This window comes from Lithobates pipiens, unplaced genomic scaffold (assembly GCF_037356315.1).
Source record: "Lithobates pipiens isolate NorthernLeopardFrog02 unplaced genomic scaffold, aLitPip1_a1.2 Scaffold_23, whole genome shotgun sequence".
NCBI lineage: Eukaryota > Metazoa > Chordata > Amphibia > Anura > Ranidae > Lithobates > Lithobates pipiens.
The window spans coordinates 192,759,912-192,904,090 of record NW_027507785.1 but is presented as its reverse complement, the minus strand read 5'-3'; the positions used below and the strand labels follow the sequence as shown (position 1 = coordinate 192,904,090).

General features: G+C 45.7%; 1 protein-coding gene across 4 annotated transcripts; it reads right to left on the bottom strand.

Annotated features, from left to right (window-relative positions):
- Positions 1 to 25,590: 25,590 nt before the first annotated feature.
- Positions 25,591 to 137,390, bottom strand: LOC143928083 (uncharacterized). 4 transcript variants are annotated; one of them, XM_077452699.1, is made up of 8 exons: positions 137,317 to 137,390; positions 85,281 to 85,418; positions 80,957 to 81,028; positions 61,640 to 61,846; positions 59,444 to 59,566; positions 44,297 to 44,395; positions 34,868 to 35,050; positions 25,591 to 25,942 (listed from the first exon to the last, which is right to left on the bottom strand). In XM_077452699.1, exons 1-8 carry the CDS (start codon positions 137,320 to 137,322, stop codon positions 25,661 to 25,663), a joined length of 1,110 nt encoding a protein of 369 aa, XP_077308825.1. In that variant the 5' UTR covers positions 137,323 to 137,390; the 3' UTR covers positions 25,591 to 25,660. The 4 variants fall into 4 exon arrangements, with proteins under 4 accessions (XP_077308825.1, XP_077308826.1, XP_077308828.1 ...); XM_077452700.1 differs by lacking the exon at positions 137,317 to 137,390 and adding an exon at positions 97,223 to 97,482; XM_077452702.1 differs by lacking the exon at positions 34,868 to 35,050.
- Positions 137,391 to 144,179: the final 6,789 nt, after the last annotated feature.

Genomic DNA, 144,179 nt, shown 5'->3' with positions numbered 1-144,179 from the left:
AGAAGCACAGTGGAGAAAGATATTAGAAGGTAGTGTCCTGGTTTCAGCGTCCCCTGCACAAAAAATGTCCCAGCTATTTTTTTTTACTTAGGGCTTATTATACCCCGAAAAAACTTTTTGGATTTGGTTATAGAGTGGACGCTAAATGTCCAAGGTGTCAAGAAACTGGGGATTTGATGCATATTATTTGGAAGTGCCCAAAATTATTTAGGTACTGGACAGGAATAGTGGAAGTTATTAATACTTTTGGGACCATGCTTAAACCGGGGGAGGAGATATGCTTATTAGGAAAAATAGAAGACAGGAAGATATCGGAAAAGGTTAAAATAGCAGTGATAAGGGGCCTATTTCAGGCACGAAAGTTAATAGCCCAGAAATGGCAATCGGTAAGATCCCCCACGTGTGAAGAATAGATAAAGGTGATAGATGATACTGTATGGAGGGAAAAAGTGGTATACACTAGAAGAAGGAACTTTGGTGTTTTTTTTAAGTTGTGGACACCATGGTTGGATAAAATGGGTTGTCCACCGTAAAGGGTATCAATGGGCACATGGTAAGAAAGAATTAAACACTGAGGGGATGATATAAGGAAGGGAGAATAGATTAGAAGAGTGACAAATTAATCTGTGTGGGAAAGTAGAATAATGGTAATATTTATTGTTTACTAATTTCACAAAAAATAAGGCACAGTAAAAAGATGGTTGAAAGATAAGGCACTAGGAGGGAATGGGGGGGGGGGGGGATGGGGGGATGGGAGGTGTTTAAAGAGTTAAAAAAAGAATAATGTATGTAGGGAGCTACTAATCGTGACACTGATGGAATTGTGTAAGCTTATCTCTTGGTAGTTTCTTTATTCTTAACGGTATGTACATTTTATATGTTTATAAAATAAAAAGATTTAATAAAAAAAAAAAAGTGGTATCCCCAGAGCAGAGCCCGCAGGTCCACTTGTACCATGTCTTGTTCTACTATTGTTGTTGGTTTGGTCAGGGGGTGTGGGAACCATTCCAGGAGCCTGGAGATTATGGCAGCGTCGTGGTATATTTCAAAGTCAGGAAGGCCGAGACCGTCTGTGTATTTGTGGGAGCATAGGACCTTGTGTTTTAATCTGGGGGGGGGGGGGTGGTGGTTCAAAAGAATGGAAGGAAGTTGAGAGTGTGATAGGGAGGGCATGGAACGGGTACAATAGTTTGGGGAGGATATCCATCTTAAGTACATTTATATATATATATCCAAGCCATGGTAATTTGAGGTGGTGCCACGAGTCTAGGGAGCGCCATATTTTAGCCAGTATAGGGCTGACATTTATGGGATAGATGTCTTTGAAATTACTAGGAATCTCGGTCCTCAGATATTTGATTTTGTTTGCCAATGGAAGGGGAAGTTTTTTTGAATAGGTGAAAGGGTGTGGGTGGGTAGGGATATGTTTAGGGCTTCTGTTTTATTCATGTTCAATTTAAAATTACTATGGGAGCTGAATCGAGCTAGTTCATGGAGAAAAGAGGGGATGGTGATGTGCTGCTGTGCTACATAGAGCAATAAGTCTTCGACATACAGGGAAAGCTTACAGTGGGCTGAGGGTGTGTGGATACCATTTATGGATTCGTTACTACGTATTGCCTGAAATAAGTGTTCTATGGTGATAGCGAAGAGGAGGAAGGATAGTGGGCAGCCTTGTCTGGTTCTGTTGTTGATCGGGAATGTCGCTGAGTGTTCACCATTCGCTGTAACTTTTGGTGATGGGTTGGAATAGAGAAACATGATTTTTGCTAGGAGTCTGGGACCTAACCCTAACTATCTGCTGAAGTGTTAGTTTGAGAAACGGCCAGCTGACCCTGTCAAATGCTTTTTCTGTGTCGCATGCTAACAGGCATGCAGGGATGTGTTTACGTTGTGCGTAGGTGATCAAATGGAGACAGAGCCCAAGGTAAAAAAGGTCAAAACTTCAGATCCCAACATCCCAAATTTATATTAATAGCAAAATACAAAGGGGGACAGACAAGGCTGAAAGGTAACCAGTCTTAGGGACTTTTTACGGTATCAAGTATCTACCATATTTCATAATGGAAAATATATAAATTAATTTTATTGTTTAAAAAACAGATAAGGTTAAAAACATACACCAAGAAACAGACATTTTACATCATTTATATAGTAAGATCATATAGGTATAGTCAAACACTACCACACTCTACATGTTTCGCTCCAAAAACAGAGCTTCCTCAGGAGTTTTGTGGTGTAGCTTCTTTTATAACTTGCCATAGCAAAAAACTAATGAAGAAAGACATTATAATTAGATTACATTTTGGTGCATTTTACAGAGAATGAGTACATAATAATAGAAATACATGACATAATAACAGAGATACATCGAATATACAGTTAATAAGACAAATATGGACCAGGGTATCCATTTTTATTTTTCCTGCAACAACTAATTAATATCTGTATGCATAAGACGTATGATTATCCAGGCTATCTGTTAGATTACTCACCACAATACATAAGATATCTTAATTCATTTTGACTTTACTACTGTATTTAATTTATTTTAATTTAAAGGAAAAGATAAATAAAAAGGGTAAAAGAAAGGATACATTTTTTTTTCTCCCCCCCAGCCATTGACATTGCGGTCCTGTTTATTTGGTCTGTATGGGTGCCGAGGGGCACTGATTTTGTCCATTTTTACTGATCAATCTGATGGATGCTTTATGTGCCCCTCTTTGTTTCAGCTTCCGCCTAGGCTTTCTTTGTGACTCTGTCCTGATCCTTGCGGCTTAGCTTTGAGCTTATTCCTCCTGGCCGGCTTGCTCCCACTCAGTTTCTGTTCCCTCCTCCGTTTGTTTATGGGCGAGGACAGAGAGAACGTTTGGTCTCTCCCCTTGCTGCGGAGCTATTACCCGCCTTACATCTGGCGGAACGCCCCCATGCTCTGTTCCTGCCCTGTCTATGTTAAGTAGGGAGATTGTCATGGGAGGGGTGCCTAACAGAGGCATCCAGCACAGAGTAAACAGATCAATGGGCTGCACTAAAGGAATCAGGCTCAAAAGGTAAGTGAAAATATATATATTTATTAAGGATAAAGACACACGTGCAAACCAAACACAGCAAACCATGAACAAGCAAAAATTAAAATAATACACAGCAACCCCAAAACCCTAACCTAACTACCTAACTAACTATATATACACACATGGAAAGGGAACACATATATAACGAGGCAGGGATGAGAGACAAGGGGAACAGGAGGCCAGGTGGAGGAAGCAGAAGCAAGGGGAGCCAAGGCAGGAATCAGGGGACAAGTCTCAGGAACCAGGTACAGGAAACAGAGTCCAGGACAGGGCAGGAAGCAAATCAGGAACAGGTGTCTGGCAACGGATCAGATCAGGCAGGGACAAGGCTTGCAGGAAGGAATTCTGAAGCAATGAGCCTCAGTGAAGGGCGGGCTTATATAATTCCAAGCAATTCCACATCAGGTGCAGCTAGATCACTAGAATATCCATTTTCTGGGAGACACCCGCTGGTGACCACCAGAACTGCAACCTTTGATGGCGAAAGAAACAGTGACACCAGCAGGCGATTACACTGTTCCTGACACCGTCCCTTCTACAGTACTGGTGATTGACAGAGAAGTCAGCCCAGTCCTCCAGGAACCCAAACCCCTCCTTACTACACCAGCTCTTCAGCCACTTGTTTACTTCCCTAATCTCCCTCTGCCTTTCTGGTGTGGCTCGATGTACCATTAGAAACAGTAATACCAGCAGGCGATCCAAGCATTAACACTGTTCCTGACAGTTCCCCCCCCCCCCCAAGGAGTGGCCTCTGGACACTCCATTCTGCCCTTGACCTGACAGTGCATGTAAATGTGGAAAAGTCTCCCCTGTGACTGCGGACTTCTTTGCGCTCTCCGGCCAGAGTCTCTTAACCTACTGGGAAGCGTGCCACCCAAGTCCGACAATGGAACATGTATCCCACCACCAGGGTCTGGAAGTTTAGATCTGGAAATAAAAACATGCAGGGCAACGTGCTTCGGGTCATCAGGCTGGGCAGCAGGCTCCGGGTCATCAGGCTGGGCAGCAGGCTTGGCAGCAAGCACCGGGTCATCAGGCTGGGCAGCAAACACCGGGTCATCAGGCTGGGCAGCGAGCTCCGGGTCATCAGGCTGGGCAGCGAGCTCCGGGTCATCAGGCTGGGCAGCGAGCTCCGGGTCATCAGGCTGGGCAGCGAGCTCCGGGTCATCAGGCGGGGCAGCGAGCTCCGGGTCATCAGGCGGGGCAGCGAGCTCCGGGTCATCAGGCGGGGCAGCGAGCTCCGGGTCATCAGGCGGGTCATCAGGCGGGGCAGCGAGCTCCGGGTCATCAGGCGGGGCAGCGAGCTCCGGGTCATCAGGCTGGGCAGCAAACACCGGGTCATCAGGCTGGGCAGCAAACACCGGGTCATCAGGCGGGGCAGCGAGCTCTGGGTCATCAGGCGGGGCAGCAAGCATTGGGTCATCAGGCTGGGCAGTAGGCTTGGCAGCAAGCATCGGGTCATTAGGCTGGGCAGCAAACACTGGGTCATCAGGCTGGGCAGGGAGCTCCGGGTCATCAGGCTGGGCAGCGAGCTCCGGGTCATCAGGCTGGGCAGCGAGCTCCGGGTCATCAGGCTGGGCAGTAAGCTCCAGGTCATCAGGCTGGGCAGCGAGCTCCTGGTCATCAGTGCTGCGCAGCGAGCTCCGGGTCATCAGACGGGGCAGTAGGCTGGGCAGCGAGCTCCGGGTCATCAGGCTGGGCAGCGAGCTCCGGGTCATCAGGCTGGGCAGCGAGCTCCGGGTCATCAGGCTGGGCAGCGAGCTCCGGGTCATCAGACGGGGCAGCGAGCTCCGGGTCATCAGACGGGGCAGCGAGCTCCGGGTCATCAGGCTGAGCAGCGGGCACAGCAAACCATGAACAAGCAAGAATGCAAATAATACACAGCAACCCCAAAACCCTAACTTAACTACCTAACTAACTATATATACACACATGGAAAGGGAACACATATATAACGAGGCAGGGATGAGAGACAAGGGGAACAGGAGGCCAGGTGGAGGAAGCAGAAGCAAGGGGAGCCAAGGCAGGAATCAGGGAACAAGTCTCAGGAACCAGGTACAGGAAACAGAGTCCAGGGCAGGAAGCAAATCAGGAACAGGTTTCTGGCAACAGATCAGGCGGGACAAGGCTTGCAGGAATTCTGAAGCAATGAGCCTCAGTGAAGGGCGGGCTTATATACTTCCAAGTAATTCCACATCAGGTGCAGCTAGATCACTAGAATGTCCATTTGCTGGGAGACACCCGCTGGTGACCACCAGAACTGCAACCTTTGATGGCGAAAGAAACAGTGACACCAGCAGGCGATCCAAGCAATAACACTGTTCCTGACAGAGATGGGTCTGTAATTACCACAAATGGCTTGGTCCTTTCCTGGTTTGGGGATAACCACTATATGGGCCTGGAATATATGGGAGGATAAGGGGTGGAAGTCATCTATTTCCTCAAAGGCTCGTGCAATGAATGGGGCTAGTTGCTGGGTAAAACTCTTTTTAAAATGGTGTGTAGCCATCCAGTCCGGGGCTCTTACCGTTTTTGAGGTTTCTAATCGCAAGTAAATATTCAGATGTGGAGATGGGAGTTTCAAGATCCCCTATAACGAACGAAGGTATCGTGGGGAGGGCTGTTTCTATGATGTATGTCGACATGTCGGTGTCTTCTGCTCTAGGGGATGTGTGGGGTGGCGAGGTAGGAGGTAGGTTGTATAGTGAGGAGTAGTAGGTCCAGAATTTGGAGACTATTTCTGAGTTCTTATATAATTTACGGTTAGGGTGTGTCAATATATGTGGGATGGTCTGTCTATGTTGTTTGGAGTTGGAGGGTTTGTGCCAGGTGTTTGCCACATTTATTAGCCTTGGCGTAATGTAAGTGTCTTCCCTTGTCACAGGCCACCAAAGAGCATTCTGTTATGAGGCGAAGTAGGTCCCGCCGCACGTTAGATAGTTCTACCAGTGTTTTAGGGTCAAGAGTGCATGTCATGGTTATGCAGTGATCTTCCTGTTTGCTTACCTCCCCTCATGTGTTCAGACTAAGAGGCCAGCCACTTCCACCTGGTGGTTTTTATAACCTCTCCTCTAAGCATGGCTCCACCCCAGGCCCTATCAGGGAACCTTTATTAACCTGTGCACTGCAAGCCAACAGTGCTGATCAACCATTGTGTATTCCTTTGTGTGTTCAGCTTCCTGTTTCCTGCCGTGTGCTCTTCTGTTGTTCCGTTACCGACTTTGGCGTGTCTTTGACTATCCCTGTTTGCCTGTGATCCTGACCTTTTGGCGTGTCCCTGTCTGCATTTCTGTCTGCTTGTGGCCCCGACCTTGGCTTTGTCCCTCACCATCCCTATCCTCCTGTTGCCTACTGTGGGTGTAAGCTGGGGGACCCTGGGGGTCGCGACCTGGAGCCAGTTGCAGCCAAGTCCATCCTCACCACTCGAGGCTCTGGTGAACACCTGCTGGCTCTTAGACTCTGCGCCCCAGGGAATCTTACGCTCTAACCCCTGTGGGACCTGTCTCCCATCCGCAGCAGTCAGCTGTAGGGTCCACAACCTTGCGGTTCACTCCTGATCGTTACGGTGTGCATCTGTCGCCTCGCCTCAAGGTGACCTGACAGTTTGATCAGCCATGGACCCGGCTGATGTGCCGCTTCCTGCAGATGATCCATTTTAGAGCTTAGTTCGCAGACTTGAGACCCAAGAATCGCATCAGACCCAGGTGATGCGATTCCTTCAAGATCTGGCTTCCCGCTTCGAGCAGCTACAGGCTTCCTTGGGAACCCCGAACCTGCAGCCTCAAGTACAGTCAGCAGCTGCACCTATCGCACCAGTCGCATCCACGTATGCATTATTACTGCCAGCTCTGTCCCGTTTCTCTGGGGACTCCACGGCTTGCCGGGGGTTCCTTAGCCAGTGCACAATTCATTTTGAACTTCAGCCCCAAAACTTCCTGTCCGATCGGGCAAAAGTAGCATATATCATATCCCTCCTGTCCGGCGAGGCGCTAGCTTGGGCTGCCCCTCTGTGGGAACTGAATGATCCAGTGGTTTCTAGCCTGTCTGATTTCTGGAAACTTTTTCGGAATATCTTCGAGGAACCGGGTCGTGTCTCCTCAGCGGCTAGCGCTCTTTTACGTCTCCGTCAAGAGTCCGCGTCTGTGGAACAGTATGCTCTTCAGTTCCGTATCCTCACAGCTGAATTGAGCTGGAATAATGAGGCCCTAGTTGCAACCTTTTTACATGGCCTCTCTGATAGAGTGAAGGATGAATTAGCAGGAAGATCCCTTCCTGCTGATCTGGACAGTGTCATCACCTTGTGTAACCAGATCGATATTCGCTTTCAGGTGAGGGCCCTGGAAAAAAGACGCCAGCACTCCCCATTCTTTAGGCAGCCTGAGCCCCCAGTCCCTTCTCTTCGATCCGAGGAGCACCCCCTGCCTACCGAGGAACCTATGCAGTTGGGCTGGACTAAGTTATCTCCCGAAGAACGTGCTAGGCGCAGAACTCTGGGCCTATGCCTCTATTGTGGGGCCAAAGGTCATTTCCGTGACACTTGTTCTCTTCGTCTGGAAAAACGCTCAGGGCTAATACATCTGGAAGGTGGAGTATTAGACCCTGAAATATTACCTTCACCTTCTCGTCTTCTCCTTTCTGTGTTGCTTCATGTCGGTGCTTCCTCTCATTTGGTCTCAGCACATCTGGATTCCGGAGCCGCTGCCAATTTCATGGATTGGGAAACTGCATCCTCCATGAGACTTACCCTTTTGCCCCTTACAACACCATTGGTGGTCTTGGCAATTGATGGCACGGTTCTCCCAGGGGGCCCTATCCGCTTTCAGACTCTTCCTGTTAAGATGTCAGTAGGGACACTCCACCAGGAGTGGATATCCTTCCTTGTCTTACCTAAGGCTTCATCTCCTATCATATTAGGTCTCCCTTGGTTACGACTCCATTCTCCACACATTGACTGGTTTGCTGGACAGATCCTGGCTTGGGGTTCCTCCTGTTCCTCTTCCTGCCTACTCAAGGGTACCCCAAAGGAGAAACTTCCTGTTACCACCATCCCAGTATCTTCTGCTCTTCCCGCTTTATATAGCGATCTCTGGGATGCGTCCTGCAATAGTCGGACTGATGCACTCTCTAGGTCATGTGGTACTCTGGATTAGGGGCCCACCTATGAACCTGAGTCGATCATTCACTCCAGTTCACATAACCATTTACCTTTGCCTGTCCCTAATCTCCCTTGGACGCACAGCCAGGCTAACTTGTCCGCAAGTTCCACAGTTGCTATGCCCTGTGATGCGATTGAGATGGTCGCTACACCTGACAATACTATTCAGTCGACCTCTGCACCAGTTATGCCAGTCCAGCCCATACCCAATGAGCTTCCTGCTTCTTGTTCAGCACCTTCGTGACCTGGCCTCACCCTACTGCTACTATGTCCGTTCAAATCCGTTTAAGAGGCTCAATCCATCCTTTGGATAGAATACTTCATTCGGTCAGGAGGGGGTTTCAATCTTTTTCTCAGGGTTCTCTGCATTCTGTTGGTGTTGCAGCTATCCAGCTTGACTCTTGTGGCATGTCACCTTCTAACCAACCTGACCTCAGGGATCCACTGATCTCTGGGGGACCCTGCTCAGACTCCTGATCTTCTCATGCCCTTACCCATTCCTAAAAAGCCTTTAGTCCTCAAGTCATCTTGTCCTCTCCCTACCTCGGTTTCGGTCTCTGAGGATAATCTAAAATATGAGGTTAGTCATGTTTTGGATTCCCGGATCCGTAAAGGCATTCTTCAGTGCCTCGTACTTTGGAAAGGGTTGGGTCCTGAGGAGAGGTCTTGGATCACTGCATCTGAGGTCTTTGCTCCTCGTCTGTTGAGGAGGTTCCATCTGGAGTTTCCCTTTAAGCCTGGACCCAGGCAGGGGAGGCCTCATAAGAGGGAGGGTACTGTCATGGTTATGCAGTGATCTTCCTCTTTGCTTACCTCCCCTCATGTGTTCAGTCTAAGAGGCCAGCCACTTCCGCCTGGTGGTTTTTATAACCTCTCCTCTAAGCATGGCTCCACCCCAGGCCCTATCAGGGAACCTTTATTAACCTGTGCACTGTAAGCCAACCATGCTGATCAACCATTGTGTATTCCTTTGTGTGTTCAGCTTCCTGTTTCCTGCCGTGTGCTCTTCTGTTGTTCCGTTACCGACTTTGGCGTGTCTTTGACTATCCCTATTTGCCTGTGATCCTGACCTTTTGGCGTGTCCCTGTCTATTTCTGTCTGCTTGTGGCCCCGACCTTGGCTTTGTCCTTCACCATCCCTATCCTCCTGTTGCCTACTGTGGGTGTGAGCTGGGGGACCCTGGGGGTCACGACCTGGAGCCAGTTGCAGCCAAGTCCATCCTCACCACTCGAGCCTCTGGTGAACACCCGCTGGCTCTTAGACTCCGCGCCCCAGGGAATCTTACGCTCTAACCCCGGTGGGACCTGTCTCTCGTCCGCAGCAGTCAGCCGTAGGGTCCACAACCTTGCGGTGCACTCCTGATCCCTACGGTGTGCATCTGTCACCTCGCCTCAAGGTGACCTGACAGTGCATTTGTAAGTTGCCTCAAGTGAGGTGATGAGGGCAAACAGACGCTTAATGTCCACATGCGGGCCTTTTTTAACCGAAAGCCATGCTGAATATTCCCCTCAGAACACACTTTAGTGTTTTCCACTTGCTCATATGTGAGGTCTCGTCTGTGGCATGGGAGTGTGTAGAGTACTTAATTGCCACAAAGATCGCCAGTATCAGGATACCGGTTCCGAATGCTTCTAGGCGCGCTGCTACGGAGGACAGAAATGTTAGTTGATCCTGGTTAGGGAGCCTTTGAGAAACTTAAGCAGAGGCTGACTTCGACCCCCTTTTCTGGCTTACGCAGACTACACCCAGCCATTCTGGTTATATGTGGAGGGAAGCCTCCAGGGAATAGGGGCTGTCCTGGTCCAAGTGCAGGATGAGCAAGAGAGGGTAATCTTTTGTGCCAACAGGAGCCTACGGCCCTTGAAAGAAACCCCCATACCTATAGTTCATTCAAGCTGGAGTTGCTCGCCCTGGTTTGGGCTATCAATGAGAAATTTGTGGTATACCTCGCAGGGGCTGACATCTAAGTATTTACTGACAACAACCCGATGGCCTACCTAGAAACCATGGAATTGGCGGCATTGGAGCAGAGGTGGGCAGGCTGTCCAGCACAATTCTAACTCAAGATACATTACTGGCCAGGGAAGCTCAACGGGCATGCCAATGCACTATCCTGCTTCCCGATCGAGCACCCAGGAGAGGATGTGGACTATAACATGGAAGACATAGAGGTTGCTCCTGTGTTTGCCTGTACCTGCTGACTCATGTTCCATTGCAGAATGGGATGCTGACCAAGGCCATGGGTGGGAGGAATGGGCACTGATGCACCAAAAAACCCAGATATCAGTGCAGGCGTACCTCTCGGGAGTGGTAAAAGTTGACCCCTGTTTCTCGGGCAATCCTGAGACAATGGGATCGGCTGGAATTTTGAGACAACGTACTCTACCAGCAAGCCCGCATCCCTTCCGAACGAGATGTCCTTCAAGTTGTGGTCCCCCAGTCGCATATCCTGGAAATCTGTCAAGTACTCAATGCCATGGGTGACCACTTCGGGGCAGATTGGACTGAGCCACTGGTTTGGAGGTACTACTTTTGCCCCCGTTTGTCACACTGGGTACACAAAGCATGCCAGGAGTGTGAAAGCTGTACCATACACAAGGTATCCCCTGAGAAGGTGATGCCCATGACTATAACAAACCTATGAGCAGTTTGAGTTGGTGACCATGGACTTTCTGACAATATCCAGTGCACCTTCCGGGTATCGGTACACACTGGTTTTCGGTGACCAGTTCACTAAATTTGAGATGGTGGTGCCCACCGAAGACCAAACAGCTGTTACCACCGCCAGGCTCTTCTGGGAGCACATCGTTCAACACTATGTCTGTACAAAAAATGAATCCTTTCAGATCAAGGTTCAAACTTCGAATTTGTGGTCATGACAGAACTGTGCTGACTCAGTGGCATCCAGAAGTCCCACACTACATCCTAACACCCTCAGGGGAATGAAGCCTGTGAGTGGCTCCACAGCACCATGCTGGGAATTCCTTGAACTGACCCACCTAGATGGTTGACATCAACACATTGGGGCTGTGGTGTGGGCCTATAATAACACCATCCACCGGTCCACTGGGCATACATCTTTCTTCCTGATGTGTGGGAAAAGTGCCCATGGACCTTCTGTTGGGAACTTCAGAGCACTTCCTGCCTAGAACACCCAGTTCTTGGGTACAGGAGCATTGGGAGCAAATGCAAAAGGCTTCTGAACATGTTATGGAAGAGCTGCCACTGTGACCAGGGGATTGGGTGTTGATCAAGAACACCAAGCATGCTAGCAGGAGCAAGCTGGAGTCCAAGTGGGAGCACACCATGTACCGGGAGGTGGGGCAGCCTTTCCCACCTACCCCAGGTTATGACCTGGTCTCTGAGGGGGCTGAACCCATCAAAAAGACACTGCATCGAAACATGCTGAGACATTGCATTTTGGCTGGTTACTGCGCCTGGATGCCCACCAATGACTGGGAGGCATTTGACACTGCCAATCTTTCCCTGATACATGAAGCTCCTACTGACTGGTTCCTGCCACCCCTCCCCCCTTGGCTTCCCAAGATCTAGAGTCTGACACCATCAAAGTCGAGAGACTTGAGGCCCTTCTACCCTGTTCAGTACCACAGACTGTACTGACTCATCTGAGGATCTAATCATGGGTTCAGGTGAAGTGAAGGCAGAACTTGTTCCAAGTACCCCTATCGAGGATCAGGGAAGCCGGTGCCCTCTGTGGTCTAACCAGGGGCAGCTGCCCTGCAAGATATTCTGATTATGTTGTCTGATTGTTTATTGCTTTCCTTAATGTTCATTGTGATTCTTTATCTCTGCAAGTTATTGTTACTATGTTGCAATGCCAAGGACAGCATCTGTTAAAGTGGGGGGGTGTAAGCAAGTGCAGTTTATTTTCTCCACTGCAGATGACATTCAACCAGCGCGGCTCTACAGCTGGAGAGGAAGTCGGGAGGAACCTGATTCCTCTATGGTTTCCTAGTTCACATGCGGAAGATCTGGTTGGATGCTGTTGCCCATGTGACTCTGGAGCCATTTTGGGTCAGGACGAGCCTATTTAAGGCACTGGCTCCTGGGCTTGGTGCGCTTTATGCGAGTGGGTAGAGCAGCGAAAGGTACCCCTTCTGTTAGAGCCAGTACTAGTGGTAGGGAAAGATTCATGACGAGGCGGGAATGCGGATCTCTTCTGGACATCTTCCCAACTGGGCGAAAAAGGGCCAGGTCACATTCTGCCCTTCTCTACAGGTGCTCTTATTCCGGCTGGAACCCACTTAGTTCACATTGTTGTAACCATGAATGCACCTGCTTGGGCAGTCTTCCCACCAGGATTGTTCTGAACTGTTGTTGCATTGTTTCAATACAAGTTTATTATTGCACCTGACTGTGTGAATTACTGCTGCCGCACCACTCTGCACCCCACTTAAACCCAGATGAAAATAGAAGAAAGAAAGCCTAAAAAAGTAAACTAATCTACCATCACACCAAAGAATTGGTAAGCTGCAATATAATAAATGGTTTTCTTTTGGGGTTAACAATTCTGTTGTCTCTGTTGCTCCTTCATTCAGAGTGTAGGTACTCTAATAAATGAGGTTTCCTGAAAGGCTCCATGGCAGCATACGTGTGGGTAGCCCCGCCTCCACGATTACCCAATAGGACCCAACTCCCATAAATCTTTGCTCCTGGCCACTATCAGTGTTCCTTTTTTGTCCTCCCCAGTAGGACCAGATGGTTTCTTTCCTGGAAATAAAACTTCACGACGATCGATTGGCTGATTGACTGAGAAATTTTCCTCCGATAGGCCCTGACTGTTAAGCAGGGTATGGAGAGTATTTGCAGAGTAGCGCTGAAGAAAGGATTTCCTACCTGAGTGCGCACGGTCTGTGTCCCGTTGTTATGGGTGACCATTATCTGCTGGAGGTATGGCGTGTGTGTTCCAGTCCGTTCGGCCAGGTGATCGTTGGTGGAGTGGTGAGCCTTTTATCTATCCATGGCAGCATTGTATTTGTGTGTATTTCTTTTGTTTGTCTTGCGGTCTCCTCCATGCCGTTTGCGTTCGCTTCCGCGTTCCAGCAAACCTCTCTCCTACTTCCGGGTTATGCAGGCGTTCTGCGCATGTGCGAACCCGGTATGAGACCGAGGCTTGGTTCCCGCGCATGCGCGCGAGCGCCTCGCGTCTGACGTCGGCGATGACGTCACGGGCGCCAAATTTAAAAGGCTTTGGAAGCTGTCAGAACCCTGGGAATGTTTGCAGTGGTCGCAGCGACTTCCCGGGGCTGTCAGCGCGGCGGTTTAAGGTAAGAGCGTGTCCCTTAGGCTGGGGAAATGCTTTTTAAAAAAAAAAAAAAAAAAAAAAAAAAAAAAAAATGTGTGTTTTATTTTTCTCTTTAGTTGCAGTGTTTCTTAAACTGTGGGTTTATTGTGAATATGGACGCCTTACTGCCTCCTAGTGGCCAGCCCGCTCATGTTAGGTAGGTCTTTAGTATTTATGCTTTTTATATATTGGAGAGAGTGTTTGGCATAGGTAGGATTGACTGTATATCCTTTTCTCTCTCTGTCTGTTTTACCCTTACAGCCCTTCTGGGTCTGATCCACAACCTAACACTTCTAGACGCAGTGGATCATCAAGATCACACCGCCATAAATCCTCCTCAAGATCTAGCCAGCATAGGTCAAGATCTGAACAGCATAATAAGAATTATTCTCACCCCCCTGCTGCTCACTCCAGCAAGCGTATGGAAAAATCATGCTGGGGGTGCAGGATGCCTGTTCCTTCGGACGTATCCTTATGCGATCATTGCTTCTCCAAAGCTGCAGATGAAAGGGATGATGCAGACCAGCGTTTGGAGTCAATAGTAAGACGGGTTGTGAAGGAGTCTCTGCAGGAGAGGGACGCTCTACAGCTGTGTGAATCCCCGTCAGAATTATTGGCTCCTCCACCTGGAGAGAACCCATTGCAGGAGACATGGGAATCCTCTCAGCCAAGCCGCCTATCTGCTCCCATCTCAGATAGTGAATCTGACTGTGAGGATCCTGGTTTAGGTTTTGACTATGGACTGGTGCCTTCATTGGTCAAAGCAGTGAGAGAGGCTCTGAAGTGGGAAGACCCTGTTACTTCCCCACCAAAGCAGAGAAAGTTCTTTAAACAGCTCAATAAGGAGCGACAATTTTTTCCCTTCCTTTCAGAGTTGGGTGACATTATTACCGAGGAATGGAGCAAGGTGGATAAAAAGGGTTCCATGCAGTCAAAAATCCTGAAATTATATCCCTTTAAAGAAGAGGATGTGAAGCACCTGGAGTCAGCACCACTGGTGGATGCAGCGCTCATGCGTTTGGTGAGATATGTAACCCTACCCTTAGAGGATACGGTATCCTTTAAAGATCCTTTGGAAAGGCGGATCGATTCAGACCTTAAGAGGATATATCTGACTTCTGGAATGGCTTGCAAACCAGTGCTTGCAATGGCAGCGGTATCCAAGGCCATAGAATCCTGGGCTGATTCTGTAGAGGAATTCCTGAGGGGTATTTCTATTGAATCAGCAAAAGACTCCCCTATTCAAGAAATCAGGATGGCGTCTGCCTTTTTGGGGGAGGCATCTATTGATGTTATCCGCCTGATATCTCGGGATATGTTAGCAGCAGTCTCAGCTCGCCGTGCGTTATGGCTCCGTCCATGGCTGGCGGATCCAGCATCCAAACAGGCCTGGTGCCGTATTCCCTTTGAGGGGTCATCTTTGTTTGGTAACAAGCTGGATACTGCCATATCCCGGGCTACAGGTGGGAAATCTGGGTTTCTTCCCCAGGACAGACGTCTTCAAAATCAAAGGCGTCCATTTCCTAGAAGACAAGGCCCTGATCGTGCCAGGGAGGCGCGGAGCTATAGACCTGGTCGAGAATTCTCAAGGTCATGGAGATCCAGGCAATCTTCTTTCAAAAATACCTCAAAAGGGGGTTCGTCCGGCAAGCAGGATTCCGCGAAATCCTTTTGAAATTGGGCCCGCTCAAACTTGTCAGGTGGGGGCTCGTCTTCTCCACTTCAGGCATGTTTGGGCGGCCTCAATTCGGGATTTTTGGACTGTAAAAACAATTTCCTCAGGTCACAAGTGGGGTTTTATCAGCACCCCAAAGCTAAGATTTATTCCCACAAATCTTCCAGAATCAAAAGAGAAGAAACAAGTCCTATTGACCTACGTGAACTCTTTACTGGATCAAGGCGCAGCCGTTCCCGTTCCAGAAGAAGAACGTGGAGAGGGCATGTATTCCCCTTTGTTTCTGGTTCAAAAGAAAAATGGCACATGGAGGCCGGTAATAGATTTGACCCATCTCAATTCCTTCATTCGCAAAGAGAAGTTCAAGATGGAATCTCTGCTTACCATCCAGCAGTCCGTGTATCTGGGGGACTGGATGATATCAGTCGATTTGAAGGACGCTTACTTCCATGTTCCCGTGGCAAAGGAGTTTCAACAATACCTCCGCTTTGCAGTAGGCATTCAACATCTTCAATTTACATGTCTTCCCTTTGGGTTAACAACGTCCCCACGGGTCTTCTCCAAAGTTCTTTTGGCAGTTGTGGCCTTTCTCAGAGTCAAAGGTGTTCGTCTCCATCACTATCTCGACGACCTTCTTCTGCTATCCCAGAACAAAGATCAGCTCTTGGAGCACAAAGACCTAGTCATCTCCACTCTACAGGAGTTCGGGTGGCTTCTGAACTTAGAAAAGAGTCACCTAGATCCAACTCAGTCTCTTGTTTTCCTAGGGGCGCAGTTCAACACAGCAGAAGGTACTATCGCCCTTCCAGAAGAGAAGGTTGGAGTCATACGAGACAGGATTCATGCAGCCCTTGCAGCATCCCATCTCTCGGCTCTCCAATGTCTGAGGGTGATTGGCACAATGTCAGCCACCATTCCCATGGTAAAGTGGGCCCAGTGGCACACTCGTCCCTTTCAGAAGGGGTTTCTACAACAGTGGGACTTATCCAGCCAGACACAGCGCATATTCCTCACTCCAGCCATGAGGACGTCTCTTCTTTGGTGGCTACAGGGGAAGAACCTGCGCAACCACCATTCAATCATTCCCATCTCATGGGTCACGGTAACTTCAGATGCCAGCAACCGAGGATGGGGCGCTCACTGCCTTTCGGAGGTCGCTCAGGGCAGGTGGACGTTTCCATCACAGAGAGTCGTCTCCAATGTTCTGGAGCTAAGAGCGGCCTTCCAGGCGCTTCGGTCATTCCATCATCTGACAGCGAATGCCTCGGTCATGCTAAGGTTGGACAACACAACCGCGGTGGCTTACGTAAAGAAGCAAGGGGGAACTCGCAGCTGGTCCCTGTTACAGGAGACGGAGCCAATAATGAATTGGGCTCAGAAGAATTTGTCCAACCTTTCTGCAGTCTACATCCCAGGGGTGCAGAATGTTCAGGCGGACTTCCTATCGCGTGTCGAGTTGGACAACAACGAGTGGTCTCTACACCGGGAAGTATTCGATTGGCTCCTGACCTTAGGATTGTCCCTGGAAGTCGACTTGTTCGCTTCCCCGTGCAATCGGAAGCTTCCGAAATATTACTCAAGGTTCAGGGATCCCCAGGCATATGGGATAGATGCCCTCACAGAACATTGGAAGTTTCAGACAGCTTACGCCTTCCCTCCAGTTCCGGTGATCCTGCAATTCCTTCGGAGACTCAGGTCAGAGAAGGCGGAGATTCTCGCAGTAATTCCTTTCTGGCCCAACAGACCTTGGTTCCCTCTACTGCTGCTCCTCAGTTATCAAGAGCCAGTTCCCCTGCCTCTCAGGTCGGATTTGCTATCTCAAGGCACAAGGTTACATCCATGCCCATCATGTCTGAACCTCAAGGTATGGTTTTTGAGAGGGAAAGGCTAGAAGCTCTTGGTTGTCCGGAAGAGGTCATCCCAACCCTTCTCAATTCCAGACGCGGGAGTACTAATAGGGTATATGAGCGTATATGGTCCAAGTTTTCGGCCCATATGTCCTCCAGAGAAAATTCTTGCAGTTCTCCAACAATACAAGACATACTAAGCTTTCTTCAAACAGGCCTTGATTTACCTCTAGCTATCAGTTCATTGAGAGTCCAAGTATCGGCTATTTCAGCCTTTACGGGTATTTCCTGGGCAAACCATGCACTGGTACAACAATTCTTCAAGGGAGCTACTAGGCTCAGACCCCAAAGAAAACCAAGGTTTCCTAAATGGGACCTCCCTTTAGTGCTGGATTTTCTCTCAAACCTTGGAAAGGATTCTACGGAGCCTCTGTCCATAAGGGATCTCACTCTCAAGACCATCTTCTTGGTAGCTATAACCTCAGCCAAGAGAGTTTCTGAGATTAGGAATCTAGGTTCGGAAGAACCCTTTCTGACTTTATTTCCAGATAGGGCAGTATTGATTCCCATGTTGGGATCGCATCCCAAAGTAACCTCGGTCTTCCATGAGAATCAGGAAATTGTGCTTCCCACTTTCAAAAACTCAGAGAGTCAGGATGTTCATCCTCTGGACGTAGGACACGCGCTGAAACAATATTTGGAAGTCACAGCTCCCTTTAGACAAACGAAATTTCTTTTTGTTCTCCCTCATGGCAAGAATAAAGGATTGCAAGCTTCGGCTAGATCTATCTCTACCTGGATCGTTCAGATCATTCAGAGGGCGTACAGAGCAAAGGGCTTGGCTCCTCCTGAGGCATTAACAGCTCATTCAACACGGAGTATTTCAACATCGTGGGCAGCTTCTCGCCATGTGGCGCCTGAAGTTATTTGCAGAGCGGCCTCTTGGTCTTCTATTAATACCTTTGTTTCTCATTACTGTGTAGAGCCAGCGGCTCTGTCTTCTGTTAATTTTGGTTTGCAAGTTTTGTCGGTTGACAATGCTAAATAAACTTTTGTTCTTTGCTCGACATTTTGCCCACCCGGGTGTGTTTGGCGAGTTATTTCCCACACGTATGCTGCCATGGAGCCTTTCAGGAAAACGGAAAATTTATATCAAATACTTACCGTAATTTTCCTTTCCTGATAGGCTCCATGGCAGCAGGAGTTCCCTCCCAAATGTCTGGAGTCGGCTAGTTACGGAACACTGATAGTGGCCAGGAGCAAAGATTTATGGGAGTTGGGTCCTATTGGGTAATCGTGGAGGCGGGGCTACCCACACGTATGCTGCCATGGAGCCTATCAGGAAAGGAAAATTACGGTAAGTATTTGATATAAATTTTCCGTTTTGTTATTGGCCAGATTACCAGGTAAAAACAGAAGAGAAAAAGCCCAAAAAAATAAACGAATGCAGCCACAACATCTAAGGATTGGTAAATTGTAATATATTTTATTTTTGATTTTAATACCATGTTGTTAGCAGATAAAACAAAACTTCAGTTTTTCAGGCAGATCTTATCAGACCCACTATTGTCCTCTATGAGGCGACGGGTGGGGCGCTCATGTGTCAGTTTACACCCAACATCCGATCTGATCTGCTAAAAAATAGACAGATGGGAATTCGTTCCACATCCGTCTAGCAAATTTGGGTGGATGGCAGTCGAATATAAATAGACAGATGGTCTGTTTACATCCGACCGCCCATAGAGGAGAGCGGGCTGTGTCTGCTCTGCATAAGTGGAGTGGACACGGACCATCCATCTGCTCAGTGGGGATCAGCGGCCAGATTCCCCCCTAAGCAGGCGGACACTGTGCAAAGGGCCTAAGAAACATAGTTAAGAACTATGATGATAGGAAAATATACAAATCATTCCTATAGGGGCTGATAATAATGTTGTTAATCCTTTGGCCACTAGAGGATTTTTTTCTTGAATTTTCTGCATACATGTTAAAATGCATATTTTTTGGTATAAAGATTGCTTAGTACCTAGGGTTGTCATCTTTTCTTCAAGGCAAAACCAGAACACTTTAGCGGCGCACAAAATGTTTTTTTTGTTTTTTTTAGTATACACTAAAAGATTGTAAAAGACCTGGGAAATTTTTGGGTGCCCCAAGGAGAGTAGTAATGCAGCTCAGTGTGCCACAGTAAACAGTGAGTGTGGCAAAATTGTGGCTCTATTCACACCTAGGAGTTCTGGATCGCGGAAAAAAATGCAATTCTGCATGCAATTCCTGAATCGCCGCAAATTGTTGGACACGCTTGTGATCCCGTTACTTTCAATTTTACCCCAATCGCGGCACGATTTTGCCACAAACACTCCATTAGACAATTGTTGGCCAGCTTTCCGTGGACAAATGTTGAATATCAGGTTTATAAATTTTCCGCAGACAATAGTCTGTTGTCGGATTTTCCAACCGCGTGTACACAAGTCCGTCAGACAAAAGTCCAAAGTACAAACACGCATGCTCGGAAGCAAGGACGAGCCAGAAGCGATCAGTCTTGTAAACTAGTGCTCGTAATGGAGAATTAACTTTCGTGACGTTGCAAATTATGAAATCTTGAAATGCAACTCACATTCTTTTCTTCTTTAATGGGATAATAATGAGGCTGTTTTACTGGTGATACTGATGGAGTTCTGCCAAACGTATTTTAAAAGGCTTTTATTTTCTAGTGATATCAAGAATAATATTATTGTGCTTGTTTGTTTTTTTGTTTTTTTTTTCATGCAAGTTACCACAACACCATAATCCAGTAGTTTTTAAGATCAAAGATACAACTATGTTGGTGTCCCTTGTTAATTTTACATTGTATTTTTTTTAAATGTAACTGCCTACTCCCAAACTGTCATTTTGAAGTAAAACACATAGCCAATTAATATTCCCCACAATGTTTTTTATTGTGCATAAAAAAAAAAAAAAAAATACAATTAGACATGCTTTCTGCAAATAGCACCAAAAAGTACATTCTATGCATCTAAAAATATACCAAATCAAATTATTCAACCAAAAAATAAAATAAAAGCCTTGTGCATGTGACCTGCTTCTTAATATAGGGAATTAACAATGCTAAGAGTTGGTGAGCAGGGGTCTGTCACCTGGAGATAATTATGAAAATCATCTGGATTATTCTCCAGGAGCTCCCGCAGCAAAGGCATATGACATAATTGGTCATAATTAATAAAGCAACCATTTTTTGGTCCAAGAAATCCTCCTCCTCCTGTTCCTGGACTGGACTTGGGTCAAAGCAATAACTCCAAGACCAATAATAAATAACACGTTATCTTCTCTGATGCCACAACATGTCTGGTTGGCGAACGGCCGTTCAGAAACAAACTGAAAAGTGTGAAATGAAAAGCACGAATCAACACTCACCAAACTTCTACTAACATGAAATTAGCAGAAGGAGCCCAAAGGCTGGCACCTGACAATTGACCTTATCGGCTCATAGTACATCTAGTACGTCACTACATTTGTGTTTGTTGGCAGATAATTCTGTGCCGTTTGTATGCAAGACACGTTTTTAGCCAACACCCTTTGGAAAAAAGTCAGAGGCTTTGTCTGTGGAAAATCCGATCCTGTGTATGAAGCTTTGGGCATAGAATGCAGGGGACAAGAGTGTATAATGCATATTAAGGGTAATGAGTACAAAACAAAAAGGGTGCAGGAGTCAGGCGTGTGTCATGCATGGTGTAGGGGTAAGAAGGGTGCAAAATTCCCTCCGTGAGCAATACTATTCCCCACTTAACCCTTTCATCAAAAGTCTCACTCCCTCTCCAGCAAAATAAATAAATAATAATCCAATACTAGTCTTTATGCTCACCATCTACCACACTTTGTAAATTTGTGAAATAATGATGGGGCCGTGTGGATAGAGTCCCGCACGACCAAGCTGTGTTTGAATCAGATCCCAGAACGGGTGCAGGGATCTGATTCCCCACCCTATGTCACACTGATCCTGGGTGTGGTAGAAGAGGCTGCAGGAGCTGGAACATGTTACATGTTCAACCCTAAATACGGCTGGAGCATGTAACATGTTCTGAAAGGTGAACTTATCCTTTAAGATCCCATGGAGAGACTGGTGAACTATGTGAGCCAACCCCTGAACAATGGTTTTTGCCAAGCTAATGAACAGCCAGGGGTCTCTGAAAAAGAATAACTAAGGCTGAAACTTGACCCTTCACAGTGCTCAAGGCCAAGTGCTGATCCAGCTCAGTTTTCTGGGTATAAATCAGAATTATATGCCAGAAATCTGCTTGCAGTAGATGGAGGATCCATTATCCAAGGACACTAGCAAAAAACTTGAGATTTGATGGGAGTGGGAATGGATATATGGACTGTTCTAACAACTTTGTTTCCAATAATCTGACATTAGTGATGTGAATTCTAATTGGTTGGTATGTTCATTTACCATTTAGCCAATCCATCTATGCATATGACAGTTGAATCAAAGAAAAACTAATGAAAAGTTTCCTTACAATGCGCAAATATGCAGGTGTGGATAAAAACCACAGGATATGATAATACTTTTTAGAAGGTAATGAAAAAATCACACATAAGCTCTTTTAAATCATTACAAACACGTATGTATGCAGTCATGAGGTAAGCCCAGATTCTGTATTGAACCTGATGCCAACTCAGAAAAAGAATGCATCCATCTTGCCTGGAGAGGATTGGGAGCTCCCAGATTCATGCAAAAGATAAACACAAAGAGAAGCAGTGTGATAGAATGTAACTGTAAAATATATGTCGCACCCTCTACCAGAAGGTAGGTACTAGTGAGGGTTGTTTTACTAGGTTTGTTCAGCACATGCACATTTAGGCAGGCCTATGCTTGTCTGTTTTGATCTTGGGGCTGGGAGTGGTTAGAGTAGCAGTAGGTGTGACCACCTGTGCTCCAGTTCTGAGGAGCCTCCCCTGCTTCCAGGGAGAATGTTCTGGAAGAGGAGGCTGGGCCTAGAGCTGGAGTGAAAGGCAGCACATGTGGGAGCCCTGACCAATCCCTAACTGCTATTGGCAGGGGGCGGGCCTCCTATATATTCTGAGGTCACATGTTGCTGGAGAGGAGTAGTCGACTGGGTGACGTGAGGAATAGAGTGCTAGACAGCCGCAGGAGCACAACCCCATCTGGGGGGGTGTAGTGATCGCAGGGGGAGGCCTGGGGAGAACTGAGGAACACTGCCTCTACAGGGTCATTCGTAATGACTCTGTCGCTACACGGTCGGTGGCAGGGAACTCCTGGAGCAGAGGGGCAGGAGAAGCTGTCGGAACGCTTGGTCCGGACAAGTTCCTCATCAAGTGGACCACAGTGGATGGTTGGAGGTGCCAGGGAATCTGTAAGGGAACTCTGCTTCTATACGGTCACTAGCAGAGTCTATCATGCACACGGTTGATGGTGAAGAGTCCTGGCTCAGAGAAGAGACTGCGGGGATGTGTTTCAAATCAGTGTGGCCAGCTGGCACAAGCTGCACTGGCTGGGAGCAGTAGTCCATTTCCTAGAAGATAGACTTTAACCTACTAGGCCTCCGGGGAGAGGTTCTACGGGCCACCGGCCTAGTAGCAGGGAGTCACTAGAGCCAGTAGAGGGGCTTATTCAGAGTGAGTTCTTCATACCCATTAGAAGAGGATGTGTTATACCTTAAACGTAATTACAAGTTGTACAAGAGGAAACCAAGTGTGCAAGAGGAAGCAAGTTTGGGCAGGTGGTAAAGAACATTATTTTTACACAGTCAAAAGTGATGTTTCTGCCCCTCACACGGTGACAGATGGAGAACTCCAAGCCCTTGTACACACGGTTGGAGAATCCGTCGGAATGTATAGGACCATTTTGTCGGATAATCCGACTGTGTGTGGTATGCATCGGACTGTTTCCTTCTGAATATCCATCGGACCAAATTTTCCAACTTGCTGGAAATATTTTCCGACAAACTGGTCCGATTGGACATACTCCGATCATGTGTAGAGAATTCCAATCGGACAAAGTGCCACGCATGCTCAGATCAAATTCCTACATCAAAGCTATTGGCTACTAGCCTGAACGTAGTCCCATCGTAACGAAATTACGCCATCACGTTCTGAAAGATCGGATTTTCCGACAACTTTGTCCAACCGTGTATATGCAACAGTTTCGGACAAAATCCGACGGATTTGGTTGTTGAAATGTCCGACCGTGTGTACAAGGGCTTAGGAACAGTTGTCTGCATGGAGACGCAGAGGGAGAAATAGTCTGCATGGAGATGCAGAGGGATCAATAGTCTGCAGGGAGCTGCAGGAGATGATTTCTACTTAGTCAAGTATGCAAATTCAACCTTCAGGCTCTAACTATGATCAAAGTAACAGAAATCTATAAATATGATGGCAATACATCTATGGGCATTCCATATCACAATTCCTGTCCAAGTTGTACCCCCCAATAAAACAAAAACACCAATGGAAGGGCCCTGGACTGGATTCTTCTAGATTGGCGTTGCCTCTCTCCACCTGAGGCTACTCAACATGCTTGAACTCAGCCTCCACCTGGGGCAAGAGAACAAGTGTTGGCACTATGGATATCCTTAACTTTTGTCTATCATGCCACCCATGATTTTATCTTTGGCAGTATGTTTTGTTTATTTTATTATTAAAGTGTAAATTCACCTTTACAGAAAAATCTGTAAGGTGAATTTAAACACCAGATTATGTAAAACTCTCATTCCATGCTATATAACAGAGAGCTCATACTCACAAAGCCACTAAAGCATTTGTTTTTTGTAGCGTGAAATATACCTGGTTGATCCTGTCTTCAGCTGTCCCTCCCATCTTTTCTGTTTCCTAGCAGACTCTAGCAACATCTCTAGCTCTGCAAGAGATTGAAGGCTGGATGCAATGGAGGTGTTACGGCAGGGCTCGAGTCCTGCGGGAACGCGTAGGAACGGCGTCCCTGCACTTTTTTCACAGCAGGAACGCCGTTCCCTTTGCAGGACCAGAGCCGCCCGAGGCTCTAGCACAGCCTGCTAGCTGTGTTGTCTTCACAGAGCTGACATCGGAAGAGCAGCACAGTGATGCAGGGAGGGCAGGGGCTGGCCCAGTTAACTGATTGGTTAATAGAACCGCTCTGCATTCTATCAACCAATCAGTTAACTGGGGCAAGTCCCGCCCTCTGTCCATCCCTTTGCTGCACTTCCGATGTCATCTGCTGTGTCCTGTGTAAGGTAAGACAGGGAAGATGGCGCTGTTATGAAGGAGGGAGGGGGAAAGTATCAGAAACTGAAAGGAATGAGGAGGGGTGATCTAAAAGGGAGGCAGGGCAGGAATGTGAAGGGGGGTTTTACAAAGGGGGTGAGGACAGGAATGTAAAGGGGGTGCCATAAAGGGGCTGAGGACAGGTTTAAATTTTAAAACTGGCTACTTGGTCATCTCCTGTACTATGTCGCATTCGCAGTCTGGTCATCTCCTGTACTATGTCGCATTCGCAGTCTGGTCATCTCCTGTACTATATCGCATTCGCAGTCTGCTCATCTCCTGTACTATGTCGCATTCGCAGTCTGGTCATCTCCTGTAGTCGCATTCGCAGTCTGGTCATCTCCTGTACTATGTTGCATTCGCAGTCTGGTCATCTCCTGTACTATGTCACATTCGCAGTCTGGTCATCTCCTGTACTATGTCGCATTCGCAGTCTGGTCATCTCCTGTAGTCGCATTCGCAGTCTGGTCATCTCCTGTAGTCACATTCGCAGTTTGGTCATCTCCTGTACTATGTCACATTCGCAGTCTGGTCATCTCCTGTACTATGTCGCATTCGCAGTCTGGTCATCTCCTGTACTATGTCGCATTCGCAGTCTGGTCATCTCCTGTAGGCACATTCGCAGTCTGGTCATCTCCTGTACTATGTCGCATTCGCCGTCTGGTCATCTCCTGTACTATGTCACATTCGTAGTCTGGTCATCTCCTGTACTATGTCGCATTCGTAGTCTGGTCATCTCCTGTACTATGTCGCATTCGTAGGCTGGTCATCTCCTGTACTATGTCGCATTCGCAGTCTGGTCATCTCCTGTACTATGTCGCATTCGCAGTCTGGTCATCTCCTGTACTATGTCGCATTCACAGTCTGGTCATCTCCTGTAGGCACATTCGCAGTCTGGTCATCTCCTGTAGTATGTCGCATTCGCAGTCTGGTCATCTCCTGTACTATGTCACATTCGCAGTCTGGTCATCTCCTGTACTATGTCACATTCGCAGTCTGGTCATCTCCTGTAGTCGCATTCGCAGTCTGGTCATCTCTTGTAGCATGTCGCATTTGCAGTCACTGTATTTTATGTGAAATATATATATGCATATGAGCGTGTCTTTTTTTTTTTTTGGTGGGGGAGGGGATCTTGGTTGGGAGTTCCCATACTTTTTCCCCCAGGACTTGACCCCTGTGTTACGGGTATCATAAATATATCTTACAATACTTTGTGAACCATTTTAAGGGGCATAAGAGAAAACCTAATTTCCTGAGCACTCAGAACACACACTCAGTCAGTATTTCTATACCATTGCATGACAGATGGGCTTACTTTTTTTATTATAAATGCTTTTATAACCACAGTTCATTTCAGGAATCTTCTTCAATTACTACAAAACTTAGAGAACCTGAGCTCCCCTCTATACCAGAATCTATGTTTTTGAAAGTTTCTCCAAAAGAATCTGATAGATCCTCCATTCCCTGTTGATTCTCATTATCAAGCAGCTTAGGGACAGCTGTAGTAGTTGAAGAACGTATATAGTCTTTGGGTCCTTTTTGTTGCTTCAGTAGCTGCTCTCTATCCTTTTCTGAGTTTTTAAAACCATCATTATTGGATTTTGGTCTTCTTTGGGGTCTTTCGGGGGACTGGTCCTATAGATTAGTGCAATAAGGAAAAAGTGAAATTAAATAATTAAAAGTTTAAATAAACCTAAAACACTTTCAATAATAATACAGTTTGGACGAAAGATTTATCGCCATATCACGAGTGTTGTGAACATCATTTCAAACTGTAATTTGGTGGATAGCAGCCAGGGATAAAATATTATAAAAAAAACAAATACATACTAGATGTATCCATGTACATGAAATGCAAGCCAATTAATGTGGCTGCTTCTTGTTCATCAGTAAAAATAAAAATGGTTCATGTGAGTCAGAACTTGTGGCAGATTTGTGGGGGTCAACTCTAAACATAAGTTGGACAACCTAGCAGTTTATGTATCTAAACAAAGTGGTAGTAAGAATACTCGCCCACTGAGATTTCACTCACCTAATAAGGTAGTATGCTACCTTCTCAACAACCCTGTTCTAGGAAGAAATTCAAGCTTCTGTCTCTACGTTGAAGCAGATGTAGGGCATAGTCCTATCAATTTCTCTTTGGGTTTATCCTGGATGTTCTCATTTTGATGTACCACACTAGAGTCCTGTGTATTTAAATAGAGTTTCCAATGTTAAATTAATGAGGCATTCTCTGGCTTGTACCCTATCCTTCCACACTGCCAGAAGGTGTTGTCTTGGCTCTTCAAATTCTGGATGGCTTCGCATTCAAAGAATTCCTGTACTTTGATCATTTAGGTCAAAGCTTCATTGCCTATTGAAGACAAAATTAAGGGTTTTCTTGTAAGAACCCCCCACACCTGTTAATACCATTGTCGTACTCTTACTTCACTTTGTTTCTCTCAGTAAATAACCAGTGCTTCTGTGTGTGAGGAGCATATGACCTCCTAGGATGCAGTGTTTGGACCTGAACACCCAAACACTGTCAAATGAGGAGGTGGAGGACAACAACATTAACTGTCCAGCTAGGATGGAGGGGACAAAGTGATAGGGGAGTGAGGGGAAGGTGATAGTTTTGACTTTTATAAAACATATCACTTTGCCCTGACTGGTCTTTTTTAAAGTGGTTGTAAACCCTTACAATCCACTTTTTACTACAGGTAAGCTTATAATAAGGCTTACCTGTAGCTACTCTGGATATCTCCCAAACCTGCATGGTTTGGGAGATGTCCCCTGTATCAGCCTGCATGTGCATTGAAGCAACAGCTCGTTCGTGCCATTGCCTCAGCTGACGTGCAGTTACCGGCCAATCACAGTGCTGGAGCCCGCGATACCTGGAAATAACTCCAGAAGCAATGTTGTCGGCTGTTTCAGTGTGTGGGGACCGCAGTGGGGACTTCGTCAGTTGCTCCATTCAAAGCTGGAGATCAAAGGAAATATCCATTACTTATCCGTTTGAAGGAGCATATAACTGGGCCAACATGGAGTCTATTGCAATGCAGTAAATTCTGTGCACGTCTCATTTTGTAGGAAATGCAGATTAACCATTTGACAACTGGGCACTTAAACCCCCCTCGTGACCAGACCAGTTTTCAGTGCTCTCACACTTTGAATGACAATTACTCAGTCATGTAACATTGTACCCAAATTCATTTTTTTGTCCTTTTTTTTCCCCCACAAATAGAGCTTTCTTTTGGTGGTATTAGATCACCTCTGTTGAAAAAAAAAACGCATTTCTTTGTTTCTGTGATAAAATTTAGCAAATTATTAATTTGTCTTCAGAAATTTTGGCCACAATTTATACTGCTACATATCTTTGGTAAAAAATAACCCAAATTAGTGGATATTTGATCTTTGTGAAAGTTAGAGAGTCTACAAACTGTGGTGCAAATCATACAAAATTGATCACATCTAATGTATCTCATTTCTTGAGACCCGAACAAGCCAGGAAAGTACAAATACCCCCCAAATGACCCCTTTTTTGAAAGTAGACATTCCAAGGTATTTAGTAAGAGGCATGGTGAGCTTTTTGATGTTCTCATTTTTTTCCCACAATTCTTTGCAAAATTAAGATTTTTTTTCACAAAATTGTCATTGTAATAGGTTATTTCTCTCACATGGCATGTGTATACCACAGCTGACACCCCAAAATAAATTCTGATACTCCTCCTGAGTATTACTATACCACATGTGTGGGACTTTTTCACAGCCTGGCCACTTAAAGAGGCCCAACATGCAGGGAGCGCCATCAGGTGTTCTAGGACCATAAATTACACATCTAACTTGTTGACTACCTATTACACCTTTGAAGGCTCTGGAGCACCAGGACAATGACATGTGACACTGACGTGGCACTGATGACATGTGACACTGATGTGACACTGACTAGTGCCACTAATACATAGCACTGATGACACGTGACACTGATGACAGATGGCACTAATTTGTGGCACTGATGACAGATGGCACTTATACGTGGCACTGATGACACGTGGCAATAATACGTGGCACTGATGACAGATGGCACTGATACGTGGCACTGATGACACGTGACACTGGTGACAGATGGCACTGATACGTGGCATTGATGACACGTGACACTGATGACAGATGGCACTGATACGTGGCATTGATGACACGTGACACTGATAACAGATGGCAAGTGACACTGACAGGTGGCACTGATGCATGGCACTGATGACAGATGGCACTAATATGTGGCACTGATGACACGTGACACTGATATGACACTGACAGGTGGCACTATGTGGCACTGATGACAGATGGCACTGATATGTGGCACTGGAGACAGATGGCACTGACAGGTGGCACTGGGGCAAATGGCACTGACATTGTGGGCACTTTATTTTATGTGTTTTTTCTTTTTCCTACTCACGGCCGCTGCAGCCGTTCATCTCTCCCTCCTCACATGTTGTCTGTGTGAGGGAAAGCCGGCGATGAGAGGAGATCTCATATGTTTACATATGAGATCATCTCTCATTGGACACCCCGATCATGCTGTAAACGGCCGCTGTGATTGACCATTTACAGCGATCTGTGACTGGCTGTGTCCAAGTGACATGGCCAGCACAGAACCTCCCCAATGCACGCTCGAGGGAGCGCGCAACACGGAAATAAACAGGAGGACATCCAGGGACAGCCTTCCAGCAATTGCCGCCCGCGCTGAAGCCGTCTTTCGGCTATAGCGCGGACGCCTAATGCTTAAAAATCATTAAAATGAGTGCCATAACAATAACAATTTAAGTTAATATATCAGTTCTTGAAAAGTCAATATTGTTGTGCAGAGTATTGAAATCATGCTTTGGAAGCTTCTTGTTTGCAGCAATAGCTTGCAATGCATGTCTTACAGCATGAGAAACATGAAACAGGAACTGAATACAAACAAGTGCACTGAATTTAGACTGTGCATCCTATTACATTACCATAGAATACACACTATAAACTTGCAGTGTCACTTGCTGGATAGATATAATGCATACAGTATATAGTTCACAGTACTTTACATGCTGTTGCCCTTCCAACATCCCTTCTCAGCAGCATGCGCTTTGACAAATTATATTCAGCTTCTTCTGGAAATAACTATGATGTTCCTTCAACAAAGGCTTGGTGAGTGCATCGGCATTCATCTCCTCTGATGGGCAGTATTGAATGTCAATAATACTTTGCTCTTGATAGTCCCTCAGTAGGTGATACTTGACGTCCATGTATTTGGTCCTAGGATTGACCCTTTCTAATTGCATAAGCTTTATACATCCCTGGTTGTCTTCAAAAATGGGAATTTGTTTTGACACATCTATCCTAATGTCCACAAAAAGTTGAGGAATCCATATTACTTCTTGACATGCTGTGCTGCAACGTACTCTGCTTCAGTTGAGGATAGATTGATAGTTGTTTACTTGGCCCAATCAGCATCCACATTTCTGACCAGTTTTGGATTGGATGTTGCTGGTAACCATAACTTTATCTGAATTGTTCCTTTGAAGTACTGCATCACTTTTTATTGTGTTCCAATCATGCTGTCAGGGAGCTGCGACTTTCCTGCATAGTATGCCCACTGCTGCGGCTATGTCTGGTCTTGTCACAGTGGCAACATATAGCAGCTTTGTTGAGTAGCAAGTGTTCTTCTTCATTGCTTTTTTGATAGCCTGGTTCCATAGGGGTTTTCACTTCCTTTGCATTTTGGATATGGAATTATTCCAAGATTTCAGAGATTTACTGAGAAGATAACTTCCATTTCTCTCTCTCTCTCTCTCTCTCTCTCTCTTTCTTGAGAATCCCTCTCTGGTAAGTAATTTGTTAACTTTCTCATTCCACAGCCTTGCAGATTCTATTAGACTGTAGATGCTCTTCTGAAGTTTATACACAAGGTTGTCTCCTTCCTCAAACCATGGTGGTTGGTCCATGTATTCTTTAATGTCTCCATATAGGAAAGCAGTTTTAACATCTAGGTGTTTGACTTGTAGCCCTTCCCGGCTACAACGCTAATAAGCGCTCTGATGGTGGTGTCTTTTAAGATGGGAGTGAATGTTTTTAACGGTAATCTTCATCGAATTTCTGTGAGTAACCCTTGGCAACTATTCTGGCTTTGTGGATATTCCCTTCTGTGTCTGACTTTACTTTGAAAGTCCACTTCCTATAGTTTTGCGGTTAGGAGGGAGATCTGTGAGTATCCAGGTTTTTATTTTCTTGAAGTGACTTTAATTCTTCTTCTGCTGCCTTTCTCCATTTATTAGCTTCACATTTTGGCAGTTTTTCTATGTCTTTCCAGGATGTTGGTTCAAGTATACTGTGTGTTTTGACAGTGTATGACAGTTTGCGGGGTGGTATCCCCTTTGTAGTCCGATTGGATCTTCTGACTTCAGGCAGTTCAGCAGGATCTGGTGGGGAACTTGATTTAGGCATTGTGAGTTCCACCTCTTGTTCTGACTCCTGCACAGATTCGCTTTGATTGACCTTTTCTTCTGGTTTGCTTGGAATATTCACTTCACAGCTTTCAGGGATCGGTGTTTCTGGTGATGGGCTCTCATCAAAATAAACACTACGGCTTATTGTCACTTTGTCTTTGGGTGTAGGATTCTGTAACCCTAATGCCGCGTACACACGGGCGGACTGTATGGCCTACTTAGTCCGCCGAAACACATTTCAGCGGACAGTCCGCTCGTGTGTGGGCTTCAGCAGACTTTTTCAGCGTGCAGTACGGCGGACTAAGTATTTCGGAATGTTCGAAATACTGTCCGTCGTACTCGCATTTCGGCGGACAATCCGCCCGTGTGTATGCCAGTCCGCCGTACTTTTGAAATGAGCGGACTTTTCCCGCCCGGAGAAAAGTCCGCTCATTTCGAGCGGGTATCCAGGTAGGCGGGGCCCGCGAAGGAGACGTCGCTGGCCCCGCCGCCTGGTATGGACTTAAAGGAGAACCCCAACGCCGAAAAAAATCGGCGTGGGAGTCCCCCCCAAGTCCACAACAGACCCTTGTCCGAGCACGCCACCCGGCCGGCCAGGAAAGGGGGGCGAGCGAACGCCCCCCCTCCTGAGCCGTACCAGGCCGCGTGCCCTCAACATGGGGGGGTGCCTTGGCCAAAGCACCTTGTCCCCATGTTGATGAGGACAAGGGCCTCTTCCCGACAACCCTGGCCGTTGGTTGTTGGGGTCTGCGGGCGGGGGGCTTATCGGAATCCGGGAGCCCCCTTTAATAAGTGGGCCCCTGGATACCGGCCCCCCACCCTATGTGAATGAGTATGGGGTACAATGTACCCCTACCCATTCACCTGTAAAATAAAAGTACCAAAAAAAACACAACACACGAGATAAAATACTTTATTGCACAGCTCCGGCCACTTATATAGGGACAAGGGGCGGTGTCACATGGCTTTATGTCACATGGGTTGGTCACATGGGTTGATGTCACATGGGGACTATGACATCGTAAGGGGGCGGGGTCACCATGTGACACCAACCCATGTGACATAAAGCCATGTGACACCGCCCCTTGTCCCTATATAAGTGGCCGCGCAGTGCGTCCCTGGCATTCCGGCCGGAGAGATCGTCGAGGCAACATCTCCTGGAAAAGAAGAAGAAGAAGAAGAACGGAAGGCGGCGGCGGCAGGGACAGAAGACCGGGCCACTGCCTGTAAAAGAGCTATAAGAAGGCGCGGTGGCCCGGCAGAAGAACCGAAGAGGGGGACAAGACCCCCGAAGTCGGGAGAAGAGGCCGGCGGCGAGGAAGAAAGCCGGACTCCTCCGCTAGCAAAAGAGCTACAAGAAGATAGCGGAGGAGTCCGGCGAGAAGGCCCCCGAAGACGGAAGACCCCCGGAGCTGTGCAATAAAGTATTTTATCTCGTGTGTTGTGTTTTTTTTGGTACTTTTATTTTACAGGTGAATGGGTAGGGGTACATTGTACCCCATACTCATTCACATAGGGTGGGGGGCCGGTATCCGGGGGCCCCCTTATTAAAGGGGGCTCCCGGATTCCGATAAGCCCCCCGCCCGCAGACCCCGACAACCAACGGCCAGGGTTGTCGGGAAGAGGCCCTTGTCCTCATCAACATGGGGACAAGGTGCTTTGGGGTGGGGGGGCCGCGCGGCCCCCCCTTCCCCAAGGCACCCCCCATGTTGAGGGCACGCGGCCTGGTACGGCTCAGGAGGGGGGTGCTCGCTCGCCCCCCTTTCCTGGCCGGCCGGGTAGCGTGCTCGGACAAGGGTCTGTTGTGGACTTGGGGGGACCCCACGCCGATTTTTTTCGTCCCTGGGGTTCCCCTTTAAGTCCATACCAGGCGGCGGGGTCAGCGATGTCTCCTTCGCGGGCCCCGCCTACCTGGAGACGCGCTCGAAATGAGCGGACTTTCCTCCGCGTGTGTGGGCGAGTCCGTTCATTTCAAAAGTAGGGCGGATAGTATGGCGGACTTAGTACGCCGTATTAGTCCGCTCAAAAAGTGGTGTGTGTGGTCAAGTCCGTTCATTCGAAAGTATGACGGACTGTCCGTCGGATTGTCTGATGGACTAAGTTGGCCAGACAGTCCGCCCGTGTGTACGCGGCTTTAGTTTGCTCTCTGTAGCTTACTAGAATGTTCTCTATGGCTCTGTTCTTCAGCTTGGATTGCTTTTCACTTGGAATATAGGTATATGTTTTACATCCAAACTCTCCGATATGCCTTATGCTAGGCTTTGATCCATGCCACATTTCAAATGGAGTACCTTTAATGGCTCGAGGGTAGTCTGCTCTGTAGGTAGGTTGCAGTCATGGCTGCTACTCCCCAGTACTTGTGAAATAGGTTGGCTTTCAACATGCATCTGGCCATTTCTATAAGAGTGCAATTTTTCCTTTCTGTTACACTGTTTTGTTCAGGTGTATATGGTGCGGTTGTCTGTGCGGTTGTCGCCGCCACCTTCTGTTCTTCTATTCTTCTTCAAATGTTGCCTCATCGAGTCCTCCGCTCACAATGGCTCCGACACGACGCGCGGCGACTTATATAGGGACATCGCCGGATGATGTCCCCGCCCATTATGGTGTTACAGTCCCAGAGGATGCTGGGACTGTGACATCATAATAGGCGGGGACATCATCCGGTGATGTCCCTATATAAGTCGCTGCGCGTCGTGTCGGAGCCATTATGAGCGGAGGACTTGACGAGGCAACATCTGAAGAAGAAGAGAAGAACAGAAGGCTGCGGCGACAGCGGCGGCAGAAGACCGGGCCACCGCCTGTAAAAGAGCTATAAGAAGGCGCGGTGGCCCGGCAGAAGAACCGAAGAGGGGGACAAGACCCCCGAAGTCAGAAGAAGGGCGGCGGCGAGGAAGAAAGCCGGCGAGAAGACCCCCCGAAGACGAAAGACCCCCAGAGCTGTGCAATAAACTATTTTTACCCTGTGTTGTGTTTTTTTTTTTTTTGTACTTTTTTCACAGGTGAATGAGTAGGGGTACATTGTACCCCATACTCATTCACATAGGGTGGGGGGCTGGTATCCGGGGGCCCCCTTATTAAAGGGGGCTCCCAGATTCCGATAAGCCCCTCGCCTGCAGACCCCAACAACCAACGGCCAGGGTTGTCGGGAAGAGGCCCTTGTCAACATGGGGACAAGGTGCTTTGGGGTGGGGGACCCCCCATGTTGAGGGCACGCGGCCTGGTATGGCTCAGGAGGGGGGGCGCTCGCTCGTCCCCCCTTTCCTGGCCGGCCGAGTAGCGTGCTCGGACAAGGGTCTGTTGTGGACCTGGGGAGGGGCCCCACACCGATTTTTTTTTTTCAGCGTTGTGGTTCCCCTTTAAGTCCATACCAGGCGGCGGGGCCAGCGACATCTCCTTCGCGGGCCCCGCCTACCTGGAGATTCGCTCGAAATGAGTGGACTTTCCTCCGCGTATGTGGGCGAGTCTGTTCATTTCAAAAGTAGGGCGGATAGTACGATTAGTCCGCTGAAAAAGTGCCGTGTGTGGGCAAGTAGCCCGTTCGGAAAGTCCGACGGACAGTCTGGCGGGAAGTCTGCCAGACTAAGTCCGTCGGATAGTCGGCTACGTGTGTACGCGGCATTACAAATATGTGTAATGCTGCGTACACACGATCGGACTTTCCGGGAGACTAGGTCCAACAGAATCAGTCCATCGGACAATCCAATCATGTGTGGGCTAATCCGATCTTCTTTCATTATAAAAATCCAACGGACCTAGAAACAGAACATGTTTCAAATCTGTCCGACGAACTCAATTCCTATCAGGAAAACCGCTCATCTGTATGCTGGTCCGACGGACCAAATACGACGCAAGGGAAGCTATTGGCTACTGGCCATTGAACTTCCTTTTTTAGTCCCATCTTACGTCATCACATTCAAAAGGAACCGACTTTCGATCGGACTTAGTCTGTTCGTGTGTGGTCAAGTCCATTAGTTCAGAAAGTCCGTTGGAACAGCACCGAAAGTCCGTCGGGAAGCCCATCGGACCTAGCCTGCTGGAAAGTCCGGTCGTGTGTATGAGGCATAAGGCATTTACTTGACTAGATGACAATACTTACACTGGACTGTTCTTGATTAGGTTCTTGTCCTGGTCCTTCATAGTTAACGTGTGCAATAGGTACCTCCTGAACACCAAAACTTAAATTCAGGTCTTCCAAATTCTGGGGCATGTGCTGTATTTGCAGGTTTTGTTTTCTGTGGAAAATCTTCTTGAGGCATTTCTGCATTTCTCTGAAACATGTCTGCACAAGAAATAGTTTTAGAAGTGTTTCGGCTGTGCCAAAAGGTTATTTACTTTTTAAATTTAATTACTATGCCAAAGTAAGCCAACTTGTGAACAAACAGTAACATTTACTATGCCCTGGATAGAGATATGAAGAGATATTACAATTACATTGCATGTAAGAAAATTCCCACAAATGTCCATTTCCATTCTTTTTATAGGTCCATTGCAATCTGAGAGCAGCGTCCAAGAAATGTAAAAATGAACAAGAGATATGCTTTTTGGAATTGATATAAAAAAACAGACAACATATTTCAAAACCAGATTTAAATCCAAAAGCTCCTCTCTCCTTAAATTCTCACTCATTCACCCGCCTTCTCCACCCCACAGCTTATACATATCACCCTCACTCTTGTCTTCACCTTATTAATGCAATCAGCTCCTGCTAATTCTAAACCCATATACCAATAAAACATGCAGGCCACTGGGACGTGTCCCTTCACATAAGTCACACTCCCATATCACCTCTCTCACCCTTCTGCTACTCTTAACTTCTAGAGATATTTCCCCAAATCCTGGACCACTATCTTTTACCTTCGGCCTACATACCAGGCACAACCCATCCTCTGATAGCAGCCGCAATCCTCTCATTTCTATTCCTCTTCAGCCTAGAGCCAGCATCCCCCTCTCCTGTGCCCTTTGGAATGCCTGCTCTGTTTGTAACAAACTCACCACCATCCATGACCTATTTATCACTAACTCCCTGAACCTACTTGCAATTACTGAGACCTGGATTCAAGAATCTGACCTTCCTTCTCCTGCTTCTCTCTCCTTTGGTGGCCTCCTGTGGACTCACTCTCCCAGGCCTAGTGGACGGAAAGGAGGTGGTGTTGGAATCCTCCTATCCCCTCAAAGCACCTTTCATCCACCCCCCCCCCCCCCCCATCCCTCTCTTCATTTGAAACTCACGGTATTCGTCTATTTTCTCCAGATTCACTGAGAATTGCTGTGATCTATCGGTCCCCTGGACCGGTATCAAACTTCCTTGACAACTTCTCTGCCTGGCTACCCTACTTTCTCTCCTCTGAAATTCCAACAATCATTCTTGGTGACTCCAACATCCCTGTTAATCTTAACACTCCTGCTACTTCTAAGCTGCTGAGCCTAACCTCCTCTTTTGATCTAAAACAATGGACAAGTGCTTCTACTCACTCTGTTGGCAACTGCCTTGACCTCATATTCTCCTACCTATGCACTGCACACACCCTTTCCAATATTCCTTTTCCTCTATCTGATCACCACCTTATTAGTTTCACTCTCTCCTTGTCTGCCTCCTCCTTGCCTTCCAACTACCAAACTATTACCCGTAGAAACCTTCGCCATCTTAACCCTTCTCTTCTTTGTTCTGCCAAAGATTGTCTCTACGACAAAATCTCATCCTTGTCCTGCCCCAACTTGGCTACTTCTGTCTACAACAGTTCACTGTCATTCACCCTGGATACCTTTGCCACCCTCACTATGAACAGAATCAGGCTCCAACCGCTACAACCCTGGCAGACAGACAATACCAGAAGCCTCAAAAAAAACAGCCACGCTCTTGAGCGTCTGTAGTGTAAAACTAATAGCAAGATTTCAGCCAATATAAATCTGCCCTCCAAAAATACCATTCCTACCTGCACACTGCCAAACAGACCTACTTTTATCACTCTCATTAACACCCTCTCACGCAGTCCCCATCAACTCTTTGCTACCTTTACCATTCTACTTCGTTTTCCATCACCCCCACCCACTAACTTACTGCCCAGGAGATTGCTTATCACTTCAAAAATAAGATTGAGATGATTCGTCTCGAGATCTCCACTCTACAGACATCTCCCTCACTTTACACTCCTTGTTCTCCTGCACAATCAATACTTCCCTCTTTTAACCCAGCTACTATAGACTAAATTAATGCCCACCTAACCTCCTGCCCCCTGGATCCTGTTCCTTCTCAATTAATACGGTCACCATCTGACTCAATCCTACACTCCTTAACTCATATCTTCAACCTCTCACTCTCTACTGGCATCTTCCCCAACCCTCTAAAACATGCACTACTACCAAAAAAGGCCTCAGACCCCACCAATCTTAACAATTTAAGACCCATCTCTTTACTCCCTTTTGCCTCCAAACTCCTTGAACGTTTAGTCTACAACCGACTGAGCGACCACCTCATTGAGAATAACCTTCTTGATCCCCTTCAGTATGGATTTCGCCCACAGCACTCCACAGAAACTGCCCTCCTAAAACTCACAAACGATTTACTAACAGCCAAAACCAATGGTCATTTTTTCATACTCTTACTCTTGGACCTTTCTGCTGCTTTTGATACAGTTGACCATCCTCTCCTCAAAAAACTCAATTTGCTTGGTCTCCATGTCTGCACTCTCCGTTGGTTTAAATCTTCAGTGTCACTTACAACTTCACTTCCTCTTCTCCAACTCCCCTTTCTGTTGGGGTCCCCCAAGGTTCTGTCCTTGGACCTCTACTATTCCCGATCTAAACGTCCTCCCTGGGTCAGCTGATAGCCTCCCATGGCTTTCACTACCATTTATATGCTGATGACACCCAAATCTATCTCTCTGCCCCTCAGCTCTCCCCATCATCTCCTCATGCATCACTGATCTACTAACAGACGTATCAGCCTGGATGTCAAACCACTTCCTCAAACTTAATCTAAAACCAAGCTCTTAATATTAATATAAGATCAATGGCACATCTATCAGTCCGTCCCCACATGCCAGGGTGCTAGGGGTAACCTTAGACTCTGAACTGTCCTTTCAGTCCCACATACAATCCCTGTCCAAATCATGCCGCCTTAGCCTCCGCAACATTTCCAGAATATGCCCCTTTTTAACTAATGACACCACCAAGCTTTTAATTCACTCCCTGGTCATCTCTCGACAACTACTGCAACTCCCTCCTCATTGGGTTACCTTTGCATAGACTATCCCCCCTTCAGTCCATAATGAATACTGCTGCCAGACTCATCCACCTTACCAGCCATTCAGTGTCCTCCACCCCTCTCTGCCAATCCCTCCACTGGCTTCCACTCACCCAACGAATAAAATTCAAAGAACAATAATTTACAAAGCCATCCATAACTCTGCCCCTAGTTACATCACTAACCTAGTCCCAAAATACCAACCAAGCCGCTCTCTTCGGTCATCCCAAGACCTCCTGCTCTCTAGCTCCCTTGTCACCTCCTCCCATGCTCGCCTCCCGGATTTCTCCAGAGCTTCTCCCATCCTTTGGAAATCCCTACCCCAATCTGTCTGACTGTCCCCTAATCTATCCATCTTTAGGCGATTGAAAAAAGAGGGCGTATCTAAAAAAAGATAAGAAAGGTGGGACTTTATATGAAGCACCGGACAGCAAAAGGGTACTAGGATGAATATACGGAATTTTATTGGAAAGCTCAGTTGAAATTTTATACATACATAGTATCGATAAGCAGTTACAAACATAATAATTGGGTCATTTAGGTACAATCCATACAAATTGATGGTGATAACGATGATGAGCAATAAAAATGATAGCAATACAGTTAATAGTAGTAATACATAAATATAGACACATAAAATTCCACAATTCATCTCAAGGGAAATAGATAAAAATTGTATTCAAATGGTATTGCCTGCAGGACCTATGGCCTCACTGAACCCGAGAGGATAAATTATATAATCATTTAAAAAATCTTGGTAAGTGGATGAGTACACGGCAACCAGTAGCTCTACGCGTTTCGTGGCTTTCACGCCACTCGTCAGGAGCAAACGCGTGTAAGGTCTGCAAAACATTACTAATGTAAAATGAAAGAAAAGTTAACACAGGTGCAGAAGACAAGGTTGGGGGTAAAATGTAAAACCCCAATAACCAAGGCATACTTGCTGAGGTTGTATGTGTTGCTGATATGGTGGCAGGGCCCCATAGACAGTCCGATAGTAACTCATCTTTAGGCGATCCCTGAAAACCCTTCTCTTCAAAGAAGCCTATCCTGCTAACTAACACCGTTTTTACTTTCTCCAGCAGCTCATCCCCCCACAGCTATTAACTTTTGTATCAATTGACCCTTCCTTTTTAGATTGTAAGCTCTAACAAGCAGGGCCCTCTGATTCCCCTTGTACCAAATTGTAATGTAACTGTAATGTCTGCCCTCATGTTGTAAAGCGCTGCGCAAACTGTTGGCACTATATAAAACCTGTATAATAATAATAATAATAATTCCCATTTTCTAAAAGAGAACTGTTGTACATGCATATGCTATTTTATTCTGAAACCTGCACTGAAAACAAGGACTCTAGTTGTAACTAAGCAGAACAGATGTTACCAGACACTTTGAAGAAAAAAAACTTTGCAATTTAAGGCTGTAGGCTTTATTTCTTAGGGCCAGTTCATAACCACATATAGTCCAGTGCGTTTTATTTTCTGCATTAAAAATGCATGGAAAGTAGGTTATGTGTTTTCCAATGGCATAGTTCACACCAGTGTTGTCAGTTTCATGCTGCATTTTCCTGTACTGGACTGTACTAGAATGTGGTCAAACATCAAAAACGCACTGGAATGCATGAACAACGCATTAAAAATGTACCGGACCCCAGTACAGGGAAAGAAAAAGCAGGAAAACAGAAGAAAAGCATTTGGAATGCGTCTGGAAACACATAAAACATGCACGGGATGGATATGGCATGCATTTTTGTGGTGTGAACCAGACCTTACTGTGTTTACTTGAAACCCTTTGCTGTTGGAAGAATTCAAAATATTTATTAGCTATCAATGTGTTGTGTTGCAACTGTGGTCATTCACCTACCTTCACTACCTTCTCTATAACTAATGTTCATGCAGCATCCCACCAGCACCTGAACTTCCCTCCCTAGAAAAGATCTCTTTCTAGTCATACCACCGCCCTGGACAGTCACTCCAAAACTCACCCACTTTTATTCCTTCACACCACCTCACCCGGGACTTAGTGTAATTTACTCTTACCACTTCACAGGCTGATTAAATCCCCTCTACCGGGAAGTTGCAAATCTCTCCCTCCAAGCAGTGCCATCTTAGAAGGATCATGGGCCCCTGGGAAAAACAGCACTGGGGCCCCTACCAGGGAGATGGTGACCTGCTACGTCACACAAGCAGCAGACTGAGTTGCCAACCTCCCACAGATTTTTTTTTTACTGACAAAACAGGGAAAAGTTACAGACATAATACATATTTTACTGGCATTCTAAAATATGATGGAAACTCATATTAGAATAAAACCAAGCAATGTTTAAATATAAATACTATGCATATGTTACAATAAAATATACAATGCAGCTTTCTTTTCACCACAGTAACTTACGGTAATTTAAATTTAATTGCATCATATAATATTAATATATTAATATTAATTCAGCCCTGCCTCCTAAGCCAGTGGTCCCCAACCTTTTTGGCACCGGGGACCGGCATTGTGGATGAAAATTGTGGCAAGGCCCGGGGGGTGGGCGCATGGTGGACGATGGCTTTTTGCGGCCAATTTGTCAGGAAATGGCTGGTGTTAGCACTTCATCACAACACCATGGTTAATATGGTGTCAGGATGATTGAAGTGCATCATTTTTATTATTATATTGTAATATAAAATGAAATAGTTCAACTCACCATAATGCAGAATCTGTCACTAGATGCAGCTTGTCACTTGCTACCAGCTTGCCATGTTGCCTATCACCAGATTTCCACATGCTACCAGATGCAGACTGCCAGATGCCATCAGATGCAGATTGACACATGCCACAGTCATATGTCACCAGATGCAGATTGCCACAGTTCAATGCCACCAGATTGCCACGTCACCAGATTGCCACAGACACATGCCACATTCCACCAGATGCAGATTGCCACAGTCACTTGCCAAATGCCACCAGATGCAGATTGCCACAGTCACTTGCCACATGCCACCAGATGCAGATTGCCACAGTCACTTGCCACATGCCACCAGATGCAGATTGCCACAGTCACTTGCCACGTGCCACCAGATGCAGATTGCCACATGTCACCAGCCACATGCCACCAGATGCAGATTGCCACAATCACTTGCTACCAGATGCTCATTGCCACAGACACATGCCACCAGATGCAGATTGCTAGTCACTTTCCACATGCCACCAGATGCGCATTGCCACAGTCACATGTCACCAGATGCAGATTGCCACAGTTCAATGCCACCAGATTGCCACGCCACCAGATGCAGATTGCCACAGACACATGCCACCAGATGCAGATTGCCACAGTCACTTGCCACATGCCACCAGATGCAGATTGCCACAGTCACTTGCCACGTGCCACCAGATGCAGATTGCCACGTCACCAGCCACATGCCACCAGATGCTGATTGCCACATGCCATCAGATACAAATTGCCACAGTCACTTGCCACATGCCACCAGATGAGCATTGCCACAGTCACATGCCACCAGATGCAGATTGCCACAGTCACTTGCCACATGCCACCAGATGCGCATTGCCACAGACACATGTCACCAGATGCAGATTGCCACATGTCACCAGATACAGATTGCCACAGTCACTTGCCAAATGCCACCAGATGCGGATTGCCACAGACACATGCCACTAGATGCAGCATCTTAAATGCAAATTGTCACTAAGCACAGAGGCAGTGCAGTGGAGTGGAGTGGTGGGTTCCGCGTGAGAGAGAACAGAGGTGATGCAGGGAGGGCTGTGAGAGATGATGCAATCTCTCTGCTCCCCCGCTTCACCTCCAACAGTATACTGGCCGGGCTGTGTGGGTGGAACAGCGGTGATGTGGGTGGAACAGCGGTGATGTGGGCGGGCGGTGGGAGATGATGTCATCTCTGTGCTCGCCTGCTTCACCCCCAGCAGTGTAGCGGCAGGGCTGTGTGGGCGGAAGTGCGGTGATAGCCCTGCTCACCGCCGCCGCATCTCAGTGCACACTTCGCGGCCCGGCTGCAAACGGGCTACGGCCCAGTAGCAGGCCGCGGCCCGGGGGTTGGAGACCCTTGTCCTAAGAAACAAGTTGCCACCTGCACCGAAAACCTACCTTTGAATTTACGCCATACACTCTTATAGTACATACTTTTGCTATCAATGGGGTAATATTTACATGGATATTACTTGCATTTTATTGCATTTACTTGCATTTTATTGCATTTTCCCTGAAAACTCATTTATTCAGGGAAGCCTATCCCACACCCACCTAACTGTCCCCGAGCCACCCCCATCAAATCATTCTCTGCAGCTATTACCTTTTGTACCACCACCCCCTCCCTTTAGAATATAAGCTCTATGAGCAGGGCCCTCCTGTACCTTTTGTATTGTACTGTAATTTTGTTGTCCCCCTATACATTGTAAAGCGCTGCGTAAGCTGTTGGCGCGATATAAATCGTGAATAATAATAATAATTTTATCTTAACTATCACCTACACACAACTAAGCAAAAAAGGGAGAACCAAGCAAAAGATTTCAGGGGAATGCAGTATACCAAGAGCTAGGACCATCACTGATGGGTGATGTATGGTTATTTTATCTACATCATTCCAAGATAGGAGCACAATTTGGAGTAAAATTTAGCGATAGCACTTCTGTGCTGCTCACTTGTGGGCAGGTTTAAATAGTTAGATAGGTGCTGTCTCAACCAAAAGGGTAAGAGTTAACACCTTTCCTTGTTATTTGGGCTTGTTGGTGGGTTCTGCTCTAAGTCAGGCCCACTTGTCCTGCAATATGTAAATTGGGTCCGGAGCACAGAATTGGAATAGAGTTCGTGGAGTAGAATCCAGGTTCTGTCAGTCCCCCATTGAGGGTTTGCCTGAGGACTCGGAGAAAGGGGAATGCCGGCAAAGCTGTGAGGCCCATAAGGGATGGAGACGGATGAAGAGACCCGTAGAAGTAAGGCCGCGTACACACGCGGGGACTGTTCGCTCAACTTTGTCCGTCAAACAGTTTCAGCGGACAGTCCGCTCAAAATTAGCATGGACGGACTTGGCCACACACGACGAACGAACAGTCCGCTGAAACCGTGCGCGATGACGTGAACGGCACGTACGACGGGACTAGAAAACGACGTCCTATACACTGCAATGCAAACTTCGGCGTGTAAATCCTTTCTGAGCATGCGCGGAACTTAGTTTGACGAACAAGCCTACACACGAGGGGACTGTTCGCTGAAACAAAGTTTCAGCGGACAGTTTTTCGGAATTTCCGAAAAACTTTGTTCAGCAGACTGTCCGCTGAAACTGTCCGCTGAAAGCCCACACACGAGCGGACTGTCCGCCGAAACACTGTTCAGCGGACAAAGTTGAGCGAACAGTCCCCGCGTGTGTACGCGGCCTAAGAGGATGTCGCTCATCGTGGCCTGCTTATAGAGACTCTTAACTTGGGGTTCACCCTGAAGACACCAGTGCTGGATAATGCCTCAGGACTGTAATTGCTGGACCATGCTTTTGCAGGTATGCCAGGACAGCACACAAGCCTGTAGCCATAGATATGGAACTAGGAAAGTAGCATGTCTTGTCTGTTGGACTGTGAAATGTCTGTTTTTGCACTTTTTCCAAGTAAAGTATTGAAACGTTGTCCATGCCTGGTCTGAATTTACTAAAGAAGTGCATCATAAGTAACCGGCACACACACAGCCAACCAGTGGGTCTTACACATCGGATTTCCGAAACTACAGCTCTCCAGCTTTTGTGGAACTACAAGTCCCATGAGGCATTGTAAAACTCTGACATTCACAGACATGATTAGGCACGATTAACAACTGGAGGGCCATATTTTGGAGACCCCTGATCTAGAGTAGTGCATAATGTAACCCAGAAGAACCCGCATGGAGTAGGCCGTTCTTGTGACCCATCGCTTGGCGCCCAATGAGTAATCGGAAATCATGGAGGAAGTGTCTAACAACCCCCCAACCCCCCCATCATACACTGTCCTTCTGAGAGCTTGTACCTCAGGACTTCAAGGACTGTACAATGATCTCACTGATTTTGTTTCATTCGTTCTTTGGATCTGTGCTTCCTCTCTCTCTCTTCTTTTGCTTCTTAACATTACTCCACCAGTCATCAGAGGTTTCATGTGGCAGTGTGGAACAAGACATTGTAAGATCAACTGCAGGTAGCCTACAGGCAATACTAGTGCGCTTCTTTGTACTCTGCTTACCTTTTTGGGCACAATTTCCACAGTACAAGATTTTAAGATTATCTTTTCAAATTCACCACTTACCAATGCCAATGTCACAGTTACTTCTAGAATAATCAGGTAAATTATAACACTGATGTCTTCTATTGCGTCTTTCCATTGACTTTGAAGTCCATTAAAAACCTATGACAAAATGTAGATAGTCAGCATGCCTGGAGGGTATTAGCTAAGTCACTTCAACAGTTCTGAACTAGTTCAAGGTTAAAGGTAACTCTACTTAGTTTAGGGAATGACTACATTAATAAATGTAGAAGCTGACTTTATGTTTGTCAACCTAAACTGATTTTCATGCATATCCATTAATGTAATAAGAAAGGCTGTTGAATAATTACACATCTGCTGCTACAGGCTCCCTTTCTGCCCCCGGAGCACATGTGTAATAGAGAACATATGACCAATGTCAAAAGGCAGGTTCTGATTGGAAGATCAGCTTTAATATCACCCCACCACAGAGCTTATGTGACCTGATGCCATGTCTTTGCTCCTATGCTGGCAGCTGAAGAACACCAGGGTATTTGTTAGCTTTTCATATAGGAAAAGATAAATAGTAGAAAACCCCACAACGCAAATGTAATAGATTACATTTTACCAATCCTTAGATATGGTGGCTGCATTCGTTTTCTTTTTTTGTTTGCTTTTTTTCTCCCCTTTGTTTCACTCAGTAATCAAGCCAGTAAAACACCTCCTAACTTAAGCTGGCCATACATGGATTAAAATTTGGCTAGTTGAGCAAGGACAAGCTGAATCAAACCACATATGAGCCCCCTGATTTTACACAAGATTGACTTGTGTACAACCATCCTGTCGGGTTTTTGCCGAATGATTAGTGCCACTTGCTATACCTGGCAAAAATAATTGTGTTCTGCCAGGTGCAAGGAAATAAATTAGCATAATCTATTCCCTGCCTTAGGGTGTCTGCATTTTGGATGGAGTAGCAAAGCAGAATTGTTTGTTTGGGGAGAGAGTAACGTTAAACCGCCCATAGACAGATCGAAATTCAGCCAGTTCAGCAGGAACTGTCTGAATTTCGATCCATTTGTGGGCAAGCTGGTTGTAATGAAGTTGATTATTCTTCATATGATCACTGCCTAATCTGACAGTGGTGACACCTCCCGTTTTCAGAAAACAATAGAGCAACGAGCTGGTTTCCCCCATTAACACTGACTGTGTTGATGGGGGAATTGAGTGATTTTCTTATCCTCAATCCATGCTAACGTAAGGCCTCATACACACGATCAGATTGTTGGCCAACAAAGCGTCAGACTTTTGTCTGAAGGGCGTGTGCCAGGAGCTTGTCTTGCATAATGGTACACAATTGTCGGCCAACAAACACGGACGTAGTCACGTACTACGAGGAATTTCAGCTCTTGGGCACCACCCTTTGGGCACTTTCTGCTAATGTTGTGTTTGGTGAGCATTGATTCTGAGCATGCGTGTTTGTACTTTCAACTTTTGTGTGATGGACGTGTGTACAGATGATAGGAAAATCTAACAACAGACCATTGTCCGCCAAAAATTTACTAGCCTGCCATCCAACATTTGTTGGCGGAAAGTTGGACAATTGTCTGATGGAGCGTACTAACAGACGGATTTTAGGCCAACAGTCTGTCATCACACAATACCCTGCCAAAAATCTGATCGTGTGTACGAGGCTTTAAACTAGCAGATTTAGGTTGACTTGACTAACAAATTGAAGCCAAACTCCAGAAAACACTTCACAAGCAGTTACAGCAAATTGTGTTTTTTCCTTTTGGGATAAAAGTTTTACATAAATGTATAAAAATTGTAACACTGTATGCATCCCTGCCAGAGTTAAATGGTTTGTTCAACCCTACATTTACACTGGCCACCCCAACGTAACTCTCCTGGCAGCAGAAAAATGCTAAATGTGGCAAAAAAGCGGTATCGCAATTTTTTGCCAAAACTTTCCTCTTCAAGCGATTTTTCTGCGCTCAGGAGAGGGATGTTTCACTTCCCCTAAACTCTGCTGCTCCTAAACTCTGATAAACGCCTATGTGTATATGGATACATAGGCTTTTATTGAGTTGAGTTCAGGGGCTTTGGCAAAAAAATTCCAAAAACTCCTGAACTAGGAGCAGCAGTGTACAAGAGGTCTTACTGCTACTTTGTCTGGGCAGCATGGTTTGTTAAAGTATTGTACAGGACACCAGCAATGTGTCCTGGATGGCAGGCACATTTCTCCGAAATTTGGGTTGTGGTCCCTTCAAGGGGGACTGTTGTAGAGACATTGAGGTACTCAGGGGTTCTCAGCCATGCAGATTGAGGCGTCCCGGGTTAAGTTTGGCTGGAGAGGACCGATTTCCAGTACTCTCTGGATTGCTAAATTTATAGTAAGGACCTGGGATTTCGGAGGTTGAAAGCAACGTGGGTGGGAAGAGCCTCCAAACCCTGACTACCAGGACTTTGGTCCTGAAGAGGTTAGGTCCCAGGTGAGGAAGACTTGAAAGGCAGCAGAGGGAAATCAGCACTTGTGTCAGGGAAATGACTGGAAGAGATACTCACGAGTAGGGATGAGTTTCGAGTTCGAGTCGAACTCATGTTCTACTCGAACATTGCCTGTTCGCTTGTTCAGCGAACAGTGAACAATTTGGGCTGTTCGCAGCAAATTCGAAAAGCCGGAACACCCTATACAAGTCTATGGGAGAAATCTAAAGTGCTAATTTTAAAGGGTAATATGTATATAGTTTACTGTCCTAAAAAGTGTTTGGGGACCCGGGTCCTGCCCCAGGGGACATGGATCAATGCAAAAAAAAGTTTTAAAAACGGCCGTTTTTTCAGGAGCAGTGATTTTAATAATGATTAAAGTGAAACAATAAAAGTGTAATATTCCTTTAAATTTCGTAGCTGGGGGGTATCTATAGTATGCCTGTGAAGGGGCGCATGTTTCTGGTGCTTAGAACTGTCCCTGCACAAAGTGTCATTTGTGCAGGAAAAAAAGTCTTTTAAAATCACTTGCGGCTATTGTCGGGTCCCGTAATACAGAGAACACTCAATGACTGTTCTCTGCATTAGCCGACAATTCATTCATTCATTGATAAAAAAAAAAAAAAAAAAGCATGGAGGTTCCCCTAAATTCAATTACCAGGCCCTTCAGGTCTGACATGGATATTAAGGGGAACCCCGTGTCAAATTTAAAAAAAAAATTGACGTGGGGGGTCCCCCTAAATATCCATAACCAGACCCTTCAGGTCTGATATGGATATTAAGGGGAACCCCGCATCAAATGTAAAAAAAAATTGACGTGGGGGGTCCCCCTAAAAATCCATATCAGACCCTTTATCCGAGCACGCAACCTGGCAGGCCGCAGGAAAAGAGGGGGGGACGAGAGAGCGCCCCCCCTCCCTCCTGAACCGTACCAGGCCACATACCCTCAACATTGAGAGGATGCTTTGGGGGTCTGTGACCCCTCAAAGCACCTTGTCCCCATGTTGATGAGGACAAGGGCCTCATCCTCACAACCCTGGCCGTTGGTTGTGAGGGTCTGCGGGCGGGGGGGCTTATCAGAATCTGGAAGCCCCCTTTAACAAGGGGACCCCCAGATCCCGGCCCCCCCCCCATTTGAAATGGTAAGGGGGTACAAAAGTACCCCTACCATTTCACAAAGAAAGTGTCAAAATGGTTAAATAAGACAAACACACTTTTCCGGAGACACTGCAGAGAGCCCAGCGCTGACGTTTCTTATATTAGGAGGTGAACGGGAACTGCGTTACATCAGAGGGGGCGGGGTCACCCACACGTCACTGGGGAACCCCTGGCTTCCCTCTCCAGCGTCAGAGGGGCGGGGTCAGGTGACGGGTGGCCCCGCCCTCCTAATATAAGAAACGTCAGCGCTGGGCTCTCTGCAGTGTCTCCGGAGTGGAGACAGAAGAAGGATGTATGGACAGCGCTGGACTGAGAGATCCCCCGTCGCTGGATATGATCATCCATCGCTGGACCCCGGAGACCCGTCGCTGGATAGCAAGAGTGGATTAGCACCGCTGGAATCTTTTTTTTATTTTTTTTATTTTTAATAAAGGAATTTTTCAAAAGTGTGTTTGTCTTATTTAACCATTTTGACACTTTCTTTGTGAAATGGTAGGGGTACTTTTGTACCCCCTTACCATTTCAAACAGGGGGGGGCCGGGATCTGGGGGTCCCCTTGTTAAAGGGGGCTTCCAGATTCTGATAAGCCCCCGCCCGCAGACCCTCACAACCAACGGCCAGGGTTGTGAGGATGAGGCCCTTGTCCTCATCAACATGGGGACAAGGTGCTTTGAGGGGTCACAGACCCCCAAAGCATCCTCCCAATGTTGAGGGTATGTGGCCTGGTACGGTTCAGGAGGGAGGGGGGCCGCTCTCTCATCCCCCCCTCTTTTCCTGCGGCCTGCCAGGTTGCGTGCTCGGATAAAGGGTCTGATATGGATTTTTAGGGGGACCCCCACGTAAATTTTTTTTTAATTTGATGGGGGGTTCCCCTTAATATCCATATCGGACCTGAAGGGTCTGGTTATGGATATTTAGGGGGACCCCCACGTCAATTTTTTTTTTATTTGACACGGGGTTCCCCTTAACCACTTTCAGACCGGACCATTTTGCTGGTAAATGACCAGAGGTCTTTTTACACTTTGGCACTGCGCTGCTTTAACTGGTAATTGCGCGGTCATGCAATGTTGTACCCAAACAAAATTTGCGTCCTTTTCTTCCCACAAATAGAGCTTTCTTTTGATGGTATTTGATTGCCTCTGCGATTTTTATTTTTTGCGATATAAACGTAAAAAGACCGCAAATTTTGAAAAAAAATGATATTTTCTACTTTTTGTTATTAGAAAAATCCAATAAACTCAATTTTAGTCATACATTTAGGCCAAAATGTATTCAGCCACATGTCTTTGGTAAAAAAAAAGTCAATAATTGTATATTTATTGGTTTGCGCAAAAGTTGTCACATCTACAAACTAAGGTACGTTTTCTGGAATTTACGCAGCTTTTAGTTTACGACTGCCTATCTCATTTCTTGAGGTGCTAAAATGGCAGGGCAGTACAAAACCCCCCCAAATGACCCCATTTTGGAAAGTAGACCCCCTAAGGAAATTGATAAGAGGCATGTTGAGCCCATTGAATATTTTATTTTTTTGCCTCAAGCGATTGAATAATGACAAAAAAAAAATTTTTTTTTTTTTTTTACACAAAGTTGTCACTAAATGATATATTGCTCACACATGCTATGGGCGTATGTGAAATGACACCCCAAAATAAATTCTGCTGCTTCTCCTGAGTACGGGGATACCACATATGTGGGACTTTTTGGGAGCCTAGCCGCGTACGGGGCCCCGAAAACCAAGCACCGCCTTCAGGCTTTCTAAGGGCGTAAATTTTTGAGTTCACTTCTCACTACCTATTACAGTTTTGAAGGCCATAAAATGCCAAGATGGCACAAAACCCCCACAAATGACCCCATTTTAGAAAGTAGACACCCCAAGCTATTTGCTGAGAGGCATGTTGAGTTCATGGAATATTTTATATTTTGCCACAAGTTGCGGGAAAATTACAAACTTTCTTTTTTTTTTTTTTTTTTTCACAAAGTTGTCACTAAATGATATATTGCTCACACATGCCATGGGCATATGTGAAATGACACCCCAAAATAAATTCTGCTGCTTCTCCTGAGTACGGGGATACCACATATGTGGGACTTTTTGGGAGCCTAGCCGCGTACGGGGCCCCGAAAACCAAGCACCGCCTTCAGGCTTTCTAAGGGCGTAAATATTTGACTTCACTCCTCACTACCTATTACAGTTTTGAAGGCCATAAAATGCCAAGATGGCACAAAACCCCCACAAATGACCCCATTTTAGAAAGTAGACACCCCAAGCTATTTGCTGAGAGGCATGTTGAGTCCATGGAATATTTTATATTTTGCCACAAGTTGCGGGAAAATTACAAACTTTTTTTTTTTTTTTTTTTTTTTCACAAAGTTGTCACTAAATGATATATTGCTCACGCATGCCATGGGCATATGTGAAATGACACCCCAAAATAAATTCTGCTGCTTCTCCTGAGTACGGGGATACCACATATGTGGGACTTTTTGGGAGCCTAGCCGCGTACGGGGCCCCGAAAACCAAGCACCGCCTTCAGGCTTTCTAAGGGCGTTACAGTTTTGAAGGCCATAAAATGCCAAGATGGCACAAACCCCCCCCAAATGACCCCATTTTGGAAAGTAGACACCCCTAAATTTAGGGGTACACTAGTGAGACTAGGTAATAAATGGCGGGTGCCCTGAAACTATAAAAAAATAACTAACCAACCAGCGTCACCTGTAACAGTTATATGGTGATCACTGGTGAAAGGGTTAACTAGGGGGCAATCAGGGGGCTTTATGCGGTAGTATATGGGGGTCCCTGGCGCTATAAAAAGCTGCGGCGAACCTAAATACCTACTTGCCTAACTAGCGTCACCTGTGACACTAATACAGCGATCAGAAAAACGATCGCTTATTAGGCTGGGTTCACACTGGAGCGATGCGGGAACGCCACGAATGCGCGGCGGGTTCCCGCATCGCATGCCTCCCGGCGGCAGTTCACACTGCCCTATGCGAACTGCTGGGAGTGTCAGTGAAATGTTACTGACACCCCCAGATCAGTTCGCATATCGCAGTGCGATCTGCAAACTCGGATCGCATGGTGTGAACACCCATGCGATCCGATTCTGCTGCGGGCCAAAAAAAGGGTCCCGTGCGAATTTGCGGCGGGTGCGGCGGGTGTGGCGGGTGCGGCGGGTGCGGCGAATGGCTGAACTCGAATCGCACAGAGATCGGATGTGATTTGCACTGCAGTGCGGTGCGAATCACATCCGTTCTCAAACCGCTGCAATCTGAACCCAGCCTTAGTGACACTGGCGACGGGGGGTGATCACGGGGTTAAACCTTTATTGGGGGGGTTAGGGGGGTACCTTAGAACTAAAGGGGGCTAACCCTAACTGCCCTAACAGTTATTAGTCACAAATGACACCCGCCGGGTGATCAGGGGGTTAAACCTTTATTAGGTAATAAATGGCGGGTGCCCTGAAACTATAAAAAAATAACTAACCAACCAGCGTCACCTGTAACAGTTATATGGTGATCACTGGTGAAAGGGTTAACTAGGGGGCAATCAGGGGGCTTTATGCGGTAGTATATGGGGGTCCCTGGCGCTATAAAAAGCTGCGGCGAACCTAAATACCTACCTGCCTAACTAGCGTCACCTGTGACACTAATACGGCGATCAGAAAAATGATCGCTTATTAGGCTGGGTTCACACTGGAGCGATGCGGAAACGCCGCGAATCCGCGGCGGGTTCCCGCATCGCATGCCTCCCGGCGGCAGTTCACACTGCCCTATGCGAACTGCTGGGAGTGTCAGTGAAATGTTACTGACACCCCCAGATCAGTTCGCATATCGCAGTGCGATCTGCAAACTCGGATCGCATGGTGTGAACACCCATGCGATCCGATTCTGCTGCGGGCCAAAAAAAGGGTCCCGTGCGAATTTGCGGCGGGTGCGGCGGGTGCGGCGGGTGCGGCGAATGGCTGAACTCGAATCGCACAGAGATCGGATGTGATTTGCACTGCAGTGCGGTGCGAATCACATTCGTTCTCATAAACCGCTGCAATGTGAACCCAGCCTTAGTGACACTGGCGACGGGGGGTGATCACGGGGTTAAACCTTTATTGGGGGGGTTAGGGGGGGCACATTAGAACTAAAGGGGGCTAACTCTAACTGCCCTAACAGTTATTACAGTCACAAATGACACCAATGCAAAAAAAAAAAAAAAAAAAAAAAAAATGACATTGGTGTCACTGTGACTGGGGGGCAGGGGTAATTGGGGGGGTGATCGGGGGGTAAAGGGGGGGTGTGAGTGTGCCTGGCATGTTCTACTGTGTGTGTAGAGTGTTGGTGCAACTCACCGATCCGCTCTCCTCCGTGTCGGAACGGAAAATACCGACACGGAGGAGAGAATACATCACTTCCTCTCCTGTGTTTACATTACAGGAGAGGAAGTGATGTCACGGGGGATTTCCATTCGTCGAGAGCGATTGCGAGGGGGTGGCCATGAATGAATGGCCGCCCCCTCATCCCGGATCGCTCTCGAAGAAATGCCGACCGCCGCAGGCACCGGGGGGGGGGCCCGATCGGGCCCCCCACCCGCGGGCAGGCAGGGACTTATATATACGCCCATATGCCTGCCCGTGCCATTCTGCCGACGTATATCGTCGTGCGGCGGTCGGCAAGTGGTTAATATCCATGTCAGACCTGAAGGGCCTGGTAATTGAATTTAGGGGAACCCCCACGCTTTTTTTTTTTTTATCAATGAATGAATGAATTGTCGGCTAATGCAGAGAACACTCATTGAGTGTTCTCTGTATTACGGGACCCGACAATAGCCGCAAGTGATTTTAAAAGACTTTTTTTCCTGCACAAATGACACTTTGTGCAGGGACAGTTCTAAGCAGCAGAAACATGCGCCCCTTCACAGGCATACTATAGATACCCGACAGCTACGAAATTTAAAGGAATATTACACTTTTATTGTTTCACTTTAATCATTATTAAAATCACTGCTCCTGAAAAAACGGCCGTTTTAAAAACTTTTTTTTGCATTGATCCATGTCCCCTGGGGCAGGACCCAGGTCCCCAAACACTTTTTAGGACAGTAACCTGCATATTACCCTTTAAAATGAGCACTTTAGATTGTGAACGTTCGAGTCCCATAGACTTTAATAGGGTTCTAAAGTTCACACGAAGTTTAGGTCTGTTCGCAGGTTCTGGTGCGAACCGAACAGGGGGGTGTTCGGCTCATCCCTACTCACGAGTTGTGTGGCAAGTGTGAACTCTCCGACAGAACTGAGGCACGGGCTGCTAACCCCCCTTGTGTGACCTGAATGGCACTCTTACTATGGAGGAACCTAACCCCTGTATGAGAATGGCAGTGAGCCTGTGGTTTAGTTTTTTGATACCAGGATTTGGATTTTATTGACTTTTTGACTTTGGCTAAAGTAAGCTGTATTTTTGTTTACTGGAGATTCAGATAAATAAACTCTTGTTTTAACCAAACTGGCTGGCGGTCATTCCAGAGCTACCCAAGATCACAGCATGTTTAGAAATAACAGACCCCCCCCCCCCTTTTCCCTTCCCCTTCTCCCCTCTCCCTCACTCCCTATGTATCCTTTTTTATTTTTTATTTTTTTATTATTTCTATAGCACAGCACACCTATTTAGACAATTGTCTTGCTCTTTATTATGTGAATTCGATTTTTTTCTGTTTCCTGGAATGTTTATTAGTTCACTTACTTGCTAATCCCCTTTGTTATGAATTGAATGCCTAATGTGCCTTGTGCTACACTGCTTGTACCTCAGATATTTTGAATAAACTTTTTCTTAAAAAAACAAACAAACAACAAACTTACTGTCGGGACCACGAGGTAAAAATTAGGATCCACCGATACCGGGGCCTATAACGAGTATTTTCACGAGTACCCCTACTTGTGAAAGTGCTCCCAATACCAAATGTGGTGTGATTTGCGTCAATACAAAAATTAATGGGCTCAAATCGCACTGCAAAGAATCACATTAAATTTGAGCAGGAATACGGTGCGATTCCTGTCTGAAACACATGCAATTCCCCCCACCATGTATGTGTATACTAAAAGGGAAAAGCACCATCTAGTGGGCAGTTTATTAAAAATGTTAGAACTCACATTAAAGAGGAAGTAAACACTTCCTTTTTCCCCCCTGCAAAGTAAAGGCATAATGTGCTAGTATGCATCACATACTAGCACATTATGTGCAACTTACCTGCAAACGAAGCCCCAACGAAGTAATTTCCGCTGGAGGCTGCATCCATCTTCACCTGTCTTCCCTCTGGGTTCTTGGACTCTGGCTGTCGTGGCACAGGCTTCTGAAGAAACGCCACAGGTGGCCGTTCCTTCAAAGCACATGTGCCGATGACAATCAGTGCAGTATACAGTAAATATCTCCTAAATGGTTCAAATTTAGGAGATATTTACAGTACCTATAGGTAAGCCTTATTATAGGCTTACCTATAGGTATAAACATTAGAGGGAAGTTCTCTTCCATTTTAAATATAGTTCAAATGCAAATCTGCATAGATGTCCCGATCGCGCCAGCAAATCACAGGCGCTGAAGGTGCTTATAGAGCTGGAGGAGATGTTGAGGCGGTCTGCACCCAAACTGACATCACTTCCGCCCTATACCCATGGGGTTCCAGAACTTCTTCAGCCCTATGAGCACCTCCAGCAGCTGTGATTTTCTATCATCAATGGGACCGGGACACATTACAAGTTTTACATTTGAGCAAATATGTACTTAAAGGATAAGTTCACCTTTTCGGGCAGAATTTCACTTTTCATAATAAATAGAAGAATTTTCCAATGCTGGCTACCAAATTTCTGGCCCAGCCATCCCAATATGCCTTTCTCTCTCTTAGCTCATCCATGTCTTTTTTTTGTACATTCAGCTGTCAGCGAGGAAGCCCGCTGACATCTGATGACTCATCGGTTGTTAAGGACGTAGCGGCTGGCTTCCCGGCCTGCTCCTTTGCAACCAGCTATAAACAGTGTCTTAAAGAGGAAGTAAACCCTGATGGGTTTACTTCCTCTTTCATTCCCTGCAAAGGCAAAGCATAATGGACTACTATGCATCACATAGTAGCCTATTATGTGTCACTTACCTGACACAGGAGCCAGCGATGTCACCGCTGTCCCCTGTAGTGCGGCGCATCCATCTTTTCGGTGGGGTCTCACAGCTCCGCCGCTGTCATTCGGCGGAGCCGCGACTACGTCACTCCCGCGCATGCGCACGGGAGCCGACACGCGCGGCAGCTCCGTTGTTGGAAATGCCGCGCTCAGTGCGCCTGCACGCCGCTGTCTACGGCGCATGCGCCGTAGACAGCGGTGCCTGTCTTCGGGCAAATATCTCCTAAACCGTATAGGTTAAGGAGATATTTTTTGGACCTACAGGTAAGCCTTAATCTAGGCTTACCTGTAGGTCAAAGTGGTTTGTAAGGGTTTACAACCACTTTAAAGAGAAAAAAAAATACAAAACGCATCAAAAAACAAGCAACACTTGCATTTTTGGTGCAGCTTAATTGAAGTCTTGCACAAAAAATGCAATCCGCTGTGCGATTTTTTTTTCCTTCAGGTTTACCAAAACCATGTAGTGCAAGGGCCTGCCTGATTGCATACAAATTGATACTCCTAAGGTTTGACCTCATATTATATGGTTTTGGTAAATATGAAGGAAAAACTGATAGTGTGTATGGGGCTTTAGAATGGGAAGTGATGAGACATTTTTCCAACAGTGACACAGAATTTTTTTTTTTTTTTACATTTTTTCTTTCTGACTGCCTTTTCATTGTTGATTGCGCCTTCCTGTCCTGGTGACAATTGCCATCTTCCTTCCTTGTATGGGTATCACAGGAACAGGAAGTAAGAGAAAACATCCCCAATGGGGTCACAGACAGAAGTAAAATTCTAACTGAACATATAATTTTCCCCCACTCAATCCCACAAAAAAAAGTGTGACTTTATGTTTTAAATACACAAGGAATACAATTAACGCATTTTCTAAATCCAAATACAAAAACTTAAATATTGCAGCTTATCAGGACTTTAATGTGGTGGCTGCATTATTTTTTCATTTTTTTCTACTTTATTTTAAACTGGTTATCCTGACAGTAACACACTTCCTGTTCTAGGGTAACAATGCTCATTCACTGTACTGTAACTATGGAGGAGCAGCGTTGTCACCCTAGGACTTTAGAATACCTCTGCCTCTTCTCTTCTCAATACAGCAGGGACCAGGGAGATCGCCAGTGCGGCTCACGCATGCGCAGTAGGGAAGTAGGCTGTGAAACTGAAAGACTTCACTTCGTGATTCCCTTACCGAGGATGCCAGTGCCTCCACCTGGGAGCCGAGGGACAGATGGGGTGAGCACATTGCGGGCACCTTGGGCAGGTAAGTTTCCATATATTAAAAGTCAGCAGCTGCAGCATTTGTAGCTGCTGACTTTAAAAAAAGAAATTTGGGCTGAATTCCGCTTTAAAGTGTGAAGAGATGGGAACAATGCTAATAAGTCCGAGAGCACAAGAGGTTATCAGCTTATAAGATTTATGTCAGGATCAACACGTATTTTTTGCATCATTTTATCTAACAGACCAAAGGGGAGCAAACAAGAGGAATTCATTGTTAAGTTTTACCTACCGTATTTATCGGCGTATAACACGTGCCAACGTATAACATGCACCCCAAGTTTAGGAGGGAATTTAAAAGAAAAAAACTTTTAGGAGGGAAGTTTAAGGAAAATAACTTACATTTAAATGCCCATCAATGCAGCCTTGTCAGGGTCATTTGAAGCCTTGCATTGCAGCCTTGTCAGTCATTTGCAAATTCCATTGCAACCTTGTCAGTCATTTGCAGCCTTGTCAGTGTCCTGTGTATCTCGGTGGCGTTCGGTAGTTCCCGGCGGCTTTTGGGTATTTTCGGCCACACTCACCGGTTCTCGGCTATTTTCGGTCACACTCGGCCGTTCTTGGTGGCTTTTGGCTTTCCAAAAGCCGCCGAGAACAGCTGAGTGAGGCCGAAGATAGCCGAGAACGGCCGAGTGCGGCTGAAAATACCCGAAAGCCACAGAGAACGGCAGAAAGGGTTAGAAACAGTGGGGGATCAGCGTATAACACGCACCCCCGATTTTAAGGGGAAAAAAGTGCATGTTATACGTCGATAAATACGGAACCTTTATAAAATCATCAGTCGAAGCTTTGCCTAATCTAAATGGCTCAGCAATTATGACTGCAGTGAAAAATGCTGTAAATATATGCCTATCTTACATCTTTATGAAGCTTCATTTTACTTTTGTTAAAGTGCCTTAAGGGCCCATTTACATCTGATACATCATTATATTGTGTATCAAGGCTTCCCGTTCTTTTGAATAGACTACCTAACACATCAGAATGCACAAAAAAAACCCCACAGTGCATCATTGTTATCAAAACAATGCATCACATTGTTGCGGTGTACTGCAAGGTAGATGAGTTATGCCTCGTATACAGGGTTGGATTTTCCGATGGGAAATGTTGGATGTGAGCTTGTTGGCGGAAAGTCTGACCATGTGTATGCTCCATCGGACAATTGTTGTCGGACTTTTTGACAACAAATTTTGGCTAGCATGTGCTCAAATTTTCCGCCAACAAATGTTTGTTGTCGGATTGTCCGAGCATGTGTACACATGTCCGTCAGACAAAAGTGAAAAGTACAAACACGCATGCTTGGAAGCAGAAGCGGTCTTGTAAACTAGCGTTTGTAATGGAGAATTAACATTCCTGATGTGGCAAATTATAAAATCTCCAAATACAGAGCACATTCTCTTCTTCTTTAATGGGATAATAATGAAGCTGCTTTGCTGGTGATACTGACAGCGTTATTGCAAACACATTTTCAAAGGCTTTTTTTCTAGTGATAAAGAATATTATGTTTTATTTTATTTGTGCATTAAAAAATGTTTTTTCAATTAGACATGCTATCTACCAATAGAACTTAACCAAAAAGTGCATTCTATGCATCCAAAAATATAGAAACTATACCAAATCAAATAATTATTCAACCAAAATAATAATGTCAAAGCAATAACTCCAAGGCCAATAATAAATAACACATTATCTCATCCAATTCTGCAACATGTCTAGTTGACGAACGGCCGTTCAGAAACTAACTGAAAAATACAAAATGAAGAACGCGAAAAGAAAAGCGCGAACCAACACTCACCAAACTACTTACATGAAATTAGCTGAAGGAGCCCAAAGGGTGGCGCTGAAGAGCTGAAAAACCTTGTAATACGCCTACTACGTCACTATCAGCGCCTAGAGGCGATTCAGTTCGCATTGTGCGCTATACAAGTACTTCATTCATTCATTCATCTTCATAATTGTTGGCCAAAATTTGTGCGACTGTGTGCAAGACAAGTTTGAGCCAACACCCTTCGAACAAAATTCCACGGTTTTGTCAGAAAGTCGATCGTGTGTACGGGGGTTAAGGCTGTATTCTGGATACCATCCTAATGGCCCGTACACATGATCAGAAATTCTGCCAGAAAAAGTCGGATGTAAGCTTTTGGTCGGAAATTCCATCCGTGAGTATGCTCCATCGGACTTTTGCTGGCAGAATTCCAGCCAACAAAAGACTGTGAGCAGGTTCTCTATTTTTCAGTTGGAAAAAGTTCCTATCGGAAAATGTATGCAATTCGGACACGCAAAAAAATCACGCATGCTCAGAAACAATTCAACGCATGCTCGGAAGACTTAATTTTCTCGGCATGTGATAACGTTATATGTCACTGCGTTCTTGACGGTCGAAAGTTCAGAGAGCTTTTGAGTGAAAAGTGTGTATGCAAGTCAGGCTTGAGCGGAATTCCGTCTGAAAAACCATCCAAGTTTTTTCTGATGGAATTTCTGATCATGTGTACGGGAGCTAACTGTTCTGGTCAAATAAAGGGTATCAACACTTCTTTCATTGTACAGTAACCAAGTTTAAAGTGGAAATTCACTCTCTTAATCAACATTGACTATTTTTAATCTGAATGCTGCTAGCATTAGTAAATGGATAGGAAAGTATATCATATTTGCTTGCTTTAAACTTTTTTATTTTTTTATTTTTAAATTTCTTTGGTTATTTCCTGGTTTCAATGCCCAGACAAATAATGTCATACATCTCAGGAGTCTTCAGTAGGGGAGGAGGGGATTTCTCAGCTATGCACACCCTCTCCTGTCTCAATGTCTGAGCTAAGGGCAGGTGGACTCCAGAAAATAAATGTTACATGAATCATCTGCCATTACTCAAGATGGCCACAGCTAGAAATGCTAGGGGGAGTTTTTCAAAGTGATTTCTCAAAAAAATAAAGCATGGAGATATGGATGGATGGATTGAGTTTGCTTGAATATTAAAAATCAATTAAATAGCATTTTTGGTTTGTGGTGCACAGATGAACTTAGTTCCACTTTAAGATAAGCCAATATAAATATAAATGTTAATGGTATATACATACATACATAAATACTTGTCTTGGTTTGTTTCAAATACTTAGATTAAATATTATAAATATTAGAAAAAGTTGATTCTTACCTTAAAGTCACAGGCCCAAAAAAATTTGCATACAAGTGCTATTATGCAGACCAGCCAATTAGACAAAGTAAAATCCTTCACCAGATTCAAGAAGCCAACAATTATATAAGAGAAAATGGCAACCTAGAGCAAAGTAATAAATGCATTATAAAAAAAGGTGCTCTGCCATTTGTCCAGATACAAGGGACACAACCTGGAAAGTACCCGGCAATGGCTTTGCAGCAGACACTACAAATACCTCTTATCATTGGTAGACTGTTCAGACTGTAAACATGCAGGATTTAGGAGTACATAATTCCCGACTACAAAGTATATAATCATAAAAATATATAATTTATATTGTTTTTTATGCCAGTTTAATTTAAGCGTAACCCAGGACTACATTTTTAATTGTGCAGGTTACCGATCATTCAGATAGAAAAGTATTACAATTCTCACTGCAAAATGGGACGTATTTATAAAATAGTGAATGTGATATTCACCAAACATTCAGTGTAGGAAATCAATCACCGTAAATCAAAAACCTGCAGGGATTGTCTGGCAAATGTCACGTTCGCTGCTTTACAGATACAGATATACGGCACTGTGTACAGGGTGGGCTATATTTCCCAAGAGGGGAGGTTTCTGAGCTTGGAATATTTGTAGTAGGCTGCAGTCTCAGTCAGAAGCACCATAAATGCTCTGCTCTACTAATCTGCAAATACATGGAGAAAGAGGGTTGGGACTTTAAATGAGGTGTCTATATTGTGGCTAATCGAAGGAGTCAAAGTAAAACATGAACAAGTATTTATTTGTTTGCCATGAATAAGTAGGTACATGGCAGAAAATACATGCAATAAAATGATGTATCCAAAACATTTACATTTTTTCTCCATGAATGGTTGATTTTGATATATTTACCTCTTTTTATGGATGTATCATGCATCCGCCCCGATGATTGGATAGATCCCTTGAAACGCGTCGGGCCTAACCTAGATGCAATACATACATACTTACATGGTCTTTGGATTCAGGCAATGCAGTGGATTATAACTGTTATATTATAATTATTTTTTTTATTATTGAGGACAATACTATTGTATATTGCATATTCTAGTCATGTTTTTAACATGTCAATGTTTTGGATACATGATTTGTTATATTATGTGCAGTTATTGCATATATTGTCTGCCATGCACCTACTCAATCATGGCAAACAAATACATGTTCGTGTTTTACATGGACTCCTTCGATTAGCCACAATATAGACACCTCATTCAAAGTCCCGACCCTCTTTCTCCATGTACTTGAATAGAGATGGAGATGCATGTTACCATGCATCTCATTTAAAGTCCCAAAAGCCCCTCTATTGCTACTAATCTGCAAAGGAATAAGTGAACTGTACATAAATGTTAGGTTACAGTTCATGTGTAGTGCTCTTAATTTATTGTGGTCAGGATTACTAACAAAAATTGTATAATTGTTTTCTTTTTTTTGTGAGGTAGTATTTTTTCACAGCCAGCAAGTAAGCAGGGGTGCTCAATCTCCGGGCCCTCCAATTGTTACAAAACTACAAGTCCCATAATGCCTCTTTGGGAGTCATGGTTGTGACTGTCAGCCTTGCAATGCGTCATGGGACTTGTAGTTCTGCAACACCTGGAGGGCCACAGGTCGGGCACCCCTGCAGAAGAGCTTTTAGCTGCTTTTCACATGCCTTTTGCATGCAGTAGAGTTTTTTTTTTTTTTATTCAAAAGCCAAAAAGGGAACTGCACTGTTTCTTTAGCTAACCTAGTGCTCAGGGTTAGCTCTAGGAATAGTTTTTCATATATGAAAAGTTTATTGTCAAACAAAAGATTGTCAAACGCTTTTCAGAGGGGTGGCAATGGCTACCGCACATGTGAATGAGCCCATAGGGTTTAAATCTGCTTTTTATGAATGGACTGCAAAATGTAGGCTGTGGTATGCAATCGTCCTGCAAAGTATAATAGAGCAGAAAATGATATGCCTGCACCTAGAACTGAAAATATTTTCCCCTACATACCAATTAGACTCACACTAATCTGATTATCGCCTATGACGTGCTAACTCCAGTTCTTAAACCTGAAACTTGGACATAGCACCAAAACAGAAAAAGGCACAACATACTGACACCTATTCATATTCTGACATGCCATGTATTTTATATATATTTATGTTAGGACAAAATTGTATACTACCTCTAGAAATCTGTCAAAAAACATGGGGAAGGTGTCTTCAGAGTTGTTGTCATCGTCAGTCTTTAGTCTAAAGTGAATATTTTGAAGATGCTTCTCCAATATGGTTGGATCACAATCACTCTCTTTAATACATTTCAGGAAGTCTCTCAGAGTCTGGCTGCTAAAAGTAATTTCAGCATGATACTGGGCATCTTCATCAGCAATAGGCTAAGAAAAATAAGAAGATATGGCTGAATTATTTGATGTGTATTATGAGTGGACACCCATGATGGAGGTTAATTAGTAGAACTAAAGACATTTTTTCCCCACTTTGGATTGAATAAGGGAGGGTTATGGGGGTTATAACACCTGTCAGGTTTTTTTTTACATTTGTGTCCCATTGGGAAGATTGCCCATCACTTCCTTTCCCATAGCCCCACTCTGAGTCACCAGAACTAGTGTTCCCTCTGAAATATTTCCCCTTTATTACTGTTCAGGGGACAACCAAAAATTTGGGATTTTTTTCTTATTTCACTTTTGATAAATGTAAACAGGACAAATAGAGTGGCTGGATCTTCCTAACACAGACGCAGACAGCAATAAAAACATAACAGGTGTTCTAATCCATCTCCAAAACTAGAGAAAGATTCCCTGGGGCGTGGAGTCTAAGCCCTTGTACACACGGTCGGAGAATCTGTCTGTTATTAACAGGAGGATAGGGATGGTGAGGGACAAAGCCAAGGTCGGGGCCACAAGCAGACAGAATAGTCAGGGACACGCCAAAAGGTCAGGATCACAGGCAAACAGGGATAGTCAAAGACACGCCAAAGTCGGTAACGGAACAACAGAAGAGCACATGGCAGGCAACAGGAAGCTAAACACACAAAGGAATACACAATGGTTGATCAGCACTCTTGGTTTGCAGTGCACAGGTTAATATAAGGTTCCCTGATAGGGCCTGGGGTGGAGCCATGCTTAGAGGAGAGGTTATAAAAACCACCAGGTGAAAGTGGCTGGCCTCTTAGTCTGAACACATGAGGGGAGGTAAGCAAACAGGAAGATCACTGCATAACTATGACATCACCATAAAGTAATTTGTGAGTGAGGGAGACAGTGTGGATGCATATACCAGGTCTCCAGGAATTACTGTTTGATGACAAAGCTGTAATTTTGGCATTAACTGGGGAAAGCGCAATTACCTTGTAAACACATGTAGTCCTAAAAAACCTGATACACTGCTTCATACTATGGTATGTGTTGGAATACATTGTTCATGTATTTTCTGCAACACCTACATCAGCCAGTAGATGGCAGTGTTTATAAGTTTGTAGCTGCTGTATTGTAAACTCTGTCTTTTCTGTATTATACAAAGTTCCCCTTTTCCTGTCTGCAGTTAAGCAGCAAAGCCCATGTGGATTGTGCACTGTCTGTCCTACAGGGCTATATACAGAATTTCTAACAGGTTATGGGGCCAGGCACCCAAGTCATAGCCTACTACAGCAAAGTAGTGCAAGATACAGCAACAGAAATAAGTCTGCAACAGAATAAAGGAAAATGGCCAGTAACAGCTGCAACAAAGCTTTCAAAGGATTTTGGCCCAAACTTTTCTTGCATACACACGGTCGTACAAAGTTGTCGGAAAATCCAATCGTTAAGAATGAGGTGACATAAACCACATACATCAGGACTATAGAGAGGCCAGTAGCCAATAGCTTTTGTCTTGTTATTTATTCTGAGCATGCGTGGCACTTTGTCCGTCGGAATTGTCTACACACGATCGGAATTTAAACGATCGGATTTTGTTGTCGGAAAATTTTAGATCTAGCTCTCAAACTTTGTGTGTTGGAAATTCTGACGGAAAAAGTCAGTCGATCTGATTTTCCAACACCACGATCCGATCGCACATTTTCCGTCAAAGTCCGACCGCGTGTACAGGGCATAAGAGCTGTGAAAATGTGGAATAGACTCCCTCCAGAGGTGGTTTTGGCAAGTTCAGTAGATTTCTTTAAAAAAGGCCTGGATTCTTTCTTAAATGTACACAATATAACTGGGTACTGATATTTATAGGTAAACTTGATCCAGGGAAAATCTGATTGCCTCTTGGGGGGATCAGGAAGGAATTTTTTCCCCTGCTGTAGCAAATTGAAGCATGCTCTGCTGGGGTTTTTCACCTTCCTCTGGATCAGCTGTGGGTCTAGGATTGTGTATATGGGATTGTATTTTGTTTTGGTCGAACTAGATGGACTTGTCTTTTTTCAAGCTGACTAACTATGTAACTATATTTATTTTCCATATCTTTGACTAATTAATCTTCGTTATCTTCCATATGTTTTGCTAAATCATTTTGTAAATTAGGATTTAGCCTGGATTCACACTAGTGCAGCTGCCACATGATGCTATCCTCGGTGCATTTTTTGTGCTTTTGACAATTTTGTTATGCTTCATGCGGCTTTTGTTGAAAGAAGAGACTAGATTTTGTACAAAAGAAGTGCCTGTACCTTTTCAAAAAATGTGCTGCTGTTGCATTTTGTTGATGTGAACGCGCATCATAGCGAATAATGTAATTTTTATTGTCAAACAATGCAGCATGACAGCAACTGCATGATAATCTCTAATGTAAACGAGGGGCTTAAGGACCTCTTGCTCCATTTTCTGGTAGTAGAAGAGATGGTTTTAGGTCCCTTTAATTATAAAGAGTAATGGCTTTTTGGTTATAGTTCCTACACAAAGAATCTCCTACGAACATAAACTTTGCACTGGGTGAAAAGTGATCTCCAATAAAAGTTTTATTTTTCCTCTGTGGACAGGTGTGTAATTTACATTCCTTACAGTGTTATAAAGGTTGGTCTTTCACTATTACAGCTATAGACATACCAACTTTTTAATGAGGGACACCCGAGGAAGGATATAACCTTGCATAGTGTGCTGCGGGAAAAATGTGGGTGTGGCCAAACTTCTGAGAATGGGAGGAGCTTAAGGGGTGTCATTAAACAAAACTTCCTTGTACCTATAAACTATGCTTTTTTTATTGTTCTGCAAGCAAGGGTATCATGGATACATACAAACCCCAGCACATTCATTAAAAACAAAGCAAAAAAACATGCAGGGTTTGGAGTGCATTACGTACAGAGTGCAGGGTTCTGGGGTGAGCTATGAACAGAGTGCAGGGTTCTGGGATGAGCTATGAACAGAGTGCAGGGTTCTGGGATGAGCTATGAACAGAGTGCAGGGTTCTGGGATGAGCTATGTACAGAGTGCAGGGTTCTGGGATGAGCTGTGTACAAAGTGCAGGGTTTTGGGATGAGCTATGTACAGAGTGCAGGGTTCTGGGATGAGCTATGTACAGCATGCAGGGTTCTGGGATGAGCTATGTACAGAGTGCAGGGTTCTGGGATGAGCTATGTACAGAGTGCAGGTTTCTGGGATGAGCTATGTACAGAGTGTAGGGTTGTGGGATGAGCCATGTACAGAGTGTAGGGTTGTGGGATGAGCTATGTACAGAGTGTAAGGTTGTGGGATGAGCTATGTACAGAGTGCAGAGTTCTGAGATGAGCTATGTATTAGGGAGGCACAGTCGTGTAGCTACAGTGGGTACTGCAGAGCAGTGGGTACTGCTCTCGCCTAGCAGTAAAAAGGGTCTCTGGTTCAAATCCCAACCACAACACTACCTGCCTGGAGTTTGCATGTTCTCCCTATGCCTGCATGGGTTTCCTCCGGGTAGTCCGGTTTCCTCCCACACTCCAAAGACATACTAGTAGTTTAATTGGCTTCTGTCCAAAATTGGCCCTAGTATATCAATGTGAGTTGGGGACCTTGGATTATAGGCTCCTTGACGGTAGGGACCAATGTGAGTGTGCGATGTATGTGTTGAGCACTCCGTAAATGGACGGAGCTATATGGGTACCTTAAAATAAAGAAAAAAATAATAATATAATAGATGAGCATCTTAATGAGACACAATGTACAGTAATAGGGACAATTATAGACACGCGCCCACACTCAGGTTGAATTGGATGGACTGGTGTCTTTATTCAACCTTGCTAACTATGTATGTACAGAGTGCAGGGTTCTGGGATGAGCTATGTACAGATTGCAGGGTTCTAGGATGAGCTATCTACAGAGTGCAGGGTTCTAGGATGAGCTATGTACAGAGTGCAGGGTTCTGAAATGAGCTATGTACAGAGTGCATGGTTCTGGGATGAGCTATGTACAGGGTGCAAGGTTTTTGGGTGACTTATGTACACAGTGCAGGGTTCTGGGTTACGCTATGTACAGAGTGTAGGGTTCCAGAATGAGCTGTGTACAGAGTGCAGGGTTCTGGGATAAGCTATGTATAGAGTGCAGGGCTCTAGGATAAGCTATGTACAGAGTGCAGGGATGAGATAAGTACACAGTGCAAGGTTCCCTTTCACATGTTGTGAAGTACTGCAATCTTGGGCCCCGCCATGGTGGCAGAAGGCCAGGGCCTAGTCGCAAGTGCAACCTTTGCTGGTATTTCCGCCAGTGGTGCCAGTGTGGACTGTGAATGGTGTCAGTCAGTACAGTAGTGGATGTGGTCGGTACGGCAGTGGACGTGGTCAGAAGGGCAGTGGACGTGGTCAGTAGAGCAGTGGATGTGGATAGTAGAGCAGTGGATGTGGATAGTAGAGCAGTCTCGGTCTGATTTCATGGTTTCTGACAGTAGGCGAAGGCCATGAATTCAGAAGATACAGTCAATCCACTTGTTGGTAATATTTTTTCCAGATTGGATAAGCAAGATCACTGCATGGATCAGTTTGCCATGGCAATACAAACGCTCCTGAGTCGCACGGCTCACCTGGAATCTCCCACTCTGGCTGCTCCGGTATGACCTGCTTTGCAGGCCATCCCTGCTGCTGCGCCAGTCTCTGTGCAGGCACCCGCCTTGAGTATTCTCTATAAAAGGTCTGTCTGGTTCCGCTCCGCTTCTCCGGTGATTTGGGGACGATCCAGTTTAATGCGGAGGGTTTCTCAAACAGGTTGAGATATACTTTGAGATGCTGCCCCAGGTGTTTCCCACGGACAGAAGCAAAGTAGGTTTTGTGATATCTTTTCTTTCTGAGAGAGCCTTGGCCTGGGCAAACCCTCTATGGGAGATGCAAAAACCTGTTGTCTTGAGTTACCCTGAGTTTGTGGCCTCCTTTAAAAGGGTATTTGACATTCCCGCACGCTCCACTTCTGCTGCCAAGTGCCTCATGTCCATCAGAGTACGAGAACTGTTGCCAACTACACCATTGAATTCTGTACCCTGGCAGCAGAGGTTACTTGGAACAATGAGGCCCTCGTGGCTGCTTTTTCTCATGGTCTCTCAGATTCCATCAAGGATGAGATAGCAGCCCGAGATATACCCACTGAGCTGGAGAAGTTTATCACGTTTGCCATCCTCATTGGCTCCAGACTCAGAGAAAGATTCTTTTAAAGAGCACTTGCGGAAGCCTCCTGTACATTTGCCTTCGAGCTTTGCAATCCCACCCATGCCTTCCTCACCTCCCATGCCTCCTGGTACTGAGTCGTTCAGTGAAGAGGAACTCATGCACGTGGGCTTCAGGTGTCTCTCTGAGGATGAGAGAACCTTTAGGAGGAGGGAAAAATTGTGCCTTTATTGTGGCCACTTTTTTAAGTCTTGTCCTATCCGTCCAGGGAACACAAAAACCTTGAGGTCCTGTCACGGACAGACCTTACGTGGCGTTGTTTCGTCCCCAGTTATCCAGAAGGATAAGCCCCTGGTTTCGGTCACCCTTTCTTGGGCTGAGTCAGCCATCAAAATACAGGCTCTAATCGACTCTAGGGCTGCAGGCCTGTTCATTGATGCTGCCTTTGTATCAAAGTACTCGATTCCACTACAGCTGCATGACACTCCACTTGCCATTGAGGCCCTAGACGGGGGACCTCTACAGCCTGCCCATGTGACTGATGAGACTGTTCCGTTGTCCATGGCCATAGGGGCCCTTCACCATGAGATAATCCAATTCCAAATTATTTCCTCACCTAAGTTTCCGCTGGTTATTGGCTATTGGCACAACCCTTCTTTTGATTGGCTCCGTGCTGAGGTTCTCTCCTGGTCACCACAATGCAGTGAGACATGCTTCCAGAAGATAGCCAAGGTCCTGTGCACCTCTTCACTCTCCTCCCTGCTGGAGGAATACCACGATTTTAGCAATGTCTTTGACAAAGGTCAATCCGGTAGTTTGCCTCCACAACGGTCGTATGATTGCGTACTTGACCTTCGACCTGGTGCCATACCCCCTCGTGGTCGGGTTTACCCTGTGTCGGTCTTGGAGGATAAGGCCATGGAGGAGTATGTTGCAGACGCACTTTCTCTAGGTTTCATCCGCAAATCATCGTCTCCTGCTGGTGCTGGTTTCTTCTTTGTGAAGAAGAAGAGTGGTGAACTGAGACCTTGTAATGATAATAGGGGTCTCAATCATTTCACGATTAAGAATGCCTATCCGATTCAGTTGATTACAGAGTTATTTGACCGCCTCAAGAGACCAACGGTTTTCACAAGGCTTGATTTGAGAGGGGCATACAATCTCATGAGGACTAAGGAGGCCATTATGAGTACTTTGTAATGCCTTTTGGCCTTTGTAATGTCCATGGCAGTTTTCCAGGAATTTATTAATGATGTCCTCCGAGATTTGTTGGAGTTATGTGTGGTGGTTTATCTCGATGATATCCTCATATTTTCCAAGTCCCTGAAGAGCCACCACACAGATCTCTGTTGTGTGCTTCAGAAACTAAGAGAGAACAATCTTTATTGTAAACTGGAGAACTGCGAGTTCCATCATGAACAGGTTAAATTCCTGGGCTATGTCATTTCCACTGCTGGTTTTTTGATGGACCCAGAGAAACTTTCAGCAGTCCTACAGTGGCCACCGACCTGTGGGTTTACGTCCTCTACAGCATTTCCTGGGCTTTGCCAACTATTATTGGAAGTTTATTCGTAACTTCTTAAGAGAAAAAAATAGAAAGACAAAACCGCACTGTCTAAAAAACACAACCACAATTAGCTGCCTGCACAACGGAAAATCTATGTGATAAAAGCAATATAAAGTAATAGTCAAGTACGGCGCTGTTAATGAAATATAGGTAAAGTGCTACAACCAATAAAAGACTGTATGCAAGGTGCTACAACCACTGAAAGACTGTGTATGCAATAACAAAGTATCTGTATAAATATATACTGTGATCATCCAAATAAACAAAGTATCTGTGTAAATATAAACAGAAATAGTCAAAATATGAATTTAAGTAAACAATAATGATATATAGTGTGCAAAGAATATTAAGTCCCATTTGTACACAGAAAATCCAAATAGATGTTGTAAAAATTCAAAAAGTGTGTAGTGACACTAAAACTATCCACCGTAATAGAAACAAAGGTGCAAAAAACTAAATAAAATCCTATAAGTCCATGAAGAGTCCAAAGAATGCCGTAGATACTGAAAAAACAAGTGATTTGTCTGAAGATAACCACCACCTTATGGAATAAGGCTTACCGGAAGCGATAGACCCAACTAGGCTTATGCCCACTGAGTCATTAAGGCTTAACAGTGTAATTACACCTGGGGTTGTTATATCTCTGAACTTCCACACACATCAGACATTTGGATTAGACTCTTCCATATGTGAATTGTAAAGGGATCCGAAATATAGTAGCTAAGTATACACTGTGAGTCTGTCCCAGGTTACATGTACCAAAAAAGGAGGAAATGGAGCCACATGGTGTATTACCGTTATATAAAAAAGTTTAATCAATAAAAAATGGATACTCACATGTGAGAAGACATAAAAGAAATGTACATTAAAATTCTGGCAATGCAGTGGCATCAGCACACTTCTTCCGACACGTTTCACCTTAATAAGGCATCATCTGGGGAGTAACTTCTTGTCTTTGGTCAAGCCCCTGACTGATATGACCAGAAAGGACGGTAACCCACAGAGTTTGTCTTCGGAGTCCATTAAGACCTTTGAGAGTCTCAAGGCTGCCTTTGTTTCTGCTCCTGTGTTGGCACATCCTGATTCTGGGTTACCCTTTATCCTTGAGGTTGATGCTTCTGAGCCTGGTGTTGGCACCCTTCTGTCTCAACGTCCTAACTCTGAGAGCGCTATGCATCCTTGTGGCTACTTTTCCAAGAAATTGTCAGCTACAGAGTGCAATTACGAGATTGGTGACAGAGAGCTGTTGGCGATCATTTTAGCCCTGGAAGAATGGAGACCTCTCCTCGAAGGTACTACTATGCCGGTTCTCATTCTTACTGACCATAAGAATCTCACATTCATGTCTGAGGCTAAATGCCTCTCTCCCAGAAGGGCGTGATGGGCTCTTCTCTTGTCTAGTTTCAATTACACTGTCTCATTCTTACCCGGTACTAAGAAGGTAAGGGCTGACACCTTGTCACAACAATTTTCCTCCACTTCCAAGCTGGTGTCGGTTCCGGTTCCTGTGATTCTTCCTGACTGTATTCTGGCTATGGTTCGCACCAGTCTCATTTTTCCTTTGGGTGACAAAATTCTTGCTGCTCAGGTCCATTCTCCTCCTGAGAAACCTTGTAACCTCTGCTTTGTCCCAGAGAGTCTCTATACTGCCGTGCTCCAGACTTACCATTCTCCCAAGGCAGCTTGGGTCTACTGTAACTATGGGAAATTTTTATGATTTTCTTCACATAAATAGAGCTTTCTTTTGGTGGTATTTAGTCACTGTTGGTTTTTTTCTACAAAAAAAAAGACCAACATTTTTTGAAGAAAAAGTTTTAGTTTCTGTCAGTAAATTTTCATAAACAAGTAATTTTTCTCCTTCGCTGATGTGTGCTGATGAGGCGGCACTGGTAGGCTGATCTGATGGGCACTGATTAGGTGGCACTGATGAGGAGGCACTGATATTACACACTTCTGGTCACTGAAAGGTGGCACTAATGAGCACTGATAGGTGGCACTGATCGGCAACACTGGTTACTGATAGGTGGCACTGGTGGGCACTGATAGGTGACACTGGACACTGATAGGTGGCACAGGTGGGCGGCACTGATGGGCATTGATGGATGTCACTGATGGGTGACACTGATGGGCATTGAGTGATGGGCATTGATGGGCGTCACTGATAGCCAGCATTGCCTGGCATCACTAATGGGTACTGATTGGTGGCACTGGTGGGCAGTGATCGCTGGAACTGGTGGGCACTGATCACTGGCACTGATGGCACGCAATCAGGGCACTGATGATCAGTGCCCTGATTACATGTGTATATGTCTGCTGTGAGCAGAAGGTGCTGATCGGCTTTCCTCACCACAAACTCTGTCAGTGTGATGCGAGGAGCGCCGATTACCGGCATCTCCGTGTTTACATGTGACCGGTTGTGTTTGGACATAGCCGGTCACATGGTTAAAGAGCCGCGGCTCTTTACAGAGATTGGGGTCGCGCTGTGTCCTAGAAACATGGTATGGTCACGATCACCGTGCTGCGTGTCCCGGTGGGCACACGAGAGCGCTCTTTCTGGGACAACATCATATGACATCATCCCAGAATGAGAGCCACACCGCCCCTCCATCATTTGACGGTAGGCAGGCAGCAAGTGGTTAAAGTCCCACCCCTAGGGAATTTTTTCCTTTTCTGCTCCACATGGGACGTGGCACACTGGGGAATTTGTATCATAAGAACTCCTCTTTTATAGTTACTCCCAACAATCTTCATGTTACAGCAAAGATCCCTGGGATGTGTAGTCTAAGGGTACATGGGTGCAAAACAACTATCTGAAGGAGAACTATACAACTCATAAATCACTTTGTTGGACACACAAATATGAGGTCATTGGTTACACTGATTACCAAAAGAACAAGCGATGTCTAGAAACACTGAAAGGTATGGTGCTTTCTGCTGGTAGTCCATATTGCTACATCCTCCCCCCACTTGAAAGTCTTTGGTCCCTAAAGATAGGGCATAACCTAGAATCTGCGTGAAGCTAATCAATTGTCTACTAAACTAGAGACTGCAACAGATAATAAACTGGCTTAATGAAGGATCCTCTGATAATAAACTATATATATAAACAGGAGAGGAAGCCGTGTTAAGTTTATGACCAAAAGTAGATCAGTGGCCCACCCAGTAGTGTCAGAGGGTGGATCAAGGTCATCCTTCACCAAAGACTCAGTGAAGGAGGCAAGTGCTTGACTGGGTCATTGAGCAGTGGGTATGAGTTCATCTGAGTCTTCTGCAAGAGTGTCGTAGGTCAACCTTTTGGGGGACATATCTTTTGTCTCAAAAAACAAATAGAGAAACATTCCCGTAGGGTTTTTTAGCAGCAATTTGAGAGACACAAAATTTCATAAAAATCCAAAAGTTTTTATTTAACACCAAATGATGAATTACATAGTGAAAAAATGAACTTGGTTAAAATGTGAGCTCTGGTGTATACAGGGATTATGCAAGTATTGATGAGAAAATATATACAATCTCACATAGGAAATGATTATCTATGATTTCAATTAATAATCCTAACATGTAGTTCCTATATTCATAATTCAGAGAGCCATTTGATGTGTGGAAATACCCCAATGCATTTCAACCTGGAACTAATAACGGTCTTCTTCAGGTTTTTTTTTGTATTTCTGTTGATACAGCAAATGGATAATTGTAAGTATTAAACTTCACTAGAGAAGCAATTCATAAGTGTCTACACAGGAGTATATTTACCCTTTCCATCAAGAGCATGCATTTAAACCAGAGACTTTCATTAAAAATAATTTTTTGTATATTTTTATAAAATGTATTTAATAAAATTTTTTAGATGCAACCCCCCACTCTCACTAGCAGGTGTTTTGAGCCGTGTAGCTTCGTGACCACTTGTAGGTCACACAGGGGCACCAGTCGCACACCCCCACCCCAGGAGGTTTATTATAGACATGGTCAGCGGTGCGGTGGAGTCCAGGATCACCTCTGAGGGAGATTAACGATTTTAATGGAAGTCTCTGGTTTAAATGCATGCTCTTGATGAAAAGGGTAAATATACTCCTATGTAGACACTTATGAATTGCTGCTCTAGTGAAGTTTAATGCCTACAATTATCCATTTGCTGTATCAACAGAAATACAAAAAAAAAACCCTGAAGAAGACCGTTATTAGTTCCAGGTTGAAATGCATTGGGGTATTTCCATACATCAAATGGTTCTCTGAATTATGAATATAGGAACTACATGTTAGGATTATTTATTGAAATAATAATCCTTTCCTGTGTGAGATTGTATATATTTTCTCATCAATACTTGCATAATCCCTGTATACACCAGAGCTCATATTTTAACAACATTTTTTCACGATGTAATTCATCATTTGGTGTTAAATAAAAACTTTAGGATTTTTATGAAATTTTGTCTCTCTCAAATTTCTGCTAAAAAACCCTACGGGGAATTTTTCTCTGTTTTTTGCTTCATATTGGGTTGCGCAGCTTCCTCAGACCCACTTTGTATGTCCATCTCCCTCTTTTTGCACATCTTTTGTCTCAGCCAACAATGTATGTCTTCCAGTGACTCAGGTTCCTGTTCCTTTCCTGAATAACTGCATCCGGCTTCCCTTTCAGAGCCTACCTTGGTCTCTGGCTCTATTTCAGGTTCTGGTTCTATTTCAGACTCGGGTTCGTGGGCTATCTCTCCCTCCGTTATGTTAGTAGGAGGGATGAGTGCATCAACCATATCAGACACTTCAGTCAAGTGAAGGCCTGTCCCAAGACAGTCTTCTTATTCAGCCTCAGGAACAAGGGAATCATCTCCCAAAGAGTGGACCCACAACCAATCCAGAGGTAATTCATTGCTTTATTCTTCTGAAGATGAGAGAGGACATGGCTTTCTGACCCGAGGCCTCAATCTTGGAGACATTGGGCTCAGAGTCAGAGGCTCAGAGTCAGAGGCTGAAGGGACACGGACAGCCTCTGAGATAGGTAACAGATGGTTCTGATGCCAAGTCTTTAGAGGCCCAGTCTTCCCTTCTGGCCTGATCTGATACACAGGAAGTCTAGGCAGTCATTTGCAAACAATGGAAGGTTGGGAACGCCATCGATCAGCTAGCTTATGCTTCCCAGGCACCCCTAGATTGCACAACAACACCCAATCCCCAGGTTGTAGATCCTGAACTCTCACTTTAAGATCAAAGTTGCTCTTATTCCTTGGTTCTCTGATGGTGGAGGCTTCCTTGGCTTTCTCATAAGCTACCTTTAGATTCTTCCTTAGCCTGTCAATGTATCACTTATAAGAGGCTTAAGAGGTGTGATCCATGGAAATTCCAAATGCTAGGTCCACTGGTAAGCGAGCCTCGCTCCCGAAGATCAGTCTGTAAGGGGAGTATCTCCCGTAGAATCATTCAAGGTGCTATGCATGGACGATTGCAGCGATGTGGTCTCCCCAATGTTGTTTCTTCTCTAGTGGGAGGGTTCCCGGCATGCTCAAGACTGTATGGTTGAAACGCTCCAGTTGTGGATGTTTACGCTCAAAGTCCCAGCCTTGATATGAGTGTAGATGCTAAGGCAACCTGTAATGAACAAAACTTCTCCACTAGGGTCTTGGCCATCGTGCTAGCTTGTTGATCCCTGGTGGGGAAACCCTGGACATATCCCCACAAAATGCACGAAAGTAAAAACCTTCAGCCTTTTGAACCACTTTAATTATGGAGCCCAATACAGTGGCCTAGGTCTCCAATGGTCTGATACCCCCCTCTGCATACTGATCTCCTTAACAGTGCATATTCAACATTCAAATACCATATTTGCATTACTGCAACCAGCATCCTCAGCATACCATAACAAATATGTGTTTTAGTGCACTACAAATCATAGCTATGAACAATCTGTGTATTGTGGTGCACTGTCTTTTTTTGTTTCTTTACATACTATAAACTGTACCCCATGATGGAAGCATGCTGACTATTCAGATGCTGCTTTCACACGCAATACAGTGGCCTGGGTCTTTAGCGGTCTGACACCCCCTTTGCACACTGCTTCTATTAACAGTACTTAAGCAGCATTCAAATCTATCTGTGCATTACTGCAATATGCATTCCAATGTAATGCCGCATACAAATGACCGGACCATCCGACGGACTTAGTCCGGCGGACCAGAGTCTGCCGGACAATTCGATCATGTGTGGGCTCCAGCGGACTTCCCAAAAGTACGGCAGACTTAGAAAGAAGACTTGACTCAAAATTGTCTGCCGGACCTTGCTTTTGAGCGGATAATCCGCTCGTCTGCATGCTGGTCCTCCGGACTTTCCAAATGAACGGACTTGCCCACACACGGACTAAAGTCTGTTCATTTTGAACATGACTTCAGGTATGACAGGACTAGAGAAGGAAGTCAATCTCGCCACCTCCATCGGCGAGATTGACACCTTGCGAGCCCCGTCACCTGGTATGGGTTTTGAGGGTAACCCCCAAAGTCCATACCAGGCCCTTATCCGAGCACACAGCCTGGCTGGTCAGGAAAGGGGGTGGGGACGAGTGAGCGCCATCCCCTCCTGAACCGTACCAGGCTGCATGCCCTCAACATGGGGGTTGGGTGCTTTGGGGAAGGGGGGCACCCTGCGGCCTCCCCACCCCAAAGCAACTTGTCCCCATGTTGATGAGGACCTCTTGCCAACAACCCTGGCCGTTGGTTGTCGGGGTCTGCGGGCGGGGGGCTTATCGGAATATCTTCTGCTCTTTTGCTGCTCTTTTGCTAGCGGAGGTGCCTGGCTTTCTCCTTAGTCATCATCTTCTTCTTCTTCTTCTTCCTTCTTCTGTTCTTCCGATGTTGACAGGTTCTCTCCCGCAGTAATGCCATGGACACGGTACGCAGTGACTTGTATAGGTATAAGGGGCGGGTCTCCAGGTGATGCCACATGGTGACACCGCCCCTTATGACATCATAGTCCCAGCATCCCTGGGACTGTGATGTCATAAGCGGTGGGGTCACCGTGTGACATCACCCAGTGACCCCGTCCCTTATGCCTATATAAGTCGCCGCGTACCACGTCATTACAGTGGGAGAGAGCATCGTGTCAACATCGGAAGAACAGAAGGAAGAAGAAGAAGACGATGGCGAAGGAGAAAGCCAAGCTCCTCTGCTAGTAAAAGAGTGGCAAAAGAGCAGAAGATGGCAGAGGAGCCCAGCAAGAAGAACCGGAAAGCGCGGAAAAGTCGGAAGAAGAACCCCCGAAGTCGGAAGAAGACCCCCGAAGCCGGAAGAAGACCCCTGGAGCTGCCTAATAAACTACTTTAAAAACCTGTGTAGTGTGTTTTTTTTATTGACACTTTTTCCCTCGATGTACCCCATACTCATTCACATAGGGTGGGGGGCCGGGATCTGGGGGCCCCCTTATTAATTGATTACCTGTTTCCAACCAAAATTCATAATGGCTGGTTGGTTAGCTTCAGATGAATCTTAAGTTCATATTTCAGTCCGAATAGTGGAATTTTACCAGAAGCAAAGTAGTAATATAAAACAATCACAAAATTGCCATGTCACAAGAATTGGATTTGTGGCATGTAACAGCACAGCTGCAGTAATACTATCTCAGCCTAGTAAACAACTGGATCCGGGTAGTAGATTTCCTTGTTAGCTGCAGCGAGAGAGACTGATGTCATACCGTATGTTAACAACAAAGTTTGAATATGACAGCAATATAAAAATGCAGAGTACAATTATTAACCTATGCTTATTGCTCCTTTGAAGTTGCCTTTGTGAAATGCATAAATTGTTAAAATAATGTGGTATAAATCTCTATTTGCTTTCACTGGCTAGCTGCCAATTGTAATGTTTAATTTATAATACAAGTGTAGTATCCTTAGGTATGTATCCATATTTGCTAAGGCAGTGTTTCTCAACCTTCTTTCAGTCAAGGCACCCTTTAACCACTTAACGACCGCCGCATGCCATTGTACGTCATCACAATGGCATGTACAGGCACAAGCACGTACATGTACGTGCTTGCCTTCCAGCGGGTAGGGGGTCCGTTTCGCTTCAGGAGCGATCCGGGATGAGGGGATGGCCGTTGGTTTCTGGTCATCCCCTCTCGATCGCTCCTGGCGAATGAGAAGCTTCCTCCCACTGTGTATTGTATACACAGGCATGGAGGAAGTGATGTCATTCTCCTCGGGGCGGTCTTATTGACCGGACTACGAGGAGAGGACACAGTAAGTCTGCACCAAACACTACACTGACACTAACTAACACACAGGCACACAAACCCCCCCCCGATCGCCCTTTTGCCAGTGTCACTAAGCGATCATTTTTCTGATCGCTGCATTAGTGTCGCTAGGTAGCTAGTTATTTTTTTATTTTCACCACCAGGTTTTTATAGCGCTAGGTACCCCGATATACTACCCAATAACGGTTTTAACCCCCTGATTGCCCCTAGTTAACCCTTTCACCCCCTTTTGCCAGTGTCACTAAGCGATCATTTTTCTGATCGCTGCATTAGTGTCGCTAGTGTCACTAGGTAGCTAGTTATTTTTTTAGGTTCACCGCCAGGTTTTTATAGCGCTAGGTACCCCGATATACTATCCAATAATGGTTTTAACCCCCTGATTGCCCCTAGTTAACCCTTTCACCAGCGATCACCGTATAAGTGTCATTGGTGACACTGGTTAGCCAGTTAGTTATTTAGGTTCCCCGTCAAGTTTTTATATAGCGCCAGGGACCCCCATATACTACCTAATAAAAATTTGAACCCCCTGATTGCCCCTAGTTAACCCTTTCATCAGTGATCACCGTATAAGTGTTACGGGTGACTCTGGTTAGTTAGTTTGCTTTTTATAGCATCAGGGCACCCACCATTTATTACCCAATAAAGGTTTAACCCCCTGATCACCCGGTGGGTGATATCAATTAGGTTTTAGGGTCAGGGTCTGAGTCGCCCCAGGCAGCGCTAGGCTAGTGCCAGTACCGCTAACACCGTCGCACAAAGCATAAACCTCCCATAGTGGTATAGAATCTGAACAGATCAATATCTGATCTGATCAGATCTATACTAGCGTCCCCAGCAGTTTAGGGTTCCAAAAAAACGCATTGTTAGTGGGATAAGCCCAGATACCTGCTAGCACCTGCGTTTTGCCCCTCCGCCCAGCCCACCCAAGTGCAGTATCGATCGATCGCTGTCACTTACAAAACACTAAACACATAACTGCAGCGTTCACAGAGTCAGGCCTGATCCCTGCGATCGCTAACAGTTTTTTTTGGTAGCGTTTTATATTTAAATCCGGAAGGCAGTGCTTGGTTTTCGGGGTCCCGTACGTGGCTAGGCTCCCAAAAAGTCCCGCACATGTGGTATCCCCGTACTCGGGAGAAGCAGCAAAATTTATTTTGGGGTGTAATTTGACTTATGCCCATAGCATGTGTGAGCAATATATCATTTAGTGACAACTTTGTGCAAAAAATAATAATTTTTAATATTCCTGCAACTTGTGGCAAAATATAAAATATTTCATGGACTCAACATGCCTCTCAGTAAATAGCTTGGGGTGTCTACTTTCCAAAATGGGGTCATTTGGGGGGGTTTTGTGTTATTTTGGCATTTTATGGCCTTCGAAACTGTGATAGGTAGTGAGGAGTGAAATCAAAAATTTGCACCCTTACAAACCCTGAAGGCAGTGATTGATTTTCGGGGTGCCGTACTCCCAAAAAGTCCCACATATGTGGTATCCCCGTACTCGGGAGAAGCAGCAGAATATATTTTGGGGTGCAATTCCACATATAACTATGGCATGTGTGGGCAATATATCATTTAGTGACAACTTTTTGTAAATTATTATTTTTTTTGTGTCATTATTCAATCACTTGGGACAAAAAAAAAATATTCAATGGGCTCAACATGCCACTCAGCAATTTCCTTGGGGTGCCTACTTTCCAAAATGGGGTCATTTGGGGGGGGGTTTGTGTTATTTTGGCATTTTATGGCCTTCGAAACTGTGATAGGTAGTGAGGAGTGAAATCAAAAATTTGCACCCTTAGAAATCCTGAAGGCAGTGATTGGATTTCGGGGTGCCGTACGCGGCTAGACTCCCAAAAAGTCCTACATATGTGGTATCCCCGTACTCAGGAGAAGCAGCAGAATATATTTTGGGGTGCAATTCCACATATAACTATGGCATGTGTGAGCAATATATCATTTAGTGACAACTTTTTGTAAACTTTTTTTTTTTGTGTCATTATTCAATCACTTGGGACAAAAAAAAAATATTCAGTGGGCTCAACATGCCCCTCAGCAATTTCCTTGGGGTGTCTACTTTCCAAATTGGGGTCATTTGGGGCGGGGGGGGGGGTTTGTACTGCCCTGCCATTTTAGCACCTCAAGAAATGAGATAGGCAGTCATAAATTAAAAGCTGTGTAAATTCCAGAAAATGTACTCTAGTTTGTAGACGCTATAACTTTTGCGCAAACCAATAAATATACGCTTATTGACATTTTTTTTACTAAAGACATGTGGCTGAATAAATGTTGCCCTAAATGTATGATTAAAATTGAGTTTATTCGATTTTTCTTATAACAAAAATTAGAAAATATATTTTTTTCTCAAAATTTTCGGTCTTTTTCCATTTATATTGCAAAAAATAAAAATCGCAGAGGCAATCAAATACCATCAAAAGAAAACTCTATTTGTGGGAAGAAAAGGGACGCAAATTTCATTTGGGTACAACATTGCATGACCACGCAATTACCAGTTAAAGCAGTGCAGTGCAAAATTGTAAAAAGACCTCTGGTCCTTAGGCTGAAAATTGGTCCGGGGCTAAAGTGGTTAAAATTCTGCACGGCACCCCACTCTAAAATTTAAAACAAAAAAAATTTTTTTGTTTTTATTTATTAAACAAATAGTTTTACATAATGCAGCAACAACCACACTTTGGGCATCTCTCTTTCCCATCTTTAAACCCAATATATACCGAGTTGCCACCAGAAGGCCTCTGGATTAAAGGCAGCACCAGGATTACATTAGAGGCTTATGAACTCGGCGTTCATGGATTGATGTCTATGCTATTATTTTAAGTGTATCTCTTTTGGGTCTGCCTTCATCCATCCCCCTTTTTCTTTTATGGAATTATGCTATGAGTTTTATTTTCTCTTAAATGCCTAAACTTGCTATTGAGACCACCTAACAAGGACAATCTATCAAATCCAGGAGGGAATCATTGAGCACTGCACCTGTGATCTATCCAGGCTGTATAACTTAGAACAATAGGGGAAGAGAAGGGGGTCACCGCTCCAGGTGGAAATGTGGATATAGAACTCTCCTCGGAACTGGAACACCAGGTGCTGGCTAAGCATATAGCAACATGAGGCAAAAAGGAAGTTCTGGACAGCTGCAGTCCGGAATATAGCCTCATATGACTAAGCACTGTTAAGTGTGAAATGCGTCAGGTCGTTTGTCCTATTTTTTGCTGTGGCTTGTATCTGTTGGACTTTTTACAAATAAAGGCTATATTCCGGAGTGCGGCTGTCCAGAACTTCCTTTTTGCCTCATGCTGTATACCTTACAGTAGTAAGGCGAGAGGCTTGCAAATACACAGGTGTCGCCACTGAAGATTTGTTTTTCAGCACTTCATTTGGCATTGGTGGTGGGATTTACTTTGCATACTGACACAGACTTTTGATGGATCTGTCACTTTTTGTTTGATTATTTTGTCACAAATTTTTTACAAGGAATTTATGACGCTATTAATGCAGTTTAATGTTTAATATATTTGTTGGATACATATTTCTTATACACACGTATTACTAATTTGCTCTCATAGTGCACTCTCTGTAATTTTACACAGCACAAATACCACGATTTATTCAAAATCCACATTCTACATAATGTAAAACACCCAAGGATTTATTCTTCTAAAAGCAAACACACACACTGGCACTGATTAGTATTCCAATGTTTCTCTTCTCCCTCAGTTTCTCTCCCCCACTCAGCTAATGTCACCCTAGTGCTGATGGAGAGGGGCAGTGGAGGAACAAACAAGTATGCTGTGCAGGTGCCCAACATTGTCCTTATCAACTGAGGATATAATTGGTTGTTAGGACAATGGCGGCTAGAAGGTTGTAATTGTGCACAATGAAAACCTGTGGCTTTATGTAACTAATAGGTAGGCTTGATCTACCCTGCTGGCTTGTATACAAATTTTGGCAATTTCTAGGCATTTTGCCAAGGCACCCTGGTTGAAAAAAGCTGTCCTAAGACAAAGTTTGTGGCAGGGCAAGATTGCTTCCAGTTTAGATTTCTATCTTTTACACTTCACTAAAAAAATATATCCATTTCCTACATATCAATGGTGCATGATCTACCTGTGCACCTACTTTTTTTTTATAACTTACCTGATCAAGTTTTTCAAAATTCTCCAAAGTCCTCTTTAAGTATTTCTTTAATAATGCAGTTATTTTTCTTTGCTTTAAAGAAAAAAATAAGGTTAGTGTCAGGTAACAAAAATGTATGCAAAAAATTAAGTATTTTTGGGTCCTTTTATCCAGAAGCTATTGACATAGCCTTCTATAAAGTATAGCTCAGTTTTGAAAATTAAGCATGGTACACACAGGCCGAATATTAGCTGGTTCAACAGAAAGTGGCCATCATTCGGGCCGTGCGTATGACAGCCTGTCATACGCCCGTGCATATGGAAGCTGATTTCTGTAGAAAGGGCATGCCCAAAAAAATCTGCCGATCAGCATTAATTTAGCGCTTGCAGCCAATGGCTGTAAGTGCTGACTGGTGTGTTCTGGGAGGGGGGCAGCCCCCCTATCAGAACACAGAAGCTCAGCGGGGAGATCGCTGTACTAACATCACATAGTTAGTACATGGACACGTTCCTCAGTTTTTTTTTTCCCGTTCCCCCCAGCACAGAGATTAGATGTCAGACTTCTGTATACAGTTACGTTTGAAGATGGGAAGTGTCATCACGTTTGGGAATGCAGATCTTAGTGGTTACATGGGTGACATGGATACTGGGGAATGAGCTTTGTGTTCTGGAGTGTAGATCTTAGTGGTAACATGGACACTGGGAAGTTGAGCTATGTGTGCTCAGGGGTGATCTCACTAATAATATGGACACTGGGGAGTGAGGTATGTTTGCCGGAGTGTGGATATCAATAATAACATGGATACTGGGGATTGAGCTGTGTGTTCCAGAGTGCGTATGTTAGTGACATGCATAGCTCCCAACTGTCCCTGATTGTGAGAGTCCATTGTAGAGTCACTCATAAGCTAGGGATATGACTACAGATACCAGGGTGCCTTGGCGGGGGGCCTGTAGCTTACGCATGTATTTGCAAATGTGTGCAGACTAAGACCCTGTTTTTAATGCATACTGTTAGACAGGTTAATTTGGTTATCCGTGGGCTGGTCTGTAAGTGAGCTTGGTGTTTTCCATTGGCCCCATAGTTTACAAGAAAAAGAACTGCTGCTCCAGGTTTATAAAGATAAGGCTGATTGGAGTATCTTGCAGAGTGCTAGCCCCAGCCCACCTCCGTGGGGAACTTGGAAAGAAAGAAAGAAATAGCTACACATCCAGAGCTTCCAACTGCCTTTTATTTTGTTTCACAAAGATAACACCAAAGACACCAAACTGTGGTCACATAGACACGTTTCGCACATACATCTTGTGCTTAATCATTAAGTGATTCACAACATAAGTGAACCAGAACTTGCAGCAGACTTGCAGAATGTTTGCAAAGAAAGTTAATCTGGAATCATGCAATGTGGACTTGCTGCAATTGTTCAACAAACTTGGAAAGCCTGCCAAGTCTAGCAGTAGCTTAGCAAGTCATTTTAAAACTTGCTATCCGGGTAGTCACTTCAGGATACATTAGTGAGTTAGGGATTATAGGAAGGAACCACAGTGCCAAGCAGAGGACAAGCTCTTCAACACACTAAGCAGTGTGAGATAGGATCAGCGTTGGGAGCTCTGCTACAAAGTGAAGTTTCAGCAAACAAGCTGTTAGACACATACGTATTAAACTGTTTTCTTAACAGGACAATGCTGTTAGGCCGCGTACACACGCGCGGACTGTTCGCCCAACCTTGTTCGGCAAACAGTTTGTCAAACAGTCCGCTCAAAATTTGCATGAGCGGACTTGCCCACACACGAGCGGACTGTTTGACGAACAAGGTTGGGCAAACAGTTCGCTCAACTTTTGAAATGAACGGACTCGCCCACGTAAGGAGGAGGCAAATCCGCCCACTTTGAGCGCGTGTACAGGTAGGCGGGGCCCGCGAAGGATACGTCGCGGGCTCCGCCGCCTGGAATGGGCTTAAAGGGGAGCCCCAACGCCGAAAAAAATCGGCGTGGGGTTTCCCCCCAAGTCCACACCAGACCCTTGTCCGAGCACGCTACCCGGCCGGCCAGGAAAGGGGGGCGAGCGAGCGCGCCCCCCCTCCTGAGCCGTACCAGGCCGCGTGCCCTCAACATGGGGGGGTGCCTTGGGGAAGGGGGGGCCGCGCGGCCCCCCCACCCCAAAGCACCTTGTCTTCATGTTGATGAGGACAAGGGCCTCTTCCCGACAACCCTGGCCGTTGGTTGTCGGGGTCTGCGGGCGGGGGGCTTATCGGAATCCGGGAGCCCCCTTTAAGAAGGGGGCCCCCGGATACCGGCCCCCCACCCTATGTGAATGAGTATGGGGTACAATGTACCCCTACCCATTCACCTGTGAAATAAAGTACAAATAAAAACACAACACAGGGGGAAAAAATATTTTATTGCACAGCCGGGGGTCTTCCGTCTTCGGGGGTCTTCTCGCCGGACTCCTCCGCTATGTGTGTGTAGCTCTTTTGCTAGCGGAGGAGTCCGGCTTTCTTCCTCCCCGCCGCCGGCCTCTTCTCCCGACTTCGGGGGTCTTGTCCCCCTCTTCGGTTCTTCTGCCGGGCCACCGCGCCTGGTCCGGTGGCCCGGTCTTCTGTCGCCGTCTTCCGTTCTTCTGTCGCCGCCTTCGGTTCTTCTGCCGGGCCACCGCGCCTTCTTGTAGCTCTTTTACAGGCGGTGGCCCGGTCTTCTGTCGCCGTCGCCGCCTTCCGTTCGTGTTCTTCTTCTTGTTCTTCTTCCAGGAGATGTTGACACGTCGCTCCCTCCGGCCGGAATGCCAGAGCCGCCCTGCGTTGCCACTTATATAGTGACAATGGGGCGGGGTCACATGGTATATGTCACATGGGTTGGTCACATGGGTTGATGTCACATTGTGACATCAACCCATGTGACCAACCCATGTGACATATACCATGTGACCCCGCCCCATTGTCACTATATAAGTGGCAACGCAGGGCGGCTCTGGCATTCCGGCCGGAGGGAGCGACGTGTCAACATCTCCTGGAAGAAGAACAAGAAGAAGAACACGAACGGAAGGCGGCGACGGCGACAGAAGACCGGGCCACCGCCTGTAAAAGAGCTACAAGAAGGCGCGGTGGCCCGGCAGAAGAACCGAAGGCGGCGACAGAAGAACGGAAGACGGCGACAGAAGACCGGGCCACCGGACCAGGCGCGGTGGCCCGGCAGAAGAACCGAAGAGGGGGACAAGACCCCCGAAGTCGGGAGAAGAGGCCGGCGGCGGGGAGGAAGAAAGCCGGACTCCTCCGCTAGCAAAAGAGCTACACACACATAGCGGAGGAGTCCGGCGAGAAGACCCCCGAAGACGGAAGACCCCCGGCTGTGCAATAAAATATTTTTTCCCCCTGTGTTGTGTTTTTATTTGTACTTTATTTCACAGGTGAATGGGTAGGGGTACATTGTACCCCATACTCATTCACATAGGGTGGGGGGCCGGTATCCGGGGGCCCCCTTCTTAAAGGGGGCTCCCGGATTCCGATAAGCCCCCCGCCCGCAGACCCCGACAACCAACGGCCAGGGTTGTCGGGAAGAGGCCCTTGTCCTCATCAACATGGGGACAAGGTGCTTTGGGGTGGGGGGGCCGCGCGGCCCCCCCTTCCCCAAGGCACCCCCCCATGTTGAGGGCACGCGGCCTGGTACGGCTCAGGAGGGGGGGCGCGCTCGCTCGCCCCCCTTTCCTGGCCGGCCGGGTAGCGTGCTCGGACAAGGGTCTGGTGTGGACTTGGGGGGAAACCCCACGCCGATTTTTTTCGGCGTTGGGGCTCCCCTTTAAGCCCATTCCAGGCGGCGGAGCCCGCGACGTATCCTTCGCGGGCCCCGCCTACCTGTACACGCGCTCGAAGTGGGCGGACTTTCCGAGCGGGAACAGTCCGCTCATTTCGAAAGTACAGCGGACAGGCCCACACACGGGCGGACTGTTCGCTCAAACACAGTTTCAGCGGACAGTTTTTCGGAATTTCCGAAAGACTTTGTCCGTCCAACTGTCCGCTGAAACTGTCCGCTGAAAGCCCACACACGAGCGGACTGTCCGCCCAAACACTGTTCAGCGGACAAGGTTGGGCGAACAGTCCGCCCGTGTGTACGCGGCCTTATAGTTTTTTTAAACCTCCTGATAGGATCACTTTAAGTTCTGGGAATGTGTTTTAAATAATTCCAGGCTAATGATGTTCACTGCAGAAGGCCATAGGCAGAATACTATTTACATTTCGCATGTGCGATGCTAGTCTTTATTAGCAATTGGCAAAAGAGAATCGCTAAAAGGGCCTAGGTTGGAAAGTGTGCAGTACAAGATAGGTTGTGACATTGTCATTACGTTTACATTATAATACCTTTGACGTTTTCATTGTCTGTGAAGCAGCATCATAATGCAACATATCAAAAGGATCAATTAATTCTTCACCGTGAAAATCCGTGTTCTCAGACCATACACAGTAGAATAAAAAACTTGTGAGCAGTACTGTTTGTATCTGTAAATAAGAAAAATCATAAACATGTTTTTTTTTGTTTTTTTTTTAGAATTGTATTTATGGACTAAACCTTTTAAATCATAATAGGTAATACAGCACCATTACATTTGAATACCAATGTCTTTCTCCTGCAGACATACTGCATATGAAATAAAAGGTTGGAATTCCCAATCCAAAATCCTAACGGTGTTTCTATATCAAGTAGTCTTCTGCACATGTCTAAATTTAGTATAAAGTGTAAATCCATTCCAGAGCAGTTTTAAAATGGCACTGGGACTCAGAAGCTCTGGCAGATCTGGTGGACTTTAATGCTGGAACCATTGGCTGGCAGTAACCTATGGGGTCCAGCACTAAGCACAGGCATACCTCCCAACTTTTGAACTTCAGAATGAGGGACAAGAAATGGTCAGAGACTGCAGACATGATACAGGAGATGATCAGACTGTAGAAATTATACAGGAGATGGTCAGAGACTGCAGACAAGATACAGAAGAAGGTCATAGACTGCATACATGATACAGGAGATGGTCAGAGACTGCAGACATGATACAAGAGATGGTCAGAGACTGCAGACATGATACAAAAGATGGTCAGAGACTGCAGATATGATACAAGAGACTGTCAGAGACTATGGACATGCTACAGGGGTTGTGAAACAAAGATACACTCACTCTTTCCCCATGTATTGTGTATCAACACTGCGCCGAGCAAAAAACTTTAAACTAAGCCGCCACTTTATAAAAACAAAATGTGTACAATAATCCTTATCTAAACGATAGAATAAGCAGCACTGAATATACTATAAATCCACACCAGTGAATTAAAAAATATTAAATACTATAGATCCACTCCAGTGAACATGAATTACTAAATACTTCACTGTGCAAACCCTGCCCTGTGCATACAGAAATAGATAAAGAAAATAAAAATGACTTGTATCAAAATCAATTAACACAAATTGTTATATAGTGCATGTCACCAGATGAATAGTGATGGCAAATACATACAATCTATTAAAACAAATCATCCTGTGACTAAATATTGTTCAACACTTAAAGGGGTTGTAAAGGTAAATGTTTTTTCACCTTAATGCATTCTATGCATTAAGGTGAAAAAACATCTGACAGTCCTGGCCCCCCCTTAGCCCCCCCGTTTTACTTACCTCACCCCTCGAAAGTCCTGCGCTCGTCCCCCGACGTCCTTTCCACCGTTCAGCCTGGCCGCTGATTGGCTGGAGTGGATGGATGGAAAGCAACGCAGCCATTGGCTCGCGCTGCTGTCAATCACATCCACTGACGTGGAGCGCCGGGGGGCTGGGCCGTGTGATACAGTGAGCGGCTATAGCCGCCGGCTGTATCACGGTAGCGCGCCCGCAGATGCTTCTCACCATGCGAGGGAGCTCGCATGAACGTGAGAAGCACCTGCAGGAGGAAGCTGAGACAGCCGCCGAGGGACCCTAGAAGAGCAGGTTCGGGGCCACTCTGTGCAAAACGAGCTGCACAGTGGAGGTAAGTTATTTGTTATTTAAAAAAACTAAAAAAAAAATCACTTTACAATCCCTTTAAACTAAATAAACAGAGAACAAGAATCAAATGAATTGTTTCAAGTTCTATCAAACAGTGTGTGAGTGTAACCACATAAGGGGAGAGGAGTCACATCTAGAGCGGTGGAGGAGTGTAGATGTAATCTGCTTTTTATTCAAGAGACACTGGTTAATGTTTTTTTTCACCGTTTCTTCACTGTTTCATTATTTGGATTATGATCTGAAGATTCAACGTTTGGATTATGATTTCACTGGGTTACATTATATTATGTTCCCAGGAACTTTCACAGTGGTGATTGCAACATTTTTTGAGGAAGTGGACACTGTTTGATAGAATGTGAAACAATTCATTTGATTCTCGTTCTCTGTTTAAGTGTTGAACAATATTTAGTCACAGGGTGATTTGTTTTAATAGATTGTATGTATTTGCCATCACTATTCATCTGGTGACATGCACTATATAATAATTTGTGTTAATTGATTTCGATACAAGTTATTTTTTTTTTTTTTTTATCTATTTCTGTATGCACAGGGCAGGGTTTGCACAGTGAAGTATCATTTAATAATTCATGTTCACTGGAGTGGATCTATAGTATTTAATATTTTTTAATTCACCGGTGTGGATTTATAGTATATTCAGCGCTGCTTTTTCTTTCGTTTAAATAAGGATTATTGTACACATGCTACAGGGGTTGTTGGAGACTGGCGGGCATGCTTCAGCAGTCAATCATAGACTAGAGACATAGTACATGACATATTACAGATATGTGTCCGCAGGTAGTGATGGACGAACTTCCGACGGGACGTTTCGCGAACGCGAAACGCGAACGGACACAAACGTTCGCGAAAACGACCGTTCGCCGCGGGCTCCATTGACTTCAATGGGAGGCGAATTTCGCAAACCTTTAGGTCGAATTTGCGGCCACGGGGTAATTATTAGGGGGTAGCACGTAGTCCCACCACCTGGACAATAGCATAATACATGTATGAGGTGAATTTGGGATCGATAACTACAAGCATTTTTTTTTTATTTGGGAAATTGTTCTGACAATTCAGGACTATGGAGCTAATGAAGGCAATGGAGGAGAGGGAAGGTCAGGGACCAGGGTAGGCAAACAAGAGGGTGCAGGAGATACAGAGCACTGACAGCAGCACCGTAATACAGAGCACTGACATCAGCACCGTGACATACAGCGCTGACAGCAGCTCCGTGACATACAGCGCTGACAGCAGCTCCGTGACATACAGCGCTGACAGCAGCTCCGTGACATACAGCGCTGACAGCAGCTCCGTGACATACAGCGCTGACAGCAGCTCCGTGACATACAGCGCTGACAGCAGCACCGTGACATACAGCGCTGACAGCAGCTCCGTGACATACAGCGCTGACAGCAGCTCCGTGACATACAGCGCTGACAGCAGCTCCGTGACATACAGCACTGACAGCAGCTCCGTGACATACAGCGCTGACAGCAGCTCCGTGACATACAGCGCTGACAGCAGCACCGTGACATACAGCGCTGACAGCAGCTCCGTGACATACAGCGCTGACAGCAGCTCCGTGACATACAGCGCTGACAGCAGCTCCGTGACATACAGCGCTGACAGCAGCTCCGTGACATACAGCGCTGACAGCAGCTCCGTGACATACAGCGCTGACAGCAGCACCGTGACATACAGCGCTGACAGCAGCTCCGTGACATACAGCGCTGACAGCAGCTCCGTGACATACAGCGCTGACAGCAGCTCCGTGACATACAGCACTGACAGCAGCTCCGTGACATACAGCGCTGACAGCAGCTCCGTGACATACAGCGCTGACAGCAGCACCGTGACATACAGCGCTGACAGCAGCTCCGTGACATACAGCGCTGACAGCAGCTCCGTGACATACAGCGCTGACAGCAGCTCCGTGACATACAGCGCTGACAGCAGCTCCGTGACATACAGCGCTGACAGCAGCTCCGTGACATACAGCGCTGACAGCAGCTCCGTGACATACAGCGCTGACAGCAGCTCCGTGACATACAGCGCTGACAGCAGCTCCGTGACATACAGCGCTGACAGCAGCACCGTGACATACAGCGCTGACAGCAGCTCCGTGACATACAGCGCTGACAGCAGCTCCGTGACATACAGCGCTGACAGCAGCTCCGTGACATACAGCGCTGACAGCAGCTCCGTGACATACAGCGCTGACAGCAGCTCCGTGACATACAGCGCTGACAGCAGCTCCGTGACATACAGCGCTGACAGCAGCTCCGTGACATACAGCGCTGACATCAGCACCGTGACATACAGCGCTGACAGCAGCTCCGTGACATACAGCGCTGACAGCAGCTCCGTGACATACAGCGCTGACAGCAGCTCCGTGACATACAGCGCTGACAGCAGCTCCGTGACATACAGCGCTGACAGCAGCTCCGTGACATACAGCGCTGACAGCAGCACCGTGACATACAGCGCTGACAGCAGCTCCGTGACATACAGCGCTGACAGCAGCTCCGTGACATACAGCGCTGACAGCAGCTCCGTGACATACAGCACTGACAGCAGCTCCGTGACATACAGCGCTGACAGCAGCTCCGTGACATACAGCGCTGACAGCAGCACCGTGACATACAGCGCTGACAGCAGCTCCGTGACATACAGCGCTGACAGCAGCTCCGTGACATACAGCGCTGACAGCAGCTCCGTGACATACAGCGCTGACAGCAGCTCCGTGACATACAGCGCTGACAGCAGCTCCGTGACATACAGCGCTGACAGCAGCTCCGTGACATACAGCGCTGACAGCAGCTCCGTGACATACAGCGCTGACAGCAGCTCCGTGACATACAGCGCTGACAGCAGCTCCGTGACATACAGCGCTGACAGCAGCTCCGTGACATACAGCGCTGACAGCAGCTCCGTGACATACAGCGCTGACAGCAGCTCCGTGACATACAGCGCTGACATCAGCACCGTGACATACAGCGCTGACAGCAGCTCCGTGACATACAGCGCTGACAGCAGCTCCGTGACATACAGCGCTGACAGCAGCTCCGTGACATACAGCGCTGACAGCAGCTCCGTGACATACAGCGCTGACAGCAGCTCCGTGACATACAGCGCTGACAGCAGCACCGTGACATACAGCGCTGACAGCAGCTCCGTGACATACAGCGCTGACAGCAGCTCCGTGACATACAGCGCTGACAGCAGCTCCGTGACATACAGCACTGACAGCAGCTCCGTGACATACAGCGCTGACAGCAGCTCCGTGACATACAGCGCTGACAGCAGCACCGTGACATACAGCGCTGACAGCAGCTCCGTGACATACAGCGCTGACAGCAGCTCCGTGACATACAGCGCTGACAGCAGCTCCGTGACATACAGCGCTGACAGCAGCTCCGTGACATACAGCGCTGACAGCAGCTCCGTGACATACAGCGCTGACAGCAGCTCCGTGACATACAGCGCTGACAGCAGCTCCGTGACATACAGCGCTGACAGCAGCTCCGTGACATACAGCGCTGACAGCAGCTCCGTGACATACAGCGCTGACAGCAGCTCCGTGACATACAGCGCTGACAGCAGCTCCGTGACATACAGCGCTGACAGCAGCTCCGTGACATACAGCGCTGACAGCAGCTCCGTGACATACAGCGCTGACAGCAGCTCCGTGACATACAGCGCTGACAGCAGCTCCGTGACATACAGCGCTGACAGCAGCACCGTAAGCAGCCCCAGGAGGAAGTCAGCACAGCACAGGGATGGTGTGATCCCCTCATAATAAGAACCCCCAGGAGGAAGTCAGCACAGCACAGGGATGGTGGGAGCCCCTCATAATAAGAACACCCAGGAGGAAGTCAGCACAGCACAGGGATGGTGGGAACCCCTCATAATAAGCAGCCCCAGTAGAAATATGACACCGCTCAACCTCTTCAAAGAGGAGGGTAGGGGCATATAGTACGGTGTGCTTTTTTGGGTCAGGGAAGTGAGCCAAATGAATTAAGAAGGTCTGTGTGCTTGATTCCAAAAATTGTTTATAGACATATACATGGTCTACTGATCACATGTGTTGAATTCCTCCGAGATCCATGCCTCATTCATTTTTAGAAATGTGAGGTAGTTAACACTGTGGTGAGCTAGGCGAGTACGCTTATCGGTCACAATCCCCCCTGCTGCGCTGAACGTCCTTTCGGACAGGACACTGGATGAGGGGCAAGCCAACAGTTCGATTGCAAATTGGGCAAGCTCTGGCCAGAGGTCAAGCCTGCCCACCCAGTAGTCTAGGGGTTCATCACTCCTCAGAGCGTCCACATCGGCCGTTAACCCAATGTAGTCGGACACCTGACGGTCTAGGCGTTCCCTGATGCTGGATCCGGATGACACCTGTCGATGGGTCGGCTGAAAGAATGACCTCATATCCGAAGTCACCAACACATCTTCAAACCGGCCTCTTCTTGCAGGCGCTGTTGGATTGGTACCCGCAAATCCTTCTCTGGGAGTGGGAATTGCTCCTCTGCCAGCGCACGCAAAAGCAGAATGCAGCATTTCTCGAAGCAAGGCCTGGAAGTGCTGCATTCTGACAGCCCTCTGCGACGGCGGTAACATTTCCGCCATTTTGTGTTTGTACCGGGGGTCTAAGTACGTTGCCACCCAGTACTGGTCCTTGACCCTCATGCTTTTTATACGGGGGTCCCTATTAAAACACTGGAGCATGAAGGCCCCCATTTGCACTAAAGTGGAAGCGGTGTGGTGGCCTGGCTCCTGCTCATCATCCAGGATAATGTCGTCCTCTTCATTCTCCTCTCCCCATCCTCGCACAACAGGGATCCCAGAAAGGTTTAAAGCATGCTCTTCTTGCTCCTGCTCATCCGCCCCGGCACCATCCTCCTCTGACTCCTCATCAGACTCCTGTTGTTGACTTGTCTCAGATAGAGTAGCCCCCCCTGGGAATTCATCCAGCATTGCGACTTCCTCATCTTCCCGCTCCTGCTCCTCCACAGCCTGATCAATGACACGACGCAATGCACGCTCCAGAAAGAAGGCATAAGGTACCATGTCACTGATGGCGCCATGGCTGCGACTGACCAGTTTGGTGATCTCCTCAAATGGCCGCAGAAGTCTGCATGTGTCGCGCATGAGCAGCCACTGGCGCGGTGAAAAAAAACCCAGCTCCCCAGAACCGTTTCTTTCGCAGAGTTCATACAGGTAGACGTTAACTGCACGTTTCTGCTGGAGCAGCCTATCAAGCATATAGAAGGTTGAGTTCCATCGCGTCGGGCAATCGCAAATAAGACGTCTGACCGGCAGATGGTGTCGCCGCTGAATGTCAGCAAGGCGAGCCATGGCCGTGTAAGATCTTCTGAAATGGGCCGAGATTTTCCTTGCCTGCCGCAAGATGTCCTGGACCCCAGGGTATTTGACAAGGAATCGCTGCACGACCAAGTTTAAGACGTGTGCCATGCACGGCACGTGCGTGATTTTGCCCTGTTTCAATGCGCTAAGCAGATTGGCACCGTTGTCACACACCACTTTACCAACTGTCAAATTGAGCGGTGTTAGCCACTCATCTGCCTGTGAACGCAAAGCTGAAAGGAGTGCCGGGCCAGTGTGGCTCTTTGCTTCCAGGCACAACAGACGCAGCACGGCATGGCAACGTCTCACCTGGCATGTGGAATAGGTTCTGGGGAGCTTGGGCGGTGCAGTGGAAGAGACGCTAGCAGCGGAAAAGGAGGAGGCAGCTGAGGAGGAGAGGGAGGAGGATGGAGTAGGAGGAGGAGAAGAAGAGTCAGGCCTGCATGCAATCCGTGGCGGTAAAACCAAATCTACACGGGTGCCACGGGTTACATGCTTGACGGCCGTCAGAAGGTTCACCCAGTGGGCAGTAAAACTGATATACCTTCCCTGCCCGTGTTTGCTAGACCACGTGTCTGTGGTCAGATGTATCTTGGCACCGACACTGTGTGCCAGAGATACATTCACTTGCCGCTGAACATGGCCATATAGCTCTGGGATGCCCTTCTCTGAGAAATACTTCCTTCCTGGGACCTTCCATTGTGGTGTTCCAATGGCCACAAATTTGCGAAAGGCCTCCGAGTCCACCAGTTTATATGGCAGTAGTTGGCGGGCTATGAGTTCTGACAAGCCAGCCGCCAACCGTTGGGCAAGAGGGTTATCCGGCGTCATCATTTTTTTACGCTCAAACATTAGGCCCACGGAAGCCTGCCTTTTTGCAGAAAAATGTGAGCTTGGCGTGATGGAAGGTGGAGTGGAGGACAATTGTGAGGAGAGAGGAGAAGGAGAAGTAGAAGACGAGGCTGGACGGTGAGAGCCTGCAGTGTGGCTTTGTGTGTTCCGTTGCTCCCACTGGGCTCGGTGATGGCTGCTCATGTGCCTTCTTAAGGCGGTCGTCCCTAGGTGAGTATTGGGCTTACCGCGACTAACGCGTTGACTGCAAAGATTGCAGATGGCAACGCTATTGTCAGCAGCGGACACGTTAAAAAAAGCCCACACTGCGGAGCCATGTGCCGGTGTCCTGGGAGCGCCAGATGTGACCGTACATGGTCGATGACTCGCTCCTGATACATTTGCAGTCTGCTTTGTCCCTGCTGTGCAATGTAAGTCATTGCTGCTTCTCCTCCCTATCTGCTGGTCCATATCTCCCTCTGAACTCCCCTCCTCTTCCTCTCTTGTGGGCACCCACGTGACATCACTAGACACGTCATCATCAACGTCACCTTCCCCACCGCTATAAGTAGAGTAGGCAGCAACACCGGGGACCAACCTCCTCCTTGGGCTGATCTGGGTACTGGCGTCAGACTGCTGAGTAGCGCTTGTTGCTACCTCCTCTTCCTGATCCAATACCAAGAGTGGCTGCGCATCAGAAATGTCCTCTTGATATGGATCGGAAAATAATTCCAGTGACTCAAGCGGAAGGTATGTGGTGGTGGTGGTGGTGGTCGTGTTGTTGGTGGTAGTGTCTTTGGGGGTGCACATAGCAGAGAGTGAAGAAGAGGGTGCAGATCGAGAGGATGAGGAGGGTGCAGAAGAGTAAGGCTGAGCGAGCCACTCAACCAAGTCTGGTGCATCCTTTAAAGTAATTGAACGCACCTTCTGCAACTTCCCACTTTGGCTCAAGCCTGTTGCTCCTGCCCTACCCCTACCACCCCTGCGGAAGGGCCTGCCTCTTCCTCTGCATGTCATTTTTTAAATGACCCTGTGACAAAACTCTTAGTCCCTATACCGCTGAAGGACTGCTGCAGTATAGGTGAGCGGTCAGCAGTGGTGCACGTCAACCCTATCTATTGTGGACCTATAGCGGTCCTTACAGAACAGCAGACTGTACCGCACTCAAGCCTATGTACCGTAGCACCCTATACCAAGTTACCAGTCCTTATAAGAACTTTTGTGGACCAAGCAGGTTGTGTATTAGTGTTTAGCAGACTGTACGTCAGTCCCTATACCGCTGAAGGACTGCTGCAGTATAGGGCAGCGGTCAGCAGTGGTGCACGTCAACCCTATCTATTGTGGACCGATAGCGGTCCTTACAGAACAGCAGACTGTACCGCACTCAAGCCTATGTACCGTAGCACCCTATACCAAGTTACCAGTCCTTATAAGAACTTTTGTGGACCAAGCAGGTTGTGTATTAGTGTTTAGCAGACTGTACGTCAGTCCCTATACCGCTGAAGGACTGCTGCAGTATAGGGCAGCGGTCAGCAGTGGTGCACGTCAACCCTATCTATTGTGGACCGATAGCGGTCCTTACAGAACAGCAGACTGTACCGCACTCAAGCCTATGTACCGTAGCACCCTATACCAAGTTACCAGTCCTTATAAGAACTTTTGTGGAACAAGCAGGTTGTGTGTTAGTGATTAGCAGACTGTACGTCAGTCCCTATACCAATGAAGGACTGCTGCAGTATAGGGCAGCGGTCAGCAGTAGTGCACGGCAACCCTATGTATTGTGGACCGATAGCGGTCCTTACAGAACAGCAGACTGTACTGCACTCAGGCCTATGTACCGTAGCACCCTATACCAAGTTACCAGTCCTTATAAGAACTTTTGTGGACCAAGCAGGTTGTGTGTTAGTGTTTAGCAGACTGTGCGTCAGTCCCTATACCGCTGAAGGACTGCTGCAGTATAGGGCAGCGGTCAGCAGTAGTGCACGGCAACCCTATGTATTGTGGACCGATAGCGGTCCTTACAGAACAGCAGACTGTAACGCACTCAGGCCTATGTACCGTAGCACCCTATACCAAGTTACCAGTCCTTATAAGAACTTTTGTGGACCAAGCAGGTTGTGTGTTAGTGATTAGCAGACTGTACGTCAGTCCCTATACCAATGAAGGACTGCTGCAGTATAGGGCAGCGGTCAGCAGTGGTGCACGTCAACCCTATGTATTGTGGACCGATAGCGGTCCTTACAGAACAGCAGACTGTAACGCACTCAGGCCTATGTACCGTAGCACCCTATACCAAGTTACCAGTCCTTATAAGAACTTTTGTGGACCAAGCAGGTTGTGTGTTAGTGATTAGCAGACTGTACGTCAGTCCCTATACCAATGAAGGACTGCTGCAGTATAGGGCAGCGGTCAGCAGTAGTGCACGGCAACCCTATGTATTGTGGACCGATAGCGGTCCTTACAGAACAGCAGACTGTACTGCACTCAGGCCTATGTACCGTAGCACCCTATACCAAGTTACCAGTCCTTATAAAAACTTTTGTGGACCAAGCAGGTTGTGTGTTAGTGTTTAGCAGACTGTGCGTCAGTCCCTATACCGCTGAAGGACTGCTGCAGTATAGGGCAGCGGTCAGCAGTAGTGCACGGCAACCCTATGTATTGTGGACCGATAGCGGTCCTTACAGAACAGCAGACTGTAACGCACTCAGGCCTATGTACCGTAGCACCCTATACCAAGTTACCAGTCCTTATAAGAACTTTTGTGGACCAAGCAGGTTGTGTGTTAGTGATTAGCAGACTGTACGTCAGTCCCTATACCAATGAAGGACTGCTGCAGTATAGGGCAGCGGTCAGCAGTAGTGCACGGCAACCCTATGTATTGTGGACCGATAGCGGTCCTTACAGAACAGCAGACTGTACCGCACCCAAGCCTATGTACCGTAGCACCCTAGACAGACCAAGTTACCAGTCCTGATAAAGAGCTTTGTGGAACAAGTGAGTTGTGAATGATTAGCAGACTGCAGCAGAAGGGCAGCAGTCAAGTATAATATTCTTTCTATATTTGGAAGAAAGAATATTATACGTGTACAAGCCTATTACCGTACCACTGATACCAGTCCTGAAAAGAACCTTTGTGGAACTAATAGTAACAGCAAGTCTTTAAAATTATCCTCACTGCCTGACACACTGCTTCCTGCCTGTCCCTATACAAATTGGCAAAAAAGAGTAGGCTGGAACGATTAGCTGGAACAGCTCTTTTGTGGACCTGATAGTAACAGCTAATGATGATGATGATGATGATGATGAAGAAAGACTAATCTGGCTGAGCTGTCCCTAAAATAGCAGCATACAGCGCTCTGTCCCTTTATCTAAACTGACAAAAGAAACTCAGGCTGCTGACCTAACACCTATACCAGTCCTGAAAAGAACTTTTGTGTACCAAATAGCTAGCGTTTTCTCTGTCCCTACTCCACACAGGATCCTTTCCCTACAGTGACAGAAGAAAGAATGTAAAATGGCCACCGGATCGGGTGTATTTATAGGTTAGGGGGAATGTCCAAGTGTCCATGAGCTGTCATGTCTCAATTGGTTGTCCTGTAACACATGATAAACGTGTCACGAAAGGTTAAAGTTCTTGTATACATTAAACACGTAAGTCCGCCGGGGCGAACGACGGAAAAAGGCGTTCGAACCCGCGGACGGCGAAAGTCGGAAATTCGCCGCGAAACGACCGCCGGGCGAACCGTTCGGCCATCACTATCCGCAGGGGACAAATGGGCAACACAAAAAGTGGCAATGGCCCCCAGGCACTTAGCACTGCACTATACATTCGGAGGAAAATGCATAGTTTTTTTCCAAAACCACAAGAGCTAGCTCTCTTCTACAATACAATCTATTGCTGGTGATTGGGGACATGCAAGGGCCAGTCTTCACACAGCAACAATTCTACCACCTGCAAACTTGAAGAACATAACATGAAAGCCAACTCCTCAGCACTCTCCAAAAACATAAAATGCTGTTAACTTCCAGTTGAAGTTGAAAATTATCCCTTACAGTGATACGTCAGCAGTGCAAGGGTTACCTGCATTTTAACTTGTCCAATCTTCTATCCTGACAGAAGATGCAGTTCAGGCAGTGTGGTGTGCCTCCTCCCCCCCACCTGCTCTGTGTACAGGAAAACATCACAGCAGGAAGAGGAGTGAGTTCATTGCACTCCGCACTGTGTGTGTCTGAGGGGAGAGAATCTGGCTGCCGTGTAAGTGTAGCTCGCGGCGTGTGGGAACCATGGCAATCCGCACAAGTTGTGGGCATTCCCAAACTCAGCCCTGATTAACCGGGACTCAGGGACAGGGTCCAATTTGCGGGACAGTCCCGGCGATTCAGGGACGGTTGGGAGGTATGGTGCCACTGCCAGCACAGGAGATGGACCGATCAGCTTCTAGGCTGTCAATTATGCTACAGACAGCTCTATAGGTGCACATTGTAGCAGAGACTGTAAACACAAAGCTTTGGCATTCTGTTTATTGAGGAAGTAATATCCTGGGATAGTTGACAGCACTAGTCACCAGTGCCCTGATTATCAGTGCTGCCCATCAGCATAGCTCCCAACGTTCCCTGATTTTGAGCAATGTCCCTCTGTCCCTCTTTCCTCCTCATTTGTCCCTCATTTTGGTCTGATCTATATAGGTGTATATAAAATGCACTTTATCTTTCAAAAAGTGTTTTCCAGTGCTAAACATTTCATCCAAATTCTAAATTGCTTTATTTGTAAAATTTAAAATATATAATATACAATATGAAAAGAGAGGAAAATAATCCTAAAAAAAGGGGGGTGGGACTTTAAATGCAGCACATGGAAGCAAAATGATAGACAGGGCGAATGAAAGGGAGTTTAATCATATATCAATAAATAACCATACAATGTTACAGCATAGTAATGAAAAACAGAGATAATGTATAACAAATTTGCATAATGATATATATGTAACAATACACATAATCATAAGAACACTGAGTACAGTACAATTGATTAGGTGATATAAAATAAATGAGGTAAAATATAAATAAAAATAAATTAGAATTAAGTTCATATAGAGACTGAAAAAACATTCCCTCATTCGCCCCAAGAGACATGATATATAACAATATTTTAGAGGTATTAACTGCGGGACCTATGGCCTCGCTAGACCTGAAGAGAAAGTTAAAAACTGTGGTAACTATGAAATCGTGATACAGTTAATGAAGGTACAGCAACCGATAGCTCTACGCGTTTCGTGACTAGCCGCCACTCATCAGGAGCAAGTATGTAAACTCTATAAAAAAAGAATATATATATATATATATATATATATATATATATATATAGTTTTGAACAAAATGAGTTGAGATAAAAAAAAAAAAAAATATATATATATATATATATATATATATATATATATATATATATATACATATATATACATATAGCACTGGGCAGACCGAGTTGGGGGGGGGACAGATAAACCTCCCCACCAGGACTAACTTACTAAGAAACGCTGTATGTATGGTGTAGTAGTGGGACTGAGCAAAGCCCAGGGAACAGCTCCGGTCGGGCGCTGAGGTGGACGAACTCACAGAACCGCAATGGAAGGCACCCAGGGCGGACGACCTGCCCGGACATTCAGGGAGAAGAAAACCAGTGAAAATGAGGAGGGAGGGAAGGAAGAAAAGAGGACAGGGGAGGGGAAGAAAGGACAAACAAAGCAAGACAAGGAAATTACATAAATATGTACAGGGAAAACGCCAAAAGAAATTGAAAAAGAAGCATGAGCAACAAGTGAGAAAAGAAGGGAAAAGGAGAACACGAAAAAAAAAAGAGAGAGGGGGAGGGGGGGAAAGAAAAAGAAGAAGAAGAAAAAGAAACAGGAAGCGGGAACCGCAAGGGAAGGGGCAGGGAAAGGATGGGAGAGTGGGTAAGGGAAACAATAGAAAGAGGGAAGGGGGAAGGGCAGGGAGAATAAAGAGGGGAAAAGAGAAAGGGGGAGGGAGAGAAAGGGAAAGAAGGAAAGGGGGGAGTGGGGTGAGAGGGATGTGTGAAGTAGTGATAAAAGTAAAGATTGTGAAGGGAGAAAAAGATAAGAATCACACAGGTGTTGGTGAGAAAAGGAAATGATGTGTGGTCAAAGGCAAATTAAAAGTGCTAATGAAGACCGGATACCTGATCAGAGGTAATAATACCGATAAGGGACCGGAAGGTGAAGAGCTCTAAAACAAGTGAGGGTGGACGTAAGGAATGCCCTGCATGTCGAGGTCACCCGGAGAACATCCCAAAGTATCGTCACAGGGGGGTCCACCAAAGCCACGCCGTTAAGACGTTTTTTTTTGAGGATTGCTTTCCTCTCTTTTCATTTCTCTCGGTAATTGGGATGGATATTCACGACCTTACCAGGCCGTGGTATCATTTAAAGTCCCTAGGGATGGAATTACTGGACCTTACTGGGTCATGTTTTCCCTAATTTTTCTTAAATTCGATGTCCATAATATACAATATAAAGGAATAGTAGTGGTAAAAAAAAAGGCCTTGTGGATTTAATTAACCTTTTTTTGGTTAACTCTCCTTTAAGGGGGTGTGGCAGGAGGTGTGTCCTATGCCTACATACATTTGCTAGTAGATGTCCCTCATTCCCATCTCAAAATGTTGGGAGGTATGCATCAGCGCAGCCTCAGTGTCTCCTCATCAGTGCCCATCAGTGCAGCCTCATCAGCAAACATCAGTGAAGAAAAAAAATACTTATTTGCTAAATTTTATAACAGAAATTAAAAAAAGTGTTTTTTTTTCAAAATTTTTGGTCTTTTTTCATTTGTTTAGCAACAAATAAAAAGCCCAGTGGTGATTAAATACTACCAAAAGAAAGCTCTATTTGTGTGAAAAAAATCATATGGGTACAGTGCTCCATGACCGTGCAATTTTCAATCAAAGTGTGACAGTGCTGAAAGTTAGCCTGGGCACGAAGTGGGTGAAAGTGTCTGGTATTGAAGTGGTTAAGGAGGGGCAGAAAAATGTCCACAATGTTGTTAGGAGTGGGCAGCCAAAAAAGTAAAGAATGGATGCAAATGTGGACATAATGTGTAAGCCCTCGTATACGCTGAAGATTGCATGTGCGAATGATGGCAGAAGAATTGAACATAAACAGGAAAAAAGTGCAGCAGATTCTAACAAAGGATTTGGGAATGAGAAAGATTTCCCTTTACAGTCCATTCCGGGAATAAAATCGTCACACTTCATATAGTATACATTACACGGTTGCAAGAGGTTAAAATTGAACTCCAGGTAGTTTAAAAAAACTGTCAATAAATGCAATTATTTACTCATTTCAATATAATCAAATGTATTTTAAATACATTTAGTATAAATACCTGATTCAGCTTTTTGTAATTCTCTGTACAGCAGCCTTAACCTCCCTGGTGGTATGATTATGTCAGATTTTTGCGTCTCAATGTGGTACATTGTTTTGCATAGAAATTTGGCGTTTTCTATTGTAGGTCTGTAATTCTTAGTAATACCACACTTAAATCTGTCCAAACAAGAGTCTAGTAGACATCCCAGGTATGATAACGTTTGAAGCACAAAATCATAAATTACAATATAATAAATAACTATAAATAATTATAAAAAATAATAATATAATAAAAACTAAATTTCCTCAAAATTCACTATCGCTCAATTCTGCAAGTGTTCTAATTTACTATCACTGTTTTCTAGCTGGTCTAAAACCACTTTTGACATATTTGGACACTTTTATGTTGTCATGGACATTTTCAAGTTTCCAGGCAGAAAGAACAGTATATATAATATAAAACTGCAGGCAGGGCACTGGACTAAGCACTAGGGACAAAAGGGATACGAAATGATTTGATACAGTAATGTAATCTGTAATATTACAGTGTACTGTATATGTTATGTTTTGTGTACATTTTGAATTTGCCACCGCGGTCCACCCCCATGCATCGTGACACTTACAGGGAATGGAGATCAGCACACAGAGCACACACAGCGGGGGGACATCGCAGGATCCTGTTGACAAGATCCACTAACTTTTCCCTGGTTTGCTGTACTTCTCTCTTGTGTCACTGGGTGGCACTGTTGCCTGTGACATTGGATTGACAAGGGCATAGCGAAGTCAGACAATGAGTGGATGGGTTGTCTCAGCCAATTGGCAGGGGTTTCTTTAGCCCCTTGGCCTGCTGGGAGAGCTGATTTATTTGAGTAGAGTCAGTTGATTTCTGTTCTGTGGCACCTGGATTGCTGTCTGGGTGGACGTGTGTTGTAATGTCCCAGGTTGCTAAGTTAGAAGCCTGAGGCCTATCCTGGGAACACATGATTGCTAGGTTACCTGAGGCCTATCCAAGGGCAGGAGAAGCAGAGCAGGGTTGGCACTTCAGGCTTGGAGTCCAACCGAGTTGCAGAGGCTCAGCCGGACAGGGAACCAGATATTGCCAGAGGTAAAGGGAAAACAGTCACCACTAAAGGACCCTCCCTCCTATTAGCAGAGGCTACACTGAGGAAGCTTGAAGTACCAGAGAAGTCTTCTCACCAGTTAGGGATGGCGAAGTGGGAAAGCTTCAGCAAGAACCAAGCCAGGGACCCAGCGTTTTAGTGGGGGAGACGCTTGAGGAGTATACACTGGGCTAGCTGTGAAAGGGCTCAGGGGATCAAGTGATGACTGGGATCTGGAAGTCTAGCGAGAGACTGGGAGCTCAGTGAGTGAAGATCTACAGTGGTATAATACGAGATGTGAGAGAAGATCCATTTTGGGTTACTGTGAAGAACGTGTAAAGATCTCTATTGACTGTTACAAGTTCAGTTGCCATGGGAGACAGCATTTCTACAAATACAGTGGCTGCACCCAGTTGGGAGGCCCTCAACCTGTATAGCTGTCTGCCTATTTTGTCTCAGAGTCTGCCGAATACCATTGCATCTGCCTAAGGGTGTCCTGGCCCTAACCATCTCTCTCCCAGTTCTTGTTGAGACAATAAATCTCTTTTATTCGCATTCAAAAAGTGACTGACGCCCAATTATTCCATCTTGCATTACACCCACCATGCCTAGTAATCCACTCTACATGGAAGGATGTCAGCTCTTCCTGACTCTGGAGGTCACCATTAGGCCTTTGGAGGTTGGGGATGCCGCTACATTTAAAAATTTACATTGAGCTACGTATTTACAGCTCAGTTTACATTCCGGCACAGTGTCTATGTACTGGGGTGACGGAACATGCACCCTGCGCCTGCCAATCAAGATGGCCAAACACCAGCATCCAGGAGAAGCCTGGAAGAACATGACAGCACCCTGTGAGTGACCATCGGACTGTTGTAGTAGAGGTATATATTGCAGACTTGAGTTCCACTTTAAAGGGTTAAAGCAATACTAAATTCTGATTTTTTTTTACCATAATGCATCCCTTGCATTAAGTTAAAATGGCCCCACTACCTGTCCTACCCTCCTCTGGGGTCAATGTACTAATGTTTCACCCTATACAAAATGAATGCTTTAGTAGCTTTGTGAGTATGCACACTCACTCTGTTATACAGCATGTAATGAGAGTTTTCCATAGTCTGAGTCTAATGGTAGAACTTTGCCTAAAAAGTGAAGTTCTGCTTTATGTTACATTATGAATACTACTGGTACATCGAGCCACACCAGAAAGGCAGAGGGAGATTAGGGAAGTAAACAAGTGGCTGAAGAGCTGGTGTAGTAAGGAGGGGTTTGGATTCCTGGAGGACTGGGCTGACTTCTCTGTCAATCACCAGTACTGTAGAAGGGACGGTGTCAGGAACAGTGTAATTGCCTGTTGGTGTCACTGTTTCTTTCGGCATCAAAGAGTGCAGTTCTGGTGGCCACCAGCGGGTGTCTCCCAGCAGATGGACATTCTAGTGATCAAGCTGCACCTGATGTGGAACTGCTGGGAGTATATAAGCCCGCCCTTCACTGAGGCCCAGTGCTTCATAATTCCTCCCTGCAAGCCTTGTCCCTGCCTGATCTGATCCGTTGCCTGAAACCCGTTCCTGATCTGCTTCCTGCCCTGGACTCTGTTTCCTGTACCTGGTTCCTGAGATTTGTCCTTTAAATTCCTGCCTCGGCTCCCCCTTGCTTCTGCTTCCTCCATCTGGCCTCCTGTTCCCCTTGTCTCTCATCCCTGCTTTGTTGTTATATATGTGTTCCCTTTCCTTTTTTGTGTGTGTATATATATATATATATATATATATATATTTGTAGTCAGAGTCTTCACTTGGAAATACGATGACCCTAACTACCAAGGCCTGAGGTGTGCCTTGGCCTGGCTGGTCAGTATGCCTAAAAGAGGGCATACCCTGAATGAATAAGTATGAAATGTAAATGAAATGATGAAAGTATGGGGGAACGGGTGGGTGGGAACCCAGAAAAGACCCGACAAAGGCTCTAAAGGAGGAGGAGGGATTTAAAGCCCTCAGACTCCTTCTACAAATTCAGGCTAGCCTGCGGCCAGCCTTCCAACTTGTAGTCAGAGACTTCACTTGGAAATACGATGACCCTAACTACCAAGACCTAAGGTGTGCCTTGGCCTGGCTGGTCAGTATGCCTAAAAGAGGGCAAAAAGAGAGACAAAGTAGGTGTGATGTGAAAGGTACAAAGAAGGGCCAGAAACAACCGTTAGTCCAGAAAATGCGGATGCCCGGATGACTACAGAAAAGGGGGGTTACGTATGTAGCTGCTAACATGGAGGATTTTCAGCGCCCCATGAACCTGATGTAAAGAAGGGACCCCCCTGAACGGGACCTACAAAAGTAGCCCAGTAACCAGATGAATATACAGAAAGGGGTTAGGATTCAAGCCTGGTTTGGCAAGTAACCTGCACATGAGAACGAACTGTATGTAGTGAGAGGATGGAGAAAGAGCAGATCCAAGGAATGTTGCAGAGAAGGCCAACTTACATTAGCCCGAAACCATGACTGTGGAACCGAAATAACCATGAACCCCTGGCTTACCCATCTATTCAAATGAAGGGGAAGTAGTAAGTGTGGTAAGAGAGAACTGCCTAGAGCACTAAAAGGGAACTGTGCCAAGGGAAGGAGACAGGAAGTCTGAAACACCACGAAAACCTGGCCGGTAACTGGTAGCCGTGCCAAAGAGAACATCCGACTTCCCCCCCTTGATGGTTAGAAAGGGTAAGCTGCAAAAAATGGATAGACTGACAGGAGTTTGTAGGTCCTGAAAACTGGTCACCTGATAGATATTCCATGGAATTGGCAGATGAGGCCAAATTGCCAATGCAATAAGCAGCGAAAGCCAGAGACATGAACATATGAAACCTTGCCGCCCTGTAAGAAGCCCTCGGAATAAACTGGATAAGAACCATTGGGCAGATCGACTACCCGACCAAGCTTGCCCCCAGTTCTACATACCACTGTAAAGAAATTCCAACATCACCTGCAGGCGTATTGAGAAGAGCAGGAGCCACAACAAACACATTTGCGCAAGCCGAGTGGGCTAAGAACCCCTCCATCTTGTCTAACAATGTCGTACAAATGTGAGAGCACATCAAGTAGCGCATGAATCTGGGTTGAAGAATCATGCAAAGAGACGTGCTGTGCTGGCCGATGGAAGCAGTTGGGATGAAGTTGGGATAACCACCTAAAGTACTGCCCCCCCTCCCCCCCAGCTGAGGCCGGGAAAGGGGTACACCACTGATAAAACTAAGCTATGAGTTCGAACGGTCCCACCCCTTGATGATGGGGTGCTAGCATGCACCAGAACCCCTATGCGGCGGTGGAGGAATGAAAATGAAAAGGCAACTACGGAAATGCACGACATGCCCTGATCTAAGGAAACACAAACTAGAGAAATGAGACCAGACAACCAACACACAAAACAACAACACCCCTACGTACCTGACAAGTATAAGAATGTAGGTGCAGAAATGACAAGACCAACAGCGCGTGAATGTGAATCTAATGCTGACACAACCCTTGTGTATGTAATGAGCGAGCCTGAGCAACCTGCAGCGCCAAGACAGGCAATTAAAAACGAACACTCAGGGCTAAGGTACCCACAGACCGTGGTGGGTAGTAGTAAAGGTGTTGTCAGGAAGGGCATGCCAGCACCCAAGATGGCTGCAGAAGAAGATGACCTGTTACCTCTGCCCCTGTCAGGATGCCGTCTGGTGTGCACGCACCATGTGACAGCTTTTGCCGCCCAAACAGGCTTTTTAAACTCAGCCAGTTTCCAGGCTCAGTGCTGTCTGCTCTACAGCGTTCCCTGTGTAACCTGCAATTAGCTACCTGCCTTCCGTTCCTGTTGTGACCCGGCTTGCTTCCTGACGTTCCTGTTTCCTGCCTGCATCCGACCCCGGCTTGTCCCCCACTCCACACCTGCCTGATCCTTCTGCCACTCCGCTGCCAGCCTGTTGACGACCCGGCCTGTAATCTGATTCTTTCAGGCCTGCGTGCTGAAAATTTATCGTCCCCACCTGCAAATCGCACACTGCTCAGCGCTTGAGGATTTAATTTTAAAAGAAAAATGTAGTAATCTTTAGACTGATCCTTATTATTACTAAGTGATTCAATCAAATAAATAATAATAGCTGCTGCTTGTTTAAAATGCACTTCATATAAAATATATACATAAAGAATAGATAAAACTTCAAAGAGTCCACAAATTAAATATATATATATAGCAGCGCTCAATATACAAAATCGTATTCAGATGTTTGTTCATATGTGCTCTTGAAAGAGTGGTGATAGAGTCCAACGCGTGAAGAGAAGAAAAGAGATCAAAACCACTTTCCACCTGGCGTTTTTCCACCTTATGTGCTCTCCAAATACAAGCCCCCCAAGGGGATGCACTCACCAGAAAATCAAGAATATATGAGCCTTCAATATATCAAACCACTGAGTTCTTTGGTCGTGGGAAATCAAAGATATAGGAGCCTTCAAAACGTTACATTCTTTGGTCGCTTGATGTCACCATAATGGGGTGGTCCAGAGCTCATAAAGGAAACAAGATCATACTGACATAGCGTGATACTGTTTAAAAACCCTTTATTATAGATCCCCCATACAAAATAGGCGTACCAAATATATTAAAACAATTCGCATAAGATAAGTGTACTGTGCCTGTGTTACTCGTGGTGAGCCCCTTCGGTTACCGCGAACGACCGCTCTGCACGTTCAGCTTACTTCCTGGTACCTTGGTTAGTTCACGAACGAGTCACTGGAACGCACACGTCACTTCCGGTGTGTGTTACGCCCTGACGCGTTTCGTCATTTCCGACTTCGTCTCGAGGGAGTAACACACCACGCCGGAAGATAGTAAATATACACACCGGGAGCCAATGAAAGCGGATATTCACTGAGAGTGACAAGGACCAAAACCCGCCCAGACCGACCTATTGTGATCTGGATTTCTCGTCGCTCTGCAGTCACCGTAAAACACAATCACTGGACCCGATGTGTAGCTAAATAACATAAAATAAATACGATCTCACGAATGTGCGTGTGTACACGAAGATCATTTTACACACACACACACATCGTGAACCTAGTAAAAACAAGTTAACAGGACCATGCCTATCCTCAAGTCAAAATAAATTGGCAGGAAAAACCATAATACATTATATGCAAATTTCTTAACAAATAAATATATAAATATATAATTTCTTAACATATAAATATATATAAACCAATAAGTAAAAACGTCCAACAATGCTTGATAAATGTATCGCAATATGTCTTATATCTACATATATAGATATATGTGCCAATTAGTGTCCTATATCTAGCTCATGAGATGATCTAATTTTATTCAATCTGGGGCATGCTTAATCAATGAGGTGAAAATTAACCTTTTATATAAACGTGAAATATATAAAAATAAAATAAAAAATGAGTGAAAGTAAAAATAAAAATAAAAATAAACAAAAATAAACAAAATAAAAATAAAATAAAAATAGAAATAAGAATAAAGATAAAAATAAAAATAAAGAAAAAAATATATAGAAAAAAATAAAATAAAATAAAAAAATAAAGAAAAGAAAAAAATAATAATAATAATAAAAAAATAATAAAGAAAAAAATATATAAATAAAATAAAAATAAAATTAAAATGAATAGAAGAAATGAATAAAAATAAAAATAAAAATAAATATAAAAATAAAAATGAAAATAGAAATAAAAATAAAAATAATAATAAAAATAAAAATAAAAATAAAAATAAGAATAAAAATAAAAATAAAGGATAAAAATAAAAATAAGTATAAATAAAGATAAAGGTGAAAAATAGAAACAAAAAATAAAATAAACGATAAAAATAAATAAAAATAAAAATAAAATAAAATGAAAAAAAGTAATAATACATGGAACTAATAATATCTGCAGGAGACATTCAGTCAGAAGCTTAAGTATCACTGATGAAACAATTTATATCCAGTTCAATGTTTAAACCCTTTGGATTTAAAACGTCTGTTAAAAATATCCAATGGGTTTCTTGTTTTGACAATTCACGAACTCTATTAATTACCCTCCAATAGGGTTTAACCTGTTCAATCCCCCAAAAACGCAATTCCGTTGGATCTCTATTGTGTTGAAGATTAAAATGTAGGGATACATTATGATCTTTATAACCTATCTTAATGTTATGTATGTGTTCTGCTATCCTAACTTTTAATTTCCTCTTTGTTCTCCCAATGTACATTAGGCCGCATGGGCACATAAGGGCATACACAACATGAGTACTATTACAGGTAATGAACTGCTTCAGGGTAAATTCTCTGTTGTTCGAGGTAGAGGTAAATTTAACAAGGTTTCTGGTAGGGTTCCTGATTTCCCGACATGCTTTGCACTTGCGACAGGCAAAGAAACCATTTTTTTCCCAGAATGTACGAGGAGGAGCCGGTGGATCTATAACTTTTTTTATTATTTTATCACCGAAACTTGGCGCTTTCCGATAAATAAATTGTGGTCGAGTCGGTAGTGTTGGGTTCAACTTTTTATCTAATAAAAGAACAGGCCAATGTTTTTTAAAAATATTTTCCACTTCTTTATATTGTATGTGGAAATTAGAGATGAAACCCCATTCTTTATTGTTTATAGGGTTTATTCTCTTAATATCTACCGTTAATGGCAGCCCTAGATGCTGTTCTTGTAGACATTCTGTTCTTGGGATCTGCCCCACATCCTCAATAATTTTTTGCATGTCTTGGGGATTATACCCTCTGGTAATACATTTATTACTCAGAACAGTAGCCTGAGATACATAGTGGACACCATCCAAATTGGCTACGAAATATTCCTAAAGGCCAAATAATGAGGGTCCGCAGGAATTGCACCGATTTCGATAACTATGTATCTCAGGCTACTGTTCTGAGTAATAAATTTATTACCAGAGGGTATAATCCCCAAGACATGCAAAAAATTATTGAGGATGTGGGGCAGATCCCAAGAACAGAATGTCTACAAGAACAGCATCTAGGGCTGCCATTAACGGTAGATAATAAGAGAATAAACCCTATAAGCAATAAAGAATGGGGTTTCATCTCTAATTTCCACATACAATATAAAGAAGTGGAAAATATTTTTAAAAAACATTGGCCTGTTCTTTTATTAGATAAAAAGTTGAACCCAACACTACCGACTCGACCACAATTTATTTATCGGAAAGCGCCAAGTTTCGGTGATAAAATAATAAAAAAAGTTATAGATCCACCGGCTCCTCCTCGTACATTCTGGGAAAAAAATGGTTTCTTTGCCTGTCGCAAGTGCAAAGCATGTCGGGAAATCAGGAACCCTACCAGAAACCTTGTTAAATTTACCTCTACCTCGAACAACAGAGAATTTACCCTGAAGCAGTTCATTACCTGTAATAGTACTCATGTTGTGTATGCCCTTATGTGCCCATGCGGCCTAATGTACATTGGGAGAACAAAGAGGAAATTAAAAGTTAGGATAGCAGAACACATACATAACATTAAGATAGGTTATAAAGATCATAATGTATCCCTACATTTTAATCTTCAACACAATAGAGATCCAACGGAATTGCGTTTTTGGGGGATTGAACAGGTTAAACCCTATTGGAGGGGAATTAATAGAGTTCGTGAATTGTCAAAACAAGAAACCCATTGGATATTTTTAACAGACGTTTTAAATCCAAAGGGTTTAAACATTGAACTGGATATAAATTGTTTCATCAGTGATACTTAAGCTTCTGACTGAATGTCTCCTGCAGATATTATTAGTTCCATGTATTATTACTTTTTTTCATTTTATTTTATTTTTATTTTTATCGTTTATTTTATTTTTTGTTTCTATTTTTCACCTTTATCTTTATTTATACTTATTTTTATTTTTATCCTTTATTTTTATTTTTATTCTTATTTCTATTTTTATTTTTATTTTTTTATTATTTTTATTTTTATTTCTATTTTCATTTTTATTTTTATCTTTATTTTTATTTTTATTCATTTCTTCTATTCATTTTAATTTTATTTTTATTTTATTTATATATTTTTTTCTTTATTATTTTTTTATTATTTTATTATTATTTTTTTCTTTATTTTTTTTTTTATATATATATTTTTTTCTTTATTTTTTTTATCTTTATTCTTATTTCTATTTTTTTTTTTGTTTATTTTTGTTTATTTTTATTTATTTTTTTTTTTTTACTTTCACTCATTTTTTTTTTTTTTTATATATATTTCACGTTTATATAAAAGGTTAATTTTCACCTCATTGATTAAGCATGCCCCAGATTGAATAAAATTAGATCATCTCATGAGCTAGATATAGGACACTAATTGGCACATATATCTATATATGTAGATATAAGACGTATTGCGATACATTTATCAAGCATTGTTGGACGTTTTTACTTATTGGTTTATATATATTTATATGTTAAGAAATTATATATTTATATATTTATTTGTTAAGAAATTTGCATATAATCTATTATGGTTTTTCCTGCCAATTTATTTTGACTTGAGGATAGGCATGGTCCTGTTAACTTGTTTTTACTAGGTTCACGATGTGTGTGTGTGTGTGTAAAATGATCTTCGTGTACACACGCACATTCGTGAGATCGTATTTATTTTATGTTATTTAGCTACACATCGGGTCCAGTGATTGTGTTTTACGGTGACTGCAGAGCGACGAGAAATCCAGATCACAATAGGTCGGTCTGGGCGGGTTTTGGTCCTTGTCACTCTCAGTGAATATCCGCTTTCATTGGCTCCCGGTGTGTATATTTACTATCTTCCGGCGTGGTGTGTTACTCCCTCGAGACGAAGTCGGAAATGACGAAACGCGTCAGGGCGTAACACACACCGGAAGTGACGTGTGCGTTCCAGTGACTCGTTCGTGAACTAACCAAGGTACCAGGAAGTAAGCCGAACGTGCAGAGCGGTCGTTCACGGTAACCGAAGGGGCTCACCACGAGTAACACAGGCACAGTACACTTATCTTATGCGAATTGTTTTAATATATTTGGTACGCCTATTTTGTATGGGGGATCTATAATAAAGGGTTTTTAAACAGTATCACGCTATGTCAGTATGATCTTGTTTCCTTTATGAGCTCTGGACCACCCCATTATGGTGACATCAAGCGACCAAAGAATGTAACGTTTTGAAGGCTCCTATATCTTTGATTTCCCACGACCAAAGAACTCAGTGGTTTGATATATTGAAGGCTCATATATTCTTGATTTTCTGGTGAGTGCATCCCCTTGGGGGGCTTGTATTTGGAGAGCACATAAGGTGGAAAAACGCCAGGTGGAAAGTGGTTTTGATCTCTTTTCTTCTCTTCACGCGTTGGACTCTATCACCAGTCTTTCAAGAGCACATATGAACAAACATCTGAATACGATTTTGTATATTGAGCGCTGCTATATATATATATATTTAATTTGTGGACTCTTTGAAGTTTTATCTATTCTTTATGTATATATTTTATATGTAATCTGATTCTGCTTCTGCTTCAGCCCCTGTTCCTGATGTGCCCGTTGTGTATGACCCGGCCTGCCTGTACTTGCCTTCTCTTCAGCCTTGAGGGTGCCACCATCCCTTCTGCTGCATCTGCACTCCTGCCTGTGGGGACCAGTTGTCTACTTGTTCCAGCTACCTGCCTACCACTGCTCTGGGATTCCTACAGACACCTCTACAGCCTGGCCAAGTGCTCCGAGCTAGCTCCAGGTTAAGCGATCCCGCCAGGCACTCGTGCGACTCTGCATCTCGGTGCTTCCTGTCAGCTCTATCAGGGACTCCAAGTCAGAGTTGTAAGAGAGGCCGTCCTCTGCATATCAGGCTCCATCACCAGGTACGTGACAGTAGCAGACAGCCATGTCTGAGCCTGTGCGAGAACCCTCTCCTATGGAAGAACTCTGCCAACACCTAGCCGGATTAACCAAGCCGTAAAAGACTTACAACAGGGTTATACCCAGCTGGAAGGCCAAATACACACCTTGTCTGCCTCTGCTCCTGCTCAAGCACCTTCTACTTCTGGGATGCCAGCAACCCCCGCAGTTGTTATGCTACCACCTGAACCCAGAGTTCCAACTCCTGAAAAGTTCCAAGGAGAATGCAACAAGTTCAGAGCCTTTCGCAACACATGCAAACTCTATTTTTCGTTACAACCACGTACCTTCTCCCTGGAAGCCACCAAGGTCGGGTTTGTCATTTCCTTGATTCTGGGTCCGGCTCCTTGAACAAAAGGCCACATCTTTGATGGACTTAGCCTCTTTTTTTGGAGCCATGGCTCAGTTATATGAAGACCTCCAGCAAGCCGCTACTGCGGAAGCTGCTCTTCACACGCTTCGGCAGGGTCGCAGGGCCGTGGAGGACTATGTTTCTGAATTTAGGCGATGGAGTTCCGATACCAGCTGGAACGATGCTGCCCTGTGTTACCAGTTCCTCATGGGCATTTCTGATCAGCTCAAGGATGAGCTAGCACGAACAGGTGTCTCTTCCACCTTGGAGACACTTATAAATTTGTCAATCCACATTGACCGTCGCCTAAGGGAGTGTAGGTTGGAACGAGCCACCGACCAGTCATGCCCAGTATGGATGCTTCCAAGAATGCCTGGTTCTTTCAGTCCCGCTTCACCTGCTCCTGCCGCATCCACTTCAGATGCATCTGAACCCATGCAGCTTGGTCTCCTCCACCCTTCTTTGACTACGGAAGAACGCCAGCGCAGACGCCAGCTAAATCTTTGCCTGTACTGTGGAGGATCAGGACATTATGTGAGGTCTTGCCCAGTCAAAAGTGCCTCTCAGTTACATCCGCTTCTCCTCCATCTCTACCCAATAACTCTGCTCATCTTGCTCTTTCCATTTTGTTGCAGCTCCCAGGAGGAGTAATCCAGACTCCCGCTATAATTGACTCTGGAGCTTGCAGCTGTTTCATAGATTTAACTTTTGCTGCCAAACATCACATTCCTCTACTACCCTAGGCTCTGAGACTTTCTGTGCATCTGGCAGACGGATCCACCATTAAATCTGGATTGGTTACTCACAAAACCATCCCGTTATCCACCACCATTGCCAAGAACCATCAAGAGCTTCTACGCCTAGATGCCATTGCCTCCCCTCTGTTCCCAATCATTCTGGGTATGCCTTGGTTAAAAGCTCATAGCCCTCACATTAACTGGGTTACAGAAGAAATCAAGTTTCTTTCCCGCTATTGCCTTCAGCATTGCTGGCAAGAGAATCATCAGAACCTGCTGTGCATCGATGTGGAGTCCGAAGCTCGCCAAGTTGTTCCAGTGGCATATCACGACTTTTTGGACGTTTTCAGCAAAAAGGGGGCAGAAACGATTCCTCCTCACAGGGCCTATGACTGTCCAATTGAGCTCCTCCCTGGGGTTGAAGTTCCTTTTGGCAGGATCTTTCCTCTATCTGAATCTGAACTTGTTGCTTTGAAAGACTACATTGATGACAACCTTAAAAAGGGGTTCATTCGCCCTTCCACGTCTCCTGCCGGTGCGGGGATCTTCTTTGTAGAAAAAAAGGACCACTCATTACGCCCTTGTGTGGACTACTGTGAACTTAATAAGATCACTGTAAAAAAACGTTACCCTCTTCCACTTGTGCCTGAACTATTCCAGCGACTCGGTACGGCTACTATTTTCACAAAATTGGATCTTCAGGGGGCTTATAACCTGGTTCGCATACGAGAGGGGGATGAATGGAAGACGGCGTTTCGCACATGGTTTGGGCATTACGAAATCCTCGTAATGCCCTTTGGACTTTGCAATGCTCCCGCTACTTTTCAGCACTTCATCAACGATGTCTTCCGAGATTTCCTGGATCTTTTTGTTGTCGTTTATCTTGATGATATACTAATCTTCTCTCCCTCTCTAGATCACCACCGTAGTCACGTCAAGAATGTATTGAGTCGCCTTCGACAACACGGACTTTATGCAAAACCAGAGAAATGTGTATTTGAACGCCAAAGCATCCAATTCCTGGGTTTAATCATTTCCACCGAAGGCATCCAGATGGATCTCCAGAAGGTTACAGCCATCCTGGATTGGCCTGCTCCCAGTGATAACAAGGGTGTCCAACGTTTCGTGGGGTTTGCAAATTTTTATCGAAAATTCATCAGACATTTTTCTGCAATCATATCCCCCATTACAAGTTTAACCAAGCAAGGAACAATATTCTCTTGGTCTCCGGAAGCTTAGAAAGCTTTTGACACCCTAAAAAGACTTTTCACATCTGCATCTGTCCTGAAACACCCCTGATCCAGCCCTGCCCTATGTCTTGGAAGTAGATGCCTCAGAAACAGCGGTCGGAGCAATATTATCTCAGAGGCAGGGAGCTAAGGCTCTACTGCATCCAGTTGCTTTTTTTTCCCACAAGCTGTCAAATGCTGAAAGGAACTACGACGTCGGGGACCGTGAACTTTTGGCCATCAAAGCCTCTCTGGAGGAATGGAGGTACCTGCTAGAGGGGGCTGCACACCCAATCTTGATCTATACAGATCATAAGAACCTTGAGTATTTAAGAACAGCAAAAAGATTGAAACACTGACAAGCCAGGTGGGCACTATTCTTTTCTAGATTCACTTTTCACTTAGCATTCAGGCCCAGATCAAAGAATACAAAACCCGATGCGCTATGAATGAATGAATGAATGAAATACTTATATAGCGCACAATGCGAACTGAATCGCCTCTAGGCGCTGTGGCGAGCTTTGATCATCTGCTAAAAGAGGAAGGTCTTGAGTTTTTTCCTAAAAGCCAGGTGATTTTCTTCCAGGCGGATGTTTATTGGTAGAGCATTCCATAGCCGAGGCCCTTGGACAGCGAATCTCCGATCCCCCTTGGATTTATACCGGGCTTTGGGCACGAGGAGGAGGTTGGTGTGTAATGATTTATTTTCTCCATTAGGTATTGCGGAGCTTCTCTATGCACGCATTTGTGGGTGAGGCAAAGGGTCTTGAACGTGATCCGATTTTTTACGGTTAGCCAATGTAAGCTCCTCAGTGAAGGAGAAATGGATTCCCAGGGTTTTTTTCCTGTTATCAGCCTTGCCGCCGTGTTTTGGATCAGTTGTAATCGCGCAAGTTGATATTGTGGTAATCCTATGTAAAGCGAGTTTGCGTAGTCCAGTCGTGAATTAATGATTGTTCCAACTACCACTGCTTTGTCATTCTTTGGGATAAAAGGGATGAGTCTGCGAAGCATGCGCAGCAGATGGTGAGATCACGCATGTTCAGCAAACCTGAAGAAATCTCATCTCTCATCACCATTCTATCCCCTGGGAACTTCATGTTGCTTCAAGGAGAGTTAACAAAACAAATTAAACAAACTCTAGTAAGGAACCCTTCACCAGCTAGGGTCTCTCTACTGGCAAAGGATGGGCTACTTTGGCACGAAGACAAGGTCTTTGTGTCGGAAGACCTCCGAATGATCATGTGCTGGCAGGTCACTTTGGCATTGGCAAGACAACTGAATTAGTACAACGGACATTTTGGTGGCTGGGGGTGGAAAAAGATTGTAGGAAATATTTAGAATCTTGTACCACTTGCATCCGCAATAAAACCAGCAGATCCAGAGCCTGGGGTCTGCTAAAACTTTACCAGACCCCAGTAGACCTTGGAAGATGATCTCAATAGATTTTATTGTAGAACTCCCCCCCCCATCTGAGGGCCACACCAATATTTTTGTAGTTGTCGATAGGCTATCTAAGATGGCACACTTCCTGCCCATGAAGGGCACACCATCTGCTCGAGAAACAGCTCAAACCTTTGTCAAAGAGATCGCAAGGCTTCACGGGATTCCGGCCAATATTGTGTCCGACCGTGGGGTGCAGTTTACATCCAGATTCTGGAGAGCCTTATGTGAGTCACTCGGGATTGAACTTTCATTTTCTTCTGCATATCAGCCACAAACGAATGGGCAAACAGAGAGGACTAATCAGACCATCGAACAGTACCTGCGATGTTACTCCTCATTTTCTCAAGACGATTGGGCTTCTCTGCTTCCTCTGGCCGAGTTTTCTTATAACAATTCAGTACACTCTGCTACAAAGCAATCTCCATTTTTTGCAAACGACGGTTTCCACCCTTCTTTTTTGTCTAATACAATTCCAGATTCCCCTGTACCAGCTGTTTCCGAAACTATAAATTTCTTCAACGCCAATAACAAACTGCTACAGGAAACAATGGCCAAGACACAGGCATACAATAAGGAAGTTTTTGACAGGAAAAGAAGGGGAGAATTGATCTTGAACCCTGGTGACCAAGTGTGGCTAGCAACTACTAATTTGAAACTGGCCTGTCCCTCGAAGAAACTGGGTCCTAAATTTATAGGACCCTTTCCGGTGAAGAGATGGATCAATGAGGTTGCGTATGAATTAGAGTTGCCTGAGTCATTTAGAATCCACCCTGTGTTCCACATAACCTTGTTGAAACCTGCCATTCCTGACCCCTTTCCAGGACGAAGTTCCGGCCCGACTGAACCTGTAATTATTGACGGGGAGGGAGAGTTTGAGGTAGAAACAATCTTAGACTGCAGGAAGAGAAGAAATCAGATCCAGTTCCTGATAAAATGGAAAGGATATGGGCCAGAGGACAACTCCTGGGAACCCGAAGGTAATATCCATGCCCAAGATTTGGTTCAAGCTTTTAAGAACTCCCATCCTGACAAGTGGGCCAAGTTGGGCATCCAGAGGCTGCCCTTTGGGGAGGGGCAGTGTCAGGAAGGGCATGCCAGCACCCAAGATGGCTGCTGAAGAAGACAACCTGTTACCTCTTCATGTCAGGAAGGGCATGCCAGCACCCAAGATGGCTGCAGAAGAAGATGACCTGTTACCTCTGCCCCTGTCAGGATGCCATTGGTGTGCACGCACCATGTGACAGCTTTTGCCACCCAAACAGGCTATTTAAACTCAGCCAGTTTCCAGGCTCAGTGCTGTCTGCTCTACAGCATTCCCTGTGTAACCTGCAATTAGCTACCTGCCTTCTGTTCCTGTTGTGACCCGGCTTGCCTCCTGACGTTCCTGTTTCCTGCCTGCATCCGACCCCGCCTTGTCCCCCACTCTGCACCTGCCTGCTCCTTCTGCCACTCCGCTGCCAGCCTGTTGACGATCCTGCCTGTAATCTGATTCTGCTTCTGCTTCAGCCACCATCCCTTCTGCTGCATCTACACTCCTGCCTGTGGGGACCAGTTGTCTACTTGTTCCAGCTACCTGCCTACCACTGCTCTGGGATTTCTACAGACACCTCTACAGTCTGGCCGAGTGCTCCGAGCCAGCTCCAGGTTCAGCGATCCCGCCAGGCACTCGTGCGACTCTGCATCTCGGTGCTTCCTGTCAGCTCTATCAGGGGCTCCAAGTCAGAGTTGTAAGAGAGGCCGTCCTCTGCATATCAGGCTCCATCACCAGGTACGTGACAGGTGTAATGGTGAACGCGCATGTATGATGTATGGTATACAGGCGAGAAGATTGTGGGACGTCAATCAATTAAAAACTAAACCTCAGCCCGTATGGGTCCGTAGACGTGACAGACCCTGAATGTGGGCCCTAGCTAACAGAAATTCTATGACAGGAATGCTACGAAGCACATGCAACATCAGAAACAACAGAGACAGGTAGAAAAACAAACCCTCAGGGCTAGTGTACCCACAGACCGTGGTGAGTAGACATATGAGTGTAATGAAATGAGCAAACATCATATGACGTATGTCATATGGGTGAGAAGATTGTAGGATGACAACCAATTGAAACAAAACCTAAGTCCGTATGGGTCCATAGGCGTAACAGACCGTGGATTGAGCCATAGCTCGCAGAAATGCTATGAACGAAAAGCTAAGACAGAAACACAGACATGTAGCAAACAAACCCTCAGAGCTAGTGTACCCACAGACCGTGGTGGGTAGTAGTAAAGGTGTAATTGTGAATTTGCACATATGACGTATGATATACAGGCGAGAAGATTGTGGGACGACAATCAATTGAAAATTAAACCTCAGCCCATATGGGACCGTAGGCATGACAGACCCTGGATTGAGCCATAGCACGCAGAAATGCTATGAACGAAATGCTAAGACAGAAAAAACAGACATGTAGCAAACACACCCTCAGAGCTAGTGTACCCACAGACCGCGGTGGGTGGACGTATGAGTGTAACGCAAAGGAGCGTGCCTCGTATGACGTATGTGCTATGGGTGAGCGGCTTGTGGGACAGCAACCAATTGGAACGAAACCTCAGCCCGTACGGATCCGTAGACATGACAGATCTAGATATGAGCACTAGCTAACAGAAATGCTACGACAGGGAAATGCTGCAAAAGAAAGCCACGATAAGGAAATCGCTAGGACCTGAAACTATTACAGAAATTCTATGCCCGAAAACAAATAATGGCAGAAGAGCTACGACAGAAAAGCTTGTGACAGGAACAAGCTACGAGAGCGAAAAAATACATTCGACAGCGAAAATGCATCCGTCAGGAAAACGCTACGAATGCAGTGCTAATGACAGGAAAACTACTGATGAAATGCTGCGACAGGAAAACACTACAAATGAAAAGCTGTCATGGGAAACGATTACGACAGAAAGCTACAAATAAAAAGCTATGATAGGACACACTAGTGACAGCTGCGCTATGCCAAACCTGCTGCTAGACCGAGTTGTCGACAGAACACGCTAATGACAGAAAAACCACTGTGGACAGAAAACCGCTGTGGACAGAAACAAGCTGCTAACAGAACATGCTAATGACAGAAACTGCATGACAAACATGCTAAAGACAGAAACTGCATGACAAACACGCAAAGACAGAAACACCAATGATGGAACCGCTACTGACAGACACAAAACATGTCATGTGAACATAGACAAGGAGTTAGGTTATGCCACACAAACCTGATGACTTAAAACCTAGAGACTTATTTATAACCTGGTTGTTAACAACTATACAACCCACATACCAATATAAAAATGCTGGCCAGGACAGAGGTGGCAGACAGAGGGACAGTGCCTGGAGGACCCAGACCGGCAGCTTAGCACTGAGCATGGTAGCCCTGCCCACCCCCTCCCGACCGACAGAATGCCCACAAGCCAGAAACCCAAGAAAAGTGGACAAGCGCCCCTCGTGAAAACACCCCCCCCCGCGCGGACGGACCCCACAGAACTGCAACAGAGGAGCTGTCGGCGGCCGAATCCCCCCCGGCGGAAAACACCAGGAGAGGCGGGCGGCCCCCACGTGGAGCCAGAACTGAAAAGAAGGGGAAGCTGCTGGCGACTGAATCTAACCCCCCCCCCCCCGGCAGAAAACACCGGGAGAAGTGGGCGGCCCCCACGTGGAGCCAAATCTGCACAGAACAGATGAGCTGGCAGGTGAGCAGCCGACCCACACTCTCCTGGCAGAGCACCAGGAGAAGTGGGCGGGCGCCCCCCTGAGTGGAGTCAGATCTGCACGGACAGATGAGCTGGCGGGTCGATTCCCCCTCCTCCTCCCCCGGTGGAACATCGGGAGAAGCGGGCGGGCAGCCCCCAGTGGATCCAGATCAGCACAGGATAGATGAGCGGGAGGGCGATCCCCCCTCCCCCGGCGGGAACACGTGGCCGAATCACCACCCCCCCTCCCCGGGGGAAACACGCGGCAGTAACACCACCCCCCCTGCCGTGAACACCGGGCGGGAGGCCCCCTCGTGGATCAAGGTGATGCAAAGGGGGGACTGACTCCCTGGTGGTGCCCAACGTGAGCACCGACAGCAGCAACCGCAACCTAACCCAGAAAAGAGCTGACGAAGGCTCTGATGGAGGAGGAGAGATTGAAAGCCCTCAGACTCCTCCTACAAATTCAGGCTAGCCTGCGGCCAGCCTTCCAACAAATATATATACATACATACACATACACATATATAGTTATTTAGATTAGGTGTTTGGGGTTTCTGTGTATTATTTGCATTCTTGCTTCTTCATGGTTTGCTGTGTTTGGTTGGCACGTGTGTTTATCTTTAATAGATATATATATATATATATGTATATATATATATATTTTCACTTACCTTTGAGCCTGATTCCTTTAGTGCAGCCCATTGATCTGTTTACTCTGTGCTGGATGGAACGGTGCAGATCAGCTGGGAGTAAAGGTGGCCAAAACGTTAGAGGGATTTTTAAACTAGACGATGGGGGGGATGGGCCCAGAGGTCGACATAGTCAGCGCAGAACATATTCCGGAAGGTAGTATTGGGGGCATTAGTGGTAGGTTTATTAAAGCACATAAGCCCAAGGTAAGTATAGTAACAAGTTCTAGTTGCAATCTCGAAACACCCAATTAGAGGATAGTATGCGACCGGTCTAAACTACGTGGCATGTTTGGCCTGGCGGACAAGATGGGTGAACTAGAGATACTGTTGTGCAAGGAGGATTTGGATTTTGTTGGTTCAACAGCTCTCATGATTGGCTGGCAACCATTCAAGGATATATCCTCTATTGTAGGGATAGAGAGGGTAACAAAGGGGGAGGGGTATGCCTATATATCAAGAATAATGTACAAGTGAATGTGAGAGATGACATCACTAAGGGAGCTAGAGAGGAGGTGGAATCCTTATGGGTAGAGCTCCAAAGGGATGAAGCTAACAGGAAAATATTACTGGGAGTATGCTATAGGCCCCCTAACCTGAGGGGGGTGGGTGAGACGTATTTCTTATCACAAGTTGGATGAGCAGCAAGGATGGGAAGTGTTATCATAATGGGGGATTTTTTTTATCCGGACATAGACCGGGCGGAGGGAACCACACATTCGTCTAAGGCTCACCAGTTCCTTGTCTTGCATTTCATGGTTCAGATGGTAGACGCACCAACTAGAAATAAAGTGTTACTGGATCTACTGATTACCAACAATACAGACCTGATCACGGATGTGGAAATATGGGGCAATTTAGGAAACAGCGATCACAGGTCAATTGGATTCAGTATAAATCACACAAATAGGAAACATAAGGGGAATATAAAGACACTGAATTTCAAAAGAGCCAACTTCCCTAAACTACGAACCTTGTTAGAACGCATGAATTGGGATAAAATCTTAGAAACAAAGAACACAGAGGAGAGATGGGTTTGATTTGAGAGCATATTAAATAAGGGCATTAGCCAATGCATCCCATTGGGTAATACATTTAAAACAGCAACCAAAAGTCCTGGATGGCTTAACTCCAATGTAAAAATGCATATAAAAGCAAAGGAGAAGGCCTTCAAAAAATTCAAGGCTGAGAGATCATCATCGGCATTCAAACTTTATAAAGAATGCAAGGAGAAATGTAAGAGTGCAATTAGGGCAGCTAAGATAGAACATGAAAGACACATAGCGGAGGACAGCAAAAAAAAATCCCAAGAAATTCTTTAAGTATGTAAACAGTAAAAAAGGGAGGACAAACCATATTGACTCCATAAATAATGAGGAAGGGCATCTGATTACAAAGGATGGGGAGATGGCGAAGGTATTGAATTTATTCTTCTCCTCAGTCTTCACAAGGGAATTGGGGGGCTTCAGTAACCAAAACTGCAGTGTTTATCCTTATGACACATCACAGGAAGTACCTCCATGGTTAACAGAGGACACAATTAAAATTAGACTTAGGAAACTTAACATTAGATAGCTTGCATCCAAGGATACTTAGGGAACTCAGTCAAGTAATTGCCAGACCATTGTTTATAATTTTTACTGACAGTCTACTGACTGAAATGGTACCAGGTGATTGGAGAAAAGACAATGTAGCACCAATATTTAAAAAGGGCCCAAAATATATCCTTGGGAATTACAGACCAGTTAGCCTAACCTCAATAGTATGCAAGCTCTTGGAGGCGATGATAAGGGACTATATACAAGATTTTAGTAATGAGAATGGTATCATTAGCAGTAATCAGCATGGATTCACAAACATTCGTTCTTGCCAAACCAATCTATTAACTTTCTATGAGGAGGTGAGTTGCTATCTAGATAAAGGTAGACCCGTAGACGTGGTGTATCTGGATTTTGCTAAAGCATTTGACACAGTTCACCATAAACATTTACTCTACAAAATAAGGTCGTTAGCGTGGACCATAGGGTGAGTTCATGGATTGAAAACTGGCTACAAGGGCGAGTTCAGAGGGTGGTAAAAAATGGGGAGCACTCGGAATGGTCAGGGGTGAGAAGTGGGGCCCCCAAGGGTTCTGTGCTGGTACCAATCCTATTTATTTTGTTCATAAATGACCTGGAGGATGGGGTAAACAGTTCAATCTCTGTATTTGCAGACGATACTAAGCTAAGCAGGGCAATAACTTCTCCACAGGATGTAGAAACCTTGCAAAAAGATCTGAACAAATTAATGGGGCGGACAACTACATGGCAAATGAGGTTTAATGTAGAAAAATGTATAATGCATTCAGGCGACAAAAATATGAATGCAATCTATACACTGGGGGGGAGAACCTCTGGGGGAATCTAGGATTGAAAAGGACCTGGGGGTCCTAGTAGATGATAGGCTCAGCAATGACATGCGATGCCAAGCTGCTAACAAAGCAAACAGAATATTGGCATGCATTAAAATGGGGATCAACTCCAAAGATAAAATGATAATTCTCTAATCTAGAGTCTGCTGTCCAGTTTTGGGCACCAGTCCTCAGGAAGGATGTACTGGAAATAGAGCGAGTACAAAGAAGGGCAACTAAGCTATATAAATAATAAAGGGTCTGGAGGATATTAGTTATGAGGAAAGGTTGCGAGCACTGAACTTATTCTCTCTGGAGAAGAGACGCTTGAGAGGGTATATGATTTAAATTTATAAATGCCGTACTGGTGACCCCACAATAGGGATAAAACTTTTTTACAGAAGGGAGTTTAACAAGACACGTGGGCACTCCTTAAAATTAGAAGAAAAGAGGTTTAACCATAAGCACTTAACAACCGGCCCATAGCCGAATGACAGCTACAGGGCGGTTGTTTAACTCTGGGAGGCCGTCATATGATGTCCTCCCAGAATTCCGCTCTCGCGCGCCCCCCTGGGGCACGCACTCGAGAGCATCCGTGACCGCCGGGTCCACAAGACTCGGCGCATCACGGATCACGGTAAACGACCGCTCATCGTGGCCGTTTACCACGTGATCGCTCGGTCAAATGACAGAGTGATCACTTGTAAACAAACCGGCGTCATGTTATGACGCTGGTTCCTCCCTCCCCCTCTCTGTACCGATCGGTACAGCGGAGGGAGAAGAGATCGGTGTCAGCAGCGCTGTGGGCTGCATCTGCAGTGTCCACATCGCTGCTCACCGAAATTTAACCCCTCAATTCCCTGCCAATGCTCTGCAATACCCAGCAATACTCTGCAATGCCAGCTAATACTCTGCAATACCCACCAATACTCTGCAATACCCACCAATACTCTGCAGTACCAGCCAATACTCTGCAATGCCAGATAATACTCTGCAATACCCACCAATACTCTGCAATACCCGCCAATACTCTGCAATACCCGCCAATACTCTGCAATACTCTGCAATACCAGCTAATACTCTGCAATACCAGCTAATACTCTGCAATACCCGCCAATACTCTGCAATACCCGCCAATACTCTGCAATACCCGCCAAACCTCTGCAATACCCGTCAATACTCTGCAATACCAGCCAATACTCTGCAATACCAGCCAATACTCTGCAATACCCACCAATACTCTGCAATACCTGCCAATACCCTGCAATACCTGCCAATACTCTTCAATACCCACCAATACTCTGAAATACCCGCCAATACTCTGCAATACCCGCCAATACTCTGCAATACCAGCCAATACTCTGCAATACCAGCCAATACTCTACAATACCAGCCAATACTCTGCAATACCCACGAATACTCTGCAATAACCGCCAATACTCTGCAATACCCGCTAATACTCTGCAATACCCGCCAATATTCTGCAATACCAGCCAATACTCTACAATGCCAGCTAATACTCTGCAATACCCGCCAATACTCTGCAATACCTGCTAATACTCTGCAATACTCTGCAATACCAGCTAATACTCTGCAATACCCGCCAAACCTCTGCAATACCAGCTAATACTCTGCAATACCCGCCAATACTCTGCAATACCCGCCAATACTCTGCAATACCTGCCAATACTCTGCAATACCCGCCAATACTCTGCAATACCCGCCAATACTCTGCAATACCTGCCAATACTCTGCAATACCCGCCAATACTCTGCAATACCAGCCAATACTCTGCAATACCCGCCAAACCTCTGCAATACCAGCTAATACTCTGCAATACCCGCCAATACTCTGCAATACCAGCCAATACTCTGCAATACCCGCCAATACTCTGCAATACCCGCCAATACTCTGCAATACCAGCCAATACTCTGCAATACCCACCAATACTCTACAATACCAGCTAATACTCTGCAATACCAGCTAATACTCTGCAGTACCCGCCAATACTCTGCAGTACCCGCCAATACTCTGCAATACCCTCCAATACTCTGCAGTACCCGCCAATACTCTGCAGTACAATTCCAGCCAATACTCTGCAATACCCTGTCAATACTCTGCAATACCCTGCCATAAATTGCCATACCTGGAGATACCCAGCCATACTCGGAGATACCCAGCCATACTCGGTGATACCCTGCAATACCCAGCCATAGACACCCCCCCCCCTCCCGCCGCCCTCCGGTGCTTCTACCGACTCACCAATACGATCAAAGCCAGAATCCTTTTTTTTTTTTTTTTTTTATTTCAGGCTTCCCAACTTAGAGGTGAGATGTGGGGTCTTATTGACCCCATATCTCACTGTAAAGAGGACCTGTCATGCCATATTCCTATTAGAAGGGATGTTTACATTCCTTGTAGGAATAAAAGTGATCAAAAAATGTATTTTTGGGGAAAAAAATGTCAAAATAAAATAAATAAAGTAAAATGAACAATAAGAATTTTTTTTTTTAAAGCGCCCCTGTCCCCATGTGCTCGCATGCAGAAGTGAACACATACGTAAGTCCCGCCCACATATGAAAACGGTGTTCAAACCACACATGTGAGGTATCGCTGCGAACCTTAGAGTGAGAGCAATAATTCTAGCCCTAGACCTCCTCTGTAACTCAAAACATGTAACCCGTAAAAAATGTTTAAAGCGTCGCCTATGGGGTGACGTTTGGCGCCATTCCACGAGCGCGTGCAATTTTGAAGAGTGACATGTTAGGTATCTATTTACTCTGCGTAACTTCATCTTTCATATTATGCAAAAATTGGGCTAACTTTACTGTGTTTTTTTTTTAAGCACAAAATTGTTTTTTTTCCAAAAAAAAAGCATTCAAAAATTGCTGCGCAAATACCGTGCAAGATAAAAAGTTGCAAAGACCACCATTGTATTCTCCAGGGTGTTTGCTAAAAAAACATATATAATGTTTAGGGATTCTATGTAATTTTCTAGCAAATACATGATGATTTTTACATGTAGGAGAGAAATGTCAGAATTGTCCTGGGTGCTTCAGAACGCCTGATGGCGCTCCCTGCATGTTGGGCCTCTGTATGTGGCCACACTGTGTAAAAGTCTCACACATGTGGTATCGCCATACTCGGGAGTAATAGCAGAATGTGTTTTGGGGTGTAATTTGTGGTATGCATATGCTGTGTGTGAGAAATAAACTGATAATATGACAATTTTGTGAAAAAAAAAGGAAAAAAAATCTTGATTTTGCAAAGAATTGTGGGAAAAAATTACAACTTCAAAAAACTCATCATGCCTCTTACTAAATACCTTGGAATGTCTTCTTTCCAAAAAGGGTTCATTTGGGGGGGGGGGGGGGGATTTATACTTTTCTGGCATGTTAGGGTCTCAAGAATTGAAATAGGCCGTCAGTACTTCAGGTGTGATACATTTTCAGATATTGGCACCATAGCTTGTGGACTCTATAACTTTCACAAAGACCAAATAATATCCACCGATTTGTACTTATTTTTACCAAAGATATGTAGTAGTATAAATTTTGGGCAAAATTTATGAAGAAAAATTACTAATCTGCTAAATTTTATAACAAAAACTAAGAAAAATTCATTTTTTTACAGAATTTTCGGTCTTTTTTCTTTTATAGCACAAAAAATAAAAAAACAAGCAGTGATTAAATACCACCAAAATAAAGCTCTATTTGTGTGAAAAAAAAGACAAAAATTTCATATAGGTCCAGTGTTGCATGACTAAGTAATTGTCATTCAAAATGTGAGAGCACCGAAAGCTGAAAATTGGTCTGGTTATTAAGGGTGTTTAAGTGCCCAGTGGTCAAGTGGTTAAACTACATAGAGGGTTCTTTACTGTAAGAGCGGAAAGCAGAGGCACCTCTAGGGTTTGTGAGGCCTTAGGCAATATTTAGACATGAGGCCCCACTCACAAACTTTGCAGGGGTTAAGGAAGAACCCCAAGGCGGAGCATCTTATTACTGCTGCTGCTTGTGTGGGTGGGATGTGTACTGCGCCAATTACATGGGATGAATAGGAGAGGAGGTTCAGCAAGGATGGGCGCAGTACACATCCCACCCACACAAACAGTAGTAAGATGCTCCGCCTCAGGGTCCTTCCTTAGCCCCTGAAAAAATGGGGGTGGGGATGGGACTGGCAACAATGGGGTAGGCTGATATGTATTCTACATATTTTTGGTAAAAAGAAATAGCAATAAGCATATATTGGTTGGTTTGCGCAAAAGTTATAGCGTCTACAAAATAGGGGATAGGTTTAGAGTATTTTTATTATTATTTTTTTTTTACTAGTAATGGCGGCGATCTGTGATTTTTATTGTGATGGCGACTATGGCAGACATATCGGACAATTTTGACACATTTTTGGGACCATTGGCATTAATACAGGTGATAAATGCTATAAGAATGCATTGATTACTGTAAAAATTTCACTGGCAGTGAAGGGGTTAACACTAGGGAGTGATATAGGGGTTAACTGTCTTCCCTGGGAGGTGATTCTAACTGAAGGGGGAGGGGACTAACTAGAGGAAGTGACGGATCGTGGTTCCTAGCTTATAGGAACACACGATCTGTCACTCCTGTCAGAACAGAACAGGGAAGTGTGTGTTTACGTACACTCGTGACTAGGGATGAGCTTCGCGTTCGAGTCGAACGTACGTTCGACTCGAACATTGGCTGTTCGTCCGTTCGGTGAAATCCGAACATTTTGGTCCGTTCGCGTCAAATTCGCGTGGCGCTCACGGCCCACAATGCACTGCGATGGCGCAGTGCATTGCTGGCTCATGATTGGCCAAGCATGCACTGTGACCCCGCATGCTTGGCCAATCGCAGCGCCAGCAGCGAGGAGAGCCATGATTGGCCACAGGCAGGATGCCTGTGGCCAATCATAGCTCAGGCTGTGTAGTGCACGCCCCACACTATATAAGGCCGCCATCGCGGCGGCCTCGTGTAGTGTGTTGGCGTCTGAAGCAGTGGGTGTTCTGTGTACCTTCAACACAGTACACAGCGATCGTTTTCGGCCGATTTTCTATCTTGCTGTTGTGTAGTGGTTATTGTCTGCGTGCACTGACCGCAGTATACACCGCTATATTCACCTCACCTATAGAGCTTGTAGTCAGTAGTGTTAGGAGATAGTGCGTGCTGTCTGCGTGCTCTGTACCCAGTACATACTGCTATATCCACCTACATAGCTCTTCTCTATTTGAGCCCACTTGCCATCTGCAGGAGTTATTGGAAGTTGTGTGTGCCTCCAGCACAGCACAGTATACATCTGTATATACCCCTTTATCTCTGGTGTTCTCTGGTTATTGTCTGCGTGCCCTGACCGCAGTATACACCGCTATATTCACCTCACCTATATAGCTAGTAGTAGTGATCTATCTTTTATAATAGAGCTTGCAGTCAGTAGTGTTAGAAGATAGTGCGTGCTGTCTGCGTGCTCTGTACCCAGTACATACCGCTATATCCACCTACATAGCTCTTCTCTATTTGAGCCCACTTGCCATCTGCAGGAGTTATTGGAAGTTGTGTGTGCCTCCAGCACAGCACAGTATAGATCTGTATATACCCCTTTATCTCTGGTGTTCTCTGGTTATTGTCTGCGTGCCCTGACCGCAGTATACACCGCTATATTCATCTCACCTATATAGCTAGTAGTAGTGATCTATCTTTTATAATAGAGCTTGCAGTCAGTAGTGTTAGGAGATAGCGCGTGCTGTCTGCGTGCTCTGTACCCAGTAGTGTTAGGAGATAGTGCGTGCTGTCTGCATGCTCTGTACCCAGTGCATACCGCTATATCCACCTACATAGCTGTTCTCTATTTGAGCCCACTTGCCATCTGCAGGAGTTATTGGAAGTTGTGTGTGCCTCCAGCACAGCACAGTATACATCTGTATATACCCCTTTATCTCTGGTGTTCTATAATAAAGGCATCTGCAGGAGTTAGTGGGTGTTGTGTGCCTCCAGCACAATATACACTACCCAACTGCTGTTTTACCCAACTCCCTTCAGGCCATTACCATGTCTGGAAGGCCAGCAAGGAGAGGCAGACAGGCGCGAGCCGATAAAAGAGGGCAAGCAGGCTCTGTGTCTAGAGACAACAGTGCTGGTCGTGGACGCGGTGCATTGTCATCAGCACGTGGCCATGGGACATGCTTGTCCTTCTTTTCGGCAGCTGGACATGTTGAACTGCAACATGCCAACGACTTGGTAGAGTGGATGACCAAGCCCTCTTCATCCTCCTCATCCTCTCTCACCCAGTCTCAGGGTAGTAGCAAAGCAGCTGCCAACGCATCGTCTTCCCTCCTCTCAATGTCATCATCAGTGACTCCTTCCCTAGACCCACCACGTCCTCCTGAGGAGTCTCCTGAACTCTTTGAGCACAGTGTTGGGTACATGCTCCAGGAGGATGCGCAGTGTTTTGTGGGCTCTGATGATGACACTCAACTAGAGGAAGGCAGTAGCGTGAGCGCAGACAGAGGGGATGCTCAAGAAGGACAGCAATCTGGCAGTCATGTTCCACAAGCTGCAGCATACTGCCAGGTTTGCTACAGCGATGAAGAGGGAGGGGATGATGAGGGCACTGACTCCACGTGGGTGCCTGGAAGGAGGGAGGAGGAGGAGGCACATGTCCAACGAGGCAGGATGCCTTCCGGGGGCCAGCTTAGGGGCAGCACACCGACTGAATCACACCGCAGAGATCCGCCTGTGCAGAGCGCTGCCTCTGCGCGTTATTCTAAAAGTTCTTTGGTGTGGGCCTTTTTTGAGACGAGTGCATCAGATCGCACCGCTGCTATTTGCAACATATGTCTCAAGCGTATCTCACGTGGCCAAAACATCAGCCGCTTGGGCACCACATGCTTGACCAGACATATGTTGACCTGCCATGCAGCTCGTTGGCAAGCGTACCTCAAAGACCCACACCAAAGAACAAAGCGGACCTCTCCTTGCTCCTCATCAGCTGGCATCTCCAACCCCACTAGACCTTCAGTCCTCTCTGAAACCTGCTCTGAGAGGAATGAAGGTGTAGAATTAGGTGTGTCACAGCCAAGTGCTTCCGGGAACTCTGCTAGCGGTACACCCACGTCCGATTATAGCAGGCAAATGTCCCTGCCCCAGCTGCTGGACCGGCGGAAGAAGTTCACTCCCAGCCATCCACATGCCCGGCGGTTGAATGCTAGCTTGGCTAAATTGCTAGCACTTCAACTGCTGCCTTTTCAGTTGGTAGACTCGGCCCCCTTCCGTGAGTTTGTACAATGTGCGGTTCCTCAGTGGCAGGTCCCCAAACGCCACTTTTTCTCACGGAAGGCGATTCCGGCTCTCTACCGGCATGTGGAAGGCAATGTCCTTGCCTCGCTGGACAGGGCGGTCAGCGGTAAGGTGCATATTACCGCTGACTCATGGTCCAGCAGGCATGGACAGGGATGTTACCTGTCTTTCACGGCCCATTGGGTCACTCTTCTGGCAGCTGGGAAGGATGCAGGACAAGGTGCAGTAGTGTTGGAGGTTGTTCCGCCACCACGCCTCCAAAATGCTACTATTGGTTGTGACACACCTCTCTCCTCCACCCCTTCCTCTTCTTCTTCCTCCATGGCCTCTTCCAGTGCTCTGTCCTCAGAACCAGCGGTGCTCCGTAGGCGTTCCAGGGGCTACGCAAGTACGCAGGCAAAACGATGCCATGCCGTGCTTGCGCTGGTTTGTTTGGGGGACAGGAGCCACACTGGGGCGGATGTTTTGTCAGCTCTGCAGGGGCAGGCCGAGAGGTGGTTGACGCCACGCCAGCTTAAGCCAGGAATGGTGGTTTGCGACAATGGCACCAACCTCCTCTCCGCCCTCCGACAGGGACAACTGACCCATGTGCCCTGTGTAGCTCACGTCCTTAACCTGGTGGTGCAGCGGTTCTTGGGCAGGTACCCCGGCTTACAGGATGTCCTGAAGCAGGCCAGGAAAGTCTGTGTGCATTTCCGCCGATCATTTAATGCCTGTGCTCGGCTGGCTGAGCTCCAAAAGGAGTTGAACCTGCCCAAGAACCGCCTTCTATGTGACATGCCCACCAGATGGAACTCAACATTGGCCATGCTGCAGTGGCTGCACACGCAGCAGAGGGCCATCAATGAGTACCTGTGCGACTACGGCACCAGGACAGGGTCAGGAGAGCTTGGTTTTTTCTCACCACGCCAGTGGGGCATGATCAGGGATGCATGCACTGTCCTGTCACCGTTTGAGGAGGCCACAAGAATGGTGAGCAGTGACAGTGCATGCATCAGTGACACTGTACCTCTTGTCCACCTCTTGGAGCATACGCTGCTTGGAATAATGGACAGGGCACTTGAGGCAGAACAGAGGCAGGAAGAGGAGGACTTCCTTGCCTCTCAAGGCCCCCTTTATCCAGACAGTGTTCCTGCTGTGCCACCCATCACACAGGAAGAGGATGAGGAGGAGGAAGAGGAGGAGGAGGATGATTGTGTCAGCATGGAGGTGGAGGCTGGCACTCAGTATCAGCATCAGCAGCAGCAGCAGCAGTCCTGTAGGGATGATTTACAGTCCCAAGAAACACTTGGACTTGTACGTGGCTGGGAGGAGGTAGCTGCGGATCATGTTGTCCTTAGTGACCCAGAGGTCTCCGGACCGAATGCCTCAGCTAACCTACGCTGCATGGCCTCCCTGATCCTGCAAAGCCTGCGGAAGGATCCTCGTATTCTTCGGATCAAGGAGAGGGACCATTACTGGCTGGCCACTCTTCTTGATCCACGGTACAAGGGTAAGGTTGCCGACCTTATCTTGCCATCGCAGAGGGAGCAGAGGATGAGACATCTCCGGGAGGCCTTGCAGAAAGGTCTGTGCAACGCGTTCCCAGAGACTGGGAGGTTACAAACTCCTGGTCCTGGACAACGTGTTGCTGAGGCATCGGTCAGAAGGAGCGGTGGAGAAGGTGGCCATCTGACTGATGCTTTCAGACAATTTTTTAGTCCGCAGCCCCAAGGTATGATCGGTTCCAGCACCCATCGCCAGCGTCTGATTTACATGGTGCAGGAATACCTAGGGGCAAGGTCAGACTTGGACACCTTTCCCACCGAAAATCCTCTGGCTTACTGGGTCTTGAGGATGGATCACTGGCCAGAGCTTGCACAGTATGCAATTGAGCTACTGGCCTGTCCTGCATCCAGCGTTCTTTCGGAACGCACCTTCAGTGCTGCTGGTGGCTTTGTTACCGCTCACAGGGTGCGCCTGTCCACCGAATCAGTTGATCGACTGACCTTCATCAAGATGAATCAGTCTTGGATCACCCACAGCTACCAAGCACCTGAAGCTGATGTAACCGAATAATTTTTTTTGAAATACCACATCCCTTCAAGACTGCCTATGCTGATGCTGAGTGACTGTCCTGTTATGTTGATTGTCTATCCTCTTCCTCCACCGCTGATATGTTGGAAGAACATTTCTGGTTCTGGTTGATGCCATCAGCCCAATTTTTCTGCCCCTGTTTAACAGGGGCGTTTAAGTACAATTTTTGATGCAATGCTTTGCAGCAGGGCTAATTCCTTCAATCAAACAAGAGTATATGGGAGAGGTTGCAGTGTGGTGGCACCAGCACCAGTGCCTAAGGCCCAATTTTTCTGCCCCTGTTTAACAGGGGCGTTTAATTACAATTTTTGATGCAATGCTTTGCAGCAGGGCTAATTCCTGCAATCAAACAAGAGTATATGGGAGAGGTTGCAGTGTGGTGGCACCAGCACCAGTGCCTAAGGCCCAATTTTTCTGCCCCTGTTTAACAGGGGCGTTTAATTACAATTTTTGATGCAATGCTTTGCAGCAGGGCTAATTCCTGCAATAAAACTAGAGTATATGGCAGAGGTTGCAGTGTGGTGGCACCAGCACCAGTGCCTAAGGCCCAATTTTTCTGCCCCTGTTTAACAGGGGCGTTTAATTACAATTTTTGATGCAATGCTTTGTAGCAGGGCTAATTCCTGCAATCAAACAAGAGTATATGGGAGAGGTTGCAGTGTGGTGGCACCAGCACCAGTGCCTAAGGCCCAATTTTTCTGCCCCTGTTTAACAGGGGCGTTTAAGTACAATTTTTGATGCAATGCTTTGCAGCAGGGCTAATTCCTGCAATCAAACAAGAGTATATGGGAGAGGTTGCAGTGTGGTGGCACCAGCACCAGTGCCTAAGGCCCAATTTTTCTGCCCCTGTTTAACAGGGGCGTTTAATTACAATTTTTGATGCAATGCTTTGCAGCAGGGCTAATTCCTGCAATAAAACTAGAGTATATGGCAGAGGTTGCAGTGTGGTGGCACCAGCACCAGTGCCTAAGGCCCAATTTTTCTGCCCCTGTTTAACAGGGACATGTAATTACAATTCTTGATATAATATTTCACAGGAGGGCCCCTTCCTGTGCCCACCCAGAGTAACGGTGAGGACTTATAGTGTTGTGGCACCAGCACCACAACCACCAAAGGTCAATTTTTCTACCACTGTTCAACAATGGCATGTAATTACAATTCTTGATATAATCGTTCACAGCAGGGTGCTCCAGCGCCCACCAAGAGTCACTTTGAGGGCTTACAATGTTGTGGCAAAACCAACACCTTGTTCCGCCATTTCTGCAGAGCATATAGGGCAGGCCCCTACTTTCAAACATCCAATTTACAAACATCTCCTACTTGCAAACGGAAGGAGACAACAGCAAGTGAGATGAAAAAAGATGGACGACAAAACAAATTATACAGGGGTGATAACCCTTCCCTATGTTTTCCAAAAAGCTTTAAAATAGTTTTTTTGACTGGAGCTACACTTTAAAAATGTACCAGTTGAAAATTACAAACAGATTCAACTTAACACAACAAACCTACACAGTCCCTGTCTTGTTTGCACCGCCTGTATACTGCTGTTCTGAGTATATAAGGCCTGGGGGCCACACGCATTTCCTTTTTTTAATATGGGTACGGGGTTCCCCTTAATATGCGTACAAGACCCAAATAGGCTGGTAATGGGCAGGGAGGGCTACCCATGCCATTTTTCTCAATGATTTTCAACCATATTGCAGGAACCAGATATAACATTAAAACCGCAAGCAGTTTTAAATGGTGTTATTTCCGTTAAATGTCATTTTGTGCAGGGACTGTTCTAAACACGGGAAACACGTGGCACTTCACAGGCATACTACAGACACCCCACAGGCACCATATTTAAAGGAATATTTCACTTTTTTTTCCCACTTTAATCGTCATTACAATCAGTGCTCCCGCCAAAACGGCCGTTTTTAAAACTTTTTTTTGCATTGACCCATGTCCCCTGGGGCAGGAGCCAGGTCCCCAAACCCTTTTTAGGACAGTATCTTGCATATTAGCCGTTAAAATTAGCACTTTTCATTTCGAACATTCGAGTCCCATAGACTTCAATGGGGTTCTAAGGTTCGTTCGAATTTGGGGTCCGTTCGAAAGTTCTGGTGCGAACCGAACCGGGGGGTGTTCGGCTCATCCCTACTCGCGACTGTCGGCCATAAGCTTTGGCACCCCTGCTATCCCAACCCCACGAGCCAACATATAACTGCGGTGGTTGGTTTGGAAGTGGTTAAAAAATAACAGTGTAAGGATTTTGCTCACAAACTATATCAGGCCTGGTAGGAAATTTAAAGAGGAAGTCCACCTAAAAAAAAAAAATATTAAAAGCCAGCAGCTACAAATACTGCAGCTTCTGACTTTTAATAAATGGACACTTACCTTTCCTGGAGTCCAGCGATGTCGGCAGCGAAGCTGAGCAATGGCTCGGCTCTCGGCTGCTGCTGGTGCCACTCTCGGTGAGGGAATCAGGAAGTGAAGCATTGCGGCTTCACTTCCCGGTTCCCTACTGCGCATTCGCGAGTCGCACTGCGCGTCGTAAGTGGTACCCGCTATCTCCTGGGACCTATGTGTTTCCCAGGAGACAGCGGGGGGTGCTGGGAGGGGCATGACTCCCACGGGAGTCTATTTGCAGAAGTGGGTGCAGATATTTGTATGATACAGGTATCTGCACCCCCCTCTCCCCTGAAAGGTGCCAATTGTGGCTCCAGGGGGGGGGGGGGGGGGAATCAGATGAGCGGAAGTTCCACTTTTGGGTAGAACTCTGCTTTAAGGAGGACTCGTTGATTTATGTAAATGTTTTATGACAATTATCACTTCTCTGCTTTGCATCACTTTAACCACTTGCCGACCGCCGCACGACGAATGGCACGGGCAGGCATATGGGCGTACCTGTACGTCCCTGCCTTCCCGCGGGTGGGGGGCCCGATCGGGCCCCCCGGTGCCAGCGGCGGTCGGTATCCGTTCAGGAGCGATCCGGGATGAGGGGGCGGCCATTCATTCATGGCCACCCCCTCGCGATCGCTCCTGACGAATGGAAGTGAAGCATTGCATCACTTCCTCTCCTGTAATGTAAACACAGGCAGAGGAAGTGATGTAATCTCTCCTCCGTGTCGGTATTTTTCGTTCCAGCACCGAGGAGAGAGGATCGGTGAGTTGCACCAACACGACACTACACAGTAGAACATGCCAGGCACACTCACACCCCCCCTTCACCCCCCGATCACCCCCCCAATTACCCCTGCCCCCCCAGTCACAGTGACACCAATTGCATTTTTTTTTTGCATTGGTGTCATTTGTGACTGTAATAACTGTTAGGGCAGTTAGGGTTAGCCCCCTTTAGTTCTAAGGTACCCCCCTAACCCCCCCAATAAAGGTTTAACCCCGTGATCACCCCCCGTCGCCAGTGTCACTAAGGCTGGGTTCACATTGCAGCGGTTTATGAGAACGGATGTGATTCGCACCGCACTGCAGTGCAAATCACATCCGATCTCTGTGCGAAATCGAGTTCAGGCATACAGATAGTATGGCTGAATTCGCGCCGCACCCGCCGCAAACTCGCACGGGACCCTTTTTTTGGTCCGCAGCAGAATCGGATCGCATGGGTGTTCACACCATGCGATCCGAGTTTGCAGATCGCACTGCGATATGCGAACTGATCTGGGGGTGTCATTAACATTTCACTGACACTCCCAGCAGTTCGCATAGGGCAGTGTGAACTGCCGCCGGGAGGCATGCGATGCGGGAACCCGCCGCGGATTCATGGCGTTCCCGCATCGCTCCAGTGTGAACCCAGCCTAATAAGCGATCATTTTTCTGATCGCTGTATTAGTGTCACAGGTGACGCTAGTTAGGCAGGTAGGTATTTAGGTTCGCCGCAGCTTTTTATAGTGCCAGGCACCCCCATATACTACCGCATAAAGCCCCCTGATTGCCCCCTAGTTAACCCTTTCACCAGTGATCACCATATAACTGTTACAGGTGACACTGGTTGGTTAGTTATTTTTTATAGTTTCAGGGCACCCGCCATTTATTACCTAGTCTCACTAGTGTAACCCTAAATTTAGGGGTGTCTACTTTCCAAAATGGGGTCATTTGGGGGGGGTTTGTGCCATCTTGGCATTTTATGGCCTTCAAAACTGTAATAGGTAGTGAGGAGTGAAGTCAAAAATGTACGCCCTTAGAAAGCCTGAAGGCGGTGCTTGGTTTTCGGGGCCCCGTACGCAGCTAGGTTCCCAAAAAGTCCCACATATGTGGTATCCCCGTACTCAGGAGAAGCAGCAGAATTTATTTTGGGGTGTCATTTCACATATGCCCATGGCATGCGTGAGCAATATATCATTTAGTGACAACTTTGTGAAAAAAAAAATAAAAAAAAAAAGTTTGTAATTTTCCCGCAACTTGTGGCAAAATATAAAATATTCCATGGACTCAACATGCCTCTCAGCAAATAGCTTGGGGTGTCTACTTTCTAAAATGGGTTCATTTGTGGGGGTTTTGTGCCATCTTGGCATTTTATGGCCTTCAAAACTGTAATAGGTAGTGAGGAGTGAAGTCAAAAATGTACGCCCTTAGAAAGCCTGAAGGCGGTGCTTGGTTTTCGGGGCCCCGTACGCGGCTAGGCTCCCAAAAAGTCCCACATATGTGGTGTCCCCGTACTCAGAAGAAGCAGCAGAACTTATTTTGGGGTGTCATTTCACATATGCCCATAGCATGTGTGAGCAATATATCATTTAGTGACAACTTTGTGAAAAAAAAAATTAAAAAAAAAAGTTTGTAATTTTCCCGCAACTTGTGGCAAAATATAAAATATTCCATGGACTCAACATGCCTCTCAGCAAATAGCTTGGGGTGTCTACTTTCTAAAATGGTGTCATTTGTGGGGGTTTTGTGCCATCTTGGCATTTTATGGCCTTCAAAACTGTGATAGGTAGTGAGGAGTGAAATTACAAATGTATGCCCTTAGAAATCCTGAAGGCGGTGCTTGGCTTTCGGGGGCCCCGTACGTGGCTAGGCTTCCAAAAAGTCGACCACATGTGGTATCCCCGTACTCAGGAGAAGCAGCAGAATGTATTTTGGGGTACAATTCCACATATAACCATGGCATGAGCAATATATCATTTAGTGACAACTTTGTGTAAAAAAAAAAAAATTTTTTTTTTTGTCATTATTCAATCGCTTGAGGCAAAAAAATAAAATATTCAATGGGCTCAACATGCCTCTTATCAATTTCCTTAGGGTATCTACTTTCCAAAATGGGGTCATTTGGGGGGGTTTTGTACTGCCCTGCCCTTTTAGCACCTCAAGAAATGAGATAGGCAGTCATAACCTAAAAACTGCGTAAATTCCAGAAAACTTACCTTAGTTTGTAGATGTGACAACTTTTGCGCAAACCAATAAATATACAGTTATTGACTTTTTTTTTTACCAAAGACATGTGGCTGAATACATTTTGGCCTAAATGTATGACTAAAATTGAGTTTATTGGATTTTTTCTAATAACAAAAAGTAGAAAATATCATTTTTTTTCAAAATTTGCGGTCTTTTTACGTTTATATCGCAAAAAATAAAAATCGCAGAGTCAGTCAATTACCTTTAAAAGAAAGCTCTATTTGTGGGAAAAAAAGGACGCAAATTTTGTTTGGGTACAACATTGCATGACCGCGCAATTACCAGTTAAAGCAGCGCAGTGCCAAATTGTAAAAAGACCTCTGGTCATTGACCAGCAAAATGGTCCGGTCTGAAAGTGGTTAAGTAAAGAAATCGTTTTCTAAACAACAGTTTCAGTACCTCTTGGTCTTAGCCTTACTAACTATGATCTTTGGCAGCCTGGTTATGAAAAATAAGCTTATTGCAGAGAAACTTACCTCCATGATGATTAACTTTCCCTCTAGGTTTTTGTACAAATGTCTCGGGGTGTTTTACATTGCAAGATGCTGCAACAAACTGAAAGTGAAAGTCACATACAGAAAGCACCGAGCATTGCTTTCAGGAAGTGGCTGTCTTCCCATAATTTCTTCTTTCACATAAAAGCAGATAGAGTCTTTTTTTTTGCATATTAGCAAATGCAGTTGCTATTTATTGCCATGTACAATTTCATGGGCCGTTATGTTTGTTGCTTTTTAGGCCTCATGCACAATGTTTTGCAAACTCTCCTTTTCTCCTGGCAGTAGCATTTTGGCAAAAAAACGCCTAATGCCGCATACACACGATCGGATTTCTTGTCGGAAAAAGATATGACGGCTTTTCCGACAGGATACCTCTCAAGTTTGCCTTGCATACACACGGTCACTCAAAAGTTCGCTGAAATTACGACCGCCAAGAACGCGGTGACGTATAACACTACAACAAGCCGTGAAAGTTAGGTTCAATGCTTCCAAGCATGCGTCAAATTGTTTCTGAGCATGCGTAGGAATTTTGTACGTCAGAATTGCCACAGACGATCGTATTTTTGGATAGGAGCTTTTCCCGGCCGAAAATTGAGAGCATGCTCTCAATCTTTTGCTGGCTGGAATTCTGCCAGCAAAAGACCAAGGTCATACACACGGTCACATTTTCCGACAAAAAACTCTCATCGGTCTTTTGCAGGCTGAAATTCCGATGAAATTGTGTGTATGCAGCGGTATAACGCTTGTAAAAGTGTGTAACATGTTAAGGTGCGTTAAGACAGATTACAGGCGTCAAGCAGTTTGCCACTTATTCTGGCCATTGAAATTAGTTAACTTACAAGCTCTAAACAGGCCTAGCATTCACACGTGTTTAGACACAATAACTTACATTTACAAGCGTAGATTTTTTTTTTTCTGCCAAAACTCTGCTGCTCCTGGTGCACTGACAGTGGGTTTTTTTTCTTCCTCTAAAAGCCCCTGACACTAAATGCTGCTTAAAGCCTGTGGGGTTGATTTACTAGAGGCAAATCCGCTCTACACTATATAATTACACTTGGAAGTGCAGTCACTGTAGATCTGAGGGGAAGATCTGAAATGAGGGGAAGCTCTGCTGATTTTATCATCCAATTATGTAGAAGCAAAAATTCTTTTTTTTTTTTCCTTGTATGTCCCCCTCAAATCTACAGCGACTGCACTTCCAAGTGCACTTGGAACTGCACAGTGGATTTGCCTTTAGTAAATAACCCCCACGTATGCATAAACACATAGGGGGAGATTTATTAAAATTGGAGCGTGCAAAATCTGGTGTAGCTCTGCATAGAAACCAATAAGGTTCCAGGTTTTATTGCCAAAGCTTAACTGAACAAGCTGACATTAGAAGCTGATTGGTTTCTTAGCAGAGCTGCACCAGATTTTGAGTGCTTCAGTTTTAGTAAATCTGCCTCATAGGCTAACATGCAAGGGAGCTTAGAAGCAGGGAAAAAAACCACATGACTCACCTAGGCGCAGCTGCAAAAACATCCATTATGCAATAAGCTTTTATTGAAGTATAATAGGTCAAAGTGAACTATTTACTCCACTAAAAGACGCAGTGGCTTTCAGCACTGCATGAGCTGTATGTTGCCTTAGCTACATACAGTTTAAAGTGCTGTGCTCCGACAGTGGAATGAGAACTCTGTCCCATTCCCAGAATAAAATTGAGTGTTTATGTGATGACTCCTTCACTTCACAGGCCCCCTCCTTATATCTCAATCACATTCTTATATCAGTGTCCTCAGTCCCCCTTGCATGTCACAATCCCCCTTTACATCACAGCCCCCACTTCACAGTAGTGTTATCAACCCCCGTTCACATCAACCCCCCATCCCCTTCACATAACAACTGCCTTCATTCACAGCAGTGTCCTCATCCTCCCTTCACATCCCCCACTTCACAGTGTTCTCAACCCCCCCATAGTAGTTTCCTCTGACCCTGTCCATATCAGCACAGCAGTGTCCTTCTTTGCCCCCCTTCACATCACCCCCCCTACAGCAGTGTCCTGATTTGCCCCATCCACCCCTCCTTTCTACAGTAGTGTCTTCTTCTGGCTCCCTCCACTCCCAACAGCAGTGCCCTCCTCTGCCCACATCGCGTCCCACAGCAGTGTCCTCCTTTGCCTGCCTTCACATCACCCCACGACAGTAGTGTCCTCCTTTGCCCCCTTCACCCCCCAACAGTAGCTTCCTCCTCTGACCCCCTCCACAGTAATGTCCTCTTTTGCCCCCCTTCACATAATCACCCCCAGTGGTGTCCTTCTCTGCCCCCTTCACCCCTCCACAGTAGTGTCCTCTTTTCCCCCTTTACATCAGGTTCCTTCTCTGCCCCATTCACTTCTCCACAGTAGTGTCCTCCTCTGCCCCTCGTCACTCCCCACAACAGTGTTTTCTTATCCATCCACCCCCCCCTCCCCCACAGTAGTGTCCTCCTCTGCCCCCCATTCACCCCACCACAGTAGTGTGCTCCTTTGCCTCCCTTTACCCCCTCAACAGTAGCGTTTTTGTCTGCTCCCTCCACAGTAATGTCCCTCTTTGTGCCCCTTCGCCCCTAAGCAGTGTCCTCTTTTGCCCCTTTCACATTACCCCCCCAAATTGGTGTCCTCCTCTGCTTCCTTCACACCCCCACATCAGTGTCCTCCTCTGCCCCTGTACTCCAACAGCAGTTGTCACGTACCTGGTGATGGAGCCTGATATGCAGAGGACGGTCTCTCTTACAACTCTGACTTGGAGCTTCTGATAGAGCTGACAGGAAGCACCGAGATGCAGAGTCGCATGAGTGCCTGGCGGGATCGCTGAACCTGGAGCTGTCTCGGAGCACTCGGCCGGGCTGTAGAGGTGTCTATAGGAATCCCAGAGCAGTGGTAGGCAGGTAGTTGGAACAAGTAGACAACCGGTCCCCACAGGCAGGAGTGCAGATGCAGCAGAAGGGATGGTGGCACCCTCAAGGCTGAAGAGAAGGCAAGTACAGGCAGGCCGGGTCATACACAACGGGCACGTCAGGAACAGGGGCTGAAGCAGAAGCGGAATCAGATTACAGGCCGGGTCGTCAACAGGCTGGCTGCGGAGTGGCAGAAGGAGCAGGCAGGTGCGGAGTGGGGGACAAGCCGGGGTCTGATGCAGGCAGGAAACAGGAACGTCAGGAAGCAAGCCGGGTTACAACAGGAACAGAAGGCAGGTAAGCAATTGCAGGTTACGCAGGGAACGCTGTAGAGCAAACAGCACTGAGCCTGTAAACTGGCTGAGTTTAAATAGCCTGTTTGGGTGGCAAAAGCTGTCACATGGTGCGTGCGCACCAATGGCATTCTGACAGGGGGCAGAGGTAGCAGGTCATCTACTTCTGCAGCCATCTTGGGTGCTGGCATGCCCTTCCTGACACTGCCCCTCCCCAAAGGGTAGCCTCTGGATGCCCAACTTGGCCCACTTGTCAGGATGGGAGTTCTTAAAAGCTTGAACCAAATCTTGGGCATGGATATTACCTTCAGGTTCCCAGGAGTTGTCCTCTGGCCCATATCCTTTCCATTTTATCAGGAACTGGATCTGATTTCTTCTCTTCCTGCAGTCTAAGATTGTTTCTACCTCAAACTCTTCCTCCCCGTCAATAATTACAGGTTCAGGCGGGCCGGAACTTCGTCCTGGAAAGGGGTCAGGAATGGCAGGTTTAAACAAGGGTATGTGGAACACAGGGTGGATTCGAAATTACTCAGGCAACTCTAATTCATATGCAACCCCATTGATCCGTCTCTTCACTGGAAAGGGTCCTATAAATTTAGGACCCAGTTTCTTCGAGGGACATGCCAGTTTCAAATTAGTAGTTGCTAGCCACACTTGGTCACCAGGGTTCAAGATCAATTCTCCCCTTCTTTTCCTGTCAAAAACTTCCTAATTGTATGCCTGTGTCTTGGCCATTGTTTCCTGTAGCAGTTTGTTATTGGCGTTGAAGAAATTTATAGTTTCGGAAACAGCTGGTACAGGGGAATCTGGAATTGTATTAGACAAAAAAGAAGGGGGGAAACCATAGTTTGCAAAAAATGGAGATTGCTTTGTAGCAGAGTGTACAGAATTGTTATAAGAAAACTCGGCCAGAGGAAGCAGAGAAGCCCAATCATCTTGAGAAAATGAGGAGAAACATTGCAGGTACTGTTTGAGGGTCTGATTAGTCCTCTCTGTTTGCCCATTCGTTTGTGGGTGATATGCATAAGAAAATGAAAGTTCAATCCTGAGTGAATCACATAAGGCTCTCCAGAATCTGGATGTAAACTACATCCCACGGTCGGACACAATATTGGCCGAAATCCCCTGAAGCCTTACGATCTTCTTGACAAAGGTGTGAGCTGTTTCTCGAGCAGATGGTGTGCCTTTCATGGGCAGGAAGTGTGCCATCTTAGATAGCCTATCGACAACTATGATCATTCTACTTCCAAGACATAGGGCAGGGCTGGATCAGGGTGTTTCAGGACAGATGCAGATGTGAAAAGTCTTTTTAGGGTGTCAAAAGCTTTCTGAGCTTGGTTAAACTTGTAATGGGAGATATGATTGCAGAAAAATTTCTGATGAATTTTCCATAAAAATTTGCAAACCCCACGAAACATTGGACACCCTTCTTATCACTGGGAGCAGGCCAATCCAGGATGGCTGTAACCTTCTGGGAATCCATCTGGATCCCTTTGGTGGAAATGATTAAACCCAGGAATTGGATGCTTTGGCGTTCAAATACACATTTCTCTGGTTTTGCATAAAGTCCGTGTTGTCGAAGGCGACTCAATACATTCTTGACGTGACTACGGTGGTGATCTAGAGAGGGAGAGAAGATTAGTATATCATCAAGATAAACAACAACAAAAAGATCCAGGAAATCTCGGAAGACATCGTTGATGAAATGCTGAAAAGTAGTGGGAGCATTGCAAAGTCCAAAGGGCATTACGAGGATTTCAAAATGCCCAAACCGTGTGCGGAACGCCGTCTCTATTCATCCCCCTCTCGTATGCCAACCAGGTTATAAGCACCCCGAAGATCCAATTTCGTGAAAATAGTGGCCGTACCGAGTCGCTGGAATAATTCAGGCACAAGTGGAAGAGGGTAACGGTTCTTTACAGTGATCTTATTAAGTTCACGGTAGTCCACACAGGGGCGTAATGAGTTTCTACAAAGAAGATCCCCGCACCGGCAGGAGACATGGAAGGGCGAATGAACCCCTTTTTAAGGTTGTCATCAATGTAGTCTTTCAAAGCAACAAGTTCAGATTCAGGAAAGATCCTGCCAAAAGGAACTTCAACCCCAGAGAGGAGCTCAATTGGACAGTCATAGGCCCTGTGAGGAGTAAGCGTTTCTGCCCCCTTTTTGCTGAAAACTTCCAAAAAGTCGTGGTATGCCACTGGAACAACTTGGCGAGCTTCGGACTCCACATTGATGCACAGCAGGTTCTGATGATTCTCTTGCCAGCAATGCTGAAAGCAATAGGGGGAAAGAAACTTGATTTCTTCTGTAACCCAGTTAATGTGAGGGTTATGAGCTTTTAACCAAGGCATACCCAGAATGATTGGGAACAGAGGGGAGGCAATGGCATCTAGGCGTAGAAGAACTATATAACCACAATACTGCGCAATAGTCGATTGAAAAAGAAAGGAAAAAATAAAAATAAAAAATAAGCTGTAAGCTGCTGACACGCTAAAATTAGGGACTTTTTAGCTGGGAAAAAATGTCAAAAATAAAGTGTAAGCGCTCAACTTATATATATGTGACTCTTAAAGTGATACAAAAATATATGTGCTCCTGTGTGTCAAAATATATGTAAAGTAACCCCAGAAAAAGAAAAAAGGGGATAATACTATATTGAAACTATAAATAAGAAAAAAGACGTGACCTGTGAATATGTGTATAAACCAAATTGGGGACTGTATAGATGCTTATCCCAATGAAAAAGGAAAACAAAGCAACAACCAGTCACTATAAACACATACAAATATAGCTAGTAACAGTGATAAAGTCCATAATGAAACGTATAGTCCATATGAAAACGTGCAGAATGTCAATCTCAACGTGTTATGATGACAACCAGGATTCTGTGGTGTTGTGACAAAAAAAGATGATATTTCACCCTGTGACGATCCCACCACCTTATAGGGTACAGGCTTACCGGATCCGTATGACCCTAGCAGACATACGCCTCAGGGGTCAATCAGAGCTTATAATCACGGCCAAAGTAGTCCCAAAATTGGATGTTCCAATCGTGCCATATACGATTCTCACAAACGGCTAGATGTAATCACTGTTCTTCATATGCATGTACAAATCCGACAACGACTCAGGCATGGAAGATGAAGAAACAAGGCCAACATGGCATAATAACGTTTTTTTAAAAAAAACCTTTAATAAAAAAATTGCTCAAACTCACATTTCCAGGATGAATAGTAAAGCATGTCAGAGAAAAAATGGCATACTGCCTTATATACTGCATACTGCCTTATATAGGTACATACACAATGAAGTGATGCCATTCCCCCATGTGTCACAATCATGCCCACTTCCGGTATATCCAAGATGGCGGACAGGCGTGCGTTCCACGCCTCCGTTTCCTTTGCGTTCCACCCATATGTCCAATATCTATGGACCTGTAAGGCATGATTGGGGATAATAGCGGCCCCACTTCCGGTTAAGATAAAATGGCGGCCTGGCGTGCGTTCCACGCCTCAATAACAATGCGTTCCACCCATTCATGTTAGTGTAGAGAGGAAAAAGCCTACTTGATGTGGTATTACAATAAATGGCAAAGGGGCAATCCCCCTGCATAAACCCTCGTTTAATAAACCT

What these genes read in the sequence shown, in the direction of transcription:
- LOC143928083 (XM_077452699.1), bottom strand. An exon ending in AGACAATGAAAACGTCAAAG is followed by an intron (nt 81,029 to 85,280) that starts GTATTATAATGT and finishes TTTTCTTTAAAG; the next exon opens with CAAAGAAAAATAACTGCATT. An exon ending in TAACTGTGACATTGGCATTG is followed by an intron (nt 35,051 to 44,296) that starts GTAAGTGGTGAA and finishes TTTCTTGTGCAG; the next exon opens with ACATGTTTCAGAGAAATGCA.